Source organism: Saccopteryx leptura, chromosome 1 (assembly GCF_036850995.1).
Source record: "Saccopteryx leptura isolate mSacLep1 chromosome 1, mSacLep1_pri_phased_curated, whole genome shotgun sequence".
NCBI classification, from domain to species: domain Eukaryota; kingdom Metazoa; phylum Chordata; class Mammalia; order Chiroptera; family Emballonuridae; genus Saccopteryx; species Saccopteryx leptura.
Window position 1 is genome coordinate 53,656,357 of NC_089503.1, and position 121,896 is coordinate 53,778,252.

Here is a 121,896-nt window from a genome sequence, read left to right on the forward strand (position 1 = left end):
TCCCCCTGTTTTCTCTTTTTCTTTATCTCTCTCTCTCTCCTCTCTCTCTAATAAAAATGAATAAATAAAATCTAAAAAAAAAGAACTAAAGTGATGCAACTGTGAGTTGATGCTTCTCATCTTCCTCCCTCCCTCCTTCTCTCTCTCTCTCTCTTTCTGAGAAATTTAGCATTACAATTAACATCTTTGAACATATATCCTTGAGCAGGCTTAGATTAACGCTGTTTCATATTCAACATTTCTGTGTATCAGAATTTGGGGCCTGAACTCAGAATTTTACAAAGTGAATAAGACATAGATCTTTTTCCAAAGATGTACACAAACTGGTTGGAAAAAATGAACAGAGAACAAAATAAAATATAAGTGGCAATGGAAATACAAGATAGAACTATTAGCCAAAGATAAAGATAATATAACTGATTGGAGGTCAGGGAAGACTTCACATACATGGGCCTAGAAAGAGTCAGTATAAAAGTCTCCACTCCTTTTTCTTCAAATGGTTATTTATAACAACCGTTTACTTAACTGCTTATTTCCTTTGTTCCCTGTGTACAGGTGAAGGCCAGTCTTTTCTTCTTCAACATATTTCATACATATTATAGGGCCTCATATGTACAAACCTTCAGTAAATGTTTGCTGAATAAGGGTATTTACTGGAAACCGTTCTGTCTGGACAACATTCTCCTAAAAGGAGAGAAGAGAGAATGACATAGGAGCAAATGGGCTATGAATACAAATTTAAATTCCCTCTCAACTGTCCAAACTCAAAGCCAGACAAGGAAACGGGGATGGAGAAAAGAAAAAAGAGGAAGGCAGGTAAATTAGTATATACTTCTCTGATCTTCTCTTTCCTCTTCTGAAAACCTTATCCAAGAAGAAATCTAAATGACCTTACAGAAGGACACACTATATTCAGAAAGTGTGCTTTAGTCTAGAATCTCATATCCCTCCCAAATGCCAACCACTGGTTAACAGGAGAAAAAAAGTAAAGCCTCAATTTAGTTTAAACTTAACCCAATCTGACAATTTAAATACATTTTTAGGAAGTGTTTGTTCTCTGTTGGAAAAAATAATGCTGGATTACTCAGAGAGCCTCTCCTTTCCTTGCCTCACTCCCAAACCACTGTGGGAAAAGTGTGCTCCTGCAGTCTCCTGACATTGAGAAGGGTCTTTTCTGTTGTGGTGGCTGCCACCTGCTAGTCTTGGAGCATTCTCCTTCCTGCACCTGTCAACATTCTGAAGGATACCACTGCTGAATTAACTAGTTATCGTATTTTTCGCTCCATAAGACTCACCTGACCATAAGACACACCTAGGGTTTTAAGGAGAAAAATAAGAAAAAAAATATTCTGAACCAAATAGTGTGTTAAAATATTTAATAAAATACCATATTTTTCACTCCATAAGACGCATGGGCATTTTTCCCTCCACTTTTGTGGGGAAAGAAGTGCATCTTATGGAGCAAAAAATATGGTAACTTGGGATCTAGACTTTTGGCAGAAACAATGTTCCTAAGTTGCAGATCTTAGTGCAAGGATTTCACTGCCTGCAGAACCCCTGAGTTTACTGCCAAATCCTCCATCCCAAATTTGGCTCAGCAGTCCATACTACTTGATGGCTGAATCAACTCACTCTGCTATAATAGGCCTATCGCAGCCCACTGGGTTTCAACTGAGCATTCACAGTTCATTAAATTCAGGGTATCTTTGAAAAAGTTAAACCCCATAGTCAGGTTTCCTCTACCTGACTATGATGTGCTACATTTCTGTGACTAAAACCTCAACCTGAAACATGGCCTAATCTATATTAGATACCAAAGAAAATATTTGGTGTGTTTTTTTATACATTTCCTTTATAAAGAATTCTAATCTCCCCCTTGACAAATGAATGACCCTCATGGACTAAGAAAGAGCCTGAACCATGCCATCTTCATCCACATCCTCATCCCCAATGTTGTTGCAGTCTGATGGCTACAAAGACTGCTCTTTTCACTTGACCACCAGAACTTTTAGCCTGGAAAGTTTAAGGAGGATTGCAGATTAGAGAGAGAGACTGGAAGTAAACTGTCTGGTCACATTACATCATATTGGTTTGGAATTCTCACAGACACATCCTTGTTTATTTCTAAAATCCCTTCATCATAATGAAGAATCAGACATCCGGCCCTGGTTGGCTGGCTCAGTGGTAGAGCGTCGGCCTGGCGTGCAGAGGTCCCGGGTTCGATTCCCGGCCAGGGCACACAGGAAAAGCGCCCATCTGCTTCTCCACCCCTCCCCCTCTCCTTCCTCTCTGTCTCTCTCTTCCCCTCCTGCAGCCGAGGCTCCATTGGAGCAAAGATGGCCCGGGCGCTGGGGATGGCTCCTTGGCCTCTGCCCCAGGCGCTAGAGTGGCTCTGGTCACGACAGAGCGATGCCCCGGAGGGGCAGAGCATCGCCCCCTGGTGGGCGTGCCGGGTGGATCCCGGTCGGGCGGATCCCGGTCGGGCGCATGCGGGAGTCTGTCTGACTGTCTCTCCCCGTTTCCAGCTTCAGAAAAATACAAAAAAGAAAAAAAAGAAAAAAAAAAGAATCAGACATCCACTCTTAGTTTCCCATTGCTGCTGCAATAAATTACCACAGTATTAATGGTTTAAAACAAGAGATTAATTATCTTTAAAACAAGAGATTAATTATCTTACATTTCTGATTATGTAAAATCTAAATTTCATCTTATCATGCTAAACACAAATTATTCTCAGGGCTGCCCTCCTTTTGGAGACTCTAGGGGATAATCTGTATCCTTGCTCTTTCCTCCTAAGGGGGAGGATAAACAATTACTCTAAGTAAAGTGAAATAACCAAGAAACACACACATGAGAAAATAAATCAATTTTTTAAAAACAAACTTGCAGTGAACGACTTTGGGAGAAAAAAAGCACAGCACTAGTTTAAAGATAAAGGAGAAGGAGAGGGGATGGGATACATGAGTGAGAGTTTTTCCTTGACCTTGAAAGACCTGATAATCTCAACAGCAGGCAGCTCCTCTCACTAATAATACCAGGAAATGAAGCAAGGAAGGGAAAGAACATCACATGAAAAACTTAAGCAAAGTTGAAAACAGCTAGTCATCATTTCCAGAGAAAAACCACCATACAAAGTTTTGCTGATTTCTATCCAAACTCCATTCCCTCTACAACCCTGGACCAACTCAACTTCAGTTAGAAATTTATTCTTACATTCAACTGCTTAAAAGATTTCTTGTTGTCATTTGAGATATATTTCATTGTTATATTCAATATTCAAGTGATACTTCTAATTGTGGAAAATTCGTTTTAACTGAGCCTAATATGATTGCAGCTCCATCTGATACCACATACAGATTCTATCTCTGTCCAGTCCTTCCCAGATCTTTGGACCCAGAGAGGTTTCAAGAGCCTGAACTGAGAGGAAAAAATATCGAGAGCCAGTTCCTTTACTTCAAGACCTTCATGATTCTACGGATAGAACCAAAAGTTGGCTTGAGGTCCAGCTAACAATTCCCTCTACCATCACCACTAAATCCCTGACTGAACACTTGCTAAGCTCCCTGTACTGGCTCCCAGGACATCACTTCATGGAGGCTTCAGCAGAATAAGATGCAGTCATTCAGAGTAAAGGAAAAAGCTTGTTTCTCTACTTACAACACTTCTGACACCAAATATGTGGGTTTTCTACACCAAGCAACTCTCCAATACTCTGCACACATCAACTAGTGTCCCACAATTTAATTCTAACACTATCTAGAGTTAGTGCAACCCTATAGGTTAAGGGCTCAGTCCCCTACTTCAGAAGTCAATTGCAAGTCCCAAGTTGTCACCTGTACTTCTAACCAACCAGCTATATATAGGAAGTTCCCATTATCTTCTCGAGTTTGATAATTTGTTAGAACAACACAAAAGTGCTTTACTGTAATATTACTGGTTTATAAAAGGATATAATTCAAGAAAAGCCAAATAGAAAAGATTCTGAGGACAACATATGTAGGAAGTGCTATAGAAATCGATCCATGCTCTCTCTGAGCATGCTAAACCTCCCAATACCTCAATGTGTTCAACAACCCAGAAACTCTTCAAAACCCACTCTTTAGGGGTTTTATGGAAACATATTGATTAAATCATTGGTCATTTTAGTCAACCTCCAACCTCATCCTATCAGGTTAACTGGGGCATATTTGATTAGCAAAATATATATTGCCCCTTAACATTCACTAGTTGAAAAGTCATTGATTAATTACATATCCCTACCATTTGCACAGAAGTTTTACTCTGAAGAAGAAGGAGACTTAGTTGGATATAGTTAAGAACAGATAAAATAGCCCCAAGTACTTGGTAAGGGGGCCTTAGTAATTTCTCCCTTTTGGGTAATAGCTTTCTCCTAAGCTATTAGTAAGGAGAAAGAGAAATGTCCCCTCAGTTCTTGGAGCAACCATAACTTGCTTCAATTTCTTTTCTGTTACTAAATCCCATTTTAGTTTCCTATAATAATCTAAAGGTGACCTGGCTTTCTAAAAATAAAAGACTCCTCTACAAGAGTTTCCCAATAAACCATATTTAGTAATTCTATTGCTTTGCTTCCAGAAACCAGTAAATATATTGGTTGGAATAGGTCAGAATAGCCAAAATCACATGTTCTAACAGTTAAATTCCTTTGTGAACTCATTAGGGTCCCAGAAAAAATTGAAGAAATCTTTCAGGTACAGTCTTTAATTCTGTTCTAGTCCAAGAAACATATAAAATTTCTGGTTCCCCTCTGCCTGAAACCAGCTTTTCTCCAAAGGGAGCTGCTAGAAATCCAGAGTTATTCTTGTCTGAATTCCTCTTATTTTCCCCTAGGTCAGTAGGGAGGAGTAGTGGAGGACATATAGAAGACACAGGAAGGGAAGGAAGAAGGGATGGGGAGGGCAAATCCGGACAAGGAAGCTCAGATAGAAAACATAGTGGAGGAGCTGTGGAAGGGGAGGAACCGGGGTGTTAGCTAGTGTTCATTACCTTCAGATACCTTCATTAGTTCAGAGACAGTCTCTAAAATATTTTTTAATAATTGATCTGTGGTTCTGCTAGAAGCTTCACATTTCCAATCCATATTTGCTTCTCTTTCATTCTACTGAAGTTTAGAACTGGCGTTTTCTAATTGAGCACTGTAGAAAAGTCAATTTGGGGGTAACAAAAGCTCCCTCCTTTGGCCAATTTAAGCTGATATCATTTTCAGTTAAAATTTTCCATTTCAGTAAATGTTTTTTTATTTATTCATTGGGGGGGGGGGGAGACAGGAAGCATCAACTCCCATATGTGCCTTGACCAGGCAAGCCCAGGGTTTTAAACCAGCAACCTCGGAGTTCCAGGTGGATGCTTTATCCACTGTGTCACCACAGGTCAGGCCACCATTTCAGTAGATTCCTGCAAGTTAACCTGCAGAAGTATAAACAGGGCAGGGGTGGGACTGGTGTTCCTGAGGTTTGTCGACCTTAGAAGACCTGTTTTCCATGTTAATTTTAGTTTTCTTGCCTGACCAGGCGGTGGCGCAGTGGATAGAGCATCGGACTGGGACGTGGAGTATCCCAGTTCGAGACCCCGAGGTCGCCAGCTTGAGCGCAGGCTCATCTGGTTTGAGCAAGGCTCACCAGCTTGAGCCCAAGGTCGCTGGCTGGAGCAAGGGGTCACTCGGTCTGCTGTAGCCCCACGGTCAAGGCACATATGAGAAATCAATCAATGAACAACTAAGGAGCAGAACGAAGAATTGATGTTTCTCATCTCTCTCCCTTCCTATCTGTCTGTCCCTCTCTCTAACTCTCTCTCTGTCTCTGCCACAAAAATAAAATAAATTTAAAAAAAAAATTTAGTTTTCTTTGTATATCTACAGTGTGAACAAATTTCTAGGTGTATTGCATAATAGGTTGAAGTGTGTCGCTTACAACTAAGCTCCAAGAGAATTTCACCTCCCAGTCATCTCAAACCCTCATACAGGTCTGAGTTTCTCTCCCCCCATCTGCGTTACTTTTCCTTTGAGTGCTGTTTTTTCTTTAACAGGGATGATTTTATGTACTTACTTCAACAAAAGAAAACTTTCACTATCTGCATTTCTCAACTGAACATCATTGTTATTGTTATTGCTTTCATTTCACCATTACTACTGAAAATAATTTTATCAAAAATGCTGCCCTCGGACCTGACCAGGCGGTGGCACAGTGGATAGAGCATCGGACTGGGATGCGGAAGACCCAGGTTCCAGCTCGGCTCATCTGGTTTGAGCAAAACTCACCAGCTTAGACTCAAGGCCCCTGGCTCCAGCAAGGGGTTACTCAGTCGGCTGAAGGCCCGTGGTCAAGGCACAAATGAGAAAGCAATCAATGAACAACTAAGGTGTCGCAACGAAAAACTGATGATTGATGCTTCTCATCTCTCTCCGTTCCTGTCTGTCCCTTTCTATCCCTCTCTCTTTCTCTGTAAAAAATAAAAATAAATTTTAAAATGCTGCCCTCGGGTTATCACACACGCGTGCTTGCCCTGTTGGGCTTGCCCTGTTTGGGACTGGACGAGGCCTCCAGCTGACAGGAGCGCCCCGCCCCCAGGCGACTTTTCCTCGGATACTCACTTTCCCAGCAGGCTCTGCGGCGGAGCTTCCCAAAGCTCTCCCAGACACAACAAAACGCTCACTAGAGGGCGTCTGGTTCCCCAGCGGACAGGAAACGCTGGCGGTGCCTAAAGCCCGCCCGGCAGCCTCGTCTGGAAGACGTCAACACCCCTTGTCCGCCCCCCCCCCCCCCCGCCCAGGTTGCCAACGGGGCAGGCTCTGATGCTCATGCGCAGACACGTCCACCACGCACTTGGCTATGGCGCATGCGTCCTCTCAAGTACATTTCTTCTCATAGCCGCTCTTTCAGTTTTCAGTTCCGGCCTCACTGTGGCGGGCTGAAGCGGCAGAGATGCGCCTGTCGGTCGCCACCGCCATCTCCCATGGCCGCGTATATCGCCGCATGGGCCTTGGTCCCGAGTCCCGCATCCACCTGTTGAGGAACCTGCTTACGGGACTAGTGCGACACGAACGCATCGAGGCGTCATGGGCGCGCGTGGACGAGATGAGGGGCTATGCGGAGAAGGTGAGAGGCGGGACGATCTGGTCCACTGCGCGAGTCTGACCTGAGCGGCGGGTCCAGCTGGAAACCGGGGAGGGAAGGAGGGGACCGTCCTGGTTAGTCAGCCCGAAGTTTGAATCCTCCAGTTTCTAGAGCTGAGCCCAGTCCACCGGTCCCTCAACTGGACGCCAGTTAGGGCTGCGGGGTTAGGGGTGGCCTGAGTTTGAGAGGAGCTTGGCTAGTGGAATGAATGGGCTGCAGTCCAGCATTAGAGGAGCAAGATCAGCGCCTCATTTCTTGCACCCGTTGCATCAGTGATGTTCTGTCCTCATAGCTCATCGACTATGGAAAGCTGGGAGACACCAATGAACGAGCCATGCGCATGGCTGACTTCTGGCTCACAGTAAGTGCATCCTGTCTGCCACCCAAATCTCATGCTTTGTTCCCTGAGTGGGAGGAGTTAGAGAAAGGTGGGCTGGGCAGAATTAAGCTAAGGCACTCACTTATGGACAAATGTTGTGGACTAAATTAGAAAGGTGTGCCTTAAGTAGTTTGAATTCGATATGAATCTGAATCTGCACATCTGCGTGTAGCTGACTCCACACTAGAGGTGGGGGAGGTCTAGGTGGGTTTATTTGGAGATCCTACCTTTGGGAGTGCTGAAAGGTAAATGTCTGCGGTGGTGCCTGACTCTGCTCTCTTCTGGATAACTCTCCCCCTCTAGGAGAAAGACTTGATCCCAAAGCTGTTTCAAGTACTGGCCCCTCGGTACCAAGGTCAGAATGGGGGCTACACAAGAATGCTGCAGATCCCAAATCGGAATCAGCAGGATCGGGCCAAGATGGCAGTGATCGAGTATAAAGGGAACTGCCTCCCACCCCTGCCCCTGCCTCACAGAGACAGCAACCTTACACTCCTAAACCAGCTACTTTTGGGACTGCGGCAGGACCAGGAAGCAAGCATCCACAGCTCCAACACACCTCAAACATCAAGGATTTAACTGGAGCCAAAGGGTGTGTAGCCCTCCCTCATCAGTGCCCATGATCATAGGCCTTTGGATTCTTAATCTCTAAGAAGAACTGGAGCTAGAGTTGTGAAATGGATGATTTTAATGGAACCCAGAACCTGCTGGGAAACCAGATAACCTTCTCCTTGCATGATAGATAAAATCCTTATGTGAATATATGTAAACTGATTTTTTATTTTCTTCCCATGGGATTTCTGAGAATGAAAAGTATCCAAATGCTTGGTCTTTATGGGATAGTAATTTTACGTCATATGTTTCTGGCTCTTAAATCTGTGTTTTATTTAGTTAGCACAGTTTTGTTTTCCTTTGTTTTATATGAGGCATGTACCATGTAATTCCAAACTGGCCCTCAAAAGTGATTGAGTTACAACATCTAGCATAGAGACTGAGCCCCTAGGATTTATTAGAGAAAAATTACTTCTTGATGGGTTGGAGAGTGGACATCTAGAAGTGAATCTTCCATAGCATCTGATTTGGAACCCTGAGAACCTTTATGGAATACGACACCATTCCTCTGTTTCTAGGCAGGATCACCTATTGCCCTCATGTGCTCCCCTCAGGCCCTGAATGGGTGTCAGAAGAGAACTTATAGGTACTACCATCCTGGCCTAGGAGGTACAAGCATTCAGCAGAGGATATTGGATTCCAGGAAAAACTGCTTTCTCTGGGGGTGGGAGGGGGCAGGAGGGGAGAGTAGAGTGAAGGAGAAGGTTGAAGTGGGAGGATTAGGAAGTTAAACCAGCCAGGAATATCCTGGATTCCCCCCTCCCCCCAAGAGAGAGAGAGAGAGAGACAGATAGGGACAGACAGGGAAGACAGGGAGGGAGAAGGATGAGAAGCATCAATTCTTTGTTGTGGCACCTTAGTTGTTCATTGATTGCTTTTTCATATGTGCCTTGACCAGGGGGCTACAGCAAACAGAGTGACCCCTTTCTCAAGCCAGTGACCTTAGGTTCAAGCTGGTAAGCTCAAACCACCAGATGAGCCCATGCTCAAGCTGGCGAGCTCTAGAGTTTCGAACCTGGATCCTCTGCATCCCAGTCCAATGCTCTATCCACTGCACCACCGCCTGGCCAGGCTGGAAATTTTTTATTGTCCAATCTGGACCTCTCTAGGAACTCAGAAAAGGGAAATTCAGCTTCAGAATGGCCAGGGCATGTGAGAAATAGGAAGCTCCTTTATATCCACTAATTACTATGAAGCCATACTTGGCCCAGCCAGGCTGCCCATCCCTCAGGGCTGAAAGATTTGACTAGGGTGGTAGAAATGGGAAGACTTGGTGCTGTCATCCTTGCCTAAGCACTTAATAGGATGTGATAGTTCCCATATCCCCAGTATAGTGTAAAGGATATTTTATCTTGGGCTGGACCTTTTGAGTGTATGGGCCCAATAGATCCATCCATTGTCTGAGATGATAGGTGGTAAGGGTGATGGCAAAGAGATCACAGGTCTAACAGTAGCTTCAGTAGCAGCTATTCCGGTTTATTTCATTGCAGCTGCTCTAATATGACACTCATCTGCTCTCAACAGGGTTCTGCATCTCTCTCTACTCCAGTTTGTCCACACCTTATTACCAGAAAACTTTCTGACTCTTTTGAATGACATACTAGGCACTCAAAGCTTTTATTAAATAAACCTACAACTGAATGCTTCTACCCCAAAATTCATCCCCTTCCTGTCTTTTTGGCATGAATATTCACCTCAGTTAGATAGCTTGTTTCCATCCCTGACTCCTACAGAAAGCACTTTTCTTAATATTAAACCACATCTTTAAGTATACTGCTCACAAAAATTAAGGAATAATTCAAAATTAATATGAAGCGATAAAACCAGCATTTGATTTTTTTTTATTAAACAAGAACATCAGAAAAGCAAAAAAGTCAAAGAAAGTTATTAGATTATGCAAATGAGATGTAAAGCCAACTTTTATTTCATTGGTGAAAATTACAAAAGGCTGGAAGTACTGGACTATCTGCATGCTCCCTGATCCCCTAATTTTTGTGAACAGTGTATTATTGTTAATAGGCGGACTGTGGCTGACATTGATTTTCCTCTTAATCCCAGAAATATATCCCCTCTTGGAGTTTTCAGCAGTTCCCCAAGTGCTTATTAAGCATCTGCTGCTACCCAGCATCAGTTTAGGCACTAGGGATACAGTCTTTATCAGGTGCTTGCCATATGTGAGACCCTGGGCTAGATACAAGGAATACAGAGATGAGAAGAAACAATATCTACCTTCAAGGAGCTCACAATCTAATGCCCCACTATCGATGCCACTGTGGCCTCAAGAGATACTTCATCCCCTTTAATATTTGGCCCAATAAGAGTATATGAATCCTAAAACATTTACTAAAGGCTCAGGGACAATATAAGGGAAATAACACTGTTTTACTAAACTGACCTATAACATAACTATTCATCCCAGTTGGAATATGCCCTCAAGTCTATCTAGGCACCTCTTTAACAAATCTCAGGCCCCCAAGAGAGGTGCCCAGATGCATTGGACTTCTACTTTGAGAGGTCCTTGGGCTCCAGTATTTTACTTCAAGATTGAGTTATGCCCACTCCCTTCAAAAAATAATGAATTCTAGCCTCAACAGATCAATGACACAGTATAAGCCCAATATCCAGAGGAAACAACTGCAAAAGCTAGGGACTGTTTCCTTACACGCATCAACATTCTAATTAACAAGTCATGTTGCGTTTATGTCTACAATGCTCCTGAAATCTGCAGTCATCTCTCATAAGAATCTTAAGAGATCTATCCTGGATTACTGGCACAGCCTACTAACTTCCTCCACATTGTAGACAGTGATAGAATCTGATACCTTGTTTCTCTGCTTGATAATCTTCAGTGGCTCATCTCAATAGAAAAAGAATCCAGGTTCCTTATCATGACCCCTCAGTTCCAGCTATTTCCCCTTCCCTCTACTTTAATGCTCCAGAAACAAAGTCCGTATTTTGACTGTTTCCCTATGCACAGCTCCCCTTACCACCATTGGTTAATGCAGTTTCTACCACCCAGAAAACCCTTCTCCCCCTTTTACCTACCTATCTTGTACACAAATGTAGCATGTCCTGGGCGGCTCCTCTGACCACCCACACACTTAAGTTCATTACTTTGTGAACCCAGGTACACTGTAATATTTTTATAACCCACTGAATTTTCCACATTGTATTATAGTTCCCTACAGTGAGTTGGTTCCCAAACATCCATCCCAAATTACTCTAACGCAATCAGTATTTCTGTCCCCTTGTTATTGATGGTTCAGTGAATGATAGGCCTAAATTAATTTCTGTTGAAGCTTTAATTTTTTTTTACTGTGATCCAAAGATCGAAAACATTTCACCTCAGAGTGCACTATTCACATATATAATTGAAACAAAAGCATTACAAAACATTTACTTTCACACACATGCATACTAATATTTCTACTCTTCTGGTTTACCTTTTTTTTTTTTTTTTTTTGAGTGAGAGGAGGGGAGGTTGAGAGACAGACTCCCGCATGTACCCTGGTCGGGATCTACCCAGGAAGCCCACCAAGGGGCGATGCTCTGCCTATCTGGGGCCATTGCTTTGTTGCTTAGCAACCAAGGGGCGTGTGTGTGTGTGTGTGTGTGTGTGTGTGTGTGTGTGTGTTGTTTAAAGTGCCTTTTGAAGGCCACAAAGCCATCCTCAGTACCTAAGGCCAACTGGCTGGAACCAATCAAGCCATGGCTGCAGGAGGGGAACAGAGAGAAGGGGGAAGGGTGGAGAAGCAGATGGTCACTTCTGTGTGCCCTGACAAGGAACCAAACCCAGGACATCCACATGCCAGGCCAACTCTCTACCACTGAACCAACTGGCCAAGGCTTTCAAGTTTGCTTTTTAAAAATACAGGTCCCAATTCACTAAATTGATTCACTGCTCACTAATGGATTATATAATATATACCCTTTTCTGAAAATCACACATCTCAACCACCATTAATTACGGTGACTCACTGTTCCTTTTTGGATAAAATCCAGACTTGTATTAGGACACAAAGACCTATGGCTGGGTCTCAGCTACCTCTCAGTCTCATCTCCCACCATTATCTGCTTCTACTCTTCATAGGAAACTACTACTAATTTTTTGAAAACCTATGTGCATGATGTTGCCTCTATTATGCTTGTTCTGTTTTAATTTACCTCCTAGTTCAAACATCTGTTCAAAAGTTGCTTCTTTGGCCCTGGCCGGTTGGCTCAGCGGTAGAGCGTCGGCCTAGCGTGCGGAGGACCCGGGTTCGATTCCCGGCCAGGGCACACAGGAGAGGCGCCCATTTGCTTCTCCACCCCTCTGCTGCACCTTCCTCTCTGTCTCTCTCTTCCCCTCCCGCAGCCAAGGCTCCATTGGAGCAAGGATGGCCCGGGCACTGGGGATGGCTCTGTGGCCTCTGCCCCAGGCGCTAGAGTGGCTCTGGTCGCAACATGGCGACGCCCAGGATGGGCAGAGCGTCGCCCCATGGTGGGCGTGCCGGGTGGATCCCGGTCAGGCGCATGCGGGAGTCTGTCTGACTGTCTCTCCCTGTTTCCAGCTTCAGAAAAATGCAAAAAAAAAAAAAAAAAAAAAAAAAGTTGCTTCTTTGAGGCATTCTCCAACTTCCACTTCACACTCCATCCAAATGGGGCTAGGTCCCTTCCTGTGTGCAGTTACAGTCCTCAGGGCTTACACCTAGCAAACAGTCATCATACTGTGCCACAAATGCCTGCCTGCTTGACTGATTTCTTCATTCAACTGAGCTCCTGAAGCCAAAAAGGGGGATTTATTCTGGATAACTCTATTCCTACCAAAGGACCTAATTCATAATAGGTGCTCAATATATGTTTATTAAATGAAGAATAAGCTATATGTTGTCAGTGACATTCAGCTCTCAGTCTGAGCTTTACAAAACAATAAATGTGGTGCCGTGTACAGGACAGTGCTGAGCAACACTGCTGAATATATCAATGCTAAAGAACCGGCTTCCTCTCTGGGGCCTAAATGCTCATAACAACTGTTAAGAGTCTAAGCATGTATCTTAATCATTTCCCACACAATTCATGTTCAGTTTCCTAAAATCTCACCAACCTACAGGCATAAAATACCTATACATTTTCCAAGTCTTGGCCAAAAGCTGAAATAATATGTCTTTTGTGAAGTAGTCACTGAATTTCCCAGGGAAAGTTAGGCACTTTTCCAGTGGTCCAATTTCAACTGTACATCCTTCATTGCAGCAAAGGCACAATTACATTACTTGGCACCCTTCATTATATAGTGAACTCTTTAAGGTTAGGGCACATAGCTAATTCATTCTCATGCCATCCAGTAGAGTACATGGAACAAAATAGTCATCTAAACTAGTCTGTTGACTGAATCAGTGCATTAAACATGGATCTTCAGCCTGGCTTGTTATTTAAAGCTCACTAACTCCTCCCTTCCCCAGTTTCCTCTTACTTCATCTGAAAAAGAACTTCCTGCTACACTGATTTCCCATTGTTCACTACTGGATAATGTCTGTACCCTTGAGCTTTCTTCTCTATGCCTTTAAATACATGGGCATATAATAATTCAAGTCTTTGACTCTAGAAAGTGAATTTGGTAGTTGTCTTGAGATTCCTTAATAATACAAATGGTCTATGTGCCTATAATTTAAGGAAAGAAGTTTACACTTTTCTTGCATTTTGCAGCATTTTCCACAATATAAAAATAGTATTTTCAATTCTTACAAGTTTGTTTGTTTTTATTAAGTGCAAGTTGGGGAGTCAGAGACAGACTCCCGCATGCACACCAACAGGGATCCACTGGGCAAATTCCTTACCAGGCAGTGATGCTCAGCCCATCTTGAGCCATTGCTCAGCAACCTAGCTATTTTTAGCACATGGGGAGGAGGCTGCAGAGAGTCATCCTCAGCATCTGGGGCCAACTTACTCGAACCACTAAAGCCATGGCTACAGGAGAGGAAGAGAGAGAAAGGAGAGGGGAACAGGTGAGGAAGCAAATGGTCGCTTCTCCTGACTGGGACTTGAACCTGGGACATCCACATCCCAGGCTGATGCTCTACCACTCACCAAACCGGCCAGGGCTAGTTCTTACAACTTAAATATTGTACATTACACACACACACACTCACACTCACACACACACACACACAGCAACTTCTATCAAAATTGATGCTCTAAGAATGAACCTCATTTACACTGTGGCTTCACATGTACCTTGGTGCACCACCATGTAGCCCAGCATGGGAAGCACAGCATTAATGCTTTACTGCTGTTTACTTTAAGGAGATGATACTATAAATGCTATACCTGAGGATGTCACAGAACACTTACTATCATTGTCCTGACATATTGCTTTTCCTTAAAATTCTTTCAGAAACTTTCATACAGTTATCTTTTTATCCCAGAAGGATAAAAGACAGGAAAAATAGTTCAGTTTCATATGTGTTGAGTTTGAGATGCCTGGGAGCATCTGGAGTTTGGGAGAGAGTTCTTTGCTGTGGAAACAGATTTGGGAGTTGTCAGCAATTATAGTTAAGGAAATGATGGGGTGACTCAGAGTGTACATGTAGAGGGAATGGAGGCTGAGGTCAGACCTTAGAGGGCAGAATACAGAATCTATGAAGGAGACTGGGAAATTGCCTTCTAAGAAGAAAGAGAACCTGCAAAATTCATCACAGTACCTAATGCAGTGTCTTCCTTGTGCATAGAATGCACTTGAAAAAATTATTAAATATATTCAGCAAGGATGTTCTTTCTCTATCCAAAGCACTGTGCTAATGTAGAAAACACAAGGATGACTATTCAAGAACCCAACAGGCCAACTGGAGGAACAGATCATAAACAAATACAACATAGTAAACAAAGACCTAAATTGGAAAGTTTGCGGTTCAAGCCTGTCTGTCTTTGAGGAAAACATAGCTTGGAGGTAGTCATAAAATGAATCATTAAATTCAGTCAATCAGTAAACAAGTACAAGTATAGTTTGAAATACTTGTATAGTTTGAAAATGGTGCACATAAGGCTTACTGGAGTACTAAGAAAGGAGGAGGTCAATGCAGAACTTCAGAGTAAACAATGCTATGGCTAAATCTTCAAGAAAGCAGGTATTCATCAAGCATGAAGGAGAGAAGTCAGCTGTGAGGGCATTGAAGGCAGCAAGAGCTGCAGGTGTACATGCACTGAACTATGAAGCAGTATGTAGTGGTTGAGAAATTCCAAGTGAGTAATTTAGTACAGCTGGGATTTAGTATTTGAAAAAGAAGTGGAGGAAATGAAGCAGGAAAGCCAGGCAAGATCATGTTACAAAGGGCTCTGTAAGACATGATAAAGTGCTTGAATTTTATCCTGAAGACCAGGAGAAACCACTGAAGGATTTCTAAATGCAGAGAAAAGGGATCAGATTTACATTTCATAAAGATCATTCTTGCATCCGACTGGAAGATGAGAGACAAGAAGTAAAGAAACCAAATAACTTACTTTAGGAACTCAAGGGTGATTGAAGACTAGACTAGACCAGAGGCAGAGGACAGAAGAGACAGATCAGACAGCAATATAAGAGATAGAATAAATCAGACATTGTGATTACATAAAGTAGAGGAAGAAGTTAAGAGTCAATGGTAACACCAGGTTTCTGCTTGGGCAAAGTAATTCCATTCACAAAAAATCATTCCATTAACAGAAGAGCATAGAATAAGCAGATCTGACATTACCGTGATAAACTTTGTTGAAAACAAAAAATTCATGTTAAGGAGCTATCTTGTGCATTTTATTTGTTTTCTATGATTTTTGTTTTGTTTTGTTTTTGTGAGAGACAGGGAGAGACAGGAAGGGAGAGAGATGAGAATCATCACTTCTTTGTTGCGGCACCTTAGTTGTCCATTGATTGCTCTTTCATATGTGCTTTGACCGGGGTACTCCAGCAGAGTGAGTGACCCCTTCCTTGCTCAAACCAGACACCTTGGGCTCAAGCCAGTGACCATGGGGTCATGTCTATAATGCCATGCTCAAGCCAGTGACCCTGCACTCAAGCTGGTGAGCTCACACTCAAGCTGGATGAGCCCGCGCTCAAGCCAGCAACCTCAGGGTTTAGAACCTTGGTCCTCTGTGTCCCAGTCCAATGCTCTATCCAATGTGCCACCACCTGGCCAGGCTGTTTGTTTTCTTTTTTTTTTTTTTTCTTTTTTCCGAAGCTGGAAACAGGGAGGCAGTCTGACAGACTCCCGCATGCACCCGACCGGGATCCACCCGGCATGCCCACCAGGGGGCGATGTTCTGCCCATCCGGGGTGTCGCTCTGTCGCGACCAGAGCCATTCTAGCGCCTGAGGCAGAGTCCATGGAGCCATCCCCAGCGCCCAGGCCATCTTTGCTCCAATGGAGCCTCGGCTGCGGGAGGGGAAGAGAGAGACAGAGAGGAGAGGGGGAGGGGTGGAGAAGCAGACGGGTGCTTCACCTGTGTGCCCTGGCCAGGAATCGAACCCGGGACTCCTGCACGCCAGGCCGACGCTCTACCACTGAGCCAACCAGCCAGGGCTGTTTGTTTTCTTAAAATATTTTATTCATTGATTTTAGAGAGGAGAGAGAAAGAGAAAGGGGGACAGAGGAGCAGGAAGCATCAGCTCATAGTTGCTTCTCACATATGCCTTGACCGGGCAAACCTGGGGCCTGGAACCTAGAACCTCAATGCTCTAGGTTAAGTCTCTCTCCACCGGGCCACCACAGACCAGGCAAAAAGTTGTTTTTTTTTTTTAAGATTTTACTGCCCTGACCAGTTGGCTCAGTGTTAGAGCATCAGCCCAGTGTGTGGATGTCCCAGGTTTGATTCCCAGTCAGGGCAAAAAAAGAAAGCACCCATCTGCTTCTCCACCCCTCCCCCTTTTGCTTCACTCTCTTTCTTTCTCTCTCTCTCTCTCTCTCTCTCTCTCTCTTTCTCTTTCTCTCTGTTCCTCTCCTGCAGCCATGGCTTAATTGGAGCAAGTTGGCCCTAGGTGCTGAGGATGGTTCCATGGCCTCCACCTCAGGCACCAAGAACTCAGTTGCTGAGCAGCAGAGTGACACCCCAGATGGGCAAAGCATTGCCCCCTAGTGGGCTTTCCAGGTGGATCCTGGTCCAGGCGCATGTGGGAATCTGTCTCTGCCTCCCCTGCTCTCACTGAATTAAAAGAGAGAGAGAGAGAGAGATGTTATTTATTCATTTTAGAGAGGATAGAGAGAGAGAAGAGGGGAAGAGCAGGAAGCATCAACTCCAAATTGTACCTTGACCAGGCAAGCCCAGGGTTTTGAACTGGCAACCTCAGTGTTCCAGATCAACACTTTATCCATTGTGCCACCACAGGTCAGGCCCAGAGCTACTTTGTGAACAGATGATATATGTAACAGTCTTGTGAGCTCAGATACTACGTATATGTAAGCTAGCAAATCACACACATACATGGAAATGGAGGCCACTGGACTAGAACAGATTTCCATCATAAAATACAGCATAAGAGAAAAAAAAAGGCCTAGGATTGAGCCACATGAAAAGGCAAGATAAAGAAAACCCATCTGAGGATGGTAACAAGAAGTACAATTTGAACACTGGTGTCTCAAAATCCAAGGGGAGAAGATATCAAAAACATCTGTTTGTGTCTATCTCCCTCTGTAGATTGTGAATTCTTGGGGGCAGACACCGGATAATTTTTGTATTGTCACCCCCTAATGTTGGCCAGCCTCCAGAGTAGTGGTTGAGTATCTGAGTATCTTTGGCCACTGGACTTGGGAATTACAGTGTCCACTGTTGACCTGTGACAGAGCAGTCTCTTGAGTGGGGCAAAAGCAGAAATCATAAAGACAACTCAAAAAGTTAAGTGACAATTAAAAAATAAGACAGGGCAGAGATATGCAGCACCTTGAGAGGAAAACAGATTGAAAGAGTGAATTTTGAAGACTAATGCATTCATTTTTGCTATGGTTTGAATGTGTCTTTACCCTATCTCCAAATTTTTCTATGTTGAAATCCTAATGTCCAATGTAATGGTGTTAGGAGGTGGGAACTTTCGGTGGAATCCTCATGAACAGGATTAGTGTTCATATAAAAGAGACCCCATAGAGATCCCTTGTCCCATGTACTACTTGGGACATGATGAGAAGCCACTGTCTATGAATGAAGAAGGTGCCCACACCAGTACTTGACCATGCTGGCATCTTGATCTTGGACTTCCCAGTTTCCAGAACCATGAGAAATAAAATTTTGTTGTTTCTAAGCTATCCAGTCTATGGTATTTTATTATAGCAGAATGAACAAGCTGTGACAATTTTATAATGAGTACTTCTGCCAGTCCTTAGGGGTGCAAACAGACACTACAGGTGGAGGTAAAAGTCCAAAATCATAGGTGGAGGGCAAAAGGGAAGAGGGGAGACCTTTCTCATTCCCCATTGTAGCTTCCATGGCTTCTCCACCTTTTTATGTAAAGCCCTTCTCTTTTGGAACTTGACATTGTCTGCTAAAGCCTAGACCACCCGCTGGCCCAACCCACAGGAACTAAATTGGAAAGTTTGAGGTTCAAGCCTGTCTGTCTTTGAAGAAAACATAGCTTGGAGATAGTCACAAAATTTTTATTTTATTTTATTTTATTTATTCATTTTAGAGAGGAGAGAGAGACAGAGAGAGACAGAGAGAGACAGAGAGGAGAGAGAGACAGGGGGGAGGAGCTGGAAGCATCAATTCCCATATGAGAGCTTTTAGGAACAAAAAATATTGCATAACCACTGGAACTGAAATCAACAGAGCTGATCCCTGAACACAACCCAGTAAGCCTGGATTGTTCAATCCTGTCATCTCTGACTCCTGCTAACTCTCCACTTTTCTTAAACTCTTTGGATCTTCATCTCTTACCATCAGCACTTCACAAAAATAAAAAAAGGGGTTGGGTGACTGTAGGCATAATCTCAATTTCCTCTCCTCTGAACCTTTATCTACATCCAGAAAAGAGGCAGTTGGTTGAAAATCTATTTACTGAAGACACTACACCCAATGATCAAGCTATCAAAAGGTCAATTCACCAAATTTTCCAAATTTATCAACTTTAGAAACATTTACTTTTGAACACCAAAATCCAACTTGTTGAAATTATCAATTTATCAAAATTTTGTTTCTATCAATATTATTTATAAAATTTACAGAAATTTTGTTGCATGAAAAGTTTAGTACCTTTGTGGAGTCTCTATTTTTTTAAAAGTTTTCAATTAGTTTCAGTTTGACTTAGTTTAGTTTTAGTTCTACTAGTCTTTTTCTGAGATCTGTTGTGTACCAGATTTCAGACTCTATTGAATGTCACTTTTGTGTGTACGTCTCATTTCAAACACTTAGGATTTAGGAGCCTACAACAAATAGATTGTTTTTATTTGACTTAAATAAATCTATGAATTAAAAACAGCACTTTCTAATTTATTACATGAGGCCAGTCTTACTCTGATAATAAAACCAGAAAAAGAAAAATACAGCTGCATATATTCCTTATGCAAAATTCCTCAACAAAGTACTAGTAAACTGTATCCAACAACGTAGAAAAGAATTATACACTGTGACTAGTGGATTTATCCCAGGAATACAACTTGGCTTATCATACAAAAATCAAGTAATTTAATATACTATAGCATATCAAGACTAAGAAACAAAAGCAAACGATTATCTCAGCAGACACAAAAAGTAATCTGACAAAATCTGACACCTTTTTATCATAAAAACACTCAATAAACTAGGAATAAAGGGAATTTCTCAACATAATAAAGGGCGTGTGTGAAAAAGCTTACAGCTAGCATCATACTTAATATTAAAACATTGCTTCCTTTCTGAAATCAGGAACAAAATAAGATGTCCATTCTTGCTACTTCCATTCATCATTCTGTTGCAGTTCAATTAGACAAGAAAAAGTAGAAAAGACAGCTGTACTTGAAAGGAAGAAGTAAAACTGTCTCTATTCCTCGATGACATGATCTTATATAGTACAGAGAATCCTAAGGAATCCACCATAAAACTATTAAAACAAACAAGTGAATTCAGCAAGTTTACAGGACATAAGATCAATATCCAAAAATTAATTTTATACAAAAAGACATTGTATTTACCCACACTAGCAAGAAACAATTCAAAAGAGAAATTAACAAAATTCTATTTACAATAATATTAAAAAAGAATAAAATTTTTAGAAAGAAATTTAAAGAACAACAAAAAAATACACGATTTAAGAGGGGTGGGGACTGGTTGGCCAGGCTGGATGCACGGGGGTTCAGCTTGAGCGCTGGGCTTGGCAGCTGAGCCTGGTGGAGGGTGGTGAGGATCAGGTGTGGACTGCCAGACCATTTTAAGTGCAGCATACTGAAGGCTTGCCTCAGTAGTGCAGAGAGAATGTACACGATGGTCCACTGTCGGTGGCACACAGCTGCCTGCACGTGTCAAGGTCATGGCCGTGGGCTGACAAGAGTGAGAGGACCCCCTAGGAAACAACCCTGTGCCTTCTACCCAGTGCTGCTGGAGTTCTTGGTGTGCCCATTCTCCAAGAAGCAGGCTCAGAAGTGAAACATCAACAAGTGAATTGATTAATGAAGAATTGGGAATAGCTTATCCAATTATTGATAGCATTTCTAATATGAAAACAGGCAGCTAGGATAGCACATCAAAATAAAAAGCAAGAAGATATGGAGCAGCACTAGATCATAATTAAAAACAACAATAACTAAATTTTCTTAATATCATCTACCTTTTAAAATGTCAGGGTGGCAGGTATTAAGTGGAAGAAGTGCCTGACCTGTGGTGGCGCAGTGGATAAAGCGTCAACCTGGAAACGCTGAGGTTGCAGGTTTGGAACGCTGAGGTTGCAGGTTTGAAACCCTGGGCTTGCCTGGTCAAGGCACATATGGGAGTTGATGCTTCCTTCTCCTCCTCTCTTCTCTCTCTCCCCCCTCTCTAAAACGAATACAGTGATACCTCTTTATTTGATAATCTGTCTGAAAACAATTGGCAAAATCCAAAACGAACAAAAACCGAGACATTATTTCCATATGAATCAATGTAAATCCAATTACTAAATTAGCACTTGCAATCAATTAAAAAAGCACAGAAACACTGAAAAGCAATGGAATTGTTTAGCTAAACATGCGGAGTGCTCACACAACAAGAAACAACACCACGTTGAGCAGGAGAATGTGTGGGTCACCATTTGTTTTCATAAAATTAGCAGTGAGGTCCTGTGAGCACACCAACCAAATCCGAGGCAACTGACAAAAACTGAGACAAATTTTTTGCAAAAAAATCCACAAAAACTGATGATAACCAAAGTCAATGAAAACTGAAGTAGTATTACTGTAAATAAAAAATTATTTGGCCCTGGCCAGTTGGCTCAGCGGTAGAGCGTCGGCCTGGCGCACGGGGGAACTGGGTTCGATTCCCGGCCAGGGCACATAGGAGAAGCGCCCATTTGCTTCTCCACCCCTCCCCCTCTCCTTCCTCTCTGTCTCTCTCTTCCCCTCCCTCAGCCAAGGCTCCATTGGAGCAAAGATGGCCCGGGCGCTGGGGATGGCTCCTTGGCCCCTGCCCCAGGCGCTAGAGTGGCTCTGGTCGCGGCAGAGCGACGCCCCGGAGGGGCAGAGCATCACCCCCTGGTGGGCAGAGCATTGCCCAGTGCCGGGTGGATCCTGGTCGGGCACATGCGGGAGTTTGTCTGACTGTCTCTCCCCGTTTCCAGCTTCAGAAAAAATACAAAATATATATATATATATATTATTTTTTATAAACTCAAAATAGATAAAAGACTTAAATGTAAGCCGTAAAACCATAAGCATCTTAGAAGAAACATAGGCAGTAAGCTCTCCGACATCTCTTGGAGCAATATATTTGCTGATTTATCTCCACAGGCAAGTGAAATAAAAGACAGGATAAACAAATGGGACTATATCAAACTAAAAGAGCTTCTGCGCAGCTAAAGACAATAAGAACAGAATAAAAAGACAAACTACACAATGGAAGAATATATTTGACAATACATCTGATAAGGGGTTAATAACCAAAATTTATAAAGAACTTGTAAAACTCAATACCAGGAAGACAAACAATCCAATCAAAAAATGGGCAAAAGAAATGAATAGACACTTCTTCAAAGAGGACATACAGATGGCCAATAGGCATATGAAAAAATGCTCATCAGCACTAATCATTAGAGAAATGCAAATTAAAACCACAATGAGATATCACCTCACACCAGTCAGAATGGCGCTTATCAACAAAACAACACAGAATAAGTGCTGGTGAGGATGTGGAGAAAAGGGAACCCTTCTGCACTGCTGGTGGGAATGCAGACTGGTGCAGCCACTGTGGAAAACAGTATGGAGATTCCTCAAGAAATTAAAAATCAAACTGCCTTTTGACCCAGCTATACCACTTTTAGGAATATACCCCAAGAACACCATAGCACTGTTTGAAAAGAAATGCACCCCCATGTTTATGGCAGCATTGTTCACAATAGTGAAGATCTGGAAACAGCCCAAGTGTCCATCAGTGGACAAGTGGATAAAAAGCTTTGGTACATATATACTATGGAGTACTACTCAGCCATAAGAAATGATGACATCGGATCATTTACAACAACATGGATGGACCTTGATAACATTATACTGAGCGAAATAAGTAAATCAGAAAAACTAAGAACTATATGATTCCATACATAGGTGGGACATAAAAATGAGACTCAGAGACATGGACAAGAGTGTGGGGGTTACGGGGTGGGGGGAAGGAGAGGGAGGGAGTTGGGGGAGGGGTGGGGCACAAAGAAAACCAGTTAGAAGGTGACAGAGGCCCTGGCCGGTTGGCTCAGTGGTAGAGCGTCGGCCTGGCGTGCGGGAGTCCCGGGTTTGATTCCCGGCCAGGGCACACAGGAGAAGCGTCCATCTGCTTCTCCTCCCCTCCCCCTCTCCTTCCTCTCTGTCTCTCTCTTCCCCACCCGCAGCCGAGGCTCCATTGGAGCAAAGATAGCCTGGGCACTGAGGATGGCTCTGTGGCCTCTGCCTCAGGCGCTAGAATGGCTCTGGATGCAACAGAGCTACGCTCCAGATGGGCAGAGCATCGCCCCCTGGTGGGCGTGCCGGGTGGATCCCGGTTGGGCGCATGCAGGAGTCTGTCTGACTGCCTCCCCGTTTCCAGCTTCGGAAAAATGCAAAAAAAAAAAAAAAAGAAGGTGACAGAAGACAACTGGACTTTGACTGATGGGAATGCAGCATAATCAAATGTCAAAATAACCTAGAGATGTTTTCTCTGAACATATGTACCCTGATTTATCAATGTCACCCCATTAAAATTAATTTTAAAAAGAATAGGTTATAGTAACTCAAAAGTAAATAAATAAAATGATTTTATTTATAAAAAAATTATTTTTTTAAAAAAGTGGGAGAGTTAATGTTTCTCTCTCTTCCTATGATGACTGTCCTTATTCCATTGGTCTCTTTAGCAGGACTGTCTACTCGGCCTCTGTGGAAGAAAACCTCCTACTGGGCTGCACTAGCACAACCAGCCTGTGCTTCCATAGTGTGCTGTTGCCTTTTACCATACCAATTTTTGTGTTCTTCCAACTTTGGACTTGGATGGATATTAAACTCTTCAGGCATACTTAATGCAACCAGAGCCAAGATGGTATATACATCAACAATAAGTCTTGAGCATCTATCTCTAAAAGCTCAACTGCATGAAAATACTGGAAACCCACTTAATTTTTAGGAAAGATGCTTTACCTTGCTTCTGTCAGAGGTTTAGGGCTTTAGGAGGCTTTAGCTGCAGAAGCTTCTTTTATTGTACTTTGGTTCTGCCTTTGTTTTTGTTTTTGGGTTGTTGGGGGTTTTTTTTGGTTTTGAGGGAGTTTTCTTGGGGTTTTTTTGTTTGTTTTTCAAGGAATATTTAATAAGGTAGATAACATATGCTTTTCTAACATGTATTTTTATATCACAGAAGCGAAAATAAAACATTCTGTGTAATGAGTGAAAACAGCCTGCTTATTGTATACAGAGTGCAATTTAAAAAATACTGTAATTATAATTTCAGACTCAGAAACTTGAAGAGGTGCTGCCAGTGTTCTCTCCTTTTTTCATATGGGAAAAGAAAATTCCTTTGAAAATCATTTGAAGCTAGGACAAAAGTTCCATAGCTGTATTCTTAAAATCATTCTGTAGAGTCTTCATGATTCAGAAAATAACCAGGGAAGCTTCAATTCAACCTTTTAGAGAAGACATTCCAGTTTGCATGATCTCATCGACCAGAAGAATGTTGGTGGCAATCACAGTGCAGGAGTGAAGAAGCTGTTTCTTTACACAATAGTTATCCCAGACGCCTACTTCTGCTGCTACCATTGGCTCCCCTGTGTTCAAGTCCACAAAAACCACAAGTTGTACTGATTCCGAATGTTCTGCTTGAATTTAAACTAGTGTTTCCTGAAGATCAAAGCCAGAATTCTGAGCAAGAACCTTGGGGATAATGAGCATGCATCAGCAAACACTTGAACTCCAAGTTGGGCCCTGCCCTTGATGCTGGGCTTATATTTCATCAGGGCTTCTACCATTGCCACTTCCACTGCACCAGCACCTGGAACTACACAGCCATCGTCAATAGCATTTTTAACAGCCCTCAAGCCATCTCTTACGGCTTCTTTGATTTGAGTGAGTGTGTGTTTACTTGGTCGTTTGATCAATAATGTGACAGAGCGAGGATTGTTACATTTTTCAATAAAGGTGAACTTCTCTTCTTCCAATGTATACTCATAGACAAGTCTTGCATGTCCCAAACAATCAGGATTTAGATCATCAAAGGAATTTAGAGCTATCCTACCACAAGCAAGAGTCAGCCTTTCCATACTTCTCCTTTTAGCTTTGTGCAGAGCTACTATGCCTTCTTTTGCAAGAGCATCTAAGGAAAATGGGTCAATTCCCTTTTGATTAATAACAACAAATCCTTTATCTGAGTCACCACAGACTTTCTTTTTCAATTCTATTATTTTTTTAACTTTATTTTTAATGAATTTTCTTTCAGTTTTTACTAGGTTCTTCCTCTCTTCTGTACTCTTGTAAAAAAAAGCCAGAAGACCCGGATAGCGCCTGACGGCCACGCCGAGCTGGCTTTGGGCGTTCTTTGTGGCGGTTGTCTTTCTTTTCTTTTGGCTCAGCTATGGTGGCCGTGAAGACACTGAACCCCAAAGCCGAGGTGGCCCGAGCCCAGGCAGCGTTGGTGGTCAATATCAGCGTGGCCCGGGGGCTACAGGATGTGCTGAGGACCAACTTGGGGCCTAAGGGCACCATGAAGATGCTTGTTTCTGATGCTGGAGACATCAAGCTCACTAAAGACAACCATGTGCTGCTTAATTAAATGCAAATTCAACACCCCACAGCCTCCTTAATAGCCAAAGTAGCAACAGCCCAGGATGACATAACTGGTGATGGTACCACTTCCAATGTCCTAATCATTGGAGAACTGCTGAAACAGGCAGATCTCTACATTTCTGAAGGTCTTCATCCTAGAATAATAACAGAAGGATTTGAAGCTGCAAAGAAAAAGGCACTTCAATTTTTGGAACAAATCAAAGTAAACAAAGAAATGGACGGGGAAACACTCATAGATGTGGCCAGATCATCTCTGCATACTAAAGTTCATGCTGAACTTGCTGATGTCTTAACAGAGGCTGTAGTTGACTCCATTTTGGCCATTAAAAAACAAGATGAACCTATTGACCTCTTTATGGTTGAGATCATGGAGATGAAACACAAATCAGAAACTGATACCAGCTTAATCAGAGGTCTTGTTTTGGACCATGGGGCACAGCATCCTGATATGAAAAAAAAAGAGTAAAAATTGCATACATCCTCACATGTGATGTGTCATTAGAATATGAAAAAACAGAAGTGAGCTCTGCCTTGGTTTTTTGAAGGTTCTAATTTATAACTGCTGTATCAGAAGAAACATTTCAACATAGTGCACTGTTGGAAATGAACAATCCTAACTATCATCTATTGATTTCATTTCTTGCCCTTTTCACCTAAAAGTTAATAATTTGAAATTTTATGTTTATTTTAGATTCAAAGTCTTTGGTAAAGTCACATGTTGCAGATAACTGAAATAATTCCAAAGAAGCTATGTGGCAGTGGTTGTATAAAAATGCATTTGATGACATAGAGGCTAAAGAAACAATACAGAGGATCAATGAAACCAGGAGCTGGTTCTTTGAAAAGGTAAACAAGATTGATGAACCTTTAACCAGACTCACCAAGAAAAAAAGAGAGAGGACTCAAATAAATAAAATTAGAAATGAGAGTGGAGAAATAACAACTGACACAACAGAAATACAAAATATTGTAAGAAAATACTATGAAGAACTGTATGCCAAAAAACTAGACAACCTAGATGAAATGGACAAATTCCTTGAAACATATAATCTTCCAAAAATTAATCTGGAAGAATCAGAAAACCTAAACAGACCAATTACAAGAAATGAGATTGAAACAGTTATCAAAAAACTCCCAAAAATTAAAAGTCCTGGGCCTGATGGCTTCACAGGTGAATTCTACCAAAGATTCAAAGAAGAACTAACTCCTATCCTTCTCAAGCTATTTCAAAAAATTCAAGAGGAAGGAAGACTTCCAAACTCCTTTTATGAGGCGAGTATAATTCTGATTCCAAAACCAGGCAAAGACAACACAAAAAAAGAAAATTATAGGCCAATATCCCTGATGAATTTAGAAACTAAAATCCTGAACAAAATATTAGCGAACCGAATCCAGCAATATATAAAAAAAAATCATACACCATGATCAAGTGGGATTTATTCTTGGGAGGCAAGGCTGATACAATATTTGCAAATCAATCAATTTGATTCATCACATAAACAAAAGGAAGGAGAAAAACCACATGATAATATCAATAGATGCAGAAAAAGCATTTGATAAAATCCAGCACCCATTCATGATCAAAACTCTCAGCAAAGTGGTAATACAGGGAGCATACTTCAACATGATAAAGGCCATCTATGAGAAACCCACAGCCAACATCATACTCAATGGGCAAAAATTAAAAGCAATCCCCTTAAGATCAGGAACAAGGCAGGGTGCCTCCTTTCACCATTCTTATTTAATATAGTTCTGGAAGTCCTAGCCACAGCAATCAGACAAGAAAAAGAAATAAAAGGCATCTAAATTGAAAAAGAAGAAAACTATCATTATTTGCAGATGATATGATATTGTATATAAAAAAAAACTAAATTCTCAGTCAAAAAACTACTGGACCTGATAAATGAATTCAGTAAGGTGGTAGGATATAAAATTAATACTCAGAAATCAGAGGCATTTTTATACACTAACAATGAACTGTCAGAAAGAGAAATTAAGGAAGCAATCCCCTTCATCATTGCAACAAAAAAAATAAAGTACCTAGGAATAAATTTAACCAGTGAGATTAAAGACTTGTACTCGGAAAATTATAAAACATTGATAAAAGAAATCAGGGAAGATACAAACAAGTGGAAGCATATACCCTGCTCATGGTTAGGAAGAATAAACATCATTAAAATGTCTATATTACCCAAAGCAATTTATAAATTCAATGCAATACCGATTAAAATACCAATGACTTACTTCAAAGATATAGAACACATATTCCAAAAATTTATATGGAACCAAAAGAGAACACGAATAGCCTCAGCAATCTTGAAAAGGAAGAATAAAATGGGAGGTATCACACTTCTGGATATCAAGTTATACTACAAGGCCACTGTACTCAAAACAGCCTGTACTGGCATAAAAACAGGCACATAGATCAATGGAACAGAACAGAGAACCCAGAAATAAACCCACACTTTTATGACAACTGATATTTGACAAAGGAGGTAAGAGCATACATTGGAGTAAAGACAGCCTCTTCAACAAATGGTGTTGGGAAAATTGGACAGCTACCTGCAAAAAAGTGAAACTAGACCAGCAACTTACACCATTCACAAAAATAAACTCAAAATGGATAAAAGACTTAACTGTAAGCCGTAAAACCATAAGCATCTTAGAAGAAAACATAGGCAGTAAGCTCTCTGACATCTCTCGCAGCAATATATTTGCCGATTTATCTCCACAAGCAAGTGAAATAAAAGACAAGATAAACAAATGGGACTAAATCAAACTAAAATCTTTTGCACAGCTAAAGATAATAAGAACAGAATAAAAAGACAAACTACACAATGGGAGAATATATTTGACAATACGTCTGATAAGGGGTTAATAACCAAAATTTATAGGAACTTGTAAAACTCAATACCAGGAAGACAAACAATCCAATCAAAAAATGGACAAAAGAAATGAATAGACACTACCCCAAAGAGGACATACAGATGGCCAATAGGCATATGAAAAAATGCTCAACATCACCAATCATTAGAGAAATGCAAATTAAAAGCACAATGAGATATCATCTCACATCAGTCAGAATGGCGCCCATCAACAAAACAACACAGAATAAGTGCTGGCAAGGATGTGGAGAAAAGGGAACCCTCCTGCACTGCTGGTGGGAATGCAGACTGGTGCAGCCACTGTGGAAAACAGTATGGAGATTCCTCAGAAAAATTGAAAATCGAACTGCCTTTTGACCCAGCTATCCCACTTTTAGGAATATACCCCAAGAACTCCATAGCACTGTTTGAAAAGAAGAAATTCACCCCCGTGTTTATGGCAGCATTGTTCACAATAACGAAGATCCGGAAACAGCCCATGTGTCCATCAGTGGACGAGTGGATTAAAAAGCTTTGGTACATATATACTATGGAGTACTACTCAGCCATAAGAAATGATGACATCGGATCATTTACAACAACATGGATGGACCTTGATAACATTATACTGAGCGAAATAAGTAAATCAGAAAAACTAAGAACTATATGATTCCATACATAGATGGGACATAAAATGAGACTCAGAGACATGGACAAGAGTGTGGTGGTTACAGGGGGGGCGAAGGGGGAGGAGAGGGATTGGGTTGGGGGAGGGGAGGGAGGAGGATGGAGGAGGGGAGGGGCACAAAGAAAACCAGTTAGAAGGTGACGGAAGACAATTGGACTTTGGGTAATGGGAATGCAGCATAATCAAATGTCAAAGTAACTTAGAGATGTTTTCTCTGAACATATGTACCCTGATTTATCAATGTCACCCCATTAAAATTAATTTTAAAAATAAATAAATAAATTTTAAAAAATTCATTTGAACTAGTATGATATGAAACTATAATAAAATGGAAATTTCATGGTCTTGCAAAAAAAAGTACAAGATTTATATACTGAAAACTACTCAAAATTATTGAGATAAATTTTTAAATGTCTAAATAAATGTAAAACTATCACATATTCATGGATTAAAAGACTTACTATTGTAAAATGAAAATGCTCTCCAAATCATGGCTGCTTTGCCTAGCCAATGGTGACACAGTGGACAGAACACCAGCATGGAATGCTGAGGTCACTGGGTCAAAACCCTGGGCTTGCCTGGTCAAGGCACATATGACAAGCAACCAATGAACATCTACAATGAAGCAACTACTTCTCATCCCTGCATCTTCCTCTCTCTGTAAAATCAATAAATGAAATCTTTTGAAAAAAATCATAGCTGCCTATTATTTATTTGTTTGTTTGTTTATTTGTTTTTGCTTACAGAAATTATCAATCCATAACTAAAATTCATATGGAAGTTTTATGAATGCATAATTGCCCAAATAATCTTGAAAAAGGAGAAAAAGTTGGAAAATTCATACTTTCTGATTTTAACTCTTCTACAAAGTAATCAAAACTGTGTAGTATAGGCATAAATAAGTATAGACATATAGAGCAATATAATATAATATAATGGAGAGTCCAGAAATAAACCCTTACTTTTCTTTTCTTTTCTTTTTTTTTTTTTTTTATATATATTTCTGAAGCTGGAAACGGGGAGGCAGTCAGACAGCCTCCCGCTGGGGAAAGACAAGTCTTTTTAACAAATGCTGCTGCTAGGACAAGATATCCATGTGTAAATGAATAAGGTTGAACCTTTACCTCACACCACATACAAAAATTAACTCAAATGATCATAGACCTAAATGTAAGAGCTAAAACTATGAAATTCTTATAAGAAAATACAACAGTAAATTTTGACCTTGAATTAGACAATGGTTTCTTAGATATGATGCCATAAGCATAAGCAGCAAAAGAAAAAATTAGATAGACTTCACCAAAACAAAAACCTTTCATGATTCGAAGCACAGCATCAGGAAAATAAAAAGACAATCCATAGAATGGGAGAAAGTATTCATAAATCACGTATCTTATTAAAAAAAAAACTTGTACCCCACCCTGGCTAGATAACTCAGTTGGTGCTACCATCCAGAAGTGTAGAGGTTGCTAGTTTGATTTCCCAATCAGGGCACATACAGGGACAGATCAATGTTCCTCTCTCTCTCTCTCTTTCTCTCTCTCTCTCTCTCTAAATTCAATAAATAAAAATTAAAAAAAAAAAACTTGTACCCAGACTATATAACTAATCCTTACTATTCACCAATAAAAACAAAAATAACCCAATTTCAAATTGGGGTAAATATTTGTATAGTCATTTCTTCAAAGAAGATACATAGCTGGTTTCTGGTTTGACAAGAACTAGAAGCCCTACACAATGATCAGTATGAAGATCCAAGAAAATTTCCTCTTGCTTTCAGCAGAGGAACAGAAAAGTAACTATTTCAAAATATGCCCAGAACTATATGTTCTCCTTAGTAAGGCCTGCCCTCAAAGGAAACTCTTTTACCAGAGCCTAACCATCTTGGGTTTTACAGTAGCCGAAGTGACATGGAGGAAGGGAAATACCTAACTTCAGCTCCTTCTAGCCTTCATATTCTAAGGCTAAGTTGGGAAGTAGGGGAGAGAAACTCAGAAGCATTTGTGAACAACACAGGCCAGGGACACAAGCTCACTGAAAGACTGAAACTTAATCATAAGACTATATACTACTTTGCCTCCTCCTACACCTTGTTAGCACATCAACAGGGCTCCGGTATAATAAAGGGAATTATAATTAAAAGAATTGCAAGTACCAGGCCCTATTTAAGAAGAAGTAGTTTTAGCCTCTCTTCCCAGAGTTGCAGTAAACTCAGCCTACCTCCCTAGCCAGACAAACACAAAACCTCATATGAAAGGCTTATCTACCTCAGTTCCTTTTATCCAATATATCCTGTCCAGTTTCAACAAAAAATTACAAGGCTAACTAAAAGGCATAAAACACAGTTTAAAAAGACAAAACAATAATCAGAACCATACTCAGATGTGGAATAGATTTTGTAAATATCTGGCTGGGAAGTTAAAATAACTATGATTATATGCTAAGGACTCTAACAGAAAAAGTGGATAATATGCAAGAATAGATGGGTGATATAAGCAGAGAGAAGAAAATTTTGAGAATCAAAAGAAAGTACTAGAAAAAAAGAGAAAGTACTGGACATTAAAAATGTCATAATAGAAATGAAGAATGTTTTTGATGGGGCTAATCACTAGATGAGGGAAGAATCAGTAAACCTGGAGATACAGCAATAGAAACTATCCAAACTTAAGTAAAGAGAAAAAAAGGATTTAAAAAAAAAAGAAAAAGAAAAGAACAGAATATTCAAGAACTATAGAACAATAATAACAAAACACATGTTAGGTCTGACCTGTGGTGGCGCAGTGGATCAAGTGTCAACCTGGAATGCTGAGGTCACTGGTTTGAAACCCTGGGCTTGTGCAGTCAAGGCACATACAGAAAGTAACTATTATAAGTTGATTCTTCATGATTCTGCCCCCTCTTTCACTCTCTTCCTCTCTCTTTCTCTCCTCTAAGAAAAAAAAATCAACAAAAATATCAACAAAATATATGTAATGGGAATACCAGAGAAGACAGAAAAAGAAAGAAAGAAAGAAAGAAAGAAAGAAAGAAAGAAAGAAAGAAAGAAAGAAAGAAAGAAAGAAAGAAAGAAAGAAAGAAAGAAAGAAAGAAAGAAAGAAAGAAAGAAAGAAAGAAAGAAAGAAAGAAAGAAAGAAAGAAAGAAAGAGGAAAGGAAAGAAAAATATTTAAAGTAATAATGGCTGAGAATTTTTTGAAATAATGTCAGACACCAGACCACAAATACAGAAAACTTGGAGAACACCAAGCAGGATAAATATTGAAGAAAATCTATAACTAGGCATAAAATACTGAAGAATATTCAAGGTTCAGAAAATACTGAAGCCATAGAAAATCAAAGACATAGAGAAAATCTTGAAAGAATCCAGGGAAGATACAAATGGCCAACAGCATATGAAAAGATGCTGAATATCATAACTCATTAGAAGAATACAAATCTAAATAAAGAGATCCTACTTCATAACCACTAGGATGATCACAATAAAAAAGATTAACAGACTTCCAATCAAGACAGCAGTGTAAGTAAACATACTCAAAATCTCCCACAACTACATCAAAATTACAACTAAACTACAGAAAAAACATCATTCAGATCCACCTGGAATCTACCTGAACAGAAGGTCTGTAACTAAGGATGTATAGAAGAAGTCATAGTGAGACTGGTTGGAGGCACAGAGATGCAGAAGGGTATGGTTCCCCACTCACATATGGGGTTAAAAATTGAGAGGAATATCTCAACTGTGGAGGTTGGCCTTGAAGAGCTAGGAATCCTAGCCTCACATAAGTGCCCTCTGAAGTTCTAGTGGCAAGAAGAGAAGTCCTGATAACTTCTGGCTGTAAAACCCAGCAGAGGCCTAAACTGGAGTGGCAAAGTGGATAGAGTGTCAACCTGGAATGCTAAGGTTGCCAGTTTGAAACCCCAGGTTTACCTAGTTCAGGCACATATGAGAAACAACTACTACAAACTGATGCTTCCCACACCTCCTGCCCTGCCCTCCTTTCTCTCTCTATCTCCTCTCTCTAAACTTGGTAAATAAAATATTTATTTATGTATTTATTTCTTTATTTATTTATAGATTAGATTTTTAAAATTTTTGTATTAATTTTAATTTATTGTGGGACACATGAATATGTGTCCCACGCAATATAACACCGTCACCCCCAACCACCTGTCTCCCATTACACCCTCTTTGCCCCCTCCTCCTAACTCCCTCTTCCCTTTCCTCTTAGATTTGCTGTCCTGTTATCTGTATTTATGTGTTATGTATATATAATTTTACTAATCTCTTCACCTTCTCTGATCCCATCCTCTCATCCCCCTTCCCTCTGACAGCTGTCCCTCTGTTCCCTGTGACCCTGCCTCTGCCTCTATTTCGTTTCTCAATTCACCTTGTTCATTAGATTCCACATATAAGTGAGATCATCTGATATTTGACTCTCTCTGCCTGGCTCATTTCACTTAACATAATAATCTCCAGGTCCATCCATGTTGTCGCAAAAGGTAAGATGTCCTTCTTTTCCACAACCATGTAGTATCCCATTGTGTATATGTACCACAACTATTTAATCTACTCATCCACTGACAGACACTTGGGCTGTTTCCAGATCTTGGCTATTGTAAACAATGCTGCAGTAAACATGGGGGTGCATATCTTCTTTTGAATCAGAGTTTTGGTATTAGGATATATTCCTAAAAGAGGGATAGCTGGATCAAAAGGCAGTTCCATTTTTAATTTTTTGAGGAAAGGCCATATTATTTTCCACAGTGGCTGCACAAGTCTGCATTCCCACTAGCAGTGCAGGAGGGTTCCCTTTACTCCACACCCTTGCCAGCACTTGTTGTGTGTTGATTTGTTAATGAGAGCCATTATGACAGGTGTGAGGTGGTATCTCATTGTGGTTTTAATTTGCATTTCTCTGATGATTAGTGATGTTGAACATTTTTTCATATGCCTATTGGCCATCTGTATGTCCTCTTTGGAGAAGTGTCTATTCATTTCTTTTGCCCATTTTTTGATTGAATTTTTTACCTTCCTGGTGTTGAATTTTACAAGTTCTTTATAAATTTTAGTTTTTAATTCCATATCAGACGTGTTGGCATATGGATTCTTCCATTGTGTGGCTTGTCTTTTTATTTTGTTAATAGTGTTCTTTTGCTGTGCAAAAGCTTTTTAGTTTGATATACTGTAGTCCCATTTGTTTATTTTGTCCTTTATTTCATTTGCCTATGGAGATATATTGGCAAAAATATTGCTATGGCAGATGTCAGAGAGTTTACTGCCTATCTTTTCTTCCAAGATGTTTATGGTTTCGTGACTTACATTTAAGTCTTTTACCCATTTTAAGTTTATTTTTGTGAATGGTGTAAGTTGTTGGTGTGGTTTCATTTTTTTTGCATGTACCTGTCCAATTTTCCCAACACCATTTATTAAAGAGACAGTCTTTATTCCATTGTATGCTCTTGCCTCCTTTGTCAAATATAAATTGTCCATAAAGGCGTGGGCTTATTTCTGGGTTCTATGTTCTGTTCCATTGATCTGTATGCCTATTCTTATGCCAGTACCAAGCTGTTTTGATTACAATGGCCTTGTGTATAACTTGATATCAGGAAGTGTGATACCTCCCACTTCATTCTTCATTTTCAAATTGCTGAGGCTATTCATGTTCTTTTTTGGTTCCATATAAATTTTTGGAATATTTTTTCTATATCTTTGAAGTATGCCATTGGTATTTTAATAGGAATTGCATTGAATTTATAGATTGCTTTGGGTAGTATAGATTTTTTTTTTGTATTTTTCTGAAGTTGGAAACAGGGGGGGCAGTCAGACAGACTCCTGCACGCGCCCAACCAGGATCCATCCAGCATGCCCACCAGGGGGCGATGCTCTGCCCATCTGGGCCGTTGCTCTGTTGTAACCAGAGCCATTCTAGTGCCTGAGGCAGAGGCCATAGAGCCATCCTCAGCGCCCGGGCCAACTTTGCTCCAATGGAGCCTTGGCTGCGGGAGGGGAAGAGAGAGAAGTGTAGACATTTTTTTATAGACTTTATTCATATTAGAGAGGAGAGATAGATAGATAGATAGATGATAGATAGATAGATAGATAGATAGATAGATAGATAGATAGATAGATGATAGATAGAAGGAGGGAGGAGCAGAAAGCATCAACTCTCATATATGCCTTGACCAGGAAAGCCCAGGGTTTTGAACCAGCGACCTCAGTGTTCCAGGTCAATACTTTATCCACTGTGCCACCACAGGTCAGGCTGTGTAGACATTTTAATAATGTTTATCCTTCCTATCCATGAACACTGTATATGCTTCCACTTTTTGTATCTTCTTTAATTTCTTTTTTCAATGTCTTATAATTTTCTGAGTACAAGTCTTTTACCTCCTTGGTTAAATTTCATTCTAGGAACTTTATTTTTTTGTTGTTGTTGCAATAGTGAAGGAGATTGTTTCTTAATTTCTCTTTCTGACAATTCATTGTTTGTATATAAAACTGCCACTGATTTCTGAACATTAATTTTATATTCTGCCACCTTGTCAAATTAATTTATCAGGTCTAGTAGTCTTTTGACTGAGAGTTTATGGTTTTCTATGTACAATATCATGTCATCAGCAAAAAATGATAGTTTTACGTCTTCTTTTCCAATTTGGATGCCTTTTATTTCTTCTTCTTGTCTAATTGCTGTGGCTAGGACTTTCAGAATTATGTTGAACAGAAGTGGTGAATGGGGACACCCCTGCATTGTTCCATTGGATATGATGTTGGTTGTGGGTTTGTCATAGATGGCTTTTATTATGTTAAAGTACGTTCTCTATATTCCCACTTTGCTGAGCATTTTTATCATAAATGGATGCTGGATTTTATCAAATAGTTTTCTGCATCTATTGATATAATCATGTCATTTTATCCTTTTTTTTTTTGTTTATGTGATGAATCCAATTTATTGATTTGCAAATATTGTACCAACCTTGCCTCGCCAGAATAAATCCCACTTGACCATGATGTATGATCTTTTTGATGTATTGCTGGATCTGGTTTGCTAATATTTTGTTGAGAATTTTAGCATCTATGTATCAACAATTACTTTAAGTGCAAATGAATTAAATTATCCAATCAAAAGACATATAGTGACTGAATGGATAACAAAATTAGACCATCAAAAATGCTGCCTATAGGAGACCCACTTCAGATAGAAAAACACACACAGACTGAAAGTAAAAAGATGAAAAAAGATATTCATGAAAATGAAAACAAACAAACAAAAAGCTGGGATATCGATACTTATACCATACAAAGTTTATAATGAGAGACAGAGAAGGTCCCAGTAACTCCACTTCTGAGTGTTCATCCAAAATAACTCAGAATACTAAATCAAAAAGACATACATCCATATGGTTATTGCAGCATATTCTACAATAGCCAAGATATGGAAACAACACAAGTGCCCATCAATAGATAAATGGATAAAGAAGTTGTGCATATATACAATAGAATATGACTCAGCCATAAAAAAGAATGAAATCTGCAACAGCATGGATGGACCTAGAAGGTATTATGCTGACTGAAGTAAGTCAGACAGAGAAAGACAAATGCCAGATGATTTTACTTATGTGTGGAATCTCAAAAACAAAATTAAAAAAAGCAGAACAGACACAGACTTACAGATACAGAGAATATTTTAATGGCTGTCAGAAGAGAGTGTTTGGGAAATGGGTTAAAAGGGTAATAAAAATTAAAAGTACAAATTGTTAGTTACAGAATAGTCACAATAATGTGAAGTACAACATAAGGAATATAGCTGATACTATAGTAATAACTATATATGGTGTTAGATGGGTACTAGATTTATTGAAGTGATCACTTTGTAAGTTATATAACTGTTTAATCATGAGGTTGTACACCTGAAATTCATTTAGTATTGTGCGTGAACTGTTAATTTATTTTTAAGTGAGAGGAGGGGAGACAGAGAGACAGACTCCTGCATGCACCCTGATCAGGATCCACCTGGCAAGCCCCATATGGTGTGTGTGTGCGGGGGGGAGGTAGGGGGAATGCTCTGCCTATCTGGGACTTGGTTTTTTTAAAAAAACAAGCTATTTTTAGTGCCTGAGGTGGAGGCTCCAGGGTGCCATCCTCAGCACCTGTGGCCAACTCGCTAGAACCAATTGAGCCATGGCTGTAGGAGGGGAAGAAAAAGAAAGAGAGAAGAGGAGGGGGAGTAATGGAGAAGCAGATGATCACTTCTCCTGTGTGCCCTCACTAGGAATTGAACTGTGGACATCCACATACCAGGCCCACACTCTACCACTGAACCAACTTGCCAGGGCTGTGAACCATTAATTTAAAACTTAAAAAATAAACAAATAGATCAACAATTACAAGTGTTAGTGAAAATGTGGAGAACTAGAGTCCTCATACACCTCTGGTGGAAATGTAGAATGGTACAGATGATGTAGAAAAGTTTGGCAACATCTTACATATTTCCTCAAAAAGTTAAATATAGACTTACAATAGGTATCATACCAGCAATTCCATTTCTACATATATATTCAAGAGAATGGAAAAGATATGCTAACACAGAAACATGCATACAAATATTAACAGCAGCATTATTCAGAATAGCCAAAAAGTGGGAAGAAATCCAAATGTCTATCAGCTGATGAATGAATAAACAAAATGTGATATAGTCATACAATGGAATATTGTTCATTATTTAAAAGAAATGAAATACTGATATATGCAACAACGTAGATGAATCTCAAAAACATGCTAAGTGAAAGAAGCCAGACAGAAAAGACCACATATTGTATGATTCCATTTATATGAAATATCTAAAATAGGCAAACTCATGAAAACAGAGAGTAGATCATTGGTTGCCAGGGGCTGAGAAGAGGAGGAAATGGAGAGTAACTACGACTGGTTGTGGGGTTTCTTCATAGTCAATAAAGATATTCTGAAATTTGATTGTAGTAATGGATATACAACTTTGTGAATGTACTAAAAACCACTATAAATTATGTATTTTTAAAGGATGAACTTAAGGTTAAATAAATTATATCTCACTAAAACTGTTAAACAATTACAAAATAAAATAAAAGTAACTATATAGAAGTAATAAAACTACATAATCAAAGATAAGAATAAGCAGAGCTCTTCCTAAAGTAGTCTTCCTATTGTGATATGAATGAATGTGGCAGAAATTCTACAGGGACAGATGTCATTATGGCCAGGGGTCCATTTATCGGTTTTCATGACATCTAAGAAAAATTATTTGGAACCAATGAGTTTATAATGGAGTTTATATAATTAATTATATCACTTATTATAGTAACTATTAATAGCATATACCAACTAGCATGGAAATACAGTATGGCCCTATTTCAGTCTCTACCTATACAGCTATTAAAATTAAAAATGCAAAAAAAAGATAAAGAAAGGCAAATTATTGGATTGAAAATGTTTTGGAAAAGAAAAATCCGTCTTTCCAATAGATGTTTATAACATTTTTGACATTTCAATCATTGCACAACACTTGTGGAGCAAAATACACAAGAAATTCTAATTCCCAAAAGTCATAGATTCAAAGCAAGGAAAAACTTAGAATACACTGAACTTTGGCCAACGAGGGCAAAACAACTTCAGTGAAACAGCTGCAAATAAATTAAAGCTAAACTAAACTTTAAATTAGTCAACTGTTACTTTGTAGAAATCTTCACAAGTAGTTAAAATCCACCCAACCCTGCAAATTGTTATAAACTATACATATAACTTTTAAAAAAACAACATTTTGGTTAAATGACAGAGTGGGCAAATTTCAGCAAATTGATTATTGTGAACCGAAATTCAGAGAACTGGCTTTCCGTCCTTCCCACCCCAGAAAATGGAAGTCTGTCATTGTCACATTTAGCCCCTCATCTGTTCCAAAACCCAGGCTTCTGCTTTTTCTGGCTTTTGCTCTGTGGGAGACAATCTGGAGCGTCCTTTTTCATTTCCTAGAGTTTCTACAGGAAGTGGAAGGTCCTTCAGAGCTGGGAAAACATACTAACTCTTGGAAGATCCCAACTCAAACAGTGCTGGACTCTGGCCATTTCTCAATAGTCCTGCTCATTTTCTCCAGGGCTGGGCTGTACTGAAGCTCTTTAATGACTTGTGGCTTCTCATGAGCATTGAAAGAGGGACTAAGGCTTGGAGCAGTATGAAACCAGGCCCTGCTACCTCCAGTGCTGCCTCCTGCACTAAGATGCGACACATGGAAAAGAGACAGCAAGAATTTCAGCCTCCCTTCCCGTCATTCAAGATCTTTATTTACAAAGCAGGCCTTTTGTCCATCCCCACATTAATCTGACCTTCCATGCCCCTAGTTAATTCACCCTTCCACTGCTTCCCTGTTTTAATTCTTCCCATTGTGGACACACCTTCCAGTCTTCCCTGTTCTGAAGCCTCTATTTCATGGTGAAAAAGCTAAACTCTCATCCCATTTATATGCCTCTGAGCCTTCACTTCCTCTTCAGTGTTGTTTTGAAATGACCTTCCCTCCTTTTCATCTATTAATTTCATGTAGCTGAGCTTATATCCCTTGTTTTTTCACCAGCATCCTCAACTCTATGGTCCTTTAGGCCAATGAGCCCACCAGCATCATTTCTCTCAACAGTGTCTCTAATTCTTTAACATTTTCCTTGAGTTACCTAATTTATCTCCTTCATCTGCCTCATTTTTAACAAAATCCCAACTCCTCCCCAGAGACTATGAATCACCAGGTATGAAGCCTCAAATTCCTGCCCTCTCCACCTTCCTTCTGCGTTGCCCTCAAAACCTCCTCATGCATACACTTACTGCATCCTCACCCATCTTCCCTTTCAGTCTTGAAGGAGGTAGTGCCAGTCTTCTGTTAAAGACCAATTCCTCCTTGTAGTCATGGTTAAGTCTTCAGTCCCTCCCCTCTCCTCTGGGACCTTGCTCCACTAGCCATTGCTGTCCATTAGCTCCTTATCTGTGGTGTTAAAGATGGTCCTATTGCTTTCTTCCAAGCAACTCTCCCTCAGTCCTTCCTCTTCCCGCCTCCTGTGACCTATCCTCTCTCTCTTTTTTCTAACTGCATTCACTGAGTAACTGTCTTTGATTCTGCTGTCTCACTAACAACATCGTTTCTCTTTTTTTTCTAAGATTTTAATTGTTTTTCTTTTTTAACTTTAAATTGAATTTATTGGGGTGACACTGGTTAACATAATTATACAGGTTTCAGATGCCCAATTCAACAACACATCTCTGTACACTGTATTGTATGTTCACCGCCCCTATCTTTGTCCATCAGCATTTATCCTCTCTATACCCTTCTCCACCTAACCCCCACCCTCAGCCAGCACCACACTGTTGTCCATGTCCATGAGCTTTTACTTTCTCTTTGTTCTTTTTAGCTTAATACCTCCACCCCACTCACCCAGCCCCCATCACTGACAGCTGTCAGCTTGCTCTCTCTGAGTTTGTTTCTATTTTGCTTGCTAGTTCATTCTCTTCATTAGATTCCACATATGACTGAAATCATATGGTTCTTGTTTTTCTCTGAATGGCTTATTCACTTAGCATAATGCTCTCTAGGTCTATCCATACTTTTGCAAAAGGTACAATTTTCTTCTTTTTCATGGCCATGTAGTATCCCATTGTGTACAAGTACCACAGCTTTTTTTATTCACTCACATACTGGTAAGCACTTGGGCTACTTACAAATCTTGGCTATTGAAAATAATGCTGCAATGAACAAAGGGTTGCATATATTATTTCAAACTGGTGTTTTGGATTTCTTTGGGTATATTCCTAGAAGTGAAATTGTTGGGTCATAAGGCAGTTTTATTTGTAATTTTTTGAGGTAACTTCACACTGCTACTCACAGTGGCTGTACCCATCTGCATTCCCACCAACAGTGCATGAGGATTCTACTTTATCCACATATTCGCCAATTCTTGTTTGTTGATTTATCGATGATAGCCATTTTCACAGGTGTGAGGTGATATGTAGTTTTAATTTTCATTTCTCTGATGATTAGTGATGTTGAGCGTCTATTCATATGTCTATTGGCCATTGACTTGTCTTCTATGGAGAAATGTCTATTAAGGTCCTTTGCCTATTTATTAATTGGGTTGTTTGTCATATTTTTGAGTTTTATAAGTTCTTTATAAATTTTGGATATTAAACCCTTGTCAAATGTATCAGCAAATATGTTCTCCCATTCAGTGGGTTGTCTTTTCATTTTCTTGATGAATTCCTTTGCTGTGCAAAAGCATTTTAGTTTCATGTGGCTCCATTTGTTTGGTTTTTCTTTGGTTTGCTTTGCCTCCTTTGTCAAGTATTAATTGATCATATAGGCATAGGTTAATTTCTAGGCTATTTTGTTCCATTGATCTATATATCTGTTTTTATGCCAGTACCATGCTGTTTTGATGATAATAGCCTTGTAGTATGATATCAGGTAGTCTGATTCCTCAACTTTGTTTTCCTTTCTAAAGATTGCTGTATCTGTTTGGGGTCTTTTGTGGTTCCATATAAATTTTTGAAATATTTGTTCTCATTCTGTGAAATACATCATTGGTATCTTGATAGGAATTGCATCAAATCTATATATTGCTTTGGGTAATATAAACATTTTAATGATGTTAGTTCTTCCTATACATCAACATGGTATATGCTTCCATTTCTTTGTATCTTCTTCAATTTCTTTCTACAGTGTCTTATAATTGTCTACGTTCAATCTTTTACATCCTTAACTAAATTTATTTCTAGTATTTTATTCTTTTGAAGCAATTATAAACAAGATTGCTTTCTTACGTTTCCCTTTCTGATAGATTATTATTAGTGTGTAAAAATTCAACTGATTTCTGAATATTTATTTTGTATACTGCTACTTTACTAAATTCATTTATCAGTTATAGGAGCTTTTTGGTGGAATCTTTAGGGTTCTCTATATACAATATTATGTCATCTGCAAATAATGAGTTTTACTTCTTTCTTTCCAAATTGGCTGCCTTTTATTTCTTCTTTTTTTCCAGTTGCTGTGGCTAGGACTTCTAATACTATATTGAATAAGAGTGGCAATAGCAGACATTCTTATTTTGTTCTTTTTTTATATTTTATTTTATCTATTGACTTTAGAGAGAGAGAAAAGGGGAGTGGAGAGAAAGAGAGAAAGAGACAGAAACATCAATCTGTTATTGTATGTGCCCTGACCAGAGATCAAATCCATAACCTTTGTGTCTCTGGATGATGCTCTAATCAACCAAGCTAACTGGCCAGAGCCCTGTTTTGTTCTTGATCTTAAGGGAAACATTTGTTTTTTTGCCCAGTGAGTATGATGTTAGCTGTGGGTTTGCCATGTATAGCCTTACTACACTACAGTATGTTCCACTTATTCCTAATTTGCTGAGAGTTTTTAACATAAATGGGTGCTGAGTTTTAACAATTGCTTTTTCTTCATATATTGATATAATTATGTGATTTTTATCCTTCATTTTGTTTATGTGGTGTATTACATTTATAATTTGCAGATGTTGGCCACATCTGTGGTGGCACAGTGGATAAAGCGTCAACCTGGAATGCTGAGGTTGCCAGTTCAAAATCCTGGGCTTGCCTGGTCAAGGCACATATGGGAGTTGATGCTTCCTGCTCCTCCCTTCTCTCTCTATCTCTCCTCTCTAAAATGAGTAAATAAAGTCTTTAAAAATTAAAAAATAAATAAAGTCTATAATTTGCAGATGTTGTACCAACTTTGCATCCCTGGCATAAATCCCACTTGATTGTGGTATATTTATTACCTTTTTAATGTATTGCTGGATCTGGTTTGCTAGTATTTTGTTGAGGATTTTAGCATTCATGTTCATAGGGATATTGGCCTATAATTTTCTTTCTTTATAGTGTCTTTATTTGGTTTTGGAGGTAGGATAATGCTGGCCTATTAAAATGAGTTTGGGAGTCATCCCTCCTCTTGAACTCTTTGGAATAGTTTGAGAAGAATAGGTGTTACTTTTTCTTTGAATATTTGGTAAAATTCACCTGTGAAGTCATTCAGTCCAGGACTTTTGTTTGTTGGGAGTTTTTTATTACTGCTTCAATTTCACTAGCTATATTCTATCTATTCTTCCTGATTCAGTTTAGGAATATTGTACGTTTCTAAGAATATATCCATTTTGTCCAGATTTTTCACTCTGTTCACATATAATTGTTTGTAATATTTTCTTACAATCTTTTGTATTTCTTTGGTGTCAGTTGTTACTTCTATTTCATCTCTGATTTTATTTATTGTGGTCCTCTCTCTGTTTTTCTGTTTTTCTTGATGTGTCTGTCTGGTTAAAGGTTTGTCAATCTTGTTTCTCTTTTCAAAGAACCAACTCTTGGTTTCATTGATCTTTTGTACTTTTTTTTTAGACTCTGTTTTTTTAACTTTGTTCTGATCTTTATTATTTCCTTCCTTCTACTCACTTTGTGCTTTGTTTGTTATTCTTTTATCAAGTTCCTTATAGTGTAAAAGTAGATTTTTCATTTGAGATCTTTGTTTCTTGAGGTAAGCCTGTAATTCTTTGAATTTTCCTTCTTAGAACTGCATTTGCTGAGTCTCACAGACACAGCTGTTGTGTTATCATTTTCACTTGTTTTAAGGTATTTTTTAATTTTTTCTTTGATCTCATTGTCAATCCATTCATTGTTTAATAACATATTACTTAGCTTCCATGTCTTTGTGTGTTTTTTGGTTTTGTTCTTGTGATTGATTTCCAGTTTCACACCATTATGGTCAAAGAAGATGCTTTATATGATTTCAATATTCTTACAGTTATTGAGGCTTGCTTTGTGTCCTAACATGAGGTCTATCCTAGAAAATGTTTCACGTGTAATCAAAATAAATATATATTTTGCTGCTTTAGTATAAAATGCTCTGAAGATATCAAAAAATGCTCTGATCTAATGTATCATTTAAGGCTGCCATTTTCTTGTTGATTTTCTGTCTGGTAGATATATCCATCGATGTCAATGAGTTGTTAAAATCCCCTTTTATGACTGTATTACAGTCAATCTTTCTCTCTTTATGTAAATCAAGACTTAGGTGCTGCGCCTAACCGATGGTGGCACAGTAGATAGAGCATTGACCTGGGATGCTGAGATCCCCAGTTTGGAACCCCAAAGCTGCTGGCTAAAGCATGGGATCATCAACATGATTCAAAAATCTCTGGCTTGAGCCCAAGGTCACTGGCTTAAACAAGGGGTCACTGGCTCAGCTAGAGCCCTCTGGTCAAGGCAAATACATATGATAAGCAATCAATGAACAACTAAAGTGATGCAACTATGAGTTAATAATGTTTTTCATTTCTCTCCTCCTTAACTCTATCCCATAGTGTATCTCACTTTCAAAAAAAAAGATTTAGGGGCTTCTATATTGAATATATAAGTATTTACAAGGGTTATATCCTTTTGTTGGATTACTCCCTTTATCATTGTGTAGTGTCCTTCTTTGTTTCTTACTTTAGCCTTTGTTTTAAAGTCTATTTTATCAAATAGAAGTATTTTGATCTGAATCATTTTTTATTTCCATTTGAAACATCTTTTTCCCTTTACTTTTAGTTTGTGTTTATCTTCATTCTGAGGTGGGTCTCTTGTAGACAGCATATATATGGGTCTTGCTTTCTTATCCATTCAGCTACCCTATGTCTTTTGATTGGTGCATTTACATCATTTACATTTAAAGTGATTACTGATGGGTATATATTTATTGCCATTTTGTTCTTTTATGTTCCTCTGTTTCTTTCTCTTCCTCGTCATCCTTATCCTCCTCCTCCTCCTCCTCCTTGACCTTCTCCCTAAAGAAGGTCCTTTAATATTTCTTTTTCTTATCTTAGAAGCTCTTTATTTCTCCTTCAATTTTAAATGATAGCATTATCATTACTGGTTAAATTAGTATTGGTTGTAGGTTCTTGTTTTTCATCACTTTGAATATTTCATGCCAATTCATTCTCATCTGAAATGTGTTTGTTGCGACATCAGCTGACTGTCTTATGGGAGCTCTCTTGTAGTTAACTAACTGCTTTTCTCTTTTTGCTTTTAAGATCTTTGTCTTTAATCTTTGCCATTTCAATTATGATGTGTCTTGGTGTGGGCCTCTTTGTCTCCATCTTGTTTGGGACTCTTTGCACTTCCTAAACTTGTGTGTCTGTTTCCTTCACCAGGTTAGGAAAATTTTTGAACATTATTTTTTCAAATAGGTTCTCAAGACCTTGCTCTCTCTCTTCTCCTTCAAGTACCCCTATGACATAAATGTTGTTACTCTTCATGTTGTCCCAAAGGTCTTTGAAACTATCCTCATTCTTTTTAATTATAAATATATATATTTATATATACACTTTGGTTGAGTGTTCTTTTCTATCTTACCTTCCAAATGGCTGATTTATTCCTCCACTTCATCCAACCTTCTGGTTATTCCTTCCAGTGTATTCTTGTTGTCAGATATTGATTGTATTATTCATTTCTGACTGGTTCTTTTTCATGGTTTCTGTGTAATTTTTTATACTTGTTATCTCTTTGTTGAAGTTCTTTGTTCCTTGAGCATCCTTATAACCATTTTTTGAAAGCTCTTTATCTGATAAATTAGGTCTTTTTTGAAGATTTCTCTTGTTCTGTCATTTGGGGCCTGTTTCTTTATCTCCCCATTTTGGTTGCCTCTTTGTATTTGTTTCTATGTATTACATAACTCTATGACTCCCAGTCTTCATGGAGTGACCTTATATATAGTAGGTGTTCAGTAGGGTTCAGTGGTACAGTCTCTTTGGTCACCTGAGCTGGGTTTTCCAAGAATGTCCCTTGTGTAGGCTATGTGCACCCTCCTCTTTTAATTACCTTAATTGCTATTGGCCTAGTGTGCATCGAATTGAGACTCAGGCTGGCTGACTATGAGGCTATACCCCGACCAATGCATGTGAGTTGCTGTGCAGGTGCTCAGCACAGGAAGTGGAATTTGCCTTAGTTGGTTTTGGTGCCTGACTAGATCTCCCTTTGGAAATACTGCTTATGAAGCAAATTAAGTCCTGCTCTGATGTTTTCTGAATCTGGCCACTAGGTGTTATAGTTCTGGGCCTCTTGGTAAGGGCTCTGGTACAGGTCAATGTAAGACACTGCCTGTGACTTGGAAACTTGTTAGGAGTGACAAGTAATCTAACATTTGTGGTTGCCTCTGCTGGGCTTGGGTGTGTACAGGAAGGTCAAGCTGTACACCAAGGCCAGCTTTTACTGGCATTGGGTCCAGGGGTAAGTCAGCAAAAGTCCCAAGTCACCCCAAGATCTGCCTCTGACTACCTCAGTCTGCTGGCTGCATTTTAGGCTCAATAAGTGTAAGAGCCTATAGCGAAGCCTTACCAGGAGGTGGCACAGTGAATAGAGCATTGGCCTGGGATGTTGAGGACCCAGGCTCAAAACCCCAAGGTCACTGGCTTGAGCATGGGCTCATCCAGCTTGAGCACGGATGCACCAGCTTGAGTGCAGGGTTGCTGGCTTGAGCCTTGGATCATAGACATGACCCCATGGTGGCTGGCTTGAAGCCCAAGGTTGTTGGCTTGAGTACAAGGTCTTTGGCTTGAGCAAGGGGTCACTTGCTCTGTTGGATTCCCCTAGTCAAAGCACATATGAGAAAGAAATCAATGAACAACTAAGGTGCTGCAACAAAGAATTGATGCTTCTCATTTCTCTCCCTCCTATCTCTCTGTCCTGTCTCTCTCTCTCTCTCTCTTGCTAAAAAAAACCCCAAACAAACAAAAAAACAAACAAACAAACAAAAAAAACAGAAAGAAATGGAGCCTATAGTGGAATAGGGAGGATGGAGCTAGTGGAGCTCACCTGAGGGGAAAGAGCCAGGTGGTAGATGTGGCTCCTGCCCCAGAGTCACAGGTCTCAGTCTGTCCAGGATTTTTTTACCACCTTAGAAAAATGAAGCCACTAGGAATCAGGTAGCTGGGGCCTCTGGAGCCGGGAAGATGGATCTACCAGTAGCCAGGAGAGTAGTGTTATTGAATTTCCCATAAAGGGGAACCACAAGTGAGATTCATGGGAAAGTGGGGAGAATGCCCTCCTCAAAGCAAGACAACTGAGTCACTAACAACCCCTGAGTTTACCCAGACCTCTACACCCTGGCCAAGGCAACTGACTCCTCAGTACCACCTAATCTCATCAGGGTGATATAAGAGGGAGTCCAGAGGGTAGGCAATTGTTTTCCCCCTGGTAGAAGTCACATGGAAGGCAGTACTCTATCCAAGAAAGATGGCATCTGTGGTATGGGAAAATGACACAACAAAGGGATCCTGGTGGCTGTCCCTTCATTGTCTCCCCAGAGCTGCAAACCCCAGACTCTCCTCATACAACTCTAATCCACTCAACCCTTTCTCTACTGGAGCCCAGGGTAAGTGATGGTGAATGAGACTGTGTGTGCACTGGCCCTTTAACAGGCTGCCTGAATCTCTGTGGACTCCTGTCTCTTTCTGGCAGACAGAAACCCTGCTGCTTTTCACAGCCAGATATTATGTGGGTTCCTATTGCCAGTTCTGGTGCTCTGGGCTAGGGATCCTAGCTTGGGGTTAGGCCCCATACTTCTCAGGGGAATCCTCCTAACCCCCCACATTGAGATAGCCTTCTGGAATCTCAGCTGCTGCTTATAAGAGCAGGGCCAGCCCTCTTCACATCTCTACCCTTTATACCAGTTTTGATATGGCTTCTTCTATGAATCTTTGGTTATGAAGACTACTCTACATTTAGTCTGCAGTTGGTTATTCTGGATAATTGTTCTTAAATTTAGTTGTAATTCCAGGTTGGTCCTGGGAAGAAATGAGTGTAACATCCACCTACTTTGCCATCATCTTGGATCTCACCAATCACTGACATCCTTTCTTAACTCTGGAAAAGCCTCTTCATGTCAGTCATTCACTTAACAAATACTGATTGAACATAACCTATAAGGAGACACAGTATGTATGTGCTACAATGGTGAACAAATCAAGCTTACTGTTTAGTGAAGTACATAGACATTTAATCAAATACATACCAGAAACCTGTAATTGTGATAACTGCCACAAAGGAGGAGCACCAGGCACTATGCAGACCCATCACATGGAGATTCGACCTAGTCAGAGAAATCAGGGAAGATGTCTGTGATGGAATCAGGTTTCAGCTGAAACCTAAAGGGTAGATGAGAGGTCACTTAACAGACCAAAGCATGTGATGGGAAAGAGGACAAGTTTAGGTGATAGCTTTTTAAACAATCAATGTGAATGGGAGTTTCCATCTTCTTAAATAATCTTGCCCTCCTCTTCCAAGATTGATCTGGATGGGCACAGGAGTCAACCCAGACCATCTGGAGGCTTTCTTCAAAACTAATGAATTTCTGGGTGTTGTTACAAGGTTTAACTTACTGGGTTTTTTTTATCTAAGTAGTTACATAACATTGATTTTAAAATATAAGGAGGGAGAAGAGACAAATATTCCAAACAGAAGTATTCCAAGTAATATACCACATATTATGTTATAATATATATAATACATTCCCCCTTCCAGAAGCTGGAGCTTAGTCTCTCCATTCCTGAACACTGGAGTTAGTAACTTACTCCCAAAGAACAGAATATGAAAAGAGAAAAAAAATGTAGCTTTACAGTAGAGAGACCTGGCAGACACAACCTTAACCAAATGGTCAAAGTTAATGTCACCAGTAATCATATATGTTGATATAATGTGCCTCCTGATACGATGTGATGAGGAGGGTACTTCCTCTCTGTGGCCCTGTTTCTCCCAGTCTAAGGGACATTCTACAAATGCTTGGCCAGTTCTCTTCAAAACTGTCAAGGTCATTAAAAAAAATGGAAAGACAGAAAAACTGTAACTGACCAGAGAAAACTAACCAAACATGATGACTCAATGCAATGTGGTATCCTGGATTGAATCCTAGTATATAAAAATGATATTAGTAAAAAGATCCCAAAAACATGGAGAAACCAGAAAAAAAGTTTACTTAATAGTGACGTGCCAAAATTAACCTCTTATTTTTAAGAGGTGTGACATAATTGTTTAAGATGTTACCATTAGAGGAAACTAGGTGAATGATATATGGGATCTCTCATACCATCTTTGCAACTTTTCTATAAATCTAAAATGACTCCAAAGTAAAAATTTAAAACATCAATAGAAGAGAATGAAGCAAAATAACATGAAAACTATGGACACAGAGAAATTCTTGACAGTGTTTGAGTTTCTGGTTCCATTAGCCAGCAATCTCCCAGGTTTGGTAATCTAAACCAGTGATTTTCAACTTTTTTTGTCTCATGGCACACATAAACTAATTACTAAAATTCTGCAGCACACCAAAAAATATATTACATTTTTGGCCAATCTGACAAAAAAAAATAGGTATAATTTTGATTCATTCACACCAGACAGCTATTGTTGTGTTGGCTGTTGTCATTTTTTAATTGGACAACCTAATAGAAAAGAGGTCAGGGCCCTGGCTGGTTGGCTCAGTGGTAGAGCGTCCGCCTGGCGTGCAGAAGTCCCGGGTTCGATTCCCGGCCAGGGCACACAGGAGAAGCGCCCATTTGCTTCTCCACCCCCCCCCCTCCTTCCTCTCTGTCTCTCTCTTCCCCTCCTGCAGCCAAGGCTCCATTGGAGCAAAGATGGCCCGGGCGCTGGGGATGGCTCCTTGGCCTCTGCCCCAGGGGCTAGAGTGGCTCTGGTCGCGGCAGAGCGACGCCCCGGAGGGGCAGAGCATCGCCCCCTGGTGGGCAGAGCTTCGCCCCTGGTGGGCGTGCCGGGTGGATCCCGGTCGGGCGCATGGGGGAGTCTGTCTGACTGTCTCTCCCCGTTTCCAGCTTCAGAAAAGAAAAAAAGAAAGAAAGAAAAGAGGTCAGTGCCCCTGACTGAACAGTCAGGTACTGCATGTTTTAAATGGTCTAAGCCTGATCAGTGGTGGCACAGTAGATGGAGTGTTGACCTGGAATGCTGAGGTCCCAGGTTTGAAACCCTGATGTGGCCAGCCATCACTGGCTTGAACCTGGGATCACAGGCAGGATCACTGGCTTGAGGTCAAAGGTCACTTGCTTGAGCAAGGAGTCACTGGCTCAACTTGAGCCCCCTGATCAAGACACATATGAGAAGCATGAACATTAAAGTGCCGCAAAAACTCTTGCAGCACACCAGTGTGCCTGCCACAAAACAGCAGTTGAAAATCGCTGATCTAAACCAACAAAGCTACCCTTGTTTCACAAACTAATTCAAAAAGGTTCCTTTCACATGCAATTAAGTTTTCACTCTTACAAATAGTCACTATTGTTTCACTGTCACTTTCTCCTTATCTCACTCTGGCCTGGATTCTTTCCCCTCTTTTTCTTTTCTCCTCTTTGCTAGTTTCACTTATTATCCTCAAACCTTATTCATCTTATAATTAAAAGTTTGACCCTTTAAAAATAAATTCAATCCCTTTCATTTCCTCCATCCCTCTGTCCCTAGCAACTACCATTCTATTCTGTTTCTATGAGTTTGGCTTTTTGTTTGTTTGTTTGTTTGCTTTAAGATTTCCTATATAAGTGATACCACACGGTATTTGCTTTCTCAGTTTGGCTTATTTTATTTAGCACAAAACCCCCCAGGTTTATCCATGTTGTCAAAAATGGCAGGATTTCCTTATTTTCTTTATTTTTATTTGATTTTAATCATTTAAATTTTGTCAATTACAGTTGATACACATTATTATATTAATTTCAGGTGTACAGCCTAGTGATTGGACAGTATATAACTTACTAAGTGATCATCCTGATAAATCTCATACCCATTGACACCATACATAGTTATTAGAATATTATTGACTATATTCCCTAAACCAGTGGTCAGCAAACTCATTAGTCAACAGAGCCAAATATCAACAGTACAACGACTGAAATTTCTTTTGAGAGCCAAAGTTTTTAAACTTAAACTATATAGGTAGGTATATTCCTTATCGAGGTAGCACCCACACGTGGTATTTTGTGGAAGAGCCACACTCAAGGGGCCAAAGAGCCGCATGTGGCTCACAAGCCACAGTTTGCCGACCACTGCCCTAGACTGTACTTTACATCCCCATGACCATTCTGTAACTACCAACTTGTACTTCTTAATCCCTTCACCTTTTTCACCTATACCTCCAAACTCCCTCATATTGGTCAAACTGTTCTCTGTACCTGTGAGTCAGTTCCTGTTCTGCTTTTTCATTTACTTTGATTTTTAGATTCAATTATTGATACCTATATATTTATTGTCATTTTATTGTTTATATTCCCCCTTTCTTTTCCTAAAGAAGATCCTTTAACATTTTATTAATACTGGTTGGTGGTGATGAGCTCCTTTAGCTTTTTCTTGTCTGGGAAGTTCTTTATCTGTCCTTCAATTTTGAATGATAGCTTTGATGCATAGGGTAATGTTGGTTGTCGATTCTTGTTTTTCATCACTTTGAATACTGCTTGCCACTGCTATCTGACCTACAAAGTTTCTGTTGAGAAATCAGCAGACAATCTTACGGGAGCTCCCTTGTAAACAATTAACTGCTTTTTTTCTTATTGCTTTTAAGATTCTCTCTCTTTATCTTTAACTTTCGGCATTTAAAAAAAATTATTGCCAGACCTGTGGTGGCGCAGTGGATAAAGCGTTGACCTGGAAATGCTGAGGTTGCCAGTTCGAAACCCTGGGCTTGCCTGGTCAAGGCACATATGGGAGTTGATGCTTCCAGCTCCTCCCCCCCTTCTGTCTCTCCTCTGTCTCTTCCTCTCCTCTCTAAAATAAATTTTTAAAAAATTATTATTAAGTGAGAGGTGGGGAGGCAGAGAGACAGACTCCTGCATGTGCCCTGACTGAGATCCACCTGGCAAGCCCCTTCTAGGGTGATGCTCTGCTCATCTGGGGACTGCTGCCCCATTGCTCGGCAACCACGTTATTTTAGTGCCTGAGGCGAGGCCATGGTGCCATCCTCAGTGCCCAGGGCCAACTTGCTCAAATGAGCCATGGCTGTGGGAGGAGAGAATGAGAGAAAGAGAAAGATAAGGGGGGACTGGTGGAAAAGCAAATGGTGGCTTCTCCTGTGTGCCCAGACCGAGAATCAAACCTGGTACTTCCACATGCCAGGCCAACACTCTTCTGCTGAGTCAACTGGCCAAGGCCTAACTTTTGGCATTTTAATTATGATGTGCCTTGGTGTGGGTCTTTTTGGGTTCATCTTGTGTAGAATTCCAGGCACTTCCTGGATTTGTGTGCTTGTTTCTTTTCTTTTACCAGGTTAGGGAAGTTTTCTGTCATTTTTTCAAATAGGCTTTCCATTTCTTCCTTTCCCTCTTTTCCTTTCAGAACCTCATGATGTGAATGTTGGTAAACTTGAAATTGTCCCAGAGACACCTTACATATTCTTATTTTTTTTTCTATTCTTTTTTCATTTTGCTGTTCTGATGGAGTGTTTTCTGCTTCCTTGTACTCCAAATTGCTGATTTGATTCTCCACATTATCTATTCTATTCTTGATTCTCTGTAAATTAATCTTCATTTCTGACTGGTTCTTTTTATGGTTTCTATGACTTTTTTCATGCCGTTGAAGTTCTAAGTTCCTTGAGCATCCTTATTTTGTTTTGAACTGTGTATCTCAGGGGTAGTCAACCTTTTTATACCTACCGTCCACTTTTGTTTCTCTGTTAGTAGTAAAATTTTCTAACCTCCCACCAGTTCCACAGTAATGGTGATTTATAAAATATGGAAGTAACTTTACTTTATAAAATTTATAAAGCAGAGTTATAGCAAGTTAAAGCATATAATAATAATTACTTACCAAGTACTTTATGTCGAATTTTTGCTAAGTTTGGCAGAATAAATCTTTATAAAACAACTTACTATAGTTAAATCTATCTCTTTATTTATATTTTGGTTGCTCCGCTACTGCCCACCATGAAAACTGGAATGCCCACTAGTGGGCGGTAGGGACCAGGTTCACTACCACTGGTATATCTGATAGTTTGCTTCCTTCCATTTCATTTAGTTGTTTTTCTGGAGATTCCTCCTGTTCTTTTATTTTGAACCTGCTTGTTTGTCTCCACATTTTGGCTGCTTCCTTATGTTTGTTTCTATGCACTAGGAAGAGCCGCTACATCTGCTGGATTTGGTAGAGTGGCCTTGAGTATTAGGTATACTGTAGGGCCCAGTGGCACAGCTTCTTCTATCACCCAAGCTGGGAACTCCAGGTGCGCCTCTGTGTGGGCTGTGTGCACTGTCCTATTGTATTTCAGTCTTGATTGCTGTTGGCATCACTGAGAGGGATTGACACCAGGCCAATTGACTTTGAGGACCAACTGTGACATTAGCAGAGGAGCTGCTGTGCAGGAGTTAACCCAGTCCCCATGTGGCTTCTTCTTTAAAATTTCTAATTGTAGGACTTCCGTTCAGCTAGATTGCAGGCAATTCTGAATGATAGTTGTTCTGAGGTTTAGTAATAGTTATGTGGTTGTGGAAGGATTATATTACCACATTAATCTATACTCCATCTCAACCAGAAATCCCCAGGATTTCCTTATTTCTGAGGGCTGAATAATATTCATATCAATATATATATGAATATATATATATATCTCACAATATATATATATATCTCACAATATATATATATATCATATTTCCTTTATCCATTCATCTTTTGACAAATCAGGTTGTTTCCATGTCTTCGCTGCAAAGAGCATGGGGGACAGATTAGTTTTTTCAGGTAATGATTTCATTTTCTTCAGATATATAACTAGAAGTGGGATTTCTGGATCATATGGTTAGTTTTACTTTTAATTTCCTCAGGAATTTCTATACTGTTTTCCACAGTGGCTATACCAGTTTACATTCCCAACAACTATGTTCAAGGGTTCACTGTTTCTCTGAATCCTCACCAGCATGCATTATCTCATGTTTTAAAAAAAAAATAGTATACATCCTAATAGGTGTGAGGTGATAGTTTATTATGGTTTTGATTTGTAGTAACCTAATGATTAGTGGGGTAGAACACCCTTCCATGTACCTGTTAGCCATATATAGATATCTTCTTTGGAAAAAAATATGCATTAAATTCTTTTGCCAATGGTTTTTCTTTGGGTTATTTGATTTTTTGCTATTGAGTTGTATAAGTTACTTGTATATTTTGAATATTAACCCCTTATCAGATATGTGATTTGCAAATATTTTCTCCCGTTCCACAGGTTTTGTTTTTTTTTTGTTTCCTTTGCTGTACAAAAACTTTTTAGTTTGATATAGTCCCATTTGTTTATTTTTGCTTTTGTTTTCTTTGCTTTTTATGTCAAATCCAAAAAATCATTGCCAAGACCAATGTCCAGGAGCTTACCTCCTATGCTTCCAGTTTCAGTTACAGGTCTTACCTTCAAGTCTTGAGTCTATTTTGAGCTAACTTTTGTGTAAGGTGTAAGATAGTGGCCCAGTTTTAGTCTTCTGCATGTGGATATCAAGTTTCCCCAATACCATTTTTTAAAGAAACTATTATTTCCTCATTGTGTATTCTTAACTCTTTTGTTGAAAATCAATTCATATGTATGGGTTTAATTCCAGACTCTATTCTGTTCCATTGGTTTATGTGTCTGTTTTTATGCCATTGTCATACTGTTTTTATTACTAAAACTTTGTAATATAGTTTAACATCAGGAAATGTGACACCTCCAGCTTTTTTCTTCTCCTCCTCCTTTCTTTTGATCCATAAGATCATCATCATCAATAATTCCAAAATCTAATGGAGACCTGTCTGACCTCATCTTACTGTGGTCTTTTTATTCTGTTGACAACCCTCATTCTAGTAGCTATTTCTTTTGGTGGCTTCTATGATAACACATTGGACTCTCGTCTTCAATTCTTACCTTGTTAGCTGTTTCTTCCCAAACTCCTTCAAGGCTCTTGTTTTGTTATCACCCTTCAAAGACTTCCCAGACCTCCTTCTCACTACTTGTTCTCCATAGGTAGCCACATCCATTCTCATGGGTCCACTTAACCACCTATAAACTAAACTGGTGGCTCTAGAATATCTATGCTCATGTCAACTGTCTCTTTTGATTTCCAAATTTTATACTCAACCACCTACTAGATATCTTCATTTGGATATGGCACTTGCATCTTAAAATCATCATGTCTAAAAACATCATTATCTTCTCTCTCTCCTTGCTAAATAGCTTCTCCTTTGTTTCCCAACTTCAAGCGTAACATCACTAATGTATGGTCCAGAAATAAGGAAGACATCTTAGAATCCTTTCTTGCCACCACTCCTCAATTCTAGTCAGCCACCAAGTTGTAGTTTTATCTATTACTCCTCTTTTCTAATCCTACTATCACTTAGTTTAGATCTCAATATAAACTAAGTAATTGAAACTGACACCTAACTGATGTCTCTGACCTTCAATAATGCAGCCAAAATGATGTCAACATCACATAACCTGCTCATTGTGCTTCCCTTATTAAACCTATCCATGACTCTTCTGAGCCTGGGCCCTTTGCATATATGTAATACCCTCTATGAGTTGAACCTATTTATCTTTCCTGATTCCTCCTTTCACACTAGTCCATATGCTCTATACTTGAGCCAAAACAAGCCACTCAGGACCACCATCACACCACACCTCCTTGGCCAGAAGCAATTTTATTTCATGCCCTTGATTTGAACATGGTACTATTACTTATGCTGCCTGAAAGTCCTTTCTCCAACTTCTTCCTCTGCTATGCTTTGATTCATTCTTCAGGATCAAGATCCCCTGTCATCTCTGGGATATCATTTGCTGACATCCTAACCCTAGACTGGGTTAGAAATCCCCTCTATGACCACAATCCCATGCTTTTCTCTGTCATTACACTTCTCAGGGATAGTCTGCAGATCTGTTTTCACAGCTTGCCATGAACTCCTCAGTCAAATCTTCACTATGTACTTTAAGTATAAAATCGGCACACAGTGGACACTTACGTGTGTCTTCAATAAATAAATAAAGCAAAAAATACATTTAGGTAAAATTTGTCTCAAAAAAAGGAAGAAAATTTAGGTTCTCCTATTTTAAAAACTTTATGACCCCCTAAAACACCTGTCCCCTCCCCGAGTGTAGATCTCTCTCCTTCCTTGTTGTCAAGCCTCTTTAAAGAATGGTCTCCAAGTTTTAGTTCCCTTACTTTCCCTAGTTTCCCCTTTAATATTCCAGCTGCACCCCCCCACACACCTCAGTTGTCTCCAAGGTCACCAGTGTCTGCTCTTTCACCAAATCCAGTGGATACCTTTCAGCCCTTACCTCCCTGGCCTTCTCTGTGTCATCTGATCCTGATGACCACTCTCTGCTTCAAGGCTTCTTTATTGGCCATTCCCTTAGTCAGTGGCACCACTAACCTCCCTTTCTTCTCCTTCTCTGGCCATTCTTTCTCACATTCCTTTGAAGGCTGCTCCTCCTCTCCTCAACCTTTAAATGTTTGAGCTCCTCAGGTCCTAGATGCCCTTCTCTTCCAATGAACATGCTGTTCCTGGACAATCTTATTCATTCCCTTAGCTTCATTTACCATTTATTACATATGCCATATGTAAGGCTACCCAAACCTAAGGTGATTCCTCATTTTTCCAAGGAGAAAATAAAACCTGAAAATTAATACATTTAAGAATGAGGATGAGACCCTGGCCAGTTTGCTCAGTGGTAGAGCATCGACCCAGCATGTGGAAGTTTGGGTTCAATTCCCAGCCAGGGCACACAGGAGAAGTGCCCATCTGCTTCTCCACCCTTCTCCTTCTCCTTTCTATCTCTCTCTTCCCCTCCCGAAGCCAAGGCTCCACTGGAGCAAAGTTAGCCCGGGTGCTGAGGACGGCTCCATGGCCTCCACCTCACGCACTAGAATGGCTCTGGTTGCAACGGAGCAATGCCCCAGATGGGCAGAGCATTGCCCTCAAGAGGGTTTGCCAGGTGGATCCCAGTTGGGCGCATGCGGGAGTCTGTCTCTCTGCCTCCCTGCTTCTCACTTCAAAAAAATACAAATAAATAAATAATTTTTAAAAAGAATGAGGATGAAACAACTTACTTCTATTACTTATTAGACTTTTCCAGCCACCTTACACATTTTCCAGAATGGATGCCCTTCTCTCCAATCAAGTGAAGAGTGTGGGAGAGAACACAGCACAATTTGAACCTACACATTACGCAGTCATTGGAAATTTTATCCCAAGTCACAAGTCCCATTTGCATCACACTTGGGCAGTGGTTTTTGGTCTAAGTCCTGTAAGAGTATACTCATGATCTCAAAAAATCACTTAATATTTTGTCATTTTAAAATAATTTTTATAAATTGTTCCCACTTATTGGAGAGAGAGAGAGAAGAAGGGAGAAGGGGGGAAGTAAAAGAGAAAGGGGGAGAGAAAGAGAGAGACATCAACTCGTTTCACCTAGTTCCATTTAGTTGTGCACTCATTAATTGCTTCTTTTACATACTTCGAACAGGGGTTGAATGAACATGTGACCTCTGGTTTACCAGGTCATTGCTTTATCCACTGAGTCACTCAGCCAGAGCATAAAATAATTTTATATTGTTAATTTTTTTTTTTTACTGAAGTATAACATTTATACAGAAAAGTGTTCAGCTCAATGAATTGTCAGCCATATAACATCACTCAGGTCAAGTAATAGAACATTTCCAGCATCCCAGAAGCCTCTCTCAAGTACTACTGAACTACTTTTTAGAACAACCTTTTATAAGTATTTATAGAGGCCCTGGCTGATTGTCTCAGTGGGAGAGTGTTGTCCCGGTGTGTGGATATCAAAGATTCAATTCCCAGTTAGGGCACACAAAAGCGCCCATTGGCTTCTCCATCCCTCTCCCTCTCTCCTCTCTCTCTCTCTCTCCCTCCCTCCTGCAGCCATGGCTTGATTGGAGTGAGTTGGTCTGGGGGCACTGAGAATGACTCCATGCCCTCTGCCTCAGACACTAAGAAGAGCTTGGTTGCTGAGCAACAGAGCAAAGCCTCGGATTGGCAGAGCATCACCCCCTAGTGAGTTTGCTTCGTGGATCCCAGTCCCGTGCATGCAGGAGGCTGTCTCTCTGCCTCCCCTCCTCTCACTGAATTTTTCTTTTTTATCTAAAAAGTGTTTATAGAGACACCCAACATATGCAGTTGTGAAGTCATACTATCAGGAATAGTAACCAAAGCTGTTAAATTATTTTGACCATGGATTCTGTGGCATGTGACCTATACAAGTACTTGAAATAGTATTGCTCAGGACATTTCACGTTAATGAGTTAGCCCAAACCGTAAAAATAGTATGTATTGAGCACTTACAATGCACTAAGTACATAGTGTGTCTGTAAAGTCAGGGTGCATTTTTGACCAGTCACAGGAAAGCAACAAAAGATGATAGAAATGTGAAATCTGCACCAAATAAAAGGAAAACTCTCCCAGTTTCATACCTATTCAGTGCAGTTCAATGTAGGCTCATGCATAGATTTTTAAGGGCTCCTTAGGTAGCTATCCCGTATAGCCTCTACAGACTCGTCATTGACTGATGGCCTACCAGAACAGGGTTTCTCCACCAAACTGCCGGTTTCCTTCAACTGCTTATCCCACCAAGTAATGTTATTCCTATGTGCTGGCACTTCGTTATAAATGAGCCAATATTCACGTTGCACTTTGCTCACGGATACGAATTTAGCGAGCCACAGAACACACTGAACTTTCCTCTGTACCGTCCACATCTCAACTGGCATGGCCGTGGGCTGCCCCACTGTATACACGGTGTTACATCATCATCTGCACATGCGCACATGCTGCCACATCATCCTACAGAAACTGGGAGGGTTTTCCTTTTATTTGGTGCAGATTTCACATTTCTATCATCTTTTGTTGCTTTCCTGTGACTGGTCAAAAGTGCACCATGACTTTATGGACACACTGTAGTTTACATATATTAAATATTTTAACCCTCAGCCCCACTTTATAGATGAAAAAGTGAAGCAGAGACAGGTTAAGTAATTTTCCAAAAGCCACACAGCTTAAAAATGGCAGAGTCTGGACCCAGGCCAGGCAGTCTGGCTCCAGAATCCACAAACTTAGTCACCATACCATACTGCTCTATCCAGTGGTTTGTTGTTCAAAATAAAGTAAATGAGAGCAAACCCTGTAATATAAGAGACTTTGTAAGATGTCAAATATAAGGTTACTCCCTCTATCCTGAGGGATGATTTGGGGAAAACAAAAAAAGGAAAAACCTCACCCTATATTCAAGTTTATACGGTATTTGCAGAAGACTCCCAAATATTTATTTCCATCTCAGACAGCTCTTCTAAACTGCAGATCTATCTACCCAACTGGCACTTCAAAGTCAGCAGCCCAAATGGAAAGCCATCATCTTTCTATATCTTCTCCCTACAAGTTGCTCTAGTACGATGAATATCGCCACCATCCACCCAGCTGCTCAAGCCAGAAACCTGAATCTTATCAAAGACTCCAGACTCTCCTTTACTCCTCTCTTTCAAAATCACATTCCCTTCTTTTTTAACTGAAATTTTGTCTCTATCCCCAGAAATTCATGATTTCTATGTGCCATTTGAATAAGTCTCAAATCCAGAATACCTTTGAACTCACACCTACTCACAGTCATAAAGATAGAAGAGGAGGATTCAAAACTCTTCTAGTTAGTTCTTCAGTACTCTCTGCTGCTGTCTGAATCCACTTCTCCCCATTTTCTCTACCAAGTTAGCCCCTCAAGTCCCTTCTACCTCCTTGCTCAGATTCCAACTCAATTTCCTCCTCTGGGGAGTTTATGAATTAAACAACCATCCCTAATCTGTGTTCCAATACCCTCCATCCTATCCCTAGCCTCAAGTTTGAGGAGAAAGAAGGAGTGAGGGAAAGAAAACTAGGCAATGAAGAGGGAAAAGGGATAAAGAGAATGGGAGAAATACAAGTGACTAGGGGGAGGGAATGGGGTGATTAAGAAAGAAGAGGATGGGAAAGAGGAGGACCGGGACAGGTAACAGAAGGGAATGGGGAGAAGGTGGCAGAAGCGGGTGATGAGCAGACAGGGAGAAAGGGACATGGAAAAGGGGTTGGGAAGAGAGAGATGACGAGAAAAGATGGGAAAATGGGCTGGGAGGAGACAGGGAAGGGAGAAGGGCATAAGAGAAGAATTGGGGGGCGAGAAGAGATGGGGAAAGGGGGTGAGGAGAAGATAGGGAGAAAGAAAGAATAGAGAAAAAGGGTCGATAAAGAGAAGGGTTGCGCGAGTGGGAGAATAGGACAGTGAGGGAGACGCGGGGACGAAGAAGGAGCAGGGGCTTGGAGAGAAGATGGAAAGGGAGGACGAGGAGAAGGGGACAAGGAGAGGAGACGTAAAGAACGGGATGGGAGGAGGGGCCGGGGCGCAGTGGCCGGGAAAAGGGAAGGGAACTGGGACGGCGTAGAGCAGGGGCCGGATCCCGCTCTGGGGACTGGGGCCGGGAAGTGGAGGGGCGGAGAAGGCCGGCCGGGTGCTAGGGGCTCCGCGGCACCGAGCGCGGGTGGGGGCGGAGGCGGGGGCTCCGCGGGCCGAGGGGCGGGGGCTCGGGTTACCGCGGAGGGCGGGGGCGGGAGGGGACGGCGGGGGCGCGGGACGCGGCGGCGGGGCTCGCATCCTCCGCGGGGCGGCTGTGGAGGAGGCGGCGCCCCGGCGGCGGCGGCGGACCGACCGACCGACGGCCAGGGGCACGAGGAACGACGGCCGGCTTCCCGTAGCTGATCGCGGACCCGGAGACGGCAGCGGCGGACGATGCGCCGCCCCAGGCCCTGCGCCGCCGGGCGCTGCCCGGGGGGCTGACCGCGGCCGGACCGCACCCCAGGACCGGGCGGGAGAGCCGCGCTGCGCCGAGGTCAGTGTCCGCGGCCGCCCAGCCCGGCCGGCCTCTCCGGGGCGGCGGCGGCGGCGGCACAGCCGGGGGCTTTGTTCTGAGCTGGAGACAATGGGGTGGTGGGGGGTGTATGGGCCTGCGGGACGAGGGCGAGCGTGAACGTGAGCGCGGGGGCAGGGCCGGGGGGGGGGGGGGGTCTTTGTGTGCGTGTGTCATGGAGTTGGGGTGTGTGTTGGGGTGAGTGTGCTGGGGGTGCGGGCAGGGTGTGTGTGTGCTACTGCGAGTGTGAGTGCATGGGTTGTGTGAGTCAGTGCGTGTCACTAGGAGGTTGTGTGGCTGTGTGTGTGCTGGTCGCGTGTGTATGTGCGTGTCATTATGAGGGTGTGTGTGTTAGAATGAGTGTGTGTCATGGTGTGCGAGTCCCTGTGAGGGAGTGTTTGTGTGAGTGCATGTGTGTGTGTGTTGCTGCCATGTGTCAGAATGTGGAGGATTGGATGTGTGACAGACAAACTGAGAGAGAGACAAAGAAACTGAGGAGAGGAGAAGTAAAGAGAATCAGGAAAGAGACAGTCAAAGCCTGAAGTGGAGGCTGGTCATCCCAGGCGACGTTCTGAGTTAGGGTCCAGGACACCTCCATCAGAATCCTGTGCAGGGGACGGAGGAAGGTCACCGCAGGCCTGGTTCCACGTGGAGGGGGTGGGGAGAAGGTCTAGGAGCACAATGAACTCAGTGTGGCCTGGGCTGGGCCCGAAGCCACAGGAGTCATAGGCCAGAAAAATATTGTCGTTTGTATCAACTCCTCAAATACCCACAGGGGACATAGTCATAGCCCTACTCAACCCACAGGGGACACAGTCCCAGGCAACACATACTCACAAAAATGTCTTCAAAGACATCACACACCCCAAGGAAACACTGTCAGAGCCAACACGCATCTAAGGAAGATGCTCTCGGGACAACACGCACACTCAGCAGAAGTGATACAGCCAATACATTCCCACAGGATCATTGTCAAAACCAGCACATACTGTGGGAGGCACTGTCACAGTAATACACATCTACTGGAAACATTGTCACAGTCAACCCATCATCTAGGTTATAGTTCATCAGAGCTGCTCATATAACACAGGTGTCCCAGAGACTTGACACTTACTGGAAGCTGTGCTGCAATCACCCTTACCACACACCCACTTGTACAAACCCATAGGACAGTGGTCCCCAACCCCCGGGCAGTGGAATGGTACCGGTCCGTGCGCCATTTGGTACCTGTTCACAGAGAAAGAATAAATAACTTACATTATTTCCGTTTTATTTATAGTTAAGTCTGAACGATGTTTTATTTTTTAAAAATGACCAGATTCCCTCTGTTACATCATCCAAGATTCACTCTTGATGCTTGTCTCGGTCACGTGATACATTTATCTGTCCCACCCTAAAGGCCAGTCGGTGAAAATATTTTCTGACATTAAACCAGTCCGTGGCCCAAAAAAGGTTGGGGACCACTGCCATAGGGGACAGACTTTTAGGTGACATGCACACACCAGAGTGAGCCATCCCAGCTGTTAAATAAATTATGATGCTCAAACCATTACTTCTCATCCATAGACTGCCGGGCTTACCTTCTTATCTCCTGAGAACTTGGGGGCCTGGATCAGTCTTCCCCTCACCTTATATCCTGCCATGGTTCTAAGTGTCCCTCCAAAACCCCAGCCTCACAGTTTCTTGCTCTCCTTAGCTCATGTTATCTTTTTCTTCCCTCCCAGGACCACTCTGTAGAACTGGTCCATCTCTAAAATTCCATACTTCTGCATTCCACTCTCTGCCCAGAGCCTCCTGTGTCCTTCCAGTTTTCAGCTGCTCACACTTCCATTATAATTAGTTTTTAACCTTTCATCCTCATACCGGCCTCTTGCCCATGACCTCTTTGCTTTCTCCTAATTGCCCCTCCCTAGCTTTGTGCTCTTCTTCCAATTTATACACCCAGGACCATCCTTTCAAGCACTCCACTCCTTGGCCACTGTTGGTTACATTTTCCTTGAGCCCACCCACCCCCCCAAAGTCTCAACACTAGCTGGAATAAACTCTCAACCACACCAAATGGTGCTTCTATAAATTCATGCTTCTATAAATTCCACCTTCAACTAGGCCCTCCATAAATAAGTAAATAGATGATTTTTTTTTCTATTTCTGGCACACCACTTATTTCACATCCCTTACCCCATTGTTCCCAACATATTAATTAGTCAATTTGCTGATTCATTCATTCAGTAAACACAGATTAAGCACCTGTTCTGTGCCAGGCAATGTGGTAGGTGCTAACATTGCAAGGATGAACAAAACGGACATGGTCTACCTTTATGGGGCTTACAGGCTATGGAGTGAGTACTGTGATCCAACAGCACGTAGTAGGGAAACCTAAGCTGATGTAGGGAAGTCAGAAGAGGCTTTCTGGAGGAAGTAAAATTTAAGCTTAAGCTTAATGGATAAACAGGGAGTCAACCAAACAAAAGAGAGGTGGAGGTGAGGTAGGGTGGGTGGAGAATATTCCAAGCCAAGAGAGCAGCATGAGAAAGCCCAAATGAAGCAGGTGATGTATGTTGAGATACAAAGCAATTCAGTGAGCCTGGCACTAATAGCATGGTGTGAGGAGAGGTGAGAGTCTGGAAGAGAGTGGTTGATGGAGGGTTAGTTCTATCACACGGTTCTTGTAGGTCATACGAAAAATATTTAACCCAAGGAACGTCACCAAATCATTTGAAGGTGTGGTGTGATATAACCAGATCTATTTTAGAAACATCAATCCTAACAGCAGTGTGGAGACTGGAAGGAGGAGTCTAAAAAAGGATAGAGTTGGCTGTTGCAGGAACCCTGGAGGTGATCACACTGGCTTGAGCTGGACTAGTGGCAATACAGAGGAAGGAGGTAGATGGTTTCAAGAGTTCTTTAGGCAGTGAGGGCAGCAGTGACAGAATGGATGTGGAGATTGAGGAGAGGGACAAAGTAGATAACCTGGTCTACCTGAACACTGAGAAAACTGAAGCCATCCAGTTTGAATTCCTCAGCTTTCCGCCTCCTCCTTCAAATTGTATTTGCATCCTCCTCAACCTCTTCTGCTTTCCTGTGGTAATGAAAAGGCAGCTCTTCTATTTAAGACCCATCCTCCACCTGTGTGTGGATCCCATCTCCTTCCCACCTCAGGGACCTCAGTTGATGATTCCTATGTCTTACCAATGTCCCCAGTTTCTCTCTATATCCCTGTTCCTCCTATGAACACGTGAATAGCCTCCAGTCTCTTCTACTTTCCTTAACCTTGTAATACCCAATTGACTAAGAAACTTTCACTTTGCTTTACTGCTACATTTTGTAGCATGGAGCTGCTCCCACTTCTTCATTTCCCATTTACTCCTTCCAGCCCCTCCATGTAACTGCTCTCCCGGAGAGAGAAGGACCTCTCACCTCTCTCACCTGACAAATCTAGGGGCTCTTTTCAAGAGTCCTTCATTGCTTGACCCCTTAGCAGTGTTAACCTTTCTTTTCCTTTTCTTTTTTCCAATATTTTATTTATTGATTTTAGAGAGAGGAGAGAGAGGAAAAGGGGATGGGGAAGGAGTAAGAAGCATCAACTCATCGTAGTTTCTCATATGTGCTTTGACCAGGCAAGCCTGGGGTTTTGAACTGGTGACTTCAGCATTCCAGGTCAACGCTTTATCCATTGTGCTACCACAGGTCAGGTGACTATTCTTTTCTATTTAAATCATTCTTGTCTTATGGCTTCTGAGCCATTATTTTATTCTGTCAACATTTAATGAACTCTCTTGTGCCAACCACACTGCTAGGCGATGGGAATACTATGACTGAAGACACTATTCCTACCCTCAAGAAGTTTGAACCTCAGTAGAAGAGAAAGGCAACTAAACATGATTATAGTATGTGGGAATCTGTGCATCTCCCAGAACTCCTCCTGGCTGTTCCTTCTCAACCCACTTTAGGGGTTCTGTTGGGTGACCCTTAAATGTCACTGTTCCTTAGGGTTCTGGCTTGGACTTTATTGTCCATCTACTGTATACACCTCTCTGGCTGATCCATCTCATTCATTTCCAGGGCTTTGATTATCATCTATTTAAGTTGATGACTCCCAAATATCTTCCTCTTTCAGACTTCTGACCTCCAGACCTTCATATCTGCTTCCTACCTGATCTTTACTATGTAACTCACAAGCTCCTTAACATATACAAACCTGACCTCATAATTTCTTTCTCCCCCAAACCATCCCTACTCAGTTATCAAGCTAAAAACCCAGAAGTTAACTATGGCCACTCCCTTCTTCACATGTACCATAACTCAGAAAGTCATTGGAATCTGTTAGTTCTACCTCCTTTCCAGCTCTTGGATACCCTTTTTCTTGATGACCTCATCTACTGCCCTCACCTCACCATCTTTTCACATAAATTACTGAAAGAGCCTTCTTACTTGTATTCCTAATCCTCTACTCTTCCTTCTTCTTGTCCGTTTCCATTATAGCAAGAGGAATCTCTCTAAAGTGCAGATCCAACCATGTCATTGTTTGCTCAACATTCTTCAGGGTTCTTCCATTGTCTTGGATGAAATCTGTATTTTAACAAGGCTTATGAGATCCTCATGATCTGACTCCCCCCCAGCCTCATCACCTCTCCCATTTCCCTAGCTCCCTCATATTGTGAGTTCCAGTCATTGAATTCCTCGTAGTTCCCCAAAGACACTGGCATTCTTCCATGCTTCTGGCCCTTTGCACATACTACTTTCTGCCCTAAAAACCCTTCACTCCCTTCTTCTCCTGGCTAACCCCTTCCCATCCTCAGATCCATTCTCAAACCATGCCTTTCCTGACTCCACCAGCCAGGATTGGGATCTTCTTGTCTTGCTGTCATGATTGCCTCTTCCCTGTTCTGTTTCTCTAACTGGACTAGGACTTCATGATGACAGGGTTGCATATTATTCATCTTCATGTCCCCAGGGCTACTCTGCAGATTCTTGGCAATGAACAGATGAATGAATGAGGCACTTGACAGCACATGCCTCACCCTCAATCACTCACTCTTCAGAAGACTGACATCTGGTCTCAGCTGCCCACACAGTCAAGGTATTTTCACACATACCCACTTAGCCCACTGGAAACATTTCCACTCCCCTCCCCCAAACTTACCCTTCCTCACCTTTTTCTCTCTCCTTTCTCCCTTTTACCTGGGCTGCTCTTTTTCTGGATCCTCTTCCTCTCTCCTTTCTGCACTTTATTTCTCTTTCATTCAGTTAGCAAATACTTAAGGAGCACCAAAAATTTGCAAATACAAAATCTGTTTCCTGGTTTCCCGCTGCCTGCCCCCTCCTTCAGCTCCAGTGTCCAAGTTTCCTGGGCAACCCTTTGACTTCCAGGCATTTTCAACCAGTGCCACATTGGAAAGTCTTCTCAGTTCTTGTGTCACTGGTGAGAGGGCACCTCCTCCAAGAAGTCCACCTGGAGCCCCAAACCTGAGTCAGGATGCCCCTCTGTGTTCTGATTAGCACAATAAAATCTATTTATGTTTCTCTCTAAGCTTCTCAAAGGAGGGAGCTTTTGTCTCTCAGGGCCTAGCACTCCCACAAGGTTGGTGAGGAAGGAGGAGGGGAGAGAGGAAAGAGGGGAGGGGTGGGCACATCAGACCTTCCAACTACACCATTTGCCACTTGGATGGCTCTAGCATCTCTGAGCTCCCCTTTCTTCAGATGAAAATGTCAGTAACATTAAGAGAATTGTTTGAGGATTCATAAAGAAGACAACTATTAGGTGCTGAACTTTGAACTTAATTTTATTTCCAATGTCTCAGTCTCTCTGCTGTGTTCGTCTGCCCCTCAGTCTCTAGCCTCCTGCTTCCCCAGACTTGTTCTTTCCTCTCAATATCTCTAAGTTGCTCTAGCTCCAGCTAGCTCCAGTAGCACTAGCCTCTTCTGCAGTCCGGACTCTGATTGTCAGGGTCAGAATTTAAGACCAGATCTTTACTGCCCATCACCACCACTCCTAGCTTCCTCACCATTTCCAGGTCTCCCTACCTCCGGACACCACAAAGGCAGGGACTCGATCTCTCCAAGTCACTGCAATTTCTTTTTTTTTTTTTAAAGAACTGATTTATTTATTTGAGAGTGGGGGGGAGAGGGAGGAGCAAGAAGCATCAACTCGTGGCTGCTTCTTGTATATGCCTTTACCAGGCAAGCCCGGGGTTTTGAACTGGCGACCTCAGCATTCAGGTCAACACTTTATCCACTGCACCACCACAGGTCAGGCAACAATTTCTCTACTGCTTAATATGGTGTTTGGCACATGGTAATATTCAGTAAATATTTGTTGACTAAATCTATTAATGAATTATTTCACAAGCATGCCCTTGAACCTCCAAGCATCCTCTGGTCCCTTCCCCTGTCTTACTGTCTGACTCCATGCCCACGTGACCATCTACCTGGACTGGCAATTATCTCATCATTAATATTCTCTTCTAACCCATCCTGTGCACACTGCCAAATTATTATACTAAAGCAAACTTTGCTTGTTCTCCATCCCTGTTCTGTTGCCTGGCCATGACCCTCTATCAGGGCATTCCAAGCCCGCAAGCAGAGAAGCAATATGGTGTTAACAGAAAGCACTAGTTTTGGAGTTCATCAGAGCTTCATTCCAGATGTCTCTCTGCTAGTTGCTCTGAGCCTCAGTTTCCTCATTTGTGAAATAACACTTATCTCAGAGTTATCATGTATGTCTGGCAAACAATAGCAACTGATATTTATTGAGCCTTCTCTCTATACCAAACACTGATAAGTTTTTTGTAGTGTTCTTTAACTTTTTCGTTTTAAGATTTTATTTTTGAGAGGAGAGAGAGTGAGAGAGACAGAGAGAGAGAAGGGAGAAAGAGCAGGAAGCATCAACTCCCACGTGCCTTGACCAAGCAAGCCCAGGATTTCGAACCTCAGCGTTCCGGGTCAACGCTTTATCCACTGTGCCATCACAGGTCAGGCTCATTTAATTCTTGTATCAACCATATAAAGTAAGTCCCTTAACCCCCATTTTACAGAAGGAAAAAGAGTTTGATAGGTTAAACAGCTTGCCCAGGGTTACACTGTAAGTGGTAGAGTCAGAACTTGAACTCAAGTCTGTCTGACAGCAGAGCTCATCTTCTTCATACTGTAATAATAGTTCATGCTTGCACCCTTGAACAACATTTACTGTGTGCCAGACACTGTTCAAACTGCAAACATAGTGCAGTAGATATCAGTATTGTCTTTATTTTATAAATGAGAAAATGGAAGCACTAAGAAATTAAGTGGCTTGCCCAAGGTCACACAGCTAGTAAGTGTGAAGCTGGGCAGAAATCCAGTTGGTTTGGCCCCAGTATCCACATCTTCACCCGATCCTGTCCTGCCTCACTATGATATATGGCCTTCCTAGTCCAAGAGTTCAATACAGGTGCATTGATGAGTAAACCTATGCTGACATCTTTTCTATGGCCAGTTGTTTATCAGTTCATTCTCTTTCATTTCCCACTAGAGGAAGTTGCACCTTTATGGCCCTCCTAAACTGTTCTCCACAAGGTCACTAGTGAACTCCTCAGTGGCTCAGCCCTCATCTTACTTAGCTCTCAGCAGCATTAGATGCTATTGCTCTCTCCCTCCTTGTTGAAATGTTTCTTCCCTTAACTTCTGTGACACTGCCTCCTTCTCCAAGAATAATAAAGGTCTGCTCAGTCTGCATTTAAAATGTGACTGTCCCCCAGGGTTCTGTCCTAGACTCTTCCCACTCTACATGTCTTATCTGATGGCCCCCACACCAATGGCTTTCCATTCCTCCTTGATTTTTTCAAATCAAGACCTCTCTCCTAGGCTCCAGATCCAACTGTGCCTGGAACAATTCCACGTGGGGATCCTGCCAGGCACCCCCAAAATGGCTCCTCCTCTGTGGTATCCTAATGGCACCACTTTAGTAACCCGGCCAGAAACCTGGGAGTCCGTCTAGAGCCCTTCTATCCCCTCACCCTTCCTGAGAGTCAGTGGCCAAGTCTTGTAGCTTCACTTCCTTGCACCTTTCTTCCTGTGCCCTCTCAATCGCACTGCTCCTGAGCCGAGCTGTTACAGACACGTCACACCTTGTCCTCTCAGTTCCCTTTTCAGGTCTCCCTTGGCTTGCTAGGACGCTTCCCTTCAGCTCCCTTGTCATTTCTCCCTCTCTCCATCTTTCCCTTCTCCCTGAATCCCAGGCAGTGTGGTGTCCTGGGGTCAAACTGAGGCTGTGTTACTTCAGGGAAGTTGTTTCAGTCTGAGCTTCAGTTTCCTCAATGGAAGGCGGGACACCTTTTACACAGGGTTGTTATGATGATTAAACGAGATACTGTCTGTGAATTGGCTGGCATAGGGCCCAACACACCATACAAACTCAGAAAATAGACTTTATTTCAGCTTCCTCTTCTCACATCCGTCCCCAGCCTCTCCCTGGGATGCCTCCCGGGAGCCAGTTCTCAGGGGAACCCGCCGGGTGCGGGCCTGGTCACCAGTCATTGACCTACAGGGCTGTCGTAAGGCTATCCAGGGAAGCCAGTCTGTCAGCCCTTTCTCCCTCCTCCCTTCCTCAGCCTCCTCTCCTCTCTGCCTCTACCCTTCCAGCTCTGGCTCCTGCCTCTTTTGACTTCCTCACCCATTTCTCCAGGCTTGCTGTTCCTGTCTTTGACTTACTTCGCCTTCCTGCAGCAAGCCCTCTCACTCTTTTCTTTGCCACGCACACTGGCTCTCCCTCAGTCTTGCTCCCTGTCATCTACCCACCAGAACTCTTTCTTCTCTCCTTTATGTCTTTACACCTCTCTTTGCTCACTGAGGCTGCGCTCTTCTTCCTCCATTTCTGTGCCAGTCCACCTTTGGTAGCTCTCCTCACCCTGTTGTCTTTCTGGTCCCTGCTCCTCCCTGACCCTGGGACAGGAAGTTGAAGCAGGAGGCCTGGGTGATGCCAGCCCGCCCAGCCTGCTTCCCCTCTGTACCTCGGGCCACTCCTCTACTTCCTCCTAGAGTACCCTCTTCCTTTATGGTCCCCTTATTCCTCCCCTCAACCTACTTTTCCTTCTTCTCCCTCCTCTCCCATGCACCCCCGCTCCCAGGTCCTATAGATACACAAGCCGCGGGTGGGGGGAGGATTGACATCATATTGCAGGCCCCAATGAACAGTCTCGCCCCTCCCCCTCCTAATGAGAACCAGCTGTGGTTCCAGAGGCCCAGATGTGGGGCTAAAGGGGGAGAGCAGGATGGAGCCAGAGGACAGAGTAACAGGACTGGGACAAAGTGAGGGCACGCAGCAAAGCAGAACTGGGTGGGGAAAGAGGTGTGACAGATCTGGGGGGAGAAGGAAGACAGACCTGGGCAGGAGGCAGGACAGCTTGGGGAAAGAGACAAGATGGATGGTTTATACCAGATCTGGGGGAAGGGATGCGACAGACCTGGAGAGGAAAAGAGACAGGAACAGGGAGGAGGAGCAACTCTTGGGGAAGAGGCAGTGAGAAACATTGGACAGATGGGGGAGATGGTGCTAAGAAGAGAGTTGGAGAGAGGATGAGACGGTCTCGAGAGAGAGAGTCTGGAGTTCCAGTTTGGAACTGGAAGCCCTGAAGCAGGAAGTGATGAGGCACAGTCCAGACAGAGGCCCCAGGGACCCAGAGGTCACAGCTGCAGCCGCAGAGCTGACCACGAGTGCCCTGGCAGCATGTGTGAGAGCATGCCTGCATGTGGGTGGGTCTACAAGTGTCTGCGCATGTGTCTGTGTGAGTCTGTGCACGTGTGAAAGTGGGTCTGCCTGTGTGCGTGGAGTGTGCCTGTGTGTATACATTGTGGGGGAGGGGGGTAATCTATGAGAATGTGCCTGTCCATGGAAAGCCTGTGATAAAGTCTTTCTGTGTTTGTATGTATGCCTGCATGTGTGTGTGTGTGTGTGTGTGTGTGTGTGTGTATGTGTGTTTTGGGGGGCAGGGGTCCCATGTGAATGAACTTGCCCTCTGTGTGTGTGTGAAAACATGTTTCTCTGTATTTGTGACAAGGGGTATCTGTGCATGCACACTGGCTATGAAGTCTGTCCATATGTGTATGAGTGTGTGAGTGTGCTTGTCTGCAGGTAAGTTAGAGCATGTGTGGGTCTGTGACTATGAGTATGCACCTTTGTCCACTGTAAGAGTGTATTGGGGAAGTCTGCACTGGAAAGGGGCCCAGGCTGGGTGATGAGGAGGGCACCGGGGTCTACATAGGAAGAAGGGGCATCTGCCTGGGTCCGAATGCCTCCTCTTTCCGGTTGATCTTTCACCTGAGCTCTTGTTTCATACATTTCATACACCCTTTCATTCAAAAAATGTATTGCTCATGTACTATGTGCCATGCTCTGTGCTGCCCACAAAGGTGAATAAGATACAGTCCTGGCCTTCAAATAGATGACATTTTGTCTCTGGGTGGTGGAGACAGAGTGATAACTCAGTGTATTAAGTTTATTGGCTTTACTGTCTATTATCTTCTCTCCCTCCCAATCATAACTGCTTTTTCTCTACTGACTGATTAAATGAGTAGGAACAGCTTTTAATCCTTGATATCGAATCCAGTCTCTAGGTCTAGATTCCTGACTTGGGCCCCTAGGCTGTCCCTCTACACTCAGCCTCTCCCTTCTTTGAGTCAGGCTTGTGTTCTCTCTGACCTCCTTGTTCTGAATTTCTCTGACGTGTTATTCCACAGGCAGCTCATTGGCTCCTCAGCCTTGAGCTCAGGGATAGGGATCTTAGTGCACACCCAGAGTCCCAGAATTCTGAAGCTGGGATGAGGATACACCCATCCTCTCCTCACCCTGTTGTCTTTCTGGTCCTTGCCCCTCCCTGAGATGGTGCTGGGAACTGATGAGAGGGCATCCACCAAATGCCCAGCTCTCGTTTCCTTGCTTCCATTGCCTCTAATTCTCGCAAACCCCACAAGGTAGGTATTACTGTAGCCATTTTATAGATTAGGAAAATAATACTGAGACCAGGACTCAAACCCAGCTCAAACTCTGGAGTCCCTGCTCTTCTTACTGCCTTGCGCAGATAGGAGAGATGAGGGTTGGAAGTGTAATGTGGGGGGGGGGGGGTCAGAAGCTCTCTTCACTTAGGAGGACTGAAAGTCCTAGAGCAGAGCAAATCTGTCAAGACCAAAGGACACCTTTCCATAGCCACAGGACTGACCATGGTGTCTCCAGGGCACGGGCTCACACAAGTTTGTGTATCTCGTGTTAGTTGGCATGTCCATGGGTGCTTCTTTCTGTGTTGGTAGATGAGTGTGGCGGTGTGCAGTTCTCTGACCATTCATTCAGCACTGATTGCCTGCTGACCATACACCTCTACTAATGCTGAAGATCAGAGACAAAATAAGACCACCAAGTTGCTGCCCACAAGGAACTTCCAGTTCTGCAGGGGGGGCAGATACATGAACAAATGAGGGTTGCTGTGCAGTTTATGGTCAGTGTGCACCAAAAACAGTGGGAGTCCAGTAGAGGATACAGTTGGCTCTGCAGGGGGTGATGGAGATGTAGAAGACTCCATAAAATACAGGACATTTGAACTTCATCTTGAAGTTTGAGTAGGAGATAGCCACTTGGAGAGGATTTATAGAGGATATCTCAATAGAAAGACTAGCCTGACCGGGTGGTGGTGCAATGGATAGAGTATCAGCCTGGGACGCCGAGGACCCAGGTTTGAAACCCTGAGGTCACTGGCTTGAGTGAAGGCTCACCAGCTTGAGCGCAGGGTCACTGGCTTGAGCATCAGATAACAGACATGAGCCTATGGTCGCTGGCTTGAATCCCAAGGTCATTGGCTTGTGCAAGGGGTCATTGGCTCAGTTAGAGTCCCCCGGTCAAGGCATATATGAAAAGGCAATCAATAAACAATTTAAATGCCACAACTATGAGTTGATGCTTCTCATCTCTCTCCCTTCCTGTCTGTCTCTGTCTGTCTCTCTTTAAAAAAAAAAACTGAGAGAATAATTCATACTAAGCAAGGAGTTGGGAAGGATCATGGCAATGGAGTTAGTGTTGGAATACGGGATATGATGGTAAAATTAAGGAGGGGCACACTAGAGAGATCGGCAGGACTCAGATCAGGAAGATATATTAAGAATGTTGGACTCTATATTGTGGGCCAGAAATTCTATACCTAGTGTCCCTGAACCTCATGAAACTGCAGACACAGTTTGTGTGTATGTGTATCTGCATTTTCCCCCTGGAGGAGTAGCAGTTTTCTGCTGTAAGTAATGGGGACCCAGTGGAATCCTTTTGTCAGGAGTGGTTTGTCAGGAATAGGTCTGGTCAGGTAGAGATGGACTAGAGGGTCCAAGCCAGGAGGCTGGAGGACCAGTAAGGAGCAGAATCGAAAGTAGAGATGACAAAGCTCACACTAGGACAGCAGCAGTGGGGAAGAAAGGAAAGGGCACCCTTGAGACCTGTCAAGTTGAGACAGTTAGGTTTGGATGACTAATTGGATGACTAAGAGCAGGGAAGCCAGGAGAGCTTCTGGATTTCTGCCTTGAACACCTGGAAGAGTGATGGCGTTGTCCCCAGGAAAGGGAATGGAGGAAGTCAGTTTGAGGTGAAGGTTGGGTATCTGCTGCAAAGGAAGTCCAGTATATGGCTGGACATATGCCGCCAGAGATGTCAGAGGCAGAAATGTAGATTAGAACGTCATCAACAGATAAATGACACATAAAAATCTGATTGATGCACTTGAATCGAAAGCATGGTAATGGATAAGTTCTCCCAGGCGGAGTGTGGAGAGTGGGTAAGATGTGGCCAGGGTTGAGTCCTGCAGAGAACCAGTTTTTATTTTATTTTTTTAAAGATAATATTTATTAATTTTAGAGAAAAGAGAGAGAAAGAGAAAGGCGGGGGTTGGGGGAGGAGTGGAAAGCATCAACTCGCAGTTGTGTCTTGCACGTGCCTTGACCTGGCTAAGCCCAGGGTCTTGAACCAATGAGCTCAGCATTCCAGGTTGATGCTCCATCCACTGCGCCATCACAGGCCAGGCTGAAAACCAATTTTTAAAGATGGGCTGAAGAACAACTTGCACAGGAGACTAAGGAGTGGACAGAGAAGTACAATGGAATCAAGAGGTGGGGTGTAACCATGTGAAGCCAAGATAAGTAGGCTTCAAGAAGCCAATGATCAGTAATCCAGTATTCCAGAAGAATACAGTAGGGGGGATAAAAATAAGTTTCGGTTAGATGTAGAACATGGAAGCTTAGTGAAAGCAATGTCATAGGAGAGGAAGCCTCACTTCATAGAGGTGGAGGGTGTGAGAAGTGAGAAATCGGAAGAAATGAGTCAACCTTTCAAAGACGGTTGCTCTCAGTCACTAAATGCTTTCATGAGGCTTTTGGCCAACTTCTTCTTGAACTTCAGCAGCATTTGACACCCTGGCTCCCCTTAGCCTCAGAGGCACTTCCCCTCTCTGGTTTTCTGTTTCTTTCTCTCTAGCCCATTAAGGTCCAGTTGATGGTTCAGGTCAGAAATTTGCCTGTCACAGTTGACCTCTCCTATTACCTCATCCCCCACCTTCAAACAGGCATCAAGCCCTGTCTCTTCTACCTCCTAGACCTCCTACAGACCTACCACTCTATCACTTTCATTGCTGACACTCATCTAAGTCATTATCAAAGCAGCGCCATCTCCTGGGCTCCTACAAGTGTGCTGCAGGGGCTGCCCTAAGATAACCATCCTGTCTGCATGCCCCTTGTTTTCCTAAGGGCAGCGACAGTGATCTTCACAAAATGTAAGTCATGCCCTGGCACACCCCTTCTCAAAATACTTTTGTGTCTTCCACTTGCCTTTAGGATGAAGTCAAAATCATCATTATGGCTTATGAGTCCCTGCCCCACTTCATACTGTTGCCCCTAGCACTCTACACTTCACACACATTGTCCCCCAATTACACCCCAAACACTCAGCCCTTTCTTTACTGGGGGCTCTAAACCTTTCCAGTCTCTTCCCTCTTCCAAAAGCTCTTCTCTCCTTTCTGTACCCCCTTCTCTGCCCACCATTGCCTAGCTAATAGCTACTCATTAAGTAGATTCCAACTTGACTATTAGCTCTCCCACACTCCCTATGTTAATCCCCTTATGTCCTCATAGCTGCCTATACTTCTTACAGCCCTAATCACTTGTCCAGTTCCTGAACTGTAAGCTCCATGAAGCCAGGGACTGTTTTCTTTATTCATGGATGTGTCTCCAATGTCTCCACAGAGTAGGTGCTCAATTTCTTGTTGAATGGAGAGGAAAATGGGGCTAAGAGAATATATATATGGAGAGAAAGAGAGAGAGAGACTTCAGCATATTTAAATGCTGATAGAAGTCTTCAGCAGAGAGGAAAAGGCCAACATTCAGATGAGGTTCCCAAGCCTATGGTTACTGAGGTATCACTTCTGAATGAGAAGAAAAGTGAGAAAGGACGGACCATATTTTAAAGTCTAGAGATTGAAGGGAATCTGAGGGCATTCAGACCTGAAAAATAGGAACAAAACAATCTGCTGAGAGAGGGTGGTCAGGGTGGGATGGGAACCTGCCAGGGGAAGACAGAGTGGGTCCCGAGGAGTCCTGAAGCAGAGGTTTTCTGGACCCGAGATGGATGTAAGGCAGCCCAAGGTCTAGACTCCAGTCTCCCTGAACTGTTGCTCCCTCCCCCATCATGACCTTTTTCCTTCTGCTTTTCTCCCAGGTCAGGGAGCTTGTTCTGGAGCCAGGGCCCGAGTTGGACCTGATCCAAAGCCTAAGATCAAGCTGGGCCCAGAGCCTGGCCTGGAGCCGGAGCCCAAAACACATCTGGACCGCACCTGTCATGCAGAGAGAACTGGGCACTGTGTCTTCCTGCACTAGCATGCAGAGCCCCGGGCCCCTTCCCCTGTTCCCACTGCTGCTGCTGCTGCTGGGGGCCAGGGTGACAGGCGCCTGGGGCCAGGCCGGGAGCTTGGACCTACAGATCGATGAGGAACAACCAGCAGGCACACTGATCGGGGACATCAGTGCGGGGCTTCCGGCAGGCACAGCAACACCTCCCATGTACTTCATTTCCGCGCAGGAGGGCAGCGGTGTGGGCACAGACCTGGCAATCGACGAGCACAGTGGGGTGGTCCGTACAGCCCGTGTCTTGGACCGGGAGCGGCGGGATCGCTACCGCTTCACTGCAGTCACTCCTGACGGCGCCACTGTGGAAGTTACTGTGCAAGTGGCTGACATCAATGACCATGCTCCAGTCTTCCCGCAGGCCCGTGCTGCCCTGCAGATACCTGAGCATACAGCTCTTGGCACCCGCTACCCGCTGGAGCCTGCCCGTGATGCAGATGCTGGTCGCCTAGGAACCCAGGGCTACGCGCTTTCTGGTGACGGGGCTGGAGAGACCTTCCGGCTGGAGACACGGCCTGGTCCTGACGGGGTCCCAGTGCCCGAGCTGGTTGTTACTGGGGAGCTGGACCGAGAGAACCGCTCACACTATGTGCTGCAACTGGAAGCCTATGATGGTGGCTCACCCCCCTGGAGGGCCCAGGCCCTGCTGGATGTGACACTGCTGGACATCAATGACCATGCCCCAGCTTTCAATCAGAGCCGCTATCACGCTGTGGTGTCTGAGAGCCTGGCCCCTGGCAGCCCAGTCTTGCAGGTGTACGCAGCTGATGCTGATGCCGATGCCAATGGGGCCGTGACTTATGAGATCAACCGGAGACAGAGCGAGGGCGATGGACCCTTCTCCATTGACGCGCACACAGGGCTGCTGCGGCTGGAGCGGCCATTGGACTTTGAGCAACGGCGGGTCCACGAACTGGTGGTACAGGCGCGGGACGGGGGCGCTCACCCTGAGCTGGGCTCAGCCTTTGTGACTGTGCACGTGCGAGATGCCAATGACAATCAGCCCTCCATGACTGTCATCTTCCTCAGTGCAGACGGCTCCCCACGAGTGTCCGAGGCTGCCCCTCCGGGCCAGCTTGTTGCTCGCATCTCTGTGTCAGACCCAGATGATGGTGACTTTGCCCATGTCAACGTGTCCCTGGAGGGTGGAGAGGGTCACTTTGCCTTAAGCACCCAGGACAGCGTCATTTACCTGGTGTGCGTGGCTCGGCAGCTGGATCGGGAGGAGCGGGATGCCTATAACTTACGGGTAACCGCCACAGACTCAGGCTCACCCCCACTGCGGGCCGAGGCTGCCTTTGTGTTGCATGTCACTGATGTCAATGACAATGCTCCTGCCTTTGACCGCCAGCTCTACCGACCTGAGCCCCTGCCTGAGGTTGCACTACCCGGCAGCTTCGTGGTGCGGGTGATGGCCCGGGATCCTGACCAGGGCACCAATGGTCAGGTCACCTATAGCCTGGCCCCAGGCGCCCACACCCGCTGGTTCTCCATCGACCCCACCTCAGGCATCATCACCACGGCTGCCTCGCTGGACTATGAGTTGGAGCCCCAGCCACAACTCATTGTGGTGGCCACAGATGGGGGCTTGCCCCCTCTCACCTCCTCTGCCACAGTTAGCGTGATGCTGCAAGATGTGAATGATAATGAGCCTCAGTTCCAGAAAACCTTCTACAATGCCTCACTGCCTGAAGGCACCCAGCCTGGAACCTGCTTCCTACAGGTAGATAAGCCCTGCACACAGCAGGATGCTGCTTTGAGCAGGAGTGGATTCGAGGGCCACAGGGTAGCTCAGAGCAAGAACAAAGTTTTGCAGGTGCATCTGTTGATGGTGACTTATGCCAGAGGGTTTGGTCCTATCCTGTAAGCTACAAAGTCTGTGCAGAGGGTGAGGGTTAGTGAAAAGATGAGAGCAGCGGCATGCAGAGCTGAGCCAAGTAATCTTGGTAGGTGAAGGAATTAAAATTGGGTCTAGAGAAAAAGTGTCTTGTGGTATCAAGAATTAAAGTACCCTACACATCTAGTACTGTGCTAGGCTCTGGGAACAATAAAAGGAGATGGTCTTGTGCCCAGGCAGGTCCGAGTTTAGGTGGAGAGACACACCAGTAACTAGTGCTATAGCAGGTGGCATATAAGCTGTTGTGGAAGACCAGAGGATGGGCCTTTGAAGAACCAATGAGCCCAGTTGGCTTAATGGTAGAGCGTCGGCCTGGTGTGTGGAAATCCCAGGTTTGATTCCCAGTCAGGGCACACAGGAGAAGTGACAATTTGCTTTTCCACCCCGCCCCCTCCTCCTTCTCCTTCTCCTTCTCCCTCTCTCTCTCTCTCTCCCTCTCCCGCAGCCATGGCTCAGATGGTTTGAGCAAGTTGGCCCCAGGTGCTAAGGATGGCTCCAAATGGGCAGAGCATCGCCCTATAGGGGTCTTGCCGGGTAGATCCCAGTCAAGATATATGCGGGAGTCTGTCTCTGCCTCCCCACCTCCCTGTCTCTCATTTAATTAAAAAAATGACCAATGAGACTTTATCAAATGGACAACATAGGGTATATAAAGAGGGATTCCAAGCCTACAGAAAGAGCTGCAGAATACCATGATGTTTAGAGGACTGTATTGTTCAGGTTGACCTCAGCTGTGCTGATAAAGAGTTGGGGGGAGATGAGACAAGATAAGAGACAGAGACTAGCTTACAAGCATTGGCTTGATCTTTAAAACCATAGGTAGCCAATGAGGGGCTCTAGGAAAATCTGATAGGTCTTTTGGAAAGATTGCTTTGCTTGCATCATGGAGTGTGGGTGCAGGAGCAGAGACTGGAAATAGGGAGGCCTCTCAGGAAACCAGTGCTAAAAGTCTTTATGTCTCAGAAGTCCAACAGATCCCTGAACATCCAGGGGCTGCTGGCCTAGACTTCTAGGCTATGCCTGGGCCTGGATGATGCCTTTTCCTCCTAGCCAGCCTCTGAGTTTTGCCTGCCTGCTGCTGTCCAGTTCCCACCCACTCTCTCATGTGTTTACTGTCACTCTTGGCCCAGGACCAATGGACTATGGCTTCCAAACTCCTTCCTCCTCACTAGTGCCTGAAGCAAGAGGGCAGCTCTCCAGGTGGTTTCCTGGAGTTTTTCCTGTTAGTAACCATAAGGAAGCAGGGTAAAAATAACCAAAGGGTGTTCAAAATGGTTACAAGAAAACTTAATAATTCATTCACTGGTTATACATTTAGAGTTTCTACCACGTGCCAGTCATTGTGTTAGGGAGACTGAGTTAATGAATGAGTCACCCCCCCCCACACACACACACACATTCTTAATGGAGTTTATATTCTAAAGGGGAGATTCACTGCAATAAGAAAACTTCCATAGTGGGAATAAATGTGAGGTACAGAATGTCTTCCCAAAGGAAAGGACCCTTGAGCTCAGACTTAAAAGATAAGGAATTTATGAAGGGACCAGACAGGGGAAGGCACCAAGCAGAGGTGACATGCACAGAGGAGTGGGAGAGCCTGATTTGCTCAAGGGCTCACAGTGACTCAGCGTCTCTGGAGTTGAAGGTGTGAGATGGGAGAGTGGGAGATGAGACCGTGCACAGAGACCAGACGGTGAGAAGTCGAGCCAAGCCAAGGGGTTTGAGCTTTTTATTTAGTGAACATTGAAGCTTTCTGAGTAGAGAAGTAATATGATCATATTTGTTTTCTCAAAAAATGCTTTTGATGATCAGTGTAGAGCAGTGGCTTACAGCTCAAGGTGATTTGTCTTCTGGAGGTGACATTTGGCAATGTCCAGAGACATTTTAGATTGTCACAGCTGGTGGGGTGTTACTGGTATCTAGTGGGTAGAGGTCATGGGTCCTATAATGTACCATAGGACCATACCGCAGCAAAGAATCCAAAATGTCAGTCATGCTGAGGTTGAGACATCCTGGTGTAGAGGAAGGATAGGAGGATCAGACAGCTATGAGAAGGAAATTATAATAGTCCAGGGGAACAACAACTCAGGTCTAGTTCAGAACAGTGATAATGATATAATGATGATGGAAAGAAAGAGACAAATAGGAGAGATAATGAGGATTAACTTAGTCCCTGGTTGATTGATATACTGGGAGAGGAAGAGGGAAGAACACATTTCTGGCTTGAGCAACTGCATGGATGGAAGAGTCATTACGGAGGGGTTTGGAATGATGATGATTTTAGCTTTGGACAGGTTGGATTTAAGGTGCCTGTGGGATATCCAAGTGGAGATGTTGAGCAGGCATCTGTATGTACAAGGTTGGAGATCAGAAGAGTGATTTGGGTCAAAGTACAGACATTGGTCAAAGCCACGAAAATGGCTCATGTGTTTACTGTCACAGGGGCTCAGAGAAAATGGAAGAGAAGGGCTTAAACAAGCGTGTAGAGTAAGAAGAGGCCAAGGAAAGATTCCAGGGACCAAAGACGTGTAAGAACATGCAGAGTAAGTGGAGGCAAAGGAAGACCAAGAGGGGCGGTTGGGGTGGGGGGAGCAGTGGGAAAAGCAGGGTCAAGAAGTCAAAGTGGGAGAAACACCAAGGAAGGAGGTCAGGATGGGCTAATGCAGTAAGTTTTATGGTCTGTTAGACATTTTAGAGAATTCACAGATAAAGGTCTTTATTTGCTCCTTGAAAGAGTGCATTTGATGAGAGCTTGGGGTGGGGGGGGTGGTACAAGAGGAAAGAGATGAGGTGACTTATGGGTTTGGGGAGAGGTTGCTGACATGGTTGTACTGTGCAGCCTGCTGAAATGGAGACTGTGCATTTGCAGTGGAACCTCTGAGCACAGGGGCTGCACAGGCTGAGCAATTTACTTCTGTCTTGGTCAGTTCCAGTCAATGGCCCCTGTGCCTTCTGGGGCCAGTTCCTGACAACTTCCCCTGACCACTATTTATTGCTTTCTTCCTGCAAAGAGTTAGAGGGCAAAGGTCTTTAACAGCTTCTGGAAATAGTGCCACAGCTGTGCTGCAGCCTGCAGGCTTTATGCAGGGGAAGTTTGTCTCCTGGGATATCCGGGCCCAGGGCCATAGTAAAGGGTTGGAGCAGGAGCTGTTTCCAGGGTCTAGTCATGGCAGGTCTTAGTGTCTCTCAGGAGGGTAAACAATGGCACAAATCACTTTTGTCAAGGGCCTGGGCAACCATCAGAAGTCCTTGGCCAGCCTTCTCCCTGAGCAACATTTTCTGGCTCAGAAAGGGGAACTCTCCAGCTTCTTTTTACAGCATATCATGACCCTGAGGCCCTTGTATCCACAAAGAGCACTTTGTCACAGGCTACGGCAGTCGGCACCAGCTAACCCACTATTGAGGCCCTAATATGCACCCACGGTATAAAACTCAGTTTGAAAGAAGTTTTTGTTGTAAGACAGGGCAATCAGAATGTCCATTTACTCAACGAACAAATATACATAGAGTTCCTAGGGTGTGCCTGGCCCTATCCTGGCTTAGGAGCTCCCAGAATGGTGTCTCCTGCTGATCTGGCTCTGAAATGTTCAGTAGCTCCTGACATTGGTATCCAATTATGTAACTCTTTCTGAATCAGTCTGGGAGATGTCCAAGAGTTAACCAGGAAAGCCATTCCCTACTTCTTAGTTTTGGTGAGCCCCCACAACTGAATGACCTCATTATTGGACCTGAAATACAGACCTGCAATTCTTCCACTTCCAATGAGGTTGGCATGAGAGGTGAAGGGACACTAAAAGTGCATGAGCCACATCCATAAATCCATAGAGCAGATCCTGATCACTCCAGGGATCAGATTCCAGTATCAGTCAGATCTCATTCTGTAATGACCGAACTCAGTAGGCCTATGACATCAGCCTCTATTATTCTATCAGAGAGCCAGGTCTCTGCTTGGAGTGATTATGAGACGTGGTGATGGTTATTAACTCCCTGTGATCCACCAGGATTTGTGGTCACAGCCCTTTAGCACTCTTCTTTATAAGACAGTTGGTCTTCATTCTTTGCAGATTCTACATTTGTGAATTTGCTGACTCTCTAAAATTTACACATAACCCAAAACTCAATACTCATGGAACGCTTGCAGTCATTCTTGGACATGCACAGAGCGATGAAAAATTCAAGTCACCCAATGCACACATTCCCAGCTGAGGTTGAACATGGCAAGGCTCTACCATCATGTTTCAGGTCTTAGACTGTAAGAAAGGGTCCTTGATGCACTCTATTCAGTGCCACGTTTTCTGCTGTTTTGCATGTTTGTGCTTTTTGTTGGTGATTTTGCTATTTAAAATGGTCACCCAAGTGTGGTGCTGAAGTGCTGTCCAGTGTTTTTAAGCACAAAAAGGCTGTGGTGTGTGCCTTATGGAGAAAATACGGGGGTGGGCAAAAGTAGATTTACAGTTGTTCATACAAAAAAAGACATGCAGGTTAAATGAATAAACCCTGTATTTTGTATACTCACAACTATAAACCTGCTTTTCTCTATGTTTCTTTTCTTTCTTTTCTTTTCTTTTTTTTTTTTTTTTTTTTTTTTTTTTTGTGCATGAGTAAAAGAGACAGACAGACAGGAAGGGGAGAGAAATAAGAAGCATCAACTCATAATTACGTCACTTTAGTTGTTCATTGATTACTTCTCATATGTGCCTTGACTGGGCAGGTGCCACCTGAGCCAGTGACCCCTTGCTCTAGCCAGCAACCTGGGGCTCAAGCCAAGTGACCTTTGGGCTCAAACCAACGACCATGGGATCATGTCAATGATCTCACACTCAAGCCACCAAACCCAAGCTCAAGCTGGTGAGCCTGCACTCAAGCCGGATGAGATGGCACTCAAGCTGGCGACCTCAGGGTTTCAAACTTTCCAGGTCGACGCTCTATCCACTGCGCCACCACCAGTCAGGCCTATAAACCTACTTTTGACCACTTGTGTATGTGTGTTTAGATAAGCTTTGTTCAGATAAGAGTTATAATGCCATTGGCCATGAGTTCAATGTTAATGAATTAATAATACATTTTAAATTAGGTATCTTTAAACAGAAGCACACATAAAACAAAGTTATGTATTGACCAGTTGACAAAAGTGTGATGGAAAGCTCACGGGAACTTAACACAGGTAATGAAGTCTGGGTTATGATAGGCTGTGGTATATGTGTGACCACTATGCAGAGACTGTGAGCCCCAGCTGGCCCAGGACCTGCTCCTTCTAAGAGCCATGTAGCTCTAGCTTTTCTGGCCAAAAAAGATGGGACATTATTCACCCCAGCCTCTCCGCAGGTGACTGCCACAGACGCAGACAGTGGCCCATTTGGCCTCCTCTCCTATTCTTTGGGTGCTGGACTTGGGGCTTCGGGGTCTCCCCCTTTCCGCATTGATGCCCACAGTGGTGATGTGTGCACGACCCACACCCTGGACCGCGACCAGGGGCCCTCAAGCTTTGACTTCACAGTGACGGCTGTGGATGGGGTGAGTGGGCAGACCATGGCAGGTTGGGACAATGGGGCAGGGCGCTCATCAGAGCCAGACAAAGCCATCTGACTATGGCTACATATCTCACCAGGGTGGCCTCAAGTCCATGGTATATGTAAAAGTTTTTGTGTCAGACGAGAATGACAACCCACCTCAGTTCTATCCACGGGAGTATGCTGCCAGTCTGAGCACCCAGAGTCCACCAGGCACAGCTGTGCTGAGGGTGCGTGCCCATGACCCTGACCAGGGACCCCACGGGCAACTCTCCTACCACATCATGGCTGGCAATAACCCCCCACTCTTTGCCTTGGATGAGCACTCAGGTGAGAATCCTGCCATACCTACCCACTCCCACCTGCCTAAGTGAAGTACTGCCCCTTTTCCAACTCTTTTATCTGCTCTATTCCCCTTCCCAGGGCTGTTGACAGTAGCCTGGCCTTTGGCTAGAAAGGCCAACTCTGTGGTGCAGCTGGAGATTGGGGCTCAGGATGGAGGTGGCCTACAGGCAGAGCCCAGTGCCCGAGTCAACATCAGCATTGTGCCTGGAACCCCCAAACCACCCACATTCGAACAACTGCAGTATGTCTTTTCTGTGCGAGAGGACGTGGCACCAGGCACCAGTGTGGGCATAATCCAGGCACACAACCCACAAGGTATCAATCATTTTACCCACTTGGTGCCATACCCAAACACCCTAATATAACCCCCAAGCTCCACCTCAGGGTACTCCAAATAGCCCCAATACAAAACACTCTGGTTCAGTTCCCAACACCACCTTTGCTATGTGCAGGTGCTTTGCTTCATCCCCAGGCATATGAGTATCTCCCTCCTGTGCTACCCTGCTTTCTGCCAACATCGACCCCTTCCCCTAATCCTTTGAAACGCACAAGCTTGAGTCTTATGTAGCCGCTCTTGGGATCAGAGTTTGGCCCCAACTCAATAGATGCATCTCCATCTCTTTCCTGACCCCTCTCTCCTCCTCCCTAGGTCACCTGGGGCCTGTAACCCTCACCCTATCAGGTGGGGATCCTCGAGGACTCTTCTCCCTAGATGGGGCCTCAGGGCTATTACAAACTCTTCGCCCCCTGGACCGGGAGCTGCTGGGGCCAGTGCTGGAGCTTGAGGTGCGGGCAGGCAGTGGAGTGCCCCCGGCTTTTGCTGTAGCTCGGGTGCGGGTACTGCTGGATGATGTGAATGACAACTCCCCTGCCTTCCCTGCACCTGAAGACACAGTGATGCTGCCACCAAACACTGCCCCAGGGACCCTCATCTATACACTGCGTGCTCTGGACCCCGACTCAGGCATTAACAGTCAAGTCACCTTTACCCTTCTTGCTGGAGGTGGTGGGGTCTTCACCGTGGACCCCACCACAGGCCACATACGACTTATGGGACCCCTGGGGCCTCCAGGGGAGACATCCCATGAGCTGGAGCTGGAGGCCCGGGATGGGGGTTCCCCACCCCGCACCAGCCACTTTCGACTGAGGGTGGTGGTACAGGACTTGGGGACTCGTGGGCTGGTTCCCCACTTTGACAGTCCTATCTACCGTGTGGACCTGCCCTCAGGCACCATCCCTGGAACTCAGGTCCTGCAAGTGCAGGCTCGAGCACCTGATGGGGGCTCTGTCACCTATCACCTTGCAGGAGATGGGCCAAGTAGCCCTTTTGGTCTGGAGCCACACAGTGGGTGGCTATGGGTGCGGGCAGCACTGGACCGTGAGGCACAGGAATTGTACACACTTAAGGTAATGGCAGTGTCTGGATCCAAAGCTGAGTTGGGACAGCAGACAGGAACAGCCACTATAAGGGTCAACATCCTCAACCAGAATGACCACAGTCCCCACTTGTCTGAGGAACCCACCTTCCTGGCTGTGGCAGAGAACCAGCCCCCAGGGACCAGTGTGGGCCGGGTTTTTGCCACTGATCGAGACTCGGGGCCCAATGGACGTCTGACCTACAGCCTGCAACAGGTGTCAGAAGACAGCAAGGCTTTCCGAATACACCCCCAGGCTGGTGAGTACTGGCACCCAAATTTGAGACCCCATAAGTCTCATCCTCAGATTGGTGAACACCCAAACAGGATCCCCGGAGCCTGGTCACAAAAGACCAGGACTGAGCCTGGAGTTTCACCCAGGGATTCCCTCCCACACTCCCCAAATCCCAGCTTCTCGGTCACAGGCCTCCAGCTCTGCGTTCCTAGCTATTCCATACATGGTCCCCTCTCCTGTACTCCCAGGAGAAGTGACCACACTCCAAACCCTGGACCGCGAGCGGCAGAGCAGCTACCAGCTCCTGGTGCAGGTGCAGGATGGCGGGAACCCACCCCGGAGTACCACAGGCACCGTGCACATTGCAGTGCTGGACCTCAACGACAACAGCCCCACCTTCCTGCAGGCTTCAGGGGCTGCTGGCGGGGGCCTCCCTATCCAGGTATGTGAAGCAGAGGACTCGGCCCAAAAGAAGTGAGAGAATGGGTGTATCCCCATACAGCTGTAGGTGTAGGTAAAGGAGACTGCTTTTTGAAACAGGTGTGAGAGCAAAAAAGGGGCTCTGCCTCCACACAAGTGAGGGGAACTCCATCCAGAGTTGTCTTAAGAACAGGAAAGAGACAACTGTAGGTGAGTTGTGTGTCCCCACAGGTACCAGATCGTGCGCCTCCAGGAACACTGGTGACGACTCTACAGGCCAAGGATCCGGATGAGGGGGAGAATGGGACCATCCTGTACACACTGACTGGTACGAGGGTGGAGAGAAGGGAGTTGATGGGTGCTGCACAGCCTCATGACCTGCCTGTTGCACAGCTCTGGGACCCAGGTCCTCTCCTTTCTACTCCCTGCCCCCAGGTCCTGGCTCAGAGCTCTTTTCTCTGCACCCTCACTCAGGGGAGCTGCTCACTGCAGCACCCCTAATCCGAGCAGAACGGCCCCACTATGTCCTGACGCTGAGTGCTCACGACCAAGGCAGCCCTCCTCGGAGCTCCAGCCTCCAACTGCTGGTGCAGGTATGGCTGTCCCTCCTCCAGTATGTCCACTTGACCATGGCTGTGGGTGTACCTACGATAGCTCCATCTTCATTGGGTCCTTTCCCCTTCTCCTCGGGCTATTCTGAGCACCGTTCCTGCTACCCATCCGTCCAACCCAGATCTCCTTTACATGGGTCCCCCTGATTTCTTCCTCCTACCTCGGTCCACAACAGGTGCTTCCCTCAGCTCACTCGGCTGAGCCTCCGCCAGATTTTTCAGAGCCAGATCCCTTGGCGCCCGTGCCTGTGGTGCTGACGGTGACAGCAGCTGAAGGACTGCAACCCGGTTCTCTATTGGGCTCGGTGGCACCGCCAGAGCCGGCGGGGGTGGGAGCATTCACCTACACGCTGGTGGGCGGCGCGGACCCAGACGGCACCTTCGCGCTGGACGCTGCCTCGGGGCGCCTGTACCTGGCTCGGCCACTGGACTTTGAGGCGGGCCCGACGTGGCGCGCGCTCACGGTGCGCGCCGAAGGACCGGGCGGCTCGGGCGCGCGACTGCTGCGCGTACAAGTGCGCGTGCAAGACGAGAACGAGCACGCGCCGGCCTTCGCCCGAGATCCGCTGGCGCTGGCACTGCCGGAGAACCCAGAGCCCGGCGCGGCTTTGTACACTTTCCGAGCGTCTGACGCAGATGGTCCGGGCCCCAACAGCGACGTGCGCTACCGCCTGCTGCGCCAGGAGCCGCCCGCGCCTGCTCTGCGCCTGGACGCGCGCACCGGGGCGCTGAGCGCTCCGCGGGGTCTGGACCGCGAGACTACGCCCGCGATGCTACTGCTTGTGGAAGCGACTGACCGGCCCGCGAATGCCAGCCGTCGCCGCACGGCGCGCGTCTCCGCGCGCGTCTTTGTCACGGATGAGAATGACAATGCTCCCGTCTTCGCCTCGCCCTCACGTGTGCGCCTCCCCGAAGATCAGCCACCTGGATCCGTAGCGCTGCACGTGGTAGCCCGGGACCCGGACCTGGGCGAGGCCGCTCGCGTGACCTACCGCCTGGCCGCAGGCGGGGATGGCTACTTCCGGCTACACTCCAGCACTGGTGAGTTGGGTCTGGCTAGTCAGGATCAGGTGGGTGTGATATGGAGAGAGTTTGGAGGGTTTTTTCAACCTGCCCTACTGCTCCTCTAGGAGCGCTGTCCGTGGTGCGGCCCCTGGACCGCGAACAGCGAGCTGAGCACGTTCTGACCGTGGTGGCCTCTGACCACGGCTCCCCGCCGCGCTCAACCACGCAGCTACTGACTGTCACTGTCGCTGATGTCAACGACGAGGCACCCACTTTCCAGCAGCAGGAGTACAGCGTCCTCTTGCGGGAGAACAGCCCCCCTGGCACATCTCTGCTAACTCTGCAAGCAACTGACCCTGACCTGGGTAAGACCTTGGGAGAGGCAAGGGTGAGTTGAGAAAGAGAGATGGACTGGGGCTAAAAAGGGGGCGGGGGGAATTGCCCTCTGATCATCCTCCATGCTGCCCCTCCACAGGGGCCAATGGTCAAGTGACATATGGAGGCATCTCTGGCGAAAGCTTCTCCCTGGATCCAGACACTGGAGTTCTCACAGCTCTTCGGGCTTTGGATCGAGAAGAGCAGGAGGAGATTAACCTGACAGGTACACATTGATCGGACCCCAAGAACCTGAGAGGTGTTGTAAGCACCAGTGTTACATAGGCAGAACCACCAGATTACCTTTTAGAAGCTTCCACTCATTACAACCCAGCTTCTGTTATATTTTTGGATCCTTTTGGGGAATCAACAGTTTGTCAGAGTGCAAGGTCAACTGACCTCTAAACTGTCATCGGGGTGATCACACAAACTCTCGAATGCGTAATGTCATGCAATGGCCCTCAGATTATACTGCAGACATTTAACAGAGGAGCATATTGTTATTGAGCACAAAAAAAAAAAAAAAGTAACAAGATGGGACTTGAACCCAGATCTTTTGATACCTCATTTAGTGCTTTTTCCATCACACCACCACTAATCCAAGATATATCTTGCATGCACCAAGCATGGGAGGTGGGAAGAAAACAACATCTCTAACAATTGTGTATTTATGTGTGCATGTCCTGTGTGCTTGTGGGGTGTGGACAAAAGGACATTTTCTGTTATGTGTGTGTACCTGGTAAACACGTATGAACACAACATGGGAGCAGGCAAGAGCTCATTAATTTTGCTTCCTCATAGTGTATGCCCGGGACAGGGGATCACCTCCTCTGTTGACCCATGTCACAGTGCGAGTGACTGTAGAGGATGAGAATGACCATGCCCCAACCTTTGGGAGTGCCCATCTCTCCCTGGAAGTGCCCGAGGGCCAGGACCCTCAGATCCTTACCACGCTGCGGGCCTCTGATCCAGATGTGGGAGCCAACGGGAAGTTGCAGTACCGCATCCTCGGTGAGAACCTTCCCAGCACCTGTGTGCTGAGTTCTACTCCTTGTTGGCCTGTGTCAAACTTGGGTAATGTGTCAGGGTCTCCTTTTCTTTTTCTTTATGTATTCCTTTGTCTTTCATGCAGATATCTGTGTCTCTGGGCTTCTCTGGCTCTTTATCCCCCTCTAGTCTCTGGAGGGTTTTTGAGGGTTTTTTTGTTTTGTTTTTTACAGAGACAGAGAGAGAGTCAGAGAGAGGGATAGACAGGGACAGACAGACAGGAATGGAGAGATGAGAAGCATCAATCATTAGTTTTTCGTTGTGCATTGTAACACCTTAGTTGTTCATTGATTGCTTTCTCATATGTGCCTTGACCGCGGGCCTTCAGCAGACCGAGTAACCCCTTGCTCGAGCCAGCGACCTTGGGCTCAAGCTGGTGAGCTTTTGCTCAAACCAGATGAGCCCTCGCTCAAGCTGGAGACCTCGGGGTCTCGAACCTGGGTCTTCCGCATCCCAGTCTGACGCTCTATCCACTGCACCACCGCCCGGTCAGGCTAGTCTCTGTTTTTAACTTTCTTTTTCTTTCTTGTCTCTCCCAGTAGAGTAATTCTCAAACTTTTTGGTCTCAGGAACCCTTAACACTTTTAATTTTTGAGATCTCTGAAGAGCTATTGTTTATATGATATAATAGTATGATAACATAATAAATATATAATATAAATTTATAAATATATCAATATTTATTATATTAGATATTAAAGCCAAGGACATTATAAAATATTGCAGTGCAAACCAGTGAAGTCTACTGTGTTCTGGTTTTAAATAACAATTTGTTGGACTGTAATGAGGTTGCAAAGTTTTAGCTGAACTGTAACTGAAATTAAGCCAGCAAAAACTGAATGAATAAACATAGTTATGTTTCAAACTTTCTACCTGGAATATTCTAAAAACACAAGACTATAAATCAAACATTCTATTCAGCATCCAAGTGGTGATGTCGTCACATGTCTTGTACTGTGTGAACTCCACTGTACATTTGTGAGTTAATGAGAATGAAAAAGGTATGTAGTGTCTTAGTATTGTTATGAAAATATGATAGTTTTGATTTTATGTGCTCCCTTGAAAAGCTCTCAGGGGACTCCCAGGGGTCCCCAGACCACACTCTAAGATTAGCTGTTTTATAGTATCTTACTTTACCTTCTGCATTTCTCTTTGTTTTTCTGCCTTTCTCCCAACTACTTTTTGCCTCTCCTTTTTCCTTTCTCTTTCTCTTTGTCTTTGTCTTTCTTTCCACCTCTCCTTTCTCTCCCTTCCATTCCCTCTATCTTATTCTTTGCGGGTGCTTGTAAGTGATCTGCACTCCCTTCGGCTGATACATGTATGTTTATGTGTGCATGTCCTTCTCTGCAGATGGGGACCCATCGGGAGCCTTTGTCCTGGATCTAGCCTCTGGGAAGTTTGGCACCATGAGACCACTAGACCGAGAGGTGGAACCAGCATTCCAGCTGCGGATAGAGGCCCAGGACGGAGGCCAGCCAGCTCTCAGTGCCACTCTGCTTTTGACAGTGACAGTGCTGGATGCCAATGACCATGCCCCAACTTTCCCTGTGCCGGCCTATTCTGTGGAGGTGCCTGAGGATGCTCCTGCAGGGACTCTTCTATTGCAGCTACAGGCTCATGACCCTGATGCTGGGGCCAATGGCCATGTGACCTACTACCTGGGTGCAGGTGCAGCAGGAGCCTTCCTGCTGGAGCCAAGTTCTGGGGAATTGCGCACAGCCACAGCCCTAGATAGAGAGCAGTGTCCCAGCTATGCCTTTTCTGCAAGCGCGGTGGATGGTGCAGCTGCTGGGCCCCTGAGCACCACAGTGCCTATTACCATCACAGTGCATGATGTCAATGACCATGCACCCACCTTCCCCACCAGTCCCCTGAGGCTGCGCCTGCCCCGTCCCAGCCCCAGCACCCCAACCCTGGCTCTGGCCACTCTGCGAGCCGAAGACCGTGATGCTGGTGCCAATGCCTCCATTCTCTATCGGCTGGCAGGCACAGCACCTCCTGGCACCACTGTGGACTCTTACACTGGTGAAATCCGTGTGGCCCGCCCACTTGTAGCCCTGGGCCCCCGGGATCGTGTCCTCTTCATCGTGGCCACTGACCTTGGCCGTCCTGCTCGCTCTGCCACAGGTGTGGTCATTGTTGGGCTACAGGGGGAGTCTGAACGTGGACCCCGCTTTCCCCGTGCTAGTAGTGAAACTGTGCTTCGTGAGAATGCACCCCCAGGTGGGTCTCCAACTATGTCTCCTAGCCTTATTCTCTGCATGGGCTGGGCTTACTTATTAAAAATGACCCCAAACTCCCTCAGTCTCGAGCTGATAGTCCAACCAATGCCATTCTCTCTGCAGGGACTATCATTGCCTCCCCCAAGGCTGTCCACACAGGGGGCTCAAATGGACTGATCACCTACAGCATTCTCAGTGGGAATGAGAAAGGGACATTCTTCATCCAGCCTAGCACAGGTAAGGGTCTGGAGCAAGGGACTCTGTGAAGGGAGAGGCTTCTGAGGAAGTTCCCCTTTGGGCCCAAAGAGGCTCTGATGGAAAGGGGTTAGAGGGGCTGCCCTTGAGAAAGAGGCTTCAGAGAGGGAGGCTCCAAGGGAAGCAAGGGGCTGTCAGTGATGCATCCTGCCTCCTCCCAGGAGCTATCACAGTTCGCTCAGCAGAGGGGCTGGACTTTGAGGCAAATCCACGGCTACGACTGGTGCTGCAGGCGGAAAGTGGAGGGGCCTTTGCCTTCTCTGTGCTGACCCTGACCCTGCAAGACACCAATGACAACGCTCCCCGCTTCCTGCAGCCCCACTACGTGGCCTTCCTGCCTGAGTCTAGGCCCTTGGATGGGCCCCTGCTGCAGGTATGGGATATGATGGGAAAATGGAGGGCAGGGCTGGACAGACTAGTCCGTGCCCAGGTCAGTGCCAGCAGCCTCCTCCTCCCACCAGGTGGAAGCAGATGACCTGGATCAAGGCCCCAGTGGACAGATCTTCTACAGTCTGGCTGCATCCCAGCCAGCACGGGGATTGTTCCACGTAGACCCAGCCACAGGCACTATCACTACCACAGCCATCCTGGACCGTGAGATCTGGGCAGAAACACGGTGAGCCCTGGCTCTATAGATCCCGGGACACCATCCTGAGTCCATACAGTTTCAGGCCCGGCCTTGAATCCCCCTCAATCCTTAGGCCACATCCTGAGTCTTCCTAGCCCTGCCCAGTGTTGGACCTCATCCCCAGACCCCTCCCCCAATTGTGCTTCCCCTGATTGTGTCCAGGCTGGTACTGATGGCCACGGACAGAGGAAGCCCAGCCCTGGTGGGCTCAGCTACCCTGACAGTGATGGTCATCGACACCAATGACAATCGCCCTACCATCCCCCAACCTTGGGAGCTCAGAGTATCCGAAGGTGAGGGCTGGATAAAAGAAGAGGTACAGAAGGTGGTAGGGTGGCACTGCTTCCCCACTCTGGGGCTCTGGAGGTGTCTTGAACCATGCCAAACACAATTGTTCCATGTATTTCAGATGCACTGTTGGGCTCAGAGATTGCACAGGTCACAGGGAACGATGTGGACTCTGGACCGGTGCTGTGGTATGTGCTGAGCTCATCTGAACCCCAGGATCCTTTCAGTGTAGGCCGCTATGGAGGTCGCGTCTCCCTCACAGGCCCCTTGGACTTCGAGCAGCGTGACCACTACCACCTGCAACTGCTGGCACATGATGGGCCTCACGAGGGCCGTGCCAACCTCACGGTGCTTGTGGAGGACGTCAATGACAATGCACCTGTCTTCTCACAGAACCTTTACCAGGTACCGATGCTTCCAGTTGTCCCCACACCTGGACCCAGTGTTCATATTTGAGAGAATTGAGGAAGGTAGAAATGTCTGAGATCAGCTGGACCTTAGAACTGATGTGGGGATGGAGCTCTGGGTGGGAGGTCCCATTTCAGACTAGCCTTGTGAGTCCTGAGAACTGTATCCATGTTCTTTGTCCCATGTCCAAAAATGGGGAAAAGTGGGCAATTCAAATACTAATGAGTATGGGCTTGAAGCTGGAATGGGTGCCAGTAGGGCTCATGGGACCCACCTCCCGAACACAGGCTGGATGGGCAGCAGGGCGGCATGGCCATGAACATTTGTCCTCACACTTCAGGTGACGATGCTTGAGCACACCCCCCCAGGCAGTGCCATTCTCTCCGTCTCTGCCACTGACCGGGACTCGGGTGCCAATGGTCACATATCCTACCACCTGGCTTCCCCTGCTGAGGGCTTCAGTGTTGACCCCAACAACGGTGCGTTCTTCCCCGAACCTGACCCTTTATCTTTGACTGTTGAGGCCACAATCTGACCTCATTCCTAGAATTTTTTGCCCAAACTCTTAACTCCAGAATCTCTAACCCAAGAGGACATTTTTCCTCCTTTGTTCATATTTTAAGCCCTTTTCTGGCTGCATGTCTAGAAGCTATTCCCTGAGTCCTGGAGGCCATCCCATAATCTCCCAGCACACAGGCTATTCATTCCCTGGAGTCTGACTTCTGAGTCTGTTTCCTAGATCCTGAAGGGTTACTTCTTCTGCTCACCCACAGCCTCTGGTGAATGCGTGTTTCTCTTCGTTCCCTTATCTCAGGGACCTTGTTCACAACAGTGGGAACAATGGCCTTGGGCCATGAGGATCTAGGAGTTGTGGACGTGGTGCTGGAAGCACGAGATCATGGGATGCCGGGCCGGGCAGCCCGAGCCACAGTGCATGTGCAGCTGCAGGACCAGAACGACCATGCCCCGAGCTTCACACTGCCACACTACCGTGTGGCTGTGACTGAGGACCTGCCCCCTGGCTCCACCCTGCTCACCCTGGAGGCCACAGATGCCGATGGAAGCCGCACCCATGCCACCGTGGACTACAGCATTGTCAGTGGCAACCGGGGCCGAGTCTTCCAGCTAGAACCCCGGCTTGCTGAAGCTGGGGAGAGTGGTGGACTTGGCCCCCAGGCACTGGGATGCTTGGTGTTGCTTGAGCCTCTAGACTTTGAAAGCTTAACCCAGTACAATCTAACTGTGGCTGCAGCAGATCGGGGACAGCCACCTCGCAGCTCAGCCGTGCCAGTCACTGTCACTGTGCTGGATGTCAACGACAACCCACCTGTCTTTACTCGAGCATCCTACCGCGTGGCCATATCTGAAGACACGCCGGTTGGAGCCGAGCTGCTACATGTGGAGGCCTCTGACGCTGACCCAGGCCCTCATGGCCTTGTGCGTTTCACCCTCAGCTCAGGTGACCCTTCCGGGTTCTTTGAGCTGGATGAGAGCTCGGGTGCCTTGCGACTGGCCCGCCCCTTGGACTGTGAGACCCAGGCTCAACATCAGCTTGTAGTGCAGGCTGCAGACCCTGTGGGGGCACACTTTGCACTGGCACCAGTGACCATTGAGGTCCAGGATGTGAATGACCATAGTCCAGCCTTCCCACTGAGCTTGCTCAGCACTAGCCTGGCAGAGAACCAGCCTCCAGGCACTCTTGTGACCACTCTGCATGCGATTGATCAGGATGCTGGTGCTTTCGGGAGGCTCCGCTACAGCCTGTTGGAGGCCGGGCCAGGGCCTGAGGGACATGAGGCATTTGCACTGAATGGCTCGACAGGGGAGCTGAGGGCACGGGTGGCCTTTGACTATGAGCACACAGGAAGCTTCCAGCTGCTGGTGGGTGCTGCTGATGCTGGGAATCTCTCAGCTTCGGTCACTGTGTCAGTGCTGGTGACTGGCGAGGATGAGTATGACCCAGTATTCCTAGCTCCAGCTTTCCACTTCCAAGTGCCAGAAGGTGCCCGGCGTGGCCACAGCCTGGGTCATGTGCAGGCCACAGATGAGGATGGAGGTGCTGATGGTCTGGTGCTTTATTCACTTGCCACCTCTTCTCCCTACTTTGGTATCAACCAGACTACAGGTGCCTTGTACCTGCGGGTGGACAGCCGGGCACCAGGCAGTGGAACAGGCCCCTCTGGGGGTGGGGTCCGGACCCGGCGCGAAGCGCCACGGGAGCTGAGGTTGGAAGTGGTGGCACGGGGGCCTCTGCCTGGTTCAAGGAGTGCCACAGTGCCTGTGACCGTGGATATCACCCACACTGCACTGGGCCTGGCACCTGACCTCAACCTGCTCTTGGTGGGGGCTGTGGCGGCCTCCCTGGGAGTGGTGGTGGTACTTGCACTGGTGGCCCTGGTCCTCGGGCTGGTGCGGGCCCGTAGTCGCAAGGCAGAAGCAGCGCCTGGCCCAATGTCGCAAGCAGCACCCCTGGCCAGTGGCTCCCTGCAGAAGCTGGACAGAGAGCCCCCCAGCCCACCACCATCAGAGCACCTATATCACCAGACTCTCCCCAGCTATGGTGGGCCAGGAGCTGGGGGCCCCTACCCCCGGGGTGGCTCCCTGGACCCTTCCCATTCAAGTGGCCGAGGCTCAGCAGAAGCTGCAGAGGATGACGAGATCCGCATGATCAACGAGTTCCCCCGTGTGGCCAGTGTGGCCTCCTCCCTGGCTGCCCGGGGCCCTGACTCAGGCATCCAGCAGGACGCAGACGGACTGAGTGACACATCCTGTGAGCCACCTGCCCCTGACACCTGGTATAAGGGTCGAAAGGCAGGGCTGCTGCTGCCAGGTGCAGGAGCCACTCTGTACCGAGAAGAGGGGCCCCCAGCCCCTGCCACGGCCTTCTTGGGGGGCTGTGGCCTGAGCCCTGCACCCACTGGGGACTATGGCTTCCCAGCAGATGGCAAGCCGTGCGTGGCAGGTGCACTGACAGCCATTGTAGCTGGCGAGGAAGAGCTCCGTGGCAGCTATAATTGGGACTACCTGCTGAGCTGGTGCCCTCAGTTCCAGCCACTGGCCAGTGTGTTCACAGAGATCGCCCGGCTCAAGGATGAAGCACGGCCCTGTCCCCCAGCTCCCCGTATTGACCCACCACCCCTCATCACTGCCGTGGCCCACCCAGGAGCCAAGTCCGTGCCCCCCAAGCCAGCCAGCACAGCTGCAACCCGGGCCATCTTCCCACCGGCCTCCCACCGCTCTCCCATCAGCCATGAAGGCTCTCTGTCCTCAGCTGCCATGTCCCCCAGCTTCTCACCTTCACTCTCTCCTCTGGCTGCTCGCTCACCTGTTGTCTCGCCTTTTGGGGTGGCCCAGGGCCCCTCAGCTTCAGCACTCAGCACAGAGTCTGGCCTGGAGCCACCCGATGACACTGAGCTGCACATCTAGTTGTGGCCCAGCTGGGCCCTGACTTGGGACGCGTGCAGTGTCCCCAATGCAGGCCCCATCTGAGCCTGCCCTGGGCAGCCTCGGACCATGATTGGCCACAGGGGAGACCAGCTCCCCAACCTAAACTCCTCCAGTGGGGGCAGGTTGCACATTTCACCCTGGCCCCATCAGAGCACCAGCACAACAGAGGCCCTGTGGGCAGTGACCTGTGGCCAGATCCAAAGTGAGGAGAAATATGAAGGCGGCAGCAGCAGCCCTGGGTTCTCCTCAGTGAGGGCTTCTGCCCTGCGCCAGCACCCTGAGATGGAGCTGAGACTTTATTTATTGGGGGTAGGGGGTTGAGCGAGGTCCTCCAACCTCTTTGGGCCCAGCTCCTTTGGGTTCCATTGTCACCCTTGCCCCTGCCCAGAACCAAGTGCCAATTCTCACTCTGGAGCCTTAATAAACTGCAGTTTGTATCAAGCGTCCGGCTCAATTCTGTGCGGGCCATAGGGGTGGGGGCGTGACTGGAAGGTACCTAGCACATTGTGGACGTCTCCAGAGGCACAGAGGTGTGATGAGCACAGGGGCATATAAGGTGGAGCTGGCACTGGGAGCCATCTCTCTGTCCCTCTAACAGGCAAGAGGCCAGGAAGAAGGCAGAAAGTGACAGAGAGATTGCATGAGGAGAGAGCTTAGAAATGCCCAGATCTAAGCCTTAGAGTCTTGAAGGAAATGGGGGTGGATACAGGAGCAGCCAGTATATACTCACATGTAATACTGATAGGGGAACTCAAGAGTTAGAAATTTAGCTTTAGTAATATAATAGTAGCTTTTAGTTATAATCAATAGGCTAAATGGTTAATGCAAATTAAAAGCTTGTTCTAGGAGCTGGATACATGAATAGGAACTACATGACTTGATGAGGCTGTAGGCAACCCACCTTTGTGCCCCATGTCTAAGAGATCTACAAGCAAGATGGTATCTAAGTCCAGGTGCTTCAAAGACAGAACGCCCCCTGACAAGGACACAGATAAAGAAGTACTGGTCAGCAGATGAAATGCTAGAAGAACCCCTGGACTGCAACTTTTATCTAATTAACTTCTTAAATTCCAAATCCCTTACCTACTTCTTTCTAACCCTTAAAAAAAAAAAAAAGGTTGGCTGAGATGAGGTGTTAAGATGGTTTGGGGGTACAGAACCCCCACCTTCTCAGATCGCCACCCATCTGAATAAAGCACATATAAAGGATCAGTCCTGGCCCTGGCCAGTTGGCTCAGTGGTAGAGCATCGGCCTGGCGTGCAGAAGTCCCGGGTTCGATTCCCGGCCAGGGCACATAGGAGAGGTACCCATCTGCTTCTCCACCCTTCCCCCTCTCCTTCCTCTCTGTCTCTCTCTTCCCCTCCCGCAGCGAGGCTCCATTGGAGCAAGGATGGCCCGGGCGCTGGGGATGGCTCCTTGGCCTCTGCCCCAGGCGCTAGAGTGGCTCTGGTCGCAACAGAGCGACGCCCTGGAGGGGCAGAGCATTGCCCCCTGGTGGGCAGAGCGTCGCCCCCTGGTGGGCGTGCCGGGTGGATCCCGGTTGGGCGCATGCAGGAGTCTGTTTGTCTCTCCCCGTTTCCAGCTTCAGAAAAATACAAAAATAAATAAATAAAAATAAAGGATCAGTCCTTGTGTCTTCTTATTTGGCTGAGTGGTAACAGGCAGCACAAACATGGGTATTTTTCTGGTATCAATAGGGAGTTCAAATTTGTAGAGCCTTTGCTCTGCTGAGCAATTTGCCTATTTTATCTGTAACTTTTCACTGCAGCCTGACCTGTGGTGGCACAGTGGATAAAGCATCGACCTGGAATTCTAAGGTCGCTGGTTCAAAATCCTGGGCTTGCCTGGTCAAGGCACATATGTAAATTTTCACTGCAACCCTATGAGACAGCCCACTTTTAATGTAACAGTTTGTAATCTAAATGAAGAAACCTGGGCTCTGAGAGGTTAGGTGAGTTTCCTGATCTACAGCTAGGAAGAACTCGGGTCTAAGAATCTGTAGGCCTCTAGGGCACCTTTCTTAAGCCCCCCAGACCTTGTGGTGAGTGTTCGCTGGATTCTGGCAGTAAGGGGAAGCCCTGGGTTTAATGAAAAACTCGATGGGCTACAGAGAGAATCCAAGTGGCAGCATTCCCCTAGCATTCAGGACCACCCACTTGAGGGAGGATCCAGTTACGTCACTAGTTTCTAGGCAGAAGGGTGGTCAACTATAAGATTCATGTGACCTGTCACATGACAGCAGTCTGCTGAAAGACGGAATGGGACTCCAAACCGGGTGAGAAATTTGGAGGGCCTGGGAGAAGGGGATCACGCTGGAGGGAGTCTATGGTGGAGGGTGGGGACACAATGACAACCCAGCTCCCGCTGAAACTCACCTACCACCCCTGCAGCCTCCTAGGGCTCCTAACCCTCGTCATCGTGGGCAAATGCAGTTACAGCCCAGAGCCGGACCAGCAGTGGACGTGAGTTGATTTAGCACTGACCACCCCTTTCCCCATGCCCTGTCCTACTCCCACTGTCCTGGTCCTATCCTCCCTCACCCCCTTACCAGCTCCATCGCATTCCTTACCCCCTTACCAGACTCTCTGGTTTTATCCAGTGGTGGGATTCAAATAATTAACAACTGATTCTCTGCCCTAACAATCATTTTAAGTATATAAAAAAAGATATACTGAAAGGTATTTTATTATTTCATGCATTTAATACTTAAATAAAAACAATAAGAGAGGCACTTTTCTCTTTACATTATATGTATTTATTTACTGAAGTAACAAATGCACAGAAATTAAAATGTAGTATTTCATCAAAAGTATAGTAAGTTTTATGAAATGAATAAGTAAATATTGCAAGCATAGCTCCATCAAATCTTTTTCACCTATGGACAGAATGAACATTACTACAGGTGCTTAGAATACGCTGTTACACAGATGAACATTGAAAAAGAGTAAGGAATGGCCTGACCAGGTTGTAGCACAGTGAATAGAGCATTGGGCTGGGACACAGAGGACCCAGGTTCTAAACCCCGAGGTCGCCAGCTTGAGCATGGGCTCATCTAGGTTGAACACAGCTTACCAGCTTGAGCCCAAGGTCGCTGGCTTGAGCAAGGGGTCACTCACTCTGCTGTAGCCCCTCGGTCAAGGCACATATGGGAAAGCAATCGATGAACAACTAAGGAGACTAAGGAGCTGCAATGAAGAATTGATGCTTCTCATCTCTCTTCTTTCCTATCTCTCTCTCTCTCTCTCTCTCTCTCTCTCTCTCTCTCTCTGTCACACACACACACACACACACACACACACATACACAAAAGAGTAAGGAATGTAAATTTGTGATTTCCATTTTGGGCAGCTGCCCAGGTGCCCACCTTAGAGAGAACCCTGATTAGAAATGCCATTTTAACAACCAGTTCACCGAACTCAACAAAAAATTAGGTATCGGTTTTGTGGAACAGGTGCGAACTGGCTGAATCCCGCCACTGGTCTCATTCCCAGGCTCCCAGGCTCATTCGCCTATCATTCACCTCCTCTGAGCCATATATGCTGCTGGGATCCTACCCAAGGTCTCAGCCCCTGATCCTGAACCTTCCTGAGCACCATTTCCCATTGCCAGCCTAAGAAAGGACATGTTCTTGACCCCACAGGCTACCCCCAGGCTGGGCATCCCTGGGCCGGGCACACCCTGAGGAAGAGCTGAGTCTCACTTTTGCCCTAAGACAGCAGAACCTGGAAAGACTGTCCGAGCTGGTGCAGGCCGTGTCGGATCCTGCCTCTCCTCGCTACGGTGTGTGTCGGGACTAGGGCAGGATGTGGGAGGCAGTGCAGGGACGCAGGGCTGGGCTGAGCATAGACAATGCAGATCACAGTAGGGTCATGTTCTCAGTGCCTGTCAAGGGGAGGATAGAAGGCAGATGAATGGCAGTGGCTCGCACTGAAGAGTTTCTGAATAAAAAAGTGGCTAGAGCTAAATTGTCCAAAACTAACTCATTGTTTCCCCCAAAACTTTCCATCTGTGTTTATCAGGCCAGAAACCTAAAAGTAGATGTAGTTAAGAGCACAAGCCCTGAAATTCAAATTATGATCTGGATTCAAATTATGACTCTACTGCTTACCAGCTACCAGATAAAACTCATAGCATCTAGTACAGATATTCATTCACTTACCATGGGGATTATGTCCCAATAACCCCTCATAAGTTGAAAATATTGTTTAATCAAATGCATTTAAAACACCTGACCTACTGAACATCATAGCTTAGCCTTGCCTGCCTTAAATATGCTCAGAAGACAATATAAAAAAAAACTGCTAGAGTACCAGTTGTTTACCCTCATGATCGCATGGCTGACTGGGAGCTGTGGCTTCCTGTCACTGCCCAGCATCAGGAGAGAGCGTCTTACCACATATTGCTAGCCTCAGAAGAGATCAAAATTCAAAGTATAGTTTTCACTGAATCTGTATTGATCTTGCACCATCATAAATATGAAAAATCATAAGTGGGGGACTATCTGTACATATAGGTGCTCATCAACTCAGATTCCTCAAATCTACTCCCATTTCCTTCTCTCATACTCAGCTGCTGTCTTCCATTTCTAACTCTGAATAACCTTTGGTGTAGTCCACTCCTCAACATCCCTTGTTGCCACCAGCTCAGTTGTTTACTTTCTCACTTGACTGCTGCTTAGCCCCCTTATTGTGCCTTTTCCTCCACACCACCCCCCACTCTGCTCCAAAGCAGTCAATGTTTGTTCCAATGATCAGGATGAATTGTGTCCTTTCCCTGCTTTCAGCCCTTCGTGGTGGGTGCAGGAGTGTATGTGTTGGGGGCAGGGGCCAGTCTCAGATGCACCGAACAGGCAAGTACTAGTGTGTGTTGGTCTATGCAGGAAAAACAGTGGCCCACCATCATGTTGAGCTTAAAATTAACAAGTATGAAAATTTGAGCTAAATTCGATGTTATCTTTTTGAGAGAGAAACAGGAAGGGAGAGAGATGAGAAGCATGAACTTGTAGTTGAGTCACTTTAGTTGCTCATTGATTGCTTCTCATATGTGCCTTGATCAGGGGGTTCAAGCCAAACCAGTGACCCCTTGCTCAAGTCAGAGACCTTGGACTCAAGCCAATGATCTTTAGACTCAAGCCAGCTACCATGGGGTCATGTCTATGATCCCATGCTTGAGCCACTGACCCCGCGCTCAAGCTGGTGAGCCCACACTCAAGCCAGCGGCCTTGGTGTTTCAAGCCTGAGACATCAGTGTCCCCAGGTTGACTCTCTATGCACTGCACCACCAATGATCAGGCTAGATGTCATTTTATATTTGGCTATGAAAGTTTTGAAAACTTTTATTGGAGATAAGCTTAAAATGGATAGGTTTAACTTCGGAACTTCATTTGTTTTTCATGATTTTTGCAGTGCATGCTGTGGAACAACATTTGCAGCCTATAAAATAAATTCATATTTCTGGCCCTGGCATTTCAACTCTCTCCAGATTTTCTTCCCTTGACCCCCAAGAATAAGCTATACCTACACAGCCTACCTTTTTGCTAGAAAGTTCCTACTTCTCCCTCAAGACCCTTCTCTGGACTCCTGATGTCTTCTGGTTTACATTCACTAGGAAAGTAGTGAATGAAGGCACGAGCCCCTACTGATTCCCTGTAGGAAAATACCTGACCCTGGACGATGTGGCTGAACTGGTCCGGCCATCATCACTGACTCTCCGCACAGTCCAGAAATGGCTCTTGGCAGCTGGAGCCCGGAACTGCAACTCAGTGGCCACACAGGACTTTCTGACCTGCTGGATGAGTGTCCGGTGAGAAAGAATGATTGCCCCAGGGTACCAATCATCCCATCAGGGAGACTGGTCACGCAATGAGAGAGAGCTGAGAGCTTGCTGGGGACTATGGGCGAGAGCTGAAGCATGGGGAAACAACTAACTGCCTGGTGACCGTCATGGACACTGCTCTGCTCTGTTCCATGCCTTTTGACCTCTGTTCTCTGATCTCTGACCTCCAGACAGGCAGAGCTGCTGCTCTCTGGGTCTGAGTTTCATCGCTATGTGGGGGGACCTGCAGAGACCCATGTTGTGAGGTCCCCACATCCCTACCAGCTCCCGAAGGCTTTGGCCCCACATGTGGATTTTGGTAACACCTAGTGGGATTGGCGGGTTTGGGGCATGCAGAGCCAAGGGCTGGAGAAGTTTAGATGCTGTGTGGGAGGTTGGGGAGATTAGCAGTAAAGTAGACGTTGGAGTCTAAAAGATCTCCTTCTCAAACCCGATCTCCTCACAGTTGGGGGGCTGCACCGTTTTCCCCCGACGTCATCCTTGAGGCAACGCCCTGAGCCACAGGTGGCAGATCCTGTTGGCCTGCACCTGGGGGTGACCCCATCGGTGTTCCGTGAGCGATACAACTTGACAGCACAAGACGTGGGCTCTGGCGCAACCAACAACAGCCAAGCCTGTGCCCAGGTGAGTCATGCAGGAGCCCCAGGATCCTTAAAGCCTCTCCAGGGATCCTGACCAGCTAAAAGCATGCTCTTATCCCCTGTCTCGTGATATAGGATGTCTCTCTTGCCCTGACCCTTGGGGCTGTGTTATTTGATTGATGGTCTCTGCTTTGACTCCCTCTGCAGTTCCTGGAGCAGTATTTCCATGACTCAGACTTGGCTGAATTCATGCATATCTTTGGTGGGCACTTTGCACACCAGGAATCAGTAGCCCGTGTGATCGGACAACAGGGCCGGGGCCGGGCTGGGCTCGAGGCCAGTCTAGATGTGCAGTACCTGATGAGTGCTGGCGCCAACATCTCCACCTGGGTCTACAGTAACCCTGGTACTACCATGGGGACTGGTTGGTGGGGAGAAGGGTAGGGGGGTGAATGTTGATCTTTGTTCCCTCAAGGGAATTCCATGAAGTAGAGGGAAGTCCTGACAACCCCACAAATGACCACTTTGTGCCCCACTCCCCTCAAAAAATCTAGGCCGGCATGAGTCACAGGAGCCCTTCCTGCAGTGGCTCCTGCTGCTCAGTAACGAGTCAGCCCTGCCAACTGTGCACACCGTGAGCTACGGAGATGACGAGGACTCCCTCAGCAGCGCCTATATCCAGAGGGTCAACACCGAGTTCATGAAAGCTGCTGCTCGGGGTCTTACCCTGCTCTTTGCCTCAGGTGACCTCCTCCTGGAAACTTAGACCCCTCTTCCCAATCTGGGAGCTTTGACCCCACAGTGACCTCTAATCCTGATCTCTAAGTCATGATCTGAATTTAATAGGGACCACTGGCCCGACCTCTTACAATAATGCCTAACACTGGAATTTCCTCTTTGACAGCCGAACCTGCATATGACACTCTGACCAATTAACCTGAGTGCTAAACTTGGTCTCTCTCCCAGGTGACATTGGAACTGGGTGTCGGTCTGTCTCTGGAAGATACGAGTTCCGACCCAGCTTCCCTGCCTCCAGGTAAGCACCTCAGCTCCCCACTTATCTGTGACCACCAGCCTTTCTCTGTGACCTCATGGTCTGAACCTTTGCCTTGACCTCACCAGGTACTCCTATAGCTCAGCCTTAGCTTTACGTGCCCTGGTTGCTATACTTCCCTTTACTCCCTGTAGGTCCCAGGCCCCCAGTCTCCTGAGTAGGACACAGCTCCCAGTGTTTCTCTTCCTCAGTCCCCAGGCATTTCACTGGAAGATTTAGAGGGTGTTCTGTAGGAGAAGTATGTAGTGACCTCAAGCCAAGCCTTCAAGGCTCAAAACTTTAGTCATCCCCACATACATGCTTCCCCACATGGTCCAGTCCCTCCAGCCATACCCAGGCCATACTCACCCATCCCCACACATTTTGGAGATACCCTTGAGACTCCAACAATCTGAGTATTGTCTGCTGCTCTCAGCCCTTATGTCACCACAGTGGGAGGCACAGCCTTCCAGAATCCTTACAAAATCACAAGTGAGATTGTTGACTCTATCAGTGGTGGCGGCTTCAGCAATGTGTTCCCACGGCCTTCATACCAGGTATGTGTATGCTAATGTGGGTAGATGAGGGTAGGGGTCAGAAATCCTCAGTTCAGGAGACATACTCACTCAGCAATGCCCTTCAGGAAGAAGCTGTAGCCCATTTCCTGAGCTCCAGTCCCCGCTTGCCACCATCCAGTTACTTCAATGCCAGTGGACGTGCCTATCCAGATGTGGCTGCACTCTCCGATAACTACTGGGTGGTCAGCAACCGTGTGCCTATTCCATGGGTATCTGGCACCTCGGTGAGAATCAGCCTGGCCTCAAACCCTCAGGAACCACCTTTAGCTTCTACCCCTAAAACCTTGCACCTAGACCCCTGACTCTTCGGAGACTTCTGATCCTTTCAAACATCCCTTCCCCAAAGTCCTATTAATATGAACCCCTAACCTCTACTTGCATCCTCACTCTTGCAGGCCTCTACTCCAGTGTTTGGAGGGATCCTATCCCTGATAAATGAACACCGAATCCTCAGTGGCCGTCCCCCTCTTGGCTTTCTCAACCCTAGACTCTACCAGCAGCGTGGGGCAGGTCTCTTTGATGTGAGTGTGGAAGGGAGATGTGTGGACATTTTCATAAGAGTAAGGGGAGTGCTAAGATAAACTTGAGAACAGTTCTGATGGGGCATGGAAGTCTCTGGGATGTGAATACAGAATGAGGGAGTATAGTCTGCTAGTATCAGTTCCAGCCAGCCCAGATCTGATGCCCACCTTATCCCTAGGTAACCCGTGGCTGCCATGAGTCCTGTCTGAATGAAGAGATACAGGGTCAAGGTTTCTGCTCTGGCCCTGGCTGGGATCCTGTGACAGGCTGGGGAACACCCAATTTCCCGGTTCTGCTGAAGACATTAATCAACCCTTGACCATTTCCTGCTAGGAGAGTGGGCCCATCCCCTACCCCACAGCTGGTAGCTTCCTTCCTTGTTCTACACTGTTGAAAGCCCTGCTGAACCCTCACCTGTTGACTGCTGCAGACAGCTTATCTCCCTAACCCTGAAGTGCTGCTATGTGTGTGACTTAACTCCCAACCCTACCCTGGTCCATCATACTCAGGTCTCCCTGTTCTTGCCTCAGGTTTCCCCACCAGTATTATTTGGGAGCATCCCCCACCTCATTACTTCTTTCTCTTTACAACCAGGCTTTTCTAAAGGGTTGTCTACACTGTCTGTGTACATGATTTTACTTCATATTTGTGACTTAATTCATTGCAGGGAGACCTCTGCTTTCACTTTTTAAGTCTTTCATCTCCTATCACAGCAACAGTGGCCTCCCTGATGCTTCATTGAGTGTACACTTCCCAATCTTTGTTTTATAGCCCTCTGCCATAGCTACGCACTCCCTCTCCTTCCTTAGCTTCTAGGGCTTAACTTTTTTTCTAACCATGCCCTTTTCCTTCTTCGCCTTCTCTGCTTCCTCATTGAATGTTGTACTTTATTACTGCATCCTTAGTCTTTTGCTCTTCTCACACTACCCATTGATTCCTGGACTAAATCAATCATTGGCATCCACAGCCATCACCATGTCACTAAAGCAGACTTTCTATCCAATAGTGATTGATACTCCAAATCCTAAATGTGCAGTTCTCAACATTTCATCTCTTCCTCCTTCCCAATCCCAAACTTGTTTCCTTTTGTTTCTTGTTGGTAAATGATACTATGCTTTTTTCAACCAAGCCAGAGAGCTAAGTGTCCTTCTAGACTCCCATTTCCTTCACCTCTTCCTCTTCAGTTAATAACTCCTACTTAAATATATCTTTATCAATCCACAAGTCCTGCCAGTTATATTTCCTATGTATATCTAGAACTCATCTACTTCTCTCCATCTCCACTGCTACTACATTAGCTTAAAGCCATTATTTTTCTCTCCTCTAAATTGAAGGAGGCTCTTGCAAAAAAATGACCTTTCTTTTTGCTCTTTCCTAAACCATCTTCCAGAGTAAAATGAAAAATGCATTAAGCCATTTACTTGATTAAGACCCTTCAAAGATTACTGGATACATTTCAAGCTTTTAATGACTCACAAAGTTGATCCATTCCTTGCTATTTGTTCCTAAGCAACAAATTGTTTATCCTCCCTGCTCTCCCCCAAACATTTTTGCTCAAGATAGTCTGTGCCCTTAACACTACTCCTGACTCCCCTTTGATTGGTTGATTTCAAGGATTCCTTCCAAACTCAACTCAGAAGCCACCTTCTCTTGTGGACCTTTTGGCTCACAAAAATCTTAAGATTGTGAAACCAACCCTGTTTGATTCTTGTTTCCTGTACAGACTAGTGGAGAGCCTTGGGCAATTAAGTTCATCTCCCTGAGCCTTTTCTTCACTTGTTAAGTGAGGATATCAATACCTGCCTCTCATAATAGTCAACGAATAATTAAATGGAATAAAGGTGATAGAGTACTTGACACACAGAAGTAGGCAGCAGCTGTTAATTCCCTTCGTTTTTTGCACTGCACACTCTGTGTCTACCTCCAGTATTGTAACTTATACATGGTATTGAAATTGCCAGTTGACCTGTTTGACTCCCTTTCCAAGACCGTTGGTGCCTAGAGGACAAGAATCGTTTCACTTAACTTTGTATTCCCAGGCCGTAGTACAAGATTGGAAAATAAAAATTAAATAAATGCTACATTGAAAACCTCACTCTTGGACTCACTGTCATGCTACGTATGTTGTTTACTGGGGCTGAAATGCCTTCCTGCCTATCTACAGCAACATTGTGTGCACTCTCCTGCAGCCCTCACTTCTCCGTGCGTGCGGCTGGCGGGAAGGGGGCCTTTCCACTTCCACTACAAAGCCTTAAAAGGCTGAACAAGGGAACTAGAAAGGATGCAGACTGGCAGGCATGGGTGGTTGGGGGATGCCGGGCCGATGAGCCCTAAAGGAGGTCTTTTAGGAGTCCGGAGGTCCCAGACCGGAAGGAGAAGTCCTCGGCATTCCAGGATTCCTAGCCCGACAGGACCGACTAGTACAGCGGAGCGGGCTGTGGAACGTCCGCGAGCACCGCTGTTCTCCAAGGTTTGGTCTCCACCGCCTCGGTCTGTGTCATCCAGCGGGCATTTAAGAAACCAAGAGGAGATAAGCCCAAGGCAGAGAGCCGTCATGGAGTGGGAGGGGCAAGTGCGAGGCGCCTGACGTCACTTCAGGGTGTGCGTAACGTGAGCGGAAGCGGAAGCGGCTCTGTTCCCCGCCTCTCCCACCGGCCTGATGAGCTGCAGCGGCTCCGGCGCGGACCCCGAAGCTGCGCCTGTTGGCGCCGCCTCGGCCCCGGCTCCGGCCCCCGCGGTCTCGGCCCCCGCCGCGCTGCCCACTGGCACCGCTGCGGAGAACAAGGCCAGCCCCGCGGGGACAGTAGGGGGGCCTGGGGCTGGAGCCGCTGCTGGAGGCACGGGACCCGTGGCGGCGCGGGCCGTGGAGCCGGCCGAGCGGCGCGGGACGGGTGAGGGCCGGGACGGATGAGGGGCAAGGGCAGTGCCTTGGTCTGGGCCCTTCGACGGGAAGGGCAGAGGGTATACGGCCGACCTAGCTGGGGCTCTGCGCCTTTCACCTCCGTGTCTCAGTTTGTTGGTTCTCCTCCAGCTCCGGTGTCGGCGGGCGGCGCGGCGCCCCCCGAGGGGGCGTTGTCTAATGGAGTTTATGTGCTGCCCAGTGCGGCCAACGGAGACGTGAAGCCGGTGGTGTCCAGCACGCCTCTGGTGGACTTCCTGATGCAGCTGGAGGATTACACACCCACGGTGGGCATACTGCCTGAACAAGGCTATTGACCCGCTGTCATGCCAGCTTTCTGCTCCACCGTCTGGATTTCCAGCATCCTCTTGTATTTGTTTTCTTGCTAGGTCTTGTGACTTATTCTCTCTGCCCACCCAAACTGCGAGCTTTCTGATAGCCAGGCCGGTCCTCCTGCCCTTACCCTCACTCAGCCCAGCAGTGCACAGGGCTAACACTGACAGTTGTCTGATTGATTTCTCAGATCCCAGATGCAGTGACTGGTTACTACCTGAACCGCGCTGGCTTTGAGGCCTCAGACCCTCGCATGTGAGTAAATTCTCGAGAGGTTAGATCCTTGGGTACTTGTGCAGTTTGCTGTCCATCTCCTTATACCAGTTTTTTCTCTCTAGAATTCGGCTTATCTCCCTAGCTGCCCAGAAATTCATCTCAGATATTGCCAATGATGCACTACAGCACTGCAAAATGAAGGGCACAGCTTCTGGCAGCTCCCGAAGCAAGAGCAAGGTGTGAGGGGAGGTTCACTGAATCAGTAATTACCTCCCACAGCAAAGAGATTTAATTTACCTTGAAGTCCCTTTAGGGAAATAGCCTAGGGGAGGTAAAAAAAAAAAACCTACTCAGGGTCTCCCACCTGGGATTGAAATCAGGATTCCCATGTTGAGCTGGTGCTCTTCCCTTTTCCCTCAGGACCGCAAGTACACTCTAACCATGGAGGACTTGACCCCCGCCCTCAGCGAGTATGGCATCAATGTGAAGAAGCCGCACTATTTCACCTGAGCCACCCAACCTATATGTATTTGTCTGTTCCCTTGTCCCCACACCAGCCTGTTTTCATAATAAACTTTATTGTGACAGGCAGGGCTGATCCCTCCCATGCTGGGAGACACCGTGTGGCACATGACAAAGCTCTGAGCCCAGCCCCTTTGGGGGCCACAGTGGTAGGAATGGGGGCAGGGGATGGGCCCCATGGCTGGGGTAGTACCATGACAAGGCAGGGGAGGGAGGCAACCAGAGGCCTGCTGCTTTGGGGAGGCACACTCCCCTAACCCCACACCTCTGAAGTGTAGGCAAGGACTTTCCAGCCCTACTTGTCCTGCATCTTCTCCAGGATAGGCACAATCATGTCAAACTTGGGTCGCTTAGCAGGGTCTTCATTCATGCAGATCTTCATGAGTTTACACACATGGGGGGAAATGCCTGGCGGGATGGTAGGCCGAAGGCCTTCCAGTGCCACCTGTAAATACAGGGATAAACAAGGTGGGTCTCAGAATTTGAGTCTTCTGTGAGGCCTCCAGCCCTCAGGACAGGATTACTGTATATTTGAACAAATGTGGGAAAAGCCCCACCCCTCTATAATTACTGTCACTACTATTGCCATTCCCCTGCAAAAGTGTGCTCTTACCTTCATTCCAATCTCCATGTTGGAGAGGTCAGCAAAGGGCACTTCCCGTGTCACCAGTTCCCATAGAAGCACTGCAAAACTCCACATGTCAGCTGAGCGTCTATTTGTGTCTTCAGGCTTCTTCTGTAGAGCTGGCGGGACAGGACTTATCTGTTCCAGCTGTCTGACCTGTCCTGCTTCTGCCCTCTTCCACTGCTGGCCCTTCTCTACCTCCCAACATGCCTGCACTCACCTTCAGGGGCCACCCAGGCAGGTGCATACATGCGCCCAGGGCATTGGAAGGAGAATTTTACATCAGCCATGCTGATTCGGGCAGTCATATCCTCATCAATCTGAGAAAAAGATAGATATATGGAAGGAGGTAAGTCCAATTCTAGATAGGGAAAGGTCTTCTGAGGGGAAACGGAGCTAGAAGTGAAGCTGTGACCTCACCATTACACTACGGCTATTGAGCGCATGTCGTGGGATGAGGGGCTCTAGTGTGTGTAGGAAGGCCATGCCCCTTGCCATGTCCAATGCAAACTTCACAGCCTGGCTCTGGTCCACAACAAAATCTAGGAGAGGAGGCAAGAAAATAGTTTGGAGAGGCTCACACACCCTTTCCCCACTTCAGTGAGATCTGGCATCCCCTACTCACTGGTGCCTTCATGTAGTACATTGTACAGGGATCCATATGGCATCCAGTGTGTGATGAGGGTAGGGTGAGGAGCAGGTGGAGACTGACAGAAACCTAGCACTGGGAGCACATTCGGATGCGAGAAAATCCTGGGAGAGGAAGAGAATGTCCCTGGCTGAGACCCAGAGTAAAACACCTCCCTCTTGGGTGCTAGTCAGGTTTCCTTGGAAGCAGCAGCTTCCAGGTTAGACCTTGTCCCACCTGAGCCGAGGACACTCCTCATTGAAGTCCCTGCTTTTCCTTGTACTCCAGTCTCGAACCTTCAGCACCTTCACGACGATGTCATTGCCCTGCCAGCGGCCCTTCCACAGCTGAGGGACAGGTAAGGGTTAGAAGGCTTTAACTAAGGCCACCACTTTCGTGCCCACTAACAATAGAAGAAACTTAAAAGAGGTACAAAGCATGTAATTTGGGGAGGGAAGGGCACAGAAGACAGGGGTTACCTCTCCAGAGTGATTCTCGTTGAGCTTTGCGAGGAAGTTGAGTTGTTTGAAGTCAATGCCAGAGTGTTTGTTCAGAGTCCCATTTCCTGAGAGTGTGAGCATGTCAGGTACCCAGCTTCCCCCTAACCCAGCCCAAGGATTATTCCTATTACCCCTCCCCTCACAACTGACTCACTGGGCCGAGTGCGGGTGGTCCCCTTCCAGAATGTGTCCTTGTATGGAATGCGGTTGAGATTCTGGCCCATCTTCTCTGCTCGCTCTGGGAAAGAAAGGCAGACAGTCTTGGCCTCAGCTGTAGGGTAGAGGAAGGAAACAGGCAGGGACAAGACAAGAGGACACAAGCTGGGGGTGGAGGACAGACCTCGGAGCAGCTCTCTCAGGGGTGCCTTGGCTTTGTCCACAGGCATTTCTCCATACTTGTTGCAGATGCTGACAAGGGCCCCATTAGCCACCAGGTCCTGAAATAAAGTGGTTATAGCGAGGGTCACGGCTACCTTCCTGGCAGTCACAACCAACCATGAATGCAGATGCAATACAGACTCTGGGTGTCATATTATACTCAGCAGTGCTTACAGGATGGTTGAGGATTACAGATCTCCCACTGAGGCTCAGACTTGACTTCCCACCCATCCCAGGGCTCGGGGCCTGAGTACTCACTTCTGCTACCTGATCTTGACCCCAAAAACAGGCATAGTGCAGAGGCACATTTCCATGCTCATTCACTGCATTGATGTCAGCTTTGTACTGCAACAGCTGGTCCCCAGGGCCAGACAGACAGAAAGGAGGCAAAAGGCAGAGTCAGTCCCAAATGAGAGATGAGTGTTAAGACACGCGGGGAAGGAGAAGAGTACACATGCTTCTCCACAATGTTATATTGCCTGTGACTGACTTTTGAGCATGTATGTGATATAGGGGACCGAGGGGATCATATGTACCTTCTGTACAATATCACGGTGTCCATGACTGGCTGCCAGGTGCAAGGGAGTGTCATCCCCACGGTTCATCACATTGATTCGTGCCCCCCGCATGATCAGCATCTCAACTACCGCAGAGCGGCCCTCTCGGCAGGCCCAGTGCAAGGGGGAGAAGCCATGATCATCCCTTTGAAGGGAAGGGCAATGGTTATTTATCTGGAGGTGAATGGGGGCAGAGGCCTTAGTATAGGAAAAACTGAGTCCCTCTGCATACCAACCCTGGGAAACCTTACCTCTCCAGGACTTCAGTTCTCATTCATGTCAGAAACTCCCAAAGCTGTCCGAGACCTTCCCCCAGCTTCAAACCCAACTCCCCAAAAATCTATATGATTCATTGTTTTCATGACTATCTTCTACCAGCCTTCTGTAGCATACCCTATTATTAAATGGTAGCTTTCTTCATCTGGCGTCCTCTGCATCCCTCTTGCAATATCTGTTGGTTCCACTGCATCTTGTACATACCCTTACTAAAGCACCTATCACACTGGATTGTAAAAATTTGTTAATGGGCTGTCTTGTCAGACTGTAAGCTTCTGGAGAGAATGAATTGACAGTAGGTGTCCAGTGCATGTTGGAGATGGGGTCTTAGAAAAGGAAGGCCACAGCTCATGGGAGGGGGAGCAAATTTATTGACTGGCTCTGGTACTGAAATTCAGATCTAAAAATGGAGTGGAATTATAATGACGTTTTAGAAGGGTTTATAATGAAAGTGAGATATTTTTATAAGTCATTACTGATGAGGCAGATATCAAACAACCACATAAAACAGGATTCCTCTATTCAAGCAATCCTGGCCACAGACAACAGAAGAAAATAAGAATGGCTTCTGCAGAAAGAAACCTGTCTGATATTTTTCTTTTCCCAAGCACGTGTATTTTATAAAGTAAAAGAAATGTACAAAAAAAAAAAAAAAAATGGGTAGGAGTTGGGCCTGCCTGACAGCCTGGGGCCATAAAAGGAAATTCCCTCCAGTCCGGGAGATAGATCCAAGGGGCGGAGCAAGAGGCGGTCTGCGGTTTGGGCCCACTGCCTCCAGATGCCTTAGTGCTGTGGTCACTTCCCGTGTGGGGGCTCTAGGCCAAGCCTGGAGCTGATCAGGGGTCTGGCCACCATAGGCCACCCAGATACCACAACAGCTGATGGGGAAAGGGAGGCGTGGCTTTTAACTTAATGATTTCCTTCCAGAGATGACTTCATCTGCTCACAGAGATAGCCAAAAGCTTTCCTGGGAGGTGGGGATCCTCTCCCTCCCCAAAGCAATTACCACCCCTTGCCTATCAGTCAGTTTTACCTCCCAGGTCTTTAATTTGTGCCTTGGCTTATCAGCCTCCCTCAGTCTATGCCCCCAGAGCAAGCAAGAGTCTGAGGGAACCCCACATTCAGGCTGCCTGTCACCTCAGGGCCTAGACTTTAATCCCAAAGGGGCCTGCAGGAAATTCATCCTCACATCATATCCATCATATGGCCAGTTTGGGCCCCCACAACCTATCCCCTCAAACCAACAAAGCCTTCCAGTTTCACTAATGCCACTCCTGCACCTTTGGGCAGCAGAGTCTATATAGATGCCACACCCACTGGACAACTTCCCCTAAACCTTTATAACCTCACCAACAAAATAGTAAGGGTGCCCACTGCCTTTATTAGAGCACCCTTTGAGAATTACATTAATAGCAGGTGACTGCAAATTATGGAGAAGTAATATAGGGCCTAATGAGAACTAATGAGCCCAGTGGGAGCCTGGATGAAGATGATAGGTGATTCTTACCTCTCAAACCTAAAAACTGAACTCTGCAAACCTTAAATAAAATTTTTAAATAAAAATGTTGTTGACTCTCCATCCTGAGTCAACATCACTATTGTTTTTGTCTTCGGTCTCAGGCGGCTTCATCTCCCATTCAACCTGGCACAAGGCCTCTGCCATAAGGTCAGGCATTAAGTCTGATTCCCTAACTTGAGCACCTAGCAAAGGGTGTTTGGTCTAGTTACTTAAATGAAGCAACCAGTGTAATCTGGATTGTTCACCTGTTTTCCTCTGAACTATCCCTCATAGAGATAATAAAATATTAACTGTAAATTCAATGGTTACCTTAAAGTGTTCAAGTTCTTTGACCTCTCAGGAGCCTAAACTACTGTTTACCACTCCCCCTTCATTGAAATATTCACCTAAGCTTTACCAACATTTTCCTGTTTCTCCAACTTTTAAGTCTTGCAGGCTTCCCCTCTCCTTCCCACCCATGTCTTCAGGAATTATCTATATGCTAATATCTCCCAAATCCGTGCCTTTGACTCAGACCCATCTCCTGAAAACCAAATATGCATGACCAACAACCTACTCAACACTTCCACTTCACTGTACTGTCCCTTTAACAAGTCTAGAGTAGAGGTCATCATCATTCGGTCTTATCCATCTCAGTACAAGAAACTACCACCTACCCAAGTGCCCAAGCCAGAACCCTGGTCATTGACTCTGACCTTCCTCACTTCCCACACCAAGTAGCACCAATTCTTTTTTTCCAATTAGATATAGCTCAATATTATTTTGTACTAATTTCAGGTGTACAGCATAGTGGTTAGCCAATCATACACCATATTTCCCCATGTGTAAGATGCACCCTTTTTCGAAAAACTTGGGGTCTAAAAACTGGGTGTGTCTTATACAGTGGTTGTAGGGTTTTTTTTTTAAATTTGCATTTCCCGCTTTTTCATGCTTGTTTTTGCACTCATTGTTGAAAACAGTGAATTGTCATCAGACACGGATGAGGACAAGCTAATGGATGGGAGTTTTGACAGTGATGAGGAGTTGTATGAATTTTATGATGAATAAAACTTGAGTTCAATAACTTTATGTAGTACTTTTTTTTTCCAAAGTTCGGGCTCCAAAATTAAGGTGCATCTTATACATGGGGAAATATCCCCCTGACATTTTCACCAATTCTTTATAATAGATTTCAGAAATCTGATCGTTCTTTTTTCATCGACACATATTTTAGTCCAAGCCACCGCCACTTTTGGGATGGACTGGGTTTTTGCCTCTCTTCACATTGCCACCTGTTCTTCACAAAGAGTTCAAATTGATACTTCACAAATGGACAACCTCCTATCACTACATGGCTTTAAACCCTTGTTCTTAGAATAAAGACCTTATTATAGCCTAAATATACTTCCATGATCTGGCTGGCCCTTGCAGACCTGTCCAGTCTCCTATCCTTCTCCACTTGTAAACCCATTGCTTCAGCCCACAGAAGCCCAAAGATTTCTATCCTTCAGCCATATGAAACTGGACAATTTCCGGACACTCTCCTCTGTTTTGCCTCCTCACCCATGCATTTCACTGAGGCTGGAAAGCTCTCTGCAGCCTCTGCCAATAAAACTCTTATTTAGCAGTCAAGATTTAGCCCAAACGAGCTGCTTCTTGTGGAGACCCTCAGCTCCCTCCCCGTCCCTCACCCCCACCCCCACCCCCAGAGGCTGTGCTTGGCACTCATCACACCCCACCAGATGTGAGCACCCCACATAACTGAGCAGAGGCTGTCTTTGCCTTTCCCCACCAGCAACCTCAGCTCACCCCTGGTTGAGGTCGTTCTCCGTGTTGTCCAGCCACAAGCGAACGGCTACCGCGTTGCCCTCCCGGCATTGGGTAAAAATGTCGTCCATAGCAGCGTCCCGGCGCTGAGTCCCCTTAATGGGGAATTCTGGGGGCTGTGAAGAGATCCAGGAAAAGGAGATGAACCCAAATGTTGTACCCTGCAGCAGTGTTTGTGTTGGGGAGTCTCGGTGCTGCGTCCCCCGTTAGTGGAGGACTGGGAAGCAGTTGGGGGCAACAGGATGATCCCCAGCTCTGTGTCTCGGGCGTGAGGGTAAGGCGAGTCCGGGCCAGGTAGGGGTTGATGAGGAGGTGGTATTTCCTGAAGGGATGTCAGAGAGCAAGCACAGGAACCCAACCCGCTAACAGAGCTGGGGGAGGGGAGAAGTTCAGGCGCTCTATTCCCTCGGGGAGGAGATCGGGGATCTTTCCCAAGAGTGGCCCTCGTTCCCGACTCGTAACTTAGGCAGAGTGAAGGATGACGGGTCGGCAGCCCTCGGGCTTAGGGGAGGAGGTACGGGTGTTCTTGCACTCACCGGGACTTGGGCTGGAGGAGCCTTCTTTGGGGAACTCCCGTCCGGCCGCGCCCGCCGCGCGGCCCCGCCCCGCCCCTGGCCCTCTGGGGCCGACGAAGGCCTCCCTTCCTCTCTCTTCCTTGCCCTTCTAGCCCACCAGTGCTTAAACTCGATGGTTTTAGGCATCGCAGTGGCCGCTCTAGCCACCTTGGCTTTCTTTTTTTGGTTTCCGGCTCTCTTGGCGGCCCTGCATGCCCGGATTTTTGGAGACGCTCTCTGTGCTTGGACGGGCGCGGGCCCCCCGCGACCTCACTCCGCACCACCCGCATGTTTGAGGAACCAGAGTGGGCCGAGGAGGCCCCATTAGCCGCGGCCCTCGAGCCTGTAGCCTCACGGCCTCGGCCCGCGGCAGCCTCGCAAATCAAGGTGAGTAGCCGCGCAGGGAGGGCCCTGGGAACTGTATCAGGCCAAGAAGCGGATCCAGGTGGATCACAGCGTTGGCCGCGCCGTGCGCGCACTCCTGGGTGGGTGTGGGTGTGTGGGTGCGGGTGTGCGAGCGCGCGACGGTCGACTGCGAACGAAGCTGAGAACTTCCAAAAGAAAATGATGTTGGAACTGAGATTTGGTAGGTAGGAGTTAGTGAAGCCAAGAGGGTTTCTTGGACCGGAAAAGCACATGCAAAAGTCCTGGGGCAGGAGAGCATGTCCTTTCAGTGTTTCTCTCTCTCTCTCTCTCTCTCACACACACACACACACACACACACACACACACACACACGCACACACACTAATCCATGTCATTGGAGCACAGAGAGAGAGGATGCCATTGAATTTGGAGAGGTAAGTGAGGGTTTTGCATATTTTAAAGATAGAAGCCAAAAAAGCAGTTTTAGCAGTGGAAGGATTCCTTCAGAATTGCAGTGTGGAGATTGAATTTGAGAGAGTAAGAGGAAATGGCAGTGAAGGGTTGTCAGTAAGAAATACCATTTCAAAAGGTGGTGGGAGGAAGGTACTAAGAACCTCCCATTCAGGTGCCTGGTCTAGGACTGCCCAGTAGGACTTCAAACCTGAAGTCCTCCCAGACAGTAGACCTTCTTTCTCTTTTAAGCCTTTGCTGATGTGAAGATTGGTGTACTTCCTTAGGTCCTTCCTATCCTCTGTGAGTTCCCAAGATGGAATCTGTCTGCTTGACGCCTCTTCTTCATTCTCTCAACCCATTGCTATAATACAGGCTATTGGCCCCTCTGTCTGCAGCTTGTCCCCTTCAGTTTGTTCTTCACCCTGCAGCTAGAGTCATTTTCAATAAACATATCAATATGTCATCTTGTCAGTTTTGTTTTAAGAAAACTTTCTACCTTTTATAAGCTGGAGACAAAAGCCTGAGATGCAGGATTGGAACTCCTGGTCTCTGGCCCTGGTCCTGATGCTTGTGGTCTTACCACATTCCTCTGGGGAATCCTAGTACCTCCTCTGAACACTGAAGAGAGCAGGATGGGTGCTTTCTCTGCTGGAAGGTTGGGATGGCAACCTGAAAGTTCTTCAGGGTCTGGCAGCCTTCATGACAAGCTAGTTAATTGGGAGTAGTTCAGATACCGTTGCCAGCATCTGAAACAGGGCTCCATCTCTCCCTTATTATTCCCTGGGTCCCATCCAGTCTCACTCTTGCTTCCATCCCTTGTTTTCCTCCAGGGCTCCAAGCGTCGCCGGCTCTTGGCCACACTACGGGCCTTGGAGGCAGCATCTCTTTCCCAGCAACCCCCCAGCCTGCCTGGCAGTGACTCTGAGGAGGAGGAGGTGGTGGAGAGGAAGAGGAAATGCCCGAAAAAGGCTTTCTTTGCCACTGCTTCTACGGAAATAGAGGAGAAAAGGAAGAAGCAGCATCAAAAACAGGGCCTACCTGGCAGTGACTCAGCAGAAAAGGAAGTAACAAAAAAGTTCCGTAAAGGGACTCTTCTTGGCAGTGACTCTGCTACAGAAGAGAAAAGAAAAAGGAAATGCCAGAAACAGTCCCCTTTATACACTGTCCAGCACCTGGGCAGTGTTGACCAAACAGGTATTAGCGGATACATGTTTGTGTGTGGGAAAGGGAGGAGGGCGATCATCTGATGTTACTACATATCACAGAGGTTACTTGCCACCATTAGATTTGGGGTTAGGCAATTAGAAGAACTTTCATCTAGGCCAGAGTCTCTCTCTTGGTCAGGATGAATTTGCCAAGACTCTGAATTCAGTGGATCTTGCCCCAAATTTGCCTTCCCATCTCCATTCCTACAGGTCCCAAAACTTGCAAGAGTAGTACTACAGATGACCCATCCAAGCCAAACCCTGGGACCACTTCCTCTTTAACACCCCATACCTTGAGTCGCAAGCAGTGGCGGAACCGGCAGAAGAACAAGCGTAGACATAAGAACAAGTTTCGGCCACCTCAGCCTCCAGCCCCAGCTTTAGCCACAGTCCCCACAGAGAAGACAGAGGTGCCTCCTGCCCCCACTCAGGACAGCCAAGAGGCTCGTGCAGGAGCTCTGCGAGCCCGCATGACACTGCGGCTGGATGGTGCTCAGTTTCGCTACCTCAACGAACAGTTGTACTCAGGGCCCAGCAGTGCTGCACAACGCCTCTTCCAGGAAGACCCTGAGGCCTTTCTCCTTTACCACCGGGGATTCCAGAGCCAAATCAAGAAGTGGCCACTACAGCCAGTAGACCGCATCGCTAGGGATCTTCGCCAGCGGTGAATAGGGGTTGGGCACTGAAAAGCAATGTGGGTTAGTCATGGGCTTAGACTAAACCAGTGAATGATCCCTCCCCTCTACTCCCAGGCCTGCATCCCTGGTGGTAGCTGACTTTGGCTGTGGGGACTGCCGCTTGGCTTCAAGTATTCGGAACCCTGTGCACTGCTTTGACTTGGCCTCTCTGGACCCCAGGGTCACTGTTTGTGATATGGCCCAGGTAAACCCCTTTATCCCTCTGTGTACCTGGCCTGTGCTCTCTAGGCCTAACCTGTATGTGCTATTTCTTTTTCTTTCTTTCTTTCTTTCTTTTTTTTTTTTTTTTTTTTTTTTTTACAGAGACAGAGAGTCAGAGAGAGGGATAGACAGACAGGAATGGAGAGAGATGAGAAGCATCAATCATTAGTTTTCCATTGCAACACCTTAGTTGTTCATTGATTGATTTCTCATATGTGCCTTGACCGTGGGGCTACAGCAGACCGAGTAGCCCCTTGCTCAAGCCAGCGACTTTGGGTCCAAGCTGGTGAGCTTTGCTCAAACCAGATGAGCCCGTGCTCAAGCTGGCGACCTCGGGGTCTCGAACCTGGGTCCTCTGCATCCCAGTCTGACGCTCTATCCACTGCACCACCGCCTGGTCAGGCTGTATGTGCTATTTCTTCTTAACACTCTTTTCTCTCCTCCCCCCACCCCATCCTGGTGTTCAACTCTTATCATTCAGGGCTGGCTTTCTTCTCCCCATATTCTATGCCTCACACAACACCCTGACTCCTCAGGTGCCTCTGGAGGATGAATCTGTAGATGTGGCTGTGTTCTGCCTTTCGCTGATGGGAACCAACATCAGGGACTTCCTAGAGGAGGCAAATCGAGTGCTGAAGCCAGGGTAAGAGCCTCTAGAACACAGTGCTTTTGTATGTGCACATGCATGTGTCTGTGCACTTACATAGAACTTTCCATTCTTAGGGGTCTCCTGAAAGTGGCTGAAGTTAGCAGCCGCTTTGAAGATGTTCGGACCTTTCTAGGAGCTGTGACCAAACTGGGCTTCAAGGTCATATTCAAGGTAAGGGCTCCAAGATGTCTGTTCCTATTTTTGTCTCATGTGTGGTCCGTTCGTTTTTTGTTTTTTGGGGTTTTTTTGTTTTTTTCCTGGGGTAGGCAGAAAGACAGACGCCTGCAAGCGCCTTACTGGCAAGCCCTCTAGGGGGCGATGCTCTGCCCATCTGGGGCGTTGCTCCGTTGTAACTGAAGCCATTCTAGCACCTGAGGTGGAGGCCATGGAGTCATCCTCAATGCCCAGGCCAGCTTTGCTCCAATGGAGCCTTGGATGCGGGAGGGAAAGAGAGACAGAGAAAGTAGAGGGGGAAAGGTGGAGAAGCAGATGGGCGCTTCTTTTGTGTGCTCTGGCTGGGAATCGAACCCGGGACTTTGACATGCTGGGCCGATGCTCTACCATTGAGCCAACTAGCCAGGGCCTGTTTTTTTGGTTTTTTTTTTAAGATTTTATTCATTTTAGAGAGGGGAGAGAGAGAGAGAAAGGGTGTTGAGGGAAAGCAGGAAGCATCTACTCATAGTTGATTCTCATGTATGCCTTGACCAGGCAAGCCTGGGTTTTGAACTGGCGACCTCAGAGTTCCAGGTTGACACTTTATCCACTGCAACACCCCAGGTCAGGCTAATGTGTGGCCCTTTTCAAAAAAGGTAATGGTGCTCAGGAAAGAGGCCGTTGGCGTAGACATTTGCTCCTTGAAGGCACAACTCATGGGAGAGCCCTGGGAAGCTTTCTGAGCAGGGGTAGGACATAGATGAAGGTGTTTTTGAAGAGTGGGGTGAGGACTTGGGGCTCACTGGGTCTTTTCTGCCCCTAGGACCTGACCAACAGCCACTTCTTCTTGTTTGATTTTGAAAAGATTGGGCCCCCTCGGGTAGGGCCCAAGGCTCAACTCTCAGGCCTGAAGCTTCAGCCATGTCTCTATAAGCGCAGGTGACCTATGGACCCCCCACATACACTCCCCTTGAAAGGGGAGGCAAGTTTTGAACGCCGTGCTCAGAACTCTGAAGACTAACCAGCCAGGCTGTGACCCAGGACCTGGTTCCACCTTTCTACTGTCCAAGAAACAAAGTACAGTAAAATCCCTGGCTCAGCCCTGCTCTGATGAAGGATTCCTGGTTGCAAGAAGCATAAAATCATCCGGGCTACCTAATGAATAAGGGCGTTTAGTGTGAGAACACAGGGGTGTCTGGGAATTATGGATCACTTTGGTGTCATGGAAACTAGATGGTTTGGGATTCAAGACATCTCTGGGTTTGACTCCTTTTTCCATCTCTCGGGAGCCACTGTCAGAAGCCATTTGGGCTTTCTGTCCTGGCATATCCGTTCTCCTCTATTCTGACCTGTCTACAGACCAGCTCCCTCTGCTTACTCATAGCTTCTGTTCCTTCAGCTTTGGTCTGCTCAGGCCTTCAACACTTCAGATAGGCAGGTGTTGCCTCTTGGCTCTGGGACAACTGGTAGCCCACTCCTATCCTGACTGAACACATCAGTTTGGGCTTCCAGGTCAGTACTGTTAAGTGTCTTTGTACCAAGCACTACTTTTCTCTTTACTGTCATCTCCATCTTTGGAGCTGTATTTCCCTAACAACTCCCGGCATCTGTTACTGTCCTGTGGGGCCCTGGCATGTGTCTGACTGAGAGTACAGACTTCAGAATCAGGTAGACCTGAGTTCAAGTCCTGGCCCGCCACTTATTGCTGACAGTCATTTAATCTTTGAATGTCACATTCCTCATTTGGAAAATGGTAGGATTCCTGTCTCATGGGATTGTGTGGGCCAACTGAGGAAATCTCTAGCCAGGGCCAGGTACAGAGGTGATGCTCAATAAACTAGCTGTGACTGTTACATGTTGTGAGCCTCATTGTTCTCTAAGACCTTCCCTAGGCTGGGTTGGAGGATGAAGGGTAAAGAAAAGATTTGTTGACTGAGGAAGACTCAGCTCTGTATAGGCCTTTCAATAAGCTCATTTCATAGGATATTTAGAGATTTTTATTTTTTTTTTTAGATTTTATATATTGATTTGAGAGAGGCAGGGGAGGAGCGGGAAGCATCAACTTGTAGTTGCTTCTCAAGTTGCTTCTTGACCGGGCAAGCCTGGGTTCTTGAACTGGCGACCTCAGCATTCCAGGTCAACACTATCCACTGTACCACCACAGGCCAGGTGAGATTCCAGATGGAGTCTGAGCTGTCCTTGGGGGTGGTGAGAGAATTTGGTCTTTATAAATAACTATCAGGTGCCATGTTGGGGTGATGGGGGATTAGACTGTACACTGATAGAAGGGTCTGTCGTTTTTGCCTAGCTGTGGGCCCAAATCAGCATGTCCTAGGAAAAGCTGTAGGTAAAAAAGGCCTACAGCTAGGAGATGAATTGGTTTGATAGATCTTTTTCTCTCCCTAAAAGCAATCTGCCATGAGTCCAGGCATAAAGATAAACTTCTACCTATTTCCAAGAACAAAAACAGCATGACTGCTGGGACCCAGGTTCCAGGGCTGTCAGCCAGTTGGATGCCGCCAGAAGGGGATGGAGGTTTTGAGGCAGGCTGTTGACCAGAGGGCGTATGTGGAGCCTGGGCTGTGAACCATCCAGTGGATACTGCACAAATGGTGCAGTATCTTTGCAAGTGGTTGTCTCTGCTGAATGCTCAGCTGACTGGCAAAGTCTTAACTCATGCTTCCAAACAGTCTAGTTGTTTCCTCCTCCATCACACTCAAAGCAGTACCTGAAAAGTGCAGCTTCAGCATTTAACTGCTGCGTTGTAATTGCTGTGTGTATTAGGCTGTAGTCTTCTCAGTCATTTTGTTCTTTGT

The 121,896-nt window shown here is 45.5% G+C and overlaps 6 protein-coding genes and 2 pseudogenes across 8 annotated transcripts; 6 read left to right on the forward strand and 2 right to left on the reverse strand.

The window, feature by feature from the left end:
• Nucleotides 1–6,829: 6,829 nt before the first annotated feature.
• Nucleotides 6,830–8,340, forward strand: MRPL17 (mitochondrial ribosomal protein L17). The gene is made up of 3 exons (XM_066366510.1): nucleotides 6,830–7,112; nucleotides 7,423–7,491; nucleotides 7,813–8,340. Exons 1-3 carry the CDS (start codon nucleotides 6,939–6,941, stop codon nucleotides 8,086–8,088), a joined length of 519 nt encoding a protein of 172 aa, XP_066222607.1. The 5' UTR covers nucleotides 6,830–6,938; the 3' UTR covers nucleotides 8,089–8,340.
• Nucleotides 8,341–23,540: 15,200 nt separating this feature from the next.
• Nucleotides 23,541–23,755, forward strand: LOC136387999 (phosphatidylinositol N-acetylglucosaminyltransferase subunit Y-like; annotated as a pseudogene).
• Nucleotides 23,756–24,135: 380 nt separating this feature from the next.
• LOC136388000 (T-complex protein 1 subunit zeta pseudogene) lies at nucleotides 24,136–55,089 on the reverse strand (annotated as a pseudogene).
• A 5,629-nt stretch (nucleotides 55,090–60,718) lies between these two features.
• On the forward strand, nucleotides 60,719–96,434 carry DCHS1 (dachsous cadherin-related 1). The gene is made up of 21 exons (XM_066366513.1): nucleotides 60,719–60,971; nucleotides 75,700–77,607; nucleotides 83,107–83,295; nucleotides 83,390–83,621; nucleotides 83,715–83,951; nucleotides 84,286–85,311; nucleotides 85,535–85,728; nucleotides 85,938–86,034; nucleotides 86,142–86,299; nucleotides 86,494–87,358; nucleotides 87,448–87,687; nucleotides 87,798–87,923; nucleotides 88,499–88,708; nucleotides 90,095–90,967; nucleotides 91,090–91,203; nucleotides 91,383–91,594; nucleotides 91,683–91,837; nucleotides 92,012–92,142; nucleotides 92,259–92,542; nucleotides 92,886–93,024; nucleotides 93,360–96,434. The coding sequence occupies exons 2-21, from the start codon at nucleotides 75,820–75,822 to the stop codon at nucleotides 95,969–95,971; spliced, it is 9,882 nt and encodes a 3,293-aa protein (XP_066222610.1). The 5' UTR covers nucleotides 60,719–60,971; nucleotides 75,700–75,819; the 3' UTR covers nucleotides 95,972–96,434.
• A 1,774-nt stretch (nucleotides 96,435–98,208) lies between these two features.
• Nucleotides 98,209–106,637, forward strand: TPP1 (tripeptidyl peptidase 1). Of its 2 annotated transcripts, XM_066366517.1 has the most exons (13): nucleotides 98,209–98,268; nucleotides 98,384–98,455; nucleotides 99,634–99,773; nucleotides 101,645–101,795; nucleotides 101,999–102,126; nucleotides 102,274–102,452; nucleotides 102,617–102,815; nucleotides 102,964–103,152; nucleotides 103,376–103,445; nucleotides 103,879–103,999; nucleotides 104,086–104,244; nucleotides 104,416–104,541; nucleotides 104,721–106,637. In XM_066366517.1, the coding sequence occupies exons 1-13, from the start codon at nucleotides 98,252–98,254 to the stop codon at nucleotides 104,859–104,861; spliced, it is 1,692 nt and encodes a 563-aa protein (XP_066222614.1). In that variant the 5' UTR covers nucleotides 98,209–98,251; the 3' UTR covers nucleotides 104,862–106,637. The 2 variants fall into 2 exon arrangements, with proteins under 2 accessions (XP_066222614.1, XP_066222613.1); XM_066366516.1 differs by lacking the exon at nucleotides 98,209–98,268 and having other exon boundaries at nucleotides 98,275–98,455.
• A 526-nt stretch (nucleotides 106,638–107,163) lies between these two features.
• On the forward strand, nucleotides 107,164–108,581 carry TAF10 (TATA-box binding protein associated factor 10). The gene is made up of 5 exons (XM_066366524.1): nucleotides 107,164–107,433; nucleotides 107,574–107,728; nucleotides 107,965–108,029; nucleotides 108,113–108,227; nucleotides 108,411–108,581. Exons 1-5 carry the CDS (start codon nucleotides 107,202–107,204, stop codon nucleotides 108,498–108,500), a joined length of 657 nt encoding a protein of 218 aa, XP_066222621.1. The 5' UTR covers nucleotides 107,164–107,201; the 3' UTR covers nucleotides 108,501–108,581.
• On the reverse strand, nucleotides 108,549–115,481 carry ILK (integrin linked kinase). Of its 2 annotated transcripts, XM_066366519.1 has the most exons (13): nucleotides 115,338–115,481; nucleotides 114,784–114,917; nucleotides 111,180–111,345; nucleotides 110,902–110,997; nucleotides 110,606–110,702; nucleotides 110,420–110,503; nucleotides 110,245–110,330; nucleotides 110,003–110,112; nucleotides 109,763–109,890; nucleotides 109,558–109,679; nucleotides 109,358–109,457; nucleotides 109,126–109,256; nucleotides 108,549–108,957 (listed from the first exon to the last, which is right to left on the reverse strand). In XM_066366519.1, exons 2-13 carry the CDS (start codon nucleotides 114,870–114,872, stop codon nucleotides 108,808–108,810), a joined length of 1,359 nt encoding a protein of 452 aa, XP_066222616.1. In that variant the 5' UTR covers nucleotides 114,873–114,917; nucleotides 115,338–115,481; the 3' UTR covers nucleotides 108,549–108,807. The 2 variants fall into 2 exon arrangements, with proteins under 2 accessions (XP_066222616.1, XP_066222617.1); XM_066366520.1 differs by lacking the exon at nucleotides 111,180–111,345 and having other exon boundaries at nucleotides 115,338–115,462.
• Nucleotides 115,482–115,502: 21 nt separating this feature from the next.
• On the forward strand, nucleotides 115,503–120,933 carry RRP8 (ribosomal RNA processing 8). The gene is made up of 7 exons (XM_066366522.1): nucleotides 115,503–115,742; nucleotides 117,005–117,368; nucleotides 117,590–118,043; nucleotides 118,132–118,261; nucleotides 118,815–118,921; nucleotides 119,002–119,098; nucleotides 119,904–120,933. Exons 1-7 carry the CDS (start codon nucleotides 115,644–115,646, stop codon nucleotides 120,021–120,023), a joined length of 1,371 nt encoding a protein of 456 aa, XP_066222619.1. The 5' UTR covers nucleotides 115,503–115,643; the 3' UTR covers nucleotides 120,024–120,933.
• Nucleotides 120,934–121,896: the final 963 nt, after the last annotated feature.

Bases quoted from the DNA above. Each gene is read 5' to 3' on its own strand.
- MRPL17 (XM_066366510.1), top strand. From the start codon at position 6,939: ATGCGCCTGTCGGTCGCCACCGCCATCTCCCATGGCCGCGTATATCGC. The intron at 7,113-7,422 runs GTGAGAGGCGGG...CTGTCCTCATAG, and splicing joins TGAGGGGCTATGCGGAGAAG to CTCATCGACTATGGAAAGCT. The intron at 7,492-7,812 runs GTAAGTGCATCC...CTCCCCCTCTAG, and splicing joins TGGCTGACTTCTGGCTCACA to GAGAAAGACTTGATCCCAAA.
- DCHS1 (XM_066366513.1), top strand. From the start codon at position 75,820: ATGCAGAGAGAACTGGGCACTGTGTCTTCCTGCACTAGCATGCAGAGC. The intron at 88,709-90,094 runs GTGAGAACCTTC...CCTTCTCTGCAG, and splicing joins GTTGCAGTACCGCATCCTCG to ATGGGGACCCATCGGGAGCC. The intron at 93,025-93,359 runs GTGCGTTCTTCC...CCCTTATCTCAG, and splicing joins CAGTGTTGACCCCAACAACG to GGACCTTGTTCACAACAGTG.
- TPP1 (XM_066366516.1), top strand. From the start codon at position 98,319: ATGGTGGAGGGTGGGGACACAATGACAACCCAGCTCCCGCTGAAACTC. The intron at 102,816-102,963 runs GTACTACCATGG...CAAAAAATCTAG, and splicing joins CTGGGTCTACAGTAACCCTG to GCCGGCATGAGTCACAGGAG. The intron at 103,446-103,878 runs GTAAGCACCTCA...TGCTGCTCTCAG, and splicing joins CCCAGCTTCCCTGCCTCCAG to CCCTTATGTCACCACAGTGG.
- TAF10 (XM_066366524.1), top strand. From the start codon at position 107,202: ATGAGCTGCAGCGGCTCCGGCGCGGACCCCGAAGCTGCGCCTGTTGGC. The intron at 107,434-107,573 runs GTGAGGGCCGGG...GTTCTCCTCCAG, and splicing joins GGCCGAGCGGCGCGGGACGG to CTCCGGTGTCGGCGGGCGGC. The intron at 107,729-107,964 runs GTGGGCATACTG...TTGATTTCTCAG, and splicing joins TGGAGGATTACACACCCACG to ATCCCAGATGCAGTGACTGG.
- ILK (XM_066366519.1), bottom strand. From the start codon at position 114,872: ATGGACGACATTTTTACCCAATGCCGGGAGGGCAACGCGGTAGCCGTT. The intron at 110,703-110,901 runs GTGAGTACTCAG...ACTTTATTTCAG, and splicing joins GTCAAGATCAGGTAGCAGAA to GACCTGGTGGCTAATGGGGC. The intron at 109,891-110,002 runs GTGGGACAAGGT...TTCCTCTCCCAG, and splicing joins GAGGAGTGTCCTCGGCTCAG to GATTTTCTCGCATCCGAATG.
- RRP8 (XM_066366522.1), top strand. From the start codon at position 115,644: ATGTTTGAGGAACCAGAGTGGGCCGAGGAGGCCCCATTAGCCGCGGCC. The intron at 118,044-118,131 runs GTGAATAGGGGT...CTCTACTCCCAG, and splicing joins GCTAGGGATCTTCGCCAGCG to GCCTGCATCCCTGGTGGTAG. The intron at 118,262-118,814 runs GTAAACCCCTTT...CTGACTCCTCAG, and splicing joins CTGTTTGTGATATGGCCCAG to GTGCCTCTGGAGGATGAATC.